The sequence below is a fragment of the Gobio gobio genome (assembly GCF_949357685.1).
Source record: "Gobio gobio genome assembly, chromosome: 3".
NCBI lineage: Eukaryota > Metazoa > Chordata > Actinopteri > Cypriniformes > Gobionidae > Gobio > Gobio gobio.
In genome coordinates, this window is record NC_137099.1 from 66,491,696 (window position 1) to 66,635,874 (window position 144,179).

General features: G+C 37.7%; 4 protein-coding genes across 5 annotated transcripts; all 4 read left to right on the forward strand.

Moving 5' to 3' along the window:
* Positions 1-23,820: 23,820 nt before the first annotated feature.
* LOC307123535 (polymeric immunoglobulin receptor-like) lies at positions 23,821-32,332 on the forward strand. The gene is made up of 11 exons (XM_079812086.1): positions 23,821-24,030; positions 24,129-24,443; positions 25,203-25,550; positions 25,650-25,955; positions 26,963-27,277; positions 27,357-27,659; positions 27,733-28,038; positions 29,680-29,709; positions 29,814-29,909; positions 30,171-30,220; positions 31,702-32,332. Exons 1-11 carry the CDS (start codon positions 23,979-23,981, stop codon positions 31,909-31,911), a joined length of 2,331 nt encoding a protein of 776 aa, XP_079668212.1. The 5' UTR covers positions 23,821-23,978; the 3' UTR covers positions 31,912-32,332.
* Positions 32,333-42,803: 10,471 nt separating this feature from the next.
* On the forward strand, positions 42,804-46,112 carry LOC307124247 (polymeric immunoglobulin receptor-like; the record flags this gene model as incomplete). Its single annotated transcript, XM_079813293.1, has 4 exons — positions 42,804-42,937; positions 43,036-43,350; positions 44,763-45,002; positions 46,108-46,112. The coding sequence occupies exons 1-4, from the start codon at positions 42,886-42,888 to the stop codon at positions 46,110-46,112; spliced, it is 612 nt and encodes a 203-aa protein (XP_079669419.1). The 5' UTR covers positions 42,804-42,885.
* A 1,439-nt stretch (positions 46,113-47,551) lies between these two features.
* LOC307123542 (polymeric immunoglobulin receptor-like) lies at positions 47,552-77,281 on the forward strand. Of its 2 annotated transcripts, XM_079812101.1 has the most exons (12): positions 47,552-47,675; positions 47,776-48,081; positions 48,166-48,480; positions 48,569-48,862; positions 48,936-49,241; positions 52,294-52,347; positions 52,536-52,589; positions 52,798-52,851; positions 71,081-71,134; positions 71,239-71,334; positions 75,083-75,132; positions 75,221-77,281. In XM_079812101.1, exons 1-12 carry the CDS (start codon positions 47,588-47,590, stop codon positions 75,449-75,451), a joined length of 1,902 nt encoding a protein of 633 aa, XP_079668227.1. In that variant the 5' UTR covers positions 47,552-47,587; the 3' UTR covers positions 75,452-77,281. The 2 variants fall into 2 exon arrangements, with proteins under 2 accessions (XP_079668227.1, XP_079668228.1); XM_079812102.1 differs by lacking the exons at positions 71,081-71,134; positions 71,239-71,334; positions 75,083-75,132; positions 75,221-77,281 and adding an exon at positions 64,953-65,252.
* Positions 77,282-80,884: 3,603 nt separating this feature from the next.
* Positions 80,885-86,735, forward strand: LOC307123546 (GTPase IMAP family member 9). Its single transcript, XM_079812106.1, has 2 exons — positions 80,885-80,989; positions 85,496-86,735. The coding sequence occupies exons 1-2, from the start codon at positions 80,971-80,973 to the stop codon at positions 86,194-86,196; spliced, it is 720 nt and encodes a 239-aa protein (XP_079668232.1). The 5' UTR covers positions 80,885-80,970; the 3' UTR covers positions 86,197-86,735.
* The last annotated feature ends 57,444 nt before the right edge of the window (positions 86,736-144,179 follow it).

Consider the following 144,179-nt stretch of genomic DNA (forward strand, 5'->3'; position numbering starts at 1 on the left):
ATACAGTGAATAAATATACAGATGGCTATTACTATAAACAGAATTTACAGGTGAATATGTACTAGAATATAATATACAGATGGCTATTACTATAAACAGAATTTACAGGTGAATATGTACTATGAATATAATATACAGATGGCTATTACTATAAACAGAATTTACAGGTGACTATGTACTATGAGTAAATATACAGACGGTTATTACTTGAACAGAATTTTACAGTTAGAGGTATACAATAATATGTTAGGCTAATATGAGGAATATAGCAGTGGATTAAGTTAGTACAATAAATTATGGACAGAAGCTATCCGAAAGAAAGTGTAAAAGTGCAGTGGAAAGTGGTTGCATATTCCAGTTAGAAGTACGGTGCAAAATGCAAATGTAAACATTGTTACTGTAAATACAGTCGGCAGTGCAGATGAGCATAATCCAGTTACGGTATGGTGGTGCAGAATGCATAAGTAAACAGTTGTTACTGTAATAAACAGTCGGTAGTGCAAATAACAAAGTGAAGGCAGATGTGAGGTAGGAGAGTTCGCAGTTTATGAGGGAAGTGGATCAACGGGGGTTTGAGTTCAGTAAAGAGACAGCTCTGGGGAAAAAACTGTTCTTTAGTCTGCTGGTCCTGGTCCGGTGGATCCTGAAACGCCTGCCGGAGGGCAGGAGAGAAAACAGTCTGTGGGCTGGGTGAGAGGAGTCCTTGAGGATGCCGCGAGCTCGATGCAGGCAGCGTTTCCTCTGGATGTGCTCGATGGCAGGCAGTGGAGTCCCTGTGATGCGCTGGGCAGTTTTCACCACCCGCTGCAGTGCCTTGCGCTCCGCAACAGAGCAGCTCCCATACCACACTGCCACACAGTTGGTCAGGATGCTTTCTATTGCGCAGCGGTAGAAGTTCACCAGGATAGCCGAGGAGAGCTGATTCTTCCTCAGTGTCCTCAGGAAGAAGAGGCGCTGGTGAGCCTTCTTGACCAGGCTGGAGGTGTTGGTCGTCCACGACATGTCCGCCGAGATGTGGGTCCCCAGGAACTTGAAACTGGAGACACGTTCAACAGCCATTCCATTGATGTGGATGGTGTCGTGTGTGCCTCTTGACTCCTTCCTGAAGTCCACGATGAGCTCCTTCGTTTTGGTGGTGTTGAGGAGCAGGTTATTATCAGCGCAAACAATTAAGTTCTCTTTTGCACTTGAACGAACAATAACACACCGAATTATGCCAAAATGCCCTTTTTTCCCTCAAGTATTCTCATCAGAGCAGTCAGTCTTAAACGGGTTAAATAACGTCTTAAATGAGCTTAAAAGAGTTGTAGAGAAAATGAGATGCACGTGACAGTGCATCAGATCTGCATTGTGTTCAGATCTTAAAGAAACAGCAGCCACTTAATGTTAATCAAAGAACAATGATAACGGGGAAAAGTCTAGCTTTAATAAGGTTACTATTTAATAAGTTATTCTATATTGAATGTATTATTTTTGCAGTGCAGACAGTTTGATAACTTCAATTTTAACCAACTATTCAATTTCTGTATAATTCCTATCTTAGACTGGGAGGAAGGCCACATGTAAATTTCACAATTATTATAATGGGTTTATGTGAAGATTGTTTGAGATTGCACCTGGAATTGTGACATTATACTGTAATGTTGAATGCCTATCATTAATGTTAAAAAAATAAAAGACATAGCAGTTTTAGTATCAGTGATAATGGCTTTTCCAGTCTGCAGGAGCAGAGAGCAGTGCAGGGACATAGACTGAGAGCTTCTGTGCCGAACACAGGGACAGCAAGAATACTACTTTTAGGGAGATAAAGGTCCAGTTCCACTGCCAGGACTAGGCCTTTGTTAAATTAGGATATTTAAATAACTTGTATAAAATATCTTAGAAAAAAACATTTGCACTGGCATATTTTAAGATGCTCTTTCAAACAGGGGGAGAGCCAAGCACTGTCTGCTGCAGTGAAAACACTGGCTAGGCATAAATAGCTCTTACACTTCAAAACTACTGAACTATCCCTTTAATATGAACGAATATAACATTGAATTTAGTACACTCTAAAAAGAGATGTGTTAAAAAACAACACACTGAGTGTGTTGATGGTATTTTGACACATGTTGTGTAGATATAACACACAATGTGTGTTAAATGTTACTCTGGATGAACAGCAGTGGGTGTTTTGGCAGCCAATCACATCATGCCTCTTTTTCAATGTATTTTTCAATGTCTTTTTCAAATGTTTTCTCCGCTTTTCACTTGTTATCACTGACCAGACTGACTTTATTTCTGTCAGACAGAAGCTCTTATTGAGATGAACAGGATTTGTGTTGATGATTCAGTGAATGTTTCATCTGAAGTCTCCAGAATCGTGATTAGTGGCTCCTTTATTTGAGCTCTTGACCCTTGACTCTTTCACATCAGTTTTTCTCTGTTTGCTGTGACTGTGTGTTTATTATGCACACTTGAAGCAGCAGAAATAACCAAGAGAAAACTATGATCAGAAGATAATGTTATCATCGCATACATTTGCTGAGCTCAGGCAAGTGTTTGATATCTGACACTTTACTGTAAAAAGTATTTTGCGCTGTTAATAATTATTTGTATAATATTGTTGTCATTATCTGCACATTTGTTTTTAGATACACTGTGCACATAGGATGTTCTAGTCTATGGTGTCACTCAGGCACACACACATATCAAGAATCAGCTCATGAATCTCAATAATGGTGACAAAGCAAAAGCTTCATCCCGCAATGCATTCTGGGAGTCACCATAGTACAAAACTCATCCATGACTCCCAGCATGCACTGCAGGATAAAGCGTTTGTTACCATTGTTGCGATTCATGATCTGATTCTTGATGTGTGTGTTTGACGAGTATCTGCTGCAGCTCTAAACTTTCTGAAAACATTGAATTTGTATTTTTTTAAGAATTCATTCTGCACTGCTGGACATCATGGACTAACTTCACTAAACTTGTATAGCTAACAGCACATAAATAAAGTAAATGTATTCCATCCATTTAATCATAAACTGGATCAGATCTTGAGATTATGACTTGATCAAGAAACTTCTGATCGTGTTTTCTTTCATGCCATAACAAACATATTTGATTAAAAGGCAGTTACAGCAGAAAGAGGAGAATTAAAAGACAAGTAAAGGGTCAAGAGCTCAAATAAAGGAGCCACTGATCACGATTCTGGTGACTTCAGATGAAACATTCAATGAACATCAACATCTAAACCTCTGTTTATCTCAATAAGAGCTGGTGTGTGTAGATTCATGATGTCTAAAACATCCAGGTAATACAATAAACAGTCAAACACTCTTTATTAAACGTCAATGGACTAAACACAAGTTAACAATACGTGTCAGTGTTCATCCAAACACGAAGTAACATGTAACACACATCTGACACACATTGTGTAACTATAACACATTATTGTGTAAAAGGTTTCAACACACTTCTGTGTAAGAGGAATAACACATTAGTTGAGTTACAGGTAACACAGAGATGTGTTAAAGAAAACGACACAGGTTGTGTGTTAAATTTTACGCAACATGTGTTGTCCCTGAGCACACACACTACATGTGTTAACATCTACACAACATGTGTTGTCCCTGAGCACACACACTACATGTGTTAAAATCTACACAACATGTGTTAAAATCTACACAACATGTGTTGTCCCTGAGCAAACACACTACATGTGTTAAAATCTACACAACATGTGTTGTCCCTGAGCACACACACTACATGTGTTAAAATCTACACAACATGTGTTGTCCCTGAGCACACACACTACATGTGTTAAAATCTACACAACATGAGTCAATTTTTAACACATCTGGTTGTGTTGTTCTCAACACATCATGTTATAAAGCACCGACACACACCATCATTGTGCATTGTATGCAGTGTTTATGTTCTCAAACAAACAGGCCTGAGTAAATAAAAGTTATTTAAATAGAATGTTTTATCAGTTGCTACATTTTAATTTAATTCAAAGCGCAAACTCTATCAACTGTTATCTCTTCATGATCTTTTCTCAAAAGCGGCATCGATGTGGTGTTGAAGTGTGAATAATTGAGTTTATAGAGTCATAGAGTTTGAAACATTGTACTTTGTGTGCACATGCGTTCTGTACTCGACTCTTGATTAAATGCTTAATAATTTAGTTTCACTTTATTTTTAAAATTACATCTGAGTATGTGATTACCTGACACAATTAGTGTGTTAAAATGACTTACACATTTATCGTGTTAAATTTGACACAACATGTGTTGTCCCTGAGCACACTCACTACATGTGTTAAAACTAACACAACATGTGTCATTTTTAACACATCTCTTTTTAGAGTGTATAGACATGTTAATATATCCATTATTTTTCATAGTCATATTCTTATCTTAATGTTCAGTGAGCAAGAATTGTGCATTATGAAATGTAAAAGACAAAATGTGACGTGTAGAAAACCTTTTTATCTATGAATGTAAATATTTTAAATTCAGAATGTTTAATGAACATGACATGGATTTGTGGCAACACGGAAGCGAACCCTGGAACCACCAGAAATCCCAGCAAAGCAAGTAAAAATAAGTGATGCAATTGCACTGGGTGCAAACAAACGTGTTTCACAAGCAAAGGTTGACAATCTAATGATCAACTTCATTTGTGAGGGTCTTCATCCATTTTCTTTGGTTGAACAACCTGCATTTAAAGAACTTTTACTTGCACTGAATCCTCAGTGCAAGGTAATATCCAGACCCACTCTCCGGACCAGAATTGATGAAGCTGCCACTCAGTTAAAGAAGAACTTGTTGTCACACCTCAGTAAAGTAAGCTATGTTTCCACCACTACTGATTGCTGGACTGCGCACCAGCAAAGTTTCATAGGGGTGACAGCTCATTGGATAGATGAGGAAACATTAGAGAGGAGATCTTCCGCACTTGCTTGCCAGAGATTAAAAGGGTCACAAACCTTTGATGTCCTGGCAGGCACTCTTGATGACATTCATTTTCAGTATAGAATAAGGGGGAAAGTGGTACGAACCACAACAGACAGCGGCTCAAACTTCATAAAGGCATTCAGTGTTTTTGGTGAGAAAAGCCAAACTGAGGAAGCAGAGTCCGAATCAGATCAAGACTCTTCTGAAGAGCCCAAAGCTGATTACCTGGACGCATTCGGCGTCTTGGAACAAGACAGTGGTCTTGAGTACCAGCTTCCTCCACATCAAAGGTGTGCATGCCACCTGTTAAATTTAGTCGCCACAACAGATGCTGCCTTGGCAGAAAAGAACAATGAGCCTTACAAACGGCTATCACGAGCAGCCTTTGGGAAATGCCAAGCAATGTGGAACAAGACAGGTCGGTCATACATGGCAGCAGAAATTGTTGAAGATCAATGCAAGCTCCAGCTCATCCGGCCAAATCAGACTAGGTGGAACTCTACATACATGGCTGTGGAGAGAATCATAAGGATCATACAAGAGAAAGGCCAAGACGCTATCAGAAATGTCTGTGTAGAATTCAAAGTGAAAATGTGAGGTTTTTTATATATACATACATATACTCTACTCTGTAGAGTGGGACCATATGTGCTCTGAGCAGTGTTAATTTAACACTGGGGATTTTACTGTGTATTAACTTTGAAAACCAACTGCTACTCAAACTTAACAAAAAGTTCTTAGAGTAAGGATGGACACACAAATAAACTGTAAAGACTTAGAGAAGGGCAGGGCAATAAAAAAAAAAGGTACAATGTTTTTAGATTGATGTCTTGTTATCCAACAGGTCTGTTATCTGACAATGGCACAGTTTTGTCTTTAAATACTTGAAGGTCCCTGACCCAATTTAGATTTAAAGTTTTGTAGTCTGTCGTCTGTTTAAGAAAAGGATGCTCTATTGAATCCACAGCTCATGCCATAATAAATGGTTGTAGTATTGTTTAAAATGTTTTATGGGATGATCTGCACTAAAATCACTCATATCTCCCTAAATAATTTAAATTATCTTTTAATAGTATTATTTTTGTTATTGCACTTTAATTTGTAAAGGTGTTCAATTAAATGAACAACTAGTTTTAGATGTATATTCCCTTGTCTTTTTTGAACTACACTAGAATCCCCCACCCCACCCGTTAAAAAAAGTAACTCTGTAACTTTTACTCTGAGTAAATTTTTAATGAGCTACTTTTTACTTTTACTTGAGTAGATTTTTAGACTGGTAACTCTACTTGTACACTCACAGAAATATTTCACCCAAAATTTAAGATTTATGTAATTTTATTAAATGACAAATTCCCATTTATATTTTTTTCATAATTTTAACACAAATCTACCAAATAAACTTTACACAATTTATTTTCATTAGGATAATAAAACCTATTTATTTAAAATACAAAAAGTTTATTGTATAAATTGCATAATAATTAAGAGAACTAAATCAGGATAATTAAAAAAGTTAAATAACATTTATTTGAATCATGTTAAATGTATATTCATGGCAGAGTTAGTTTTTATGCATTTACATCTATTTGATTTTATTTAAAAACTCATATTTTTAAAATCTATACATTAAAAGTAAATAAACTCTAAAAGATTTAATCAATTTTACAATTTATTTAATGCAATTAGTTAATAAATACTAACATTGTTTGAATAATAAGAGTTATAAAACAAACAAGATTCTGTTATTTAAAGTTTATGTGATTGGTTTTCATCAAAGTTATGAAAAAAATCCATTTGGGAAACAGGAAACGACGTCACTTTCGCTGGACACAAGCCCTCGAGATATTGTGGGAATCCGTCACACACATCCCACTGAGCAAAGGCGTACGTTGAAAAGACGTCCACTGAGGAGCCAGAATGAAAGTTTTTATGACGTCTGTTTTTGACGTGTTCTGCACGTCCGATATAGACGCTCATGGAACCTCAAGGTTAAAAACTAGTTCAAATTATGGACATATTTTCCATTTGTAATTGCAAAGCAACTCACAGACAGTGTGTGTTTGTCCAGAAATCATGAAAATAAAAGAAACTTAGCTCAAACCTTTAGACACTTTAGACAACTTAGCATCTTTAATTCACACATCTTTGGATCGTGAGAGAATCGTGGGATTCAATCCAGGATCTTCTTGCTGTGAGGAGACAGTGTTTCCCACTGAGACACTGGTGCTGCCCTTAATCACAGACATAAGACACACTTTGACTATTTCTGTCAGACGTCTACAGAAGCTCTTACTGAGAATTAACAGAGCTTTAGATGTTGATGTTTATGGTTAATTTGAAGTAACCATTGTGGTGGGAAGCGTTTGCTTTAGTTGGGCTCTTGGTCCCTGTACTTGTTTTAGCTTTTCTTTGGCTGCTGTAACTGTGTGTGTGAAACACAATAGTTATGGCTGAGAAAGCAAAGATAAAGTGACTTCAGGTGTTGTCAGCTCCTTGTTGATGACTAAATCATCAGAAGTCTAGAATCTGATGTTGTGCTTTTGAGTTTTATGTTCTTGTTTGGCAAATAATAATTTGTTTATATAATATAACCTTGTGAATCTGCTGTATTGACACCAATAGCAATAAACAAATCACTCATATTGAAAGATGATAAAACAGCAGGTGCACATTGTTTTGAGAAAATATTTCTCATAGTCACACACAGACATCAAGATTTTGCATATGATTCACAACAACGGTGACAATCAAGCATGAGTTTTGAGTTTTGTACTTTGAAGCTACCCATCATGCATTGCAGCATGAAGTTTTTTTTTATGATTGTCACCGTTGTTGTGAATCATATGCAAAATCTTGATGTCTGTGTGTGACTATGAGAAATATTTTCTCAAAACAATGTGCACATTTTGTTTTATCATCTTTCAGGATAAGTGATTATTTTATTGCTATTAGTCCCGAAACAGTGGATTCACAAGGTTATAGTATATAAACAAATGATTTGCCAAACAAGAACATAAAACTCGAAAGCACAACATCAGATTCTAGACTTCTGATGATTTAGTCATCAACAAGGAGCTGACAACACCTGAAGTCACTTTATCTTTGCTTTCTCAGCCGTAACTATTGTGTTTCACACACACAGTTACAGCAGCCAAAGAAAAGCTCACACACATACAGGGACCAAGAGCCCAACTACAGCAAACGCTTCCCACCACAATGGTGACTTCAAATGAAACATAAACATCAACATCTAAAGCTCTGTTAATTCTCAGTAAGAGCTTCTGTAGACGTCTGACAGAAATAGTCAAAGTGTGTCTTATGTCTGTGATTAAGGGCAGCACCAGTGTCTCAGTGAGAAACACTGTCTCCTCACAGCAAGAAGATCCTGGATTGAATCCCACGATTCTCTCACGATCCAAAGATGTGTGAATTACAGATGCTAAGTTGTCTAAAGTGTCTAAAGGTTTGAGCTAAGTTTCTTTTATTTTCATGATTTCTGGACAAACACACACTGTCTGTGAGTTGCTTTGCAATTACAAATGGAAAATATGTCCACAATTTGAACTAGTTTTTAACCATGAGGTTCCATGAACGTCTATATCGGACGTGCAGAACACGTCAAAAACAGACGTCATAAAAACTTTCATTCTGGCTCCTCAGTGGACGTCTTTTCAACGTACGCCTTTGCTCAGTGGGATGTGTGTGACGGATTCCCACAATATCTCGAGGGCTTGTGTCCAGCGAAAGTGACGTCGTTTCCTGTTTCCCAAATGGATTTTTTTTCATAACTTTGATGAAAACCAATCACATAAACTTTAAATAACAGAATCTTGTTTGTTTTATAACTCTTATTATTCAAACAATGTTAGTATTTATTAACTAATTGCATTAAATAAATTGTAAAATTGATTAAATCTTTTAGAGTTTATTTACTTTTAATGTATAGATTTTAAAAATATGAGTTTTTAAATAAAATCAAATAGATGTAAATGCATAAAAACTAACTCTGCCATGAATATACATTTAACATGATTCAAATAAATGTTATTTAACTTTTTTAATTATCCTGATTTAGTTCTCTTAATTATTATGCAATTTATACAATAAACTTTATGTATTTTAAATAAATAGGTTTTATCATCCTAATGAAAATAAATTGTGTAAAGTTTATTTGGTAGATTTGTGTTAAAATTATGAAAAAAATATAAATGGGAATTTGTCATTTAATAAAATTACATAAATCTTAAATTTTGGGTGAAATATTTCTGTGAGTGCATGTCATTGTTTTGAGGAATTCATGTCACTTGATTTAAAAGAATTGCTTGCCTATACACAAATTATAGTGCAATACAGTTAACCTAGAAAATCAAGAACACAGTTTTTGTCAGCATTAGTGTGGTTGAGTTGGTTCTTTGTATTTTCTGTTCCTGTTGTCTGCTATTAATGCGTTCTCTCCTGCTCATTGTTCAGTCTGTGTATCTATAGCCCTCAGGTTGAGCATCTGTTCTTTATGTTGCTATATTTTTTTTCTCATCACTCCTTCCTGAAGTTTAAACCCCACACAAGCTTTCAAAGCCTGGCTCTTTTCACAACCTAAGCTAAGTTTGATTTAGCTGATTTGTCAGTGAACATGTTTCTGAGCTATTAATAATTCTGTCTTTGCTTTATCTTTATAAGTCTGATAGTGACAGTGTAATGTGAGGCGACGACCTGCTTTCAGATAAAGGAATTACTAAAATACCATCTGGAAATCACACAGGTCAGAGAACAAAACAGCAACACGCCACTAAAATACTCACATGAGGAAGATTAAAAATTAATCACTAGAGCTATATATCATAGAGTTATGATACAGTTATTGTTCTTGGCAGTCACAGTTACAGAAAATACTGCTTAAAATCATGCTAAGGACAGATTGTATATGACAGAAACAATGACAAACAATGAAGCAGTAATTCAATCATTCTCAGTTTACATCTGAGCCGCAGTTGGAGCATAGACTCTCTGTATTAATAACTTACATGTTTTAGTTTAACTTATTTGAGAAATATAAGCCAGTCAGGGTTTGCCCCTATTCTTCTGTAGTTCTGTGCTGTTGATTTATAACTTTAATCATTGAGTGTCAATTTAAAGTGAGAAAACTATAGGAAAGTTTTTTAAACATATACAAATGCAGAAGTTACCTATACAATGTTGCACTTTGCTTCCTTTAAGTTGTATAAGTAAACAGTTTAGTACAGTCTGTACAAGACATGGGTTCTTTTGGCCATGAATAATAGAAAAACATTGTTTTTGTATGTGGTAATATAAGGGAATCCAGTGAAGCAGGATAAATGAGTATTGTTTGTTTGTACAAACTGTTGAATTGATTATTGACGGCCTATAAAATGAAGTGAAATTACCTGTTGTAATGAGCGCTGAATTACAGCAGAGGGCAGCACAACATCATTATACTGTTCCATCCATATAAATATATATACTCAGATCAGGCATAACATTAACATTAACTTCTTAATATCGTGTTGGTCCCCCTTTTGCTGCCAAAACGAGTTGGGTATAAACGGAGGTGGGAGCAAAGGATTCACAAACAGAAACAGTTTTAATTGCTTTCTGATTGCGGGAATGAAGGATAGTATTGATATATGTCTGCATTTCTTTTTCAAGAACCAAAAACAAAGGTTGGGTTTTATTGTACTTACATTTATGTATATGGAATTTAGCAAAAATTAAATTTAAATGTATAATATAGTATTCTTTCCTTTTACTTGAGGGGATATTATATATTATATATATATATATCATCCAGGTGGATGCTGCACATTGGTGGTGGTTGAGGAGATTCCCCCCTTCTATGTAAAAGCGCTTTGAGTGAGTGCCTAGAAAAGCGCTATATAAATGTAATTAACTACTATATTATTAAAACCCTGCCATACTCATTCACTGCGGCACTCGGCATCAATGACGCTTGTGAAATCCCTCCTACTCGCGGCATAAGCTCGATTGGATTGAGATCTGGGGAATTTGGAGGCCAAGTCAACGCCTCAAACTCGTTGTTGTGCTTCTCAAAGCATTCCTGAAGCATTTGTGCTTTGTGGCGGCGCATTATCTGCTGAAAGAGCCACAGCCACCAGGGAATACCGTTTCCATGAAAGGCTGGACATGGTCTCAACAATGCTTAGGTAGGTGGGACGGGTCAAAGTAACATCCACATGATGGAGGACCCAAGGTTTCCCAGCAGAACATTGCCCAAAGCATCACTGCCTCCGCCGCCACGCCTTCTTCCCATAGTGTACCTGGTGCCATGTGTTCCCCAGGTAAGCCACGCGCACACATCCATCTATCCATCCACGTGATGTACTCAGTGACATCATCCCCACCCCTCTGGTCTTTCTTCAATGGAGGTAAAAAACATCTTCAGCAAGTTCACTAAGTATCTACGCTTATATTTCCTAATTTCCATCATATTGTTTGTAGTTGGATGTTGTCAAGCTTAGCATGTCCACTCCTTCATCGTAAAATATTAATTCTAGGGCTGTCAAAAGATTAATCGTGATTAATCGCATCCAAAATAAAAGTTTGTTTTTACATAATATATGTGTGTGTACTCTATATGTGTGTTAATTATTATTTATATATAAATACACACACAAGCATGTATATATTTAAGAAAAAAATATTATTTTTATAAATAAAACATTTATATTTATATATATTATAGATTATATAAATGTATATACACAGCAAAATCCCCAGTGTTAAATTAACACTCCTCAGTGTACATATGTGTCCACACTACAGGGTGTTAAAAGTAACACTTAAGAAGTGTTAAAGTTAATGAGATAATTAAGTGATTAATTAAGTTATGATTGACCATTAGTGATGAGAAACACAAGAACTACAACTGACTTCAGCCACAGCTTTAGATGAAATCAACTGAAGATAAAAGAAGACATTAAATCTCTGAAGATCTCAGCAGAGGAGGATTAAACAACTCCACAAACAGCATTACCAGCTTCACACATTACTAACCAGACTGACTTTATTTCTGTCAGACGACTACAGAAGCGAGAATTACTTTTTTGTTGATTTTGTGTTGAAACTTTTGTAATGTCACCATCATGGTGATCAGTGTTTTCTTTAGTTGGGCAGTTTGATGACTTTTTAATGTTAGTGTTTTTCTGGCTGCTGTAACTGAGTTTTTCTATGGCAAGAAAGCACAATCAGATACTATCGGCTGCTCGGTGATAAGAATATGATCATTGTATATTGATTATAATCACTGATCTTATGGCCGAGTCTGAGCAATATACTATTAACTTGGTTATTACTGTGATTCCAGGAAAGATCCAGATTGGTTTTAAACAGTAAAGCTGAATAGGTTTTAAAGCAGACTGAACACTAATCACTTCTAACTCCTGCGAGATTAACTCACACACAGACATCAAGAATCTGCCTATGAATCTCAACAATGGTGACATGCTTCATGCCACAATGCATTCTGGGAGCCATGGATGAGTTTTGCATGATGCACCCAGAATGCATTGCGGCATGAAGCATGTCACCATTGTTGAGATTCATAGGCTGATTCTTGATGTCTGTGTGTGAGTTCATCTCGCAGGAGTCAGAAGTGCTTATTGTGTGATGTGTTATTAAACCGGAAAAGAAGACTGCACACATACTAAACGTTGAACATTTTATTTGATAAAAACACTGCTGGATCTTCTACTGTAGAGTTACAATGCTACTATAATCAATGACTCTCAGGAGATCAGCAAATAAAGCCACCATATGATGATAACAACTGCATCACCAACAACAAGCCAACATCATCTGTCATCAACTTGTCATCATCAATTTTCTCTAGCTGTTTTCACTGTAACAAACAGCTACAGCAGGCAGAGAGAAAAAATGCAGACAAGTCAAGGGTCAAGAGCCCAACTAAAGCAACACTAATCACCATAATGGTGGCGTCAAACAAAACTATTATTTTCAATAAATCATCAACATCTAAACCTCCATAAGAGCTTCTGTAGACGTCTGACAGAAATAAAGTCAGTCTGGTTAGTAATGTGTGAAGCTGGTAATGCTGTTTGTGGAGTTGTTTAATCCTCCTCTGCTGAGATCTTCAGAGATTTAATGTCTTCTTTTATCTTCAGTTGATTTCATCTAAAGCTGTGGCTGTAGTTGTAGTTCTTGTGTTTCTCATCACTAATGGTCAATCATAACTTAATTAATCACTTAATTATCTCATTAACTTTAACACTTCTTAAGTGTTACTTTTAACACCCTGTAGTGTGGACACATATGCACACTGAGTAGTGTTAATTTAACACTGGGGATTTTGCTGTGTACAGTATATACATGCAAATATTTCTTAAATATATACATGAATGTGTGTGTATTTATATATAAATAATAATTAACAGAGTACACACACATATATTATGTAAACACAAACTTATATTTTGGATGTGATTAATTGCGATTAATCTTTTGACAGCCCTAATTAATTCATATAAAAACTTTTCAAAAATTCAAAATATATATTTTAAACAGAACACAGTCAGCATCAACAATAACCAAAATATAGCAAAAAATGTTCATGGTCCACCCTGTCACCAAGCCTTCCATGACAGAGAGGACATGTGCGTAGTTTTTGCCACATTCTGATCGTGTTTTCACTAGGGCTGTCGATTTAACACGTATGGAAAAAAACACATTGAAATGATTAATGCATTCAACGCACCCCTGGCCCAGTCCTGTACACCATCTGTGTTACTAGCCTGACGTTGTCATACTCAATTCTAGTCAGAATATGAGTCTGGTCCTGCTCTGTTGGGCTGTGATTATGGGGCGTGTTTCCACCGAATCAGGAAAGACCTCAATTGGATAGACCTACAACCAATCAGAGCAACGGAGCGACGCATAACGTTAGTTGTCAAATGTCAACAGAACTCAACTGCACTGTGTTGCCAAGTCCGCGGGTTGAAGCGACCCCAAATATGTTATATATATACCCAGGAATGTGAATCTTAGCAGGCAAACCTTCCAAAATAACACATATTCTACCCCCCCAAACGCTTTTTTTCCGGAGAACCCCCCCGAGAAGCTATTGAGCTAGTTTTGAGTAGCGATTGGGTGGGTTTTGTTGTAAAAACTTGGCAACCCTGTCTGCACGCACACTGGAATAAGTAACGTTAGAAGAAAAAGACGAATGTAAACGATCTTTGCCGGTGTTGTAAAAAAAGAATTTAAGGATACACAGAGTATTTACCAACACGATCATCACTTCTGAGAGAAATAGTAAAGGTGAACGCATATACGAACAAGTTCTCCGTTTAGGACATTCAACCCAAGCGCTCTTTGGTGACGTGGATGATTACGTTACTGTTTATCATCTGTCCATCATCGTCTAAAGCCCGCCCTGACAATTTGATTGGTCCGAACAGTTTCTTTTCAGGCATAATTACTCCTCTACGGATCAAGTCCAGACCGAACTGCCCGAGCTCAAATGTTGTGGGCTAAGTTCGTCTGGCATCCAGGCTAAAACATTACAATATGTTTCTTGCTGTTCTTGTTGTTTCTCTGATGTTCCCGTTCTCTTCACCCATTAAAGCCTTTGTCCACCTGTCATCTTCATCTTTTATGAAAATAAGCAGTTTGCAAACCCTTTTGTGTAATTTCTTTAGAAATAAATGAGGCCAGTTAGTATTGTTTGAAAAAATATTTGTTTTTAGATGTTACTATCACATATCTTATAGGGAAACAAATAAGTTGCTGTAATTTCATTATTATCAAAAGACTTTTCCCATGAACTGAAATGCGTTGTTGAGAAAGGGACCAAATAACTTTCTGAAAATCTACATTTTATAATCACTATATGCAATGAAAATTTATTTACGCTATACTTTCTATTTGTCCATGGCAGGTTGGACATATTTTGTGGTTTGCTCGTATATTGTCTGCTTGCAGTTAATTTATAAAAAGTGCTGGAGCTTGTGTAGCCAAGTCAACAGGGGGCGCTGCTGTGCCTATTTGTAGAAGGGACGCTTGGCCTTTAAATACAGCACTTCCTTTGAAGGCTTGTAGTGCCTGAATTGTTTGGAGTGCAGGTGGTTGTTGGTCCCTTGAAGAACAAGTTGTGGTTGGTCTCTTTTAATGAAAGTTATGACTTTGAGTAGATTTTTAGTGCTTGTTTATGATGTTTGCCATGTTGATGTGATGCTAACTTTGAAGCAAACAGCACAGGATAATTCCAGCTGTAATTTAATTTTTGTCTCACCCAGTTGATTTTTAGATGTGTGCTGTAAATATCCTTGTGCTGAATAACGATTGTAGTTTACGATTGTATTAAAATCGAATGAAATGATTAGCAGCAAACCTTGTGTATGTACCAAGACAAATGATTCTCTTTTTTAGAGAAGTGTACTTTAAACTCCCTCACATGTTTGAGTCGGATGAGCAGTGGATACTGAAAACAGCGTTTCAGACGCCTGTGGCACACAACAAAGGTATTCCTTTCATGTAATGCTGGGATAGCTGGGACATTTCAGCATGTGTTTCTTGTATTGCAATGTATATGGATGAGGGTTTCTATTTTAAATTGTTATATGATTTGATGTTAGTAGTTTGTGTATTCTCTGTGTTATTTGTTTAGGGAAAACTATCCGTTTTTTTATGAATGATTTTGTTTCATGGGTTGACTTATTGTGTATTTTTGGTTTATTTATTGTCTTTTCTTTTCTAGAGTTCTGTCCTGTGCGGTTGATCACTGTTTTCCCTACGTTTTTTAATATTTTAAGGTAACATATCACCTGTTTAGTTTTGTATTTTCTTTGTATTGTTTGGTGGGCCCAGTATTAGTCTATTGTGGTTTTTTTTTACCTGGTTTATTTTGTGTTTTTGCAGCTAGGCCATTTTAGCTTGGAGTAACTAAGAGAGGAGATACTCACTTCCACCTAGACAAGTGTGGTGTGGAAATGGTGTGTGGTTGAGTTTGTGTATTAGTGTGGTGTATAGGAAATTGTATTTCCTTTTGAGGTTGATAATTTATTTAGTTTAAGTGGGTGTTTCTTTTGAAGTGTTATGTCACACACTCAAGTTACTGCTACCGTGTAACATCTAGGCCAGCTTTTGAGTGAAACAAAATGAGACCAGAATTCATGTATTTAAATAAGATGTTATGTTTATAGTAATTCAGTATATTCATTGAATCGAATAGCCGTGCAGGGAAACTTTTAAGTGATCCGGGATCTCCTACCCAAATAAAATCGGAGTGGCGTAGTCAAGAGCAGTTTAAAACAAATAAACATTACTTAGACCCATTACACTTGACCAATATGCATTTCTAACATCCCTAATCCAACAAATATGAAGTTAAATTAGAAAAATCTCACCTTTTTATTTTGGAAATTGTGAAGACTTAAAGGTACATTATGGTGATATTGACAGATCTACGTATACACATCTATGATTATATTGCTGCGTTCCAGATGAGGCTGGGTGTGGGAAAAGCCCAAATGAAATGTCTCACTTCAGACCTGGGTGAGTTCACAGGACACGTCCACACGTTGACCACATGATGTCGCCATGACTCAACGAGAGCATATCGTGTATTTATGTACATTATGGCAAAAATAAAACAACATAATCACTTTGAAAACAGTGACAAAAATCAAAAACGAAGCTATTATTACATAAACTTAATGTCTAATGTTAAAAGGGTCATATAATGCCATTTTTGTTCAAGTTAATATTATTATTTGGTGTCTAAATGAAAAGTTTGTGATAAACTTTAATTAAAAATTCTCATTAGTATTGTAAGAAAACACTCATTTTACCTGGCCAAAAAGAGCTCTGTTTTCAGCAAGTCATATCAGTGCATGTGACTTTAAATGATAATGAGCTTTGCTCACCCCGCCCCTCTGCTCTGTAGGGTTCGAAACCACACACGTGGAGTGTTGCCTTGACAACAGTTGAGGGTATATTTTGGAGAAAGAATGACAGCAGGAGTCTCTGAGGACACATCTGAGCAACATTATCAATTTGAACCGGAGTCGGACCTGGAACAAGATGACGGCCCTAACAAAGTTTCGACAATTAAGGCTTGAACAGGACGTTTCTGAATGGTTGGTTAACGTAATGTCACTTTGATCTATCTTTGTACTGGCAGAGTAGCGTAGTGAGATACGAATGCTATGTGTTTACTGATGTATACGTTAGTTCATTGTTAACACGTTAACTTTATCACCAGCGTACACAGTTTGTAATAACACAATAACCATAACGCGTTGTTCATTATAAATGTGGGATTATGAATTATATTGAGAACGCCATACATAGAAAGCATGCCCTAATGTAACTTACCCTGTAAACTTTAGCCGCATTCATCATGAAGCGTGCAAGCGATTTGCAAAGATTAATATAAAGGTTAATAAAATGTTACACTCACTTCTTCTGGAGGTGCAGCAGGAACATGAATAGTTGGTAGCGATCCTTTTTTCAGGAGCAGCTTCTTAGCAAAATCTGCTTTATACTGACCCTGGTTTATAAAGCCGTCTGCTGAGAAATGATTCGCAAACATGAAAGCATTGACGTTGATCGGGGGGAATATTCCCTTCGAAAACTAAACTCAGCCACTGCGTCTTCAGCGGTTCGGATTTAGGAACATCAAAATGACTGCTGTGTTCGTTATAACACCCAACAACACAACACCACAATCGCTTGGACGCCTTTCTGCTCCAGCGTATCAACAATGGCGGACTGATGACAGCTCGCTCAGGGCGGGTCTGGGTTGAAACGCTGCTGTCAATTAACAATTGTGGGAGGGGCGACAGACAATTATGGAGACAGATTAGTCTCATGAATAATTCACGCAAAAAACAAGACGCACACATGTGTAGCCAATTTCAAAAGCATAAAACCAAATTCACGTGCGCAAATTAAAATTACACATTCATAAAATACATTTCACAAATGCAAAACACAATTCGTAGATTTACAACTGTGCACAAAAACTTCTGAATGTTTAAAATGTACACGTTCATCCTGTAATGTGAATGTGCAAATCGTCATTCACGTGTGAATTGCTTTGGATTTGTGTGTGTGTTTTTGAGACTTTCCTGGCAGCACTCTCCTCCCACTCGGATCAGTCGAACGCTTTAGCCAATCAGATTTAAGCTTATCAATCGGCCAATCATTATTGCGTGGGGGCGGGCCCACCTGCTGTTACGTCATTAGCTTTCGACCACAAGCAGAGGTAGGCTATGTGCAGTGTGATCGGTTCATTTCTGTGTTTACTGAAACGAAGAAATTACAGATCAGTTGAAGTGATAGTTTATTAAATATTAACAGATGTAAGCAACTGCTGTGGTAATCAGATGTCCCATATGAAGAGGAAAATGATGCTTGTTGTGTTGGATTTTAGCTGCAGGTACAGAGACGGACATCTCTCTCAGTTACAATCACATAAATGAGTGCAAAACAATCATCTGAGTGGCCAATCCCACTTAGCACTAACCTCATCGAGATTTATTTTTATGAGCACTCATTGTTTAGTGATAGATATTATGCCATTTGTGCAACAGTATACAGTGTTAAAGTATTATTGTTCCCCTGTATTTTCAGTTTCTTTATTCTCTTTTATACTTTGTATTAATGTCTTAATCTATTCAATACACATGCTATTTCATGTTCTGAGCTGTATTGTGATCTCAAGGTTTTTAATGTCACAGGAAAATGTTGTGAAGCATAAATTTTACTTTGCCTGGCAAAAAAAAGCAGTTTTTATGCTGATCAGACAAAGATCAAAGATGCAATTAACATCATGCAACTAAGATTACTCAGTAAACTATATTCAGTTATTTTACCATCACTTCATCTCCTGCTTCCTGCTCTTCATCTGCCTGTACCTATTATACTACGTGCTGCTGACTGTTTTAAATATCAAACCAAAATCTGTTATCTGTTCTGACAGCGAGAGGTCTAGATTAAACACATTTCATTTGTTAACGTTTCACCTGTATTGCACTTAAATGTATCATTTTATCATATCAATATTTATTTACTTATCAATCTACTATATATATATATATATATATATATATATATATATATGTGGCATGACACGGAGGACTGGTGGAATAAATGATGAAGCGACTACGCCACTCTGGCTTTGCCAGAGATAAGGACTTGCCCTTGGGCAACACAGGTTCGTGTGCAAGAAATGGGCAGACGTGGGTAAAAATTATGAACATTTTATTAAAGATAAAATATCTAAAGCAACAATAGAAAATAAATGAATAAACTCAATAGAATGTAATATGGGTGACCTGCATTCTCAGACACCTCTATAGGATTAAGTACAGGAGCCCAGGCGCAACAGGCGGGGAGTAAGGGCACTAATAGGCCTCCACAGCACAGCACAATTTAGTAACACCTGTGTGGAAACACTCTCACTCACACACCACTACACACAGCACAGCACTTGTGAAGCAACACCACCACCAAAATCCGCCACCTTCGACACCCAGCTCCATTAAGTGCACAGGTGAACCAGACAGCTGCGGGCTCGTTCTATCAATCCGCGTCAAATATGTGCACAGGGGGGGACCAGGAACCGCTGATACGCAGCAACGCAATCGTAGGCATGCATCCGTGAGCTCACTTCATGGTAATACAGCACACAACGGGAGACAAGTCTGTAGCGTCAGGAAACCTCATGGATTGAACTGCACAAGGAACCACATCAACCAAGTGCCAGCCGCAAGGTTTGTCCCAAGCTACAGCTCTAAACAAGGATAATACTAATATGAAACCGCACACTACCAACAGTTAGCCAACATCACCAAACATACCTGACCGGCGACTAGAAATGACGCAGAGCAAGGGGGCGTGACTCGTGACGCCATACAACTTGACGGCCAAATTTATACCTGTCCACTGCACAGTGACAGGACAATCAATGAGCGGAATAATTATATGCAGCTGGAAAGGAGGTGATTCCTAGACCTGCCACATATATATATATATATATATATATATCTGTAATACATGTTGTCCTTCTTCATACTTTTTATTCATACTTGATATTGTAAGTTCATAATTTAGTCACCCTCAAGTTGTTCCAAACCTGTATGAATTTCTTTGTTCTGCTGTACAAAAAGGAGGATATTTGGAAGAATGTTTGAAACAAAGCAGATATAGCAACCATTGATAGGATTGATAGAAGTTTTGGGTGAATTTGTTGGGTTTAATCATGGCCAAGTCATTTCATATTGGTTTTATTCCCAAAGGATTCAGAAACTTTCAAATTAATAAAACATATACATCAACTGTAGCAAATATCTTTGAATCTTTTAATTCTGAGTTGCAAGAACGTTTAATAATGCATAGCAGGTCTTTATTCCTTGAGTGTGTACATTAATACAGTAACAATGCATGACTTTAAACCTCTTGTTGAAACAACAGTCAAAATGGATGGCTTGCAACATGAGTGTTTTGAAAGAATTACAGTAGGAATGGTAAGGTCAAGGTACTGGTTGTCTCTGCAACTTCATACATCATCTGTCTTGTAAATCTGAAACAATAAAACTGTATACATGCAGCTTAAAACAAAGCATAGATGAAACGTACATGGTCTCCAATGTATGCACTTCATTCCATAAATGATCATCATCAGTTGAATGTGTGGTGGACATGACATTCAGGTACAAACACACTGCTGTGACTGCTCTTTCCTAATTAAATAATAGAACAAGACCAAGTGAAAAATATCCAAAAACGATATACTTTTCGTAATAGTCTATTTATTTACACCATCTCTCATCATTCAAACCATTGTTATGCTTTCTATAGAGTCAATCCTAGCATTGTATGGTATGCATATGAATAATTCTTTATGAAGTAAACATAAGAATCCATCAATAGGCTACATAAATGTTTATTTTCACACAGCAGTTAATAAACTATCACTTCAACTGATCTGTAACTTCTTCGTTTCAGTAAACACAGAAATGAACCGATCACACTGCACATAGCCTACCTCTGCTTGTGGTCGAAAGCTAATGACGTAACAGCAGGTGGCCCCGCCCCCACGCGATAATGATTGGCCGATTGATAAGCTTAAATCTGATTGGCTAAAGCGTTCGACTGATCCGGGTGGGAGGAGAGTGCTGCCAGGAAAGTCTCAAAAACACACACGCACAAATCCAAAGCAATTCACACGTGAATGACGATTTGCACATTCACATTACAGGATGAACGTGTACATTTTAAACATTCAGAAGTTTTTGTGCACAGTTGTAAATCTACGAATTGTGTTTTGCATTTGTGAAATGTATTTTATGAATGTATAATTTTAATTTGCGCACGTGAATTTGGTTTTATGCATGTGAAATTGGCTACACATGTGTGCGTCTCGTTTTTTGCGTGAATTATTAATGAGACTAATCTGTCTCCATATCAAACGTTCAGACGGCTCGATTTGAGACAGGGGAAAAAGTATAAGATAAAAAAATTAAATAAAAAAAACCACTGGTTGGATTTTTATCATTATAGTATGGTTGTGTACAGGCACTGCCAACACACATTTCCGTACAATCAACATGTAAAAGTGCATGTACCATTATATGACCCCTTTAAAGCTTGTTTTTACATACATGTTCGACTGGACCGTGTCAACTAGACTCTCCATCATGACATCCAGTGACACTGATCCTCAACAAACCCGTCTCTGGCGTGATGACTCGGGTCTTCAACAGGATGGAACTGGACAAATATTCCAATCTAATATGACTTCTGACTTGTAATGTCTGTTGTAGTGCCTGAACCAATCACACTGAGCGACTGAGCCTGGTTTCTCCCAAGGTTTATTTCTCCATTCTGTCACTGGAGTTTGGGTTCCTTGTCCACCTCTGCTGCCTTTGGTTTTGGCTTGCTCAGTTGGGGACACTAAGGCCCAATCCCAATTCTATTTTATACCCCTTCGCGTTCCCCTTGCCCCTTGAAACAGAGTGCCAAGGCGTAGGGGTAAAAATATTCCCCTAAGAAATGGGACACCACTACTATACCATTACACGTCATCATACCCCGTTTCTTGTATTAGTGTCCTGTGACATTTAACCAGTATGAACAGCAATGAAGTGCGTAGGCTATATCTAACAGAAATCAGGCGCGAGCACGTTTAACAAATTACTCACACCCAACAGAGTTTTGCGCTGTATTTGGACTTAATAAAATGGAGATCGTTTTCAGTTAAAAAATGTATGAGCCAGAGTTTCCTAAGATGATACATAATGATACAGCTTTTCCATCGGGCCAAAATGTTCTCTTTGTTTATTAACCAGTCCATTCCGTGCTGATCCGAGCCGGCCGGTACAGATATGGTTTCGTTTTCTACTGTGGTGCTGCGATAATGTTCATACATTATTATATGTCAAGTCAGTCGTTGCCTTTTGTAACGCAAGAGTTTACAGGCGATATTTATTGTAAATATTGACTGCGTTATGAAGAATGACCAGATATATATTTACTAACTATTAATAACTATTATTAATATGTGTTCAATCACCCAAATAGTGTGTTCAGCAAGCTACGGAGAAACATCCAGGGGTAGGGGAAAGAGATGGGCTAAGGGGTAGAAATGGGATTGGGCCTAAATATTCAACTACATTACTGATCCGCCCGCATTGACACTATATGAGAACTGAAATGAGCTGATATCATCACCGTTTTCTCCAGAGCGGCTGTACAGCCGAATCAGAATCTGTTGCGTTATTTTCCTGTTTAACACTGTGAAGCTGCTTTGAAACAATGAGCGCTATGTAAATAAAGTTGACTTGACTTGAAAGCAGGACTTGCCAACATCTTGGAAGTGACGTCAAATGACGCGTCTGTCTGAGGTCGGGGTTGATCGATGTTCACAGGTCGAATGTCCGACTTTGAGTGGCGTTCTAGACGTTATTTCCTAGAAAGAGATGAGGGGGAAAAAATCTGAGTTGTCAGGAATGTAGCATTGCAATTTAATTTTTAAGAGCAGCGTGGCCATTTCTAACTTCTCATTCGCTTCCAGTTATTTTAGCTCTACAAAGATATCATGGCATAATCATAAACACATTGGTGTGTAACGCAAATAGCCGCACTTTGTTATTCTTCTAGCTATTTACCAATAGTGGCTAATGTGAATCAAATGTCTCGCACATTGAAAGAAAATGGTGTATCCCGTTGGAAAATAACTTGTTTTATGTTGACCAAACAACTCAGATTCTCAGAAAGAAACAGGAGAGATCCGTTTATCTATCTTTTTTAATAGATATGGATACATGAGAACACCAAATCAGAAATCCTTCTTAAATGGTTGCGAGATTGTGGACAATTTGATTTCCTCTGAAAGCAGAAGTGAAATGATGTGTGATCCACAAATGGGTCTTAAATTACGTGCAAATGACAAACACCAAGAGCCTTATTCTCTTAGATCACAGGGTGCATCTCAATCCATGTCTAGGTCTTTTTAGGTAATTAATCCTCCTCTGCTGAGATCTTCAGAGATTTAATGTATCTTATCTTCAGTTGATTTCATCTAAGGCTGTGGCTGAAGTCTTTCTTCTATCTTTGGGTGATGGTGGTGATGAAGAAAAATGTCACGTCCCATAGAATATAGAATATTTTACCAAAAAGGTGAGCCATTGGATATGTAATTTGCAAACTTTGCACAAGAGAAACGCCGGTGAAGGAGTCTCAAATTACTGTCAAAGTGAAAGCAAAATATTTTGTCATCAGATGCAGCATTAATCCTTGTATGTGGTGATGTTGTAATTTCTGTATCGCAACACTTACCGCCCTGTTGCAGATGGGTGGAACCGTTATAGAGAATAAGGAAGAGAGACGTGAGAAAGTCTGACAGAGGATGTGTGCACTTCTAATGATAGTGACTTACATCGCATTCAAGGAACACATTTGATCAGTTCTTGCTTTCACTGGATTGAGATCGGATCTGGTTTTTTCTCTGGATGTCTGTGAGACTGAAGTCAATCAGGAATGAGGGCTGCCATCATCATCTTCATCTTCATCACTCTCTGCCTGATCTCAGGTCAGTTCTGTGCTGGTCAGGCTGGGTCAAATAATATATGACATGATCTAGATTGATAATATATAATAACCCAGAGCAAATGAACTTGTGTTTGGCAGGTCAGGTGCTTTGTTTCAGTGTGTTTGGATGCACTGGAGGGAGTTTAATGTTCAAGTGCATGTACAAGAACCAGAGCGAGACTGATAAACAGCATAAAGGGAAGTATTTCTGCAGAGATGAGAGCTGTAAGACAGGCATCAGTACTGAGACTCAGAACCGCTGGGTTCATAACGGGAGATTGGCTCTGTATGATGATGAAAACAGCAGATTCTTCACAGTGTTTATCAGGAACCTCAGCAGAGAGGATGATGGGAAATATAAATGTGGAAACAGTCAGAAATGGAGTCATGATGTTGAGCTAGTGGTGAACAACGGTACGTGTGAGACTTTATAACTCACTGCAGTAATTATTTATTACAGTGCTATTAAAAGAGCACTACGGAAGATTTTGAGTAAAAATCTACAAACATGAATTACTGAGCACATAAATCAACATTCAAAACAGTTTCCATGCCTCACACTTATTCACAGCGGTCAGCATTTTCAGGAGATATTTCTAGTACAATGTACATTTTTCTGTCAGTATGTTTTGATGTTGATGACACATCTGCTCTGATCACAGGCAATTATAAATATACCTAAAAACAACCAGAGCACACCTAAAATAATAAATGCAAGGAACAATATATTTTATTTCAAACAGAGATACCAAAGTTCATTACTTTAATAATAGTAATATTTATTTTAAAGCTGCAGTCTGTTATTTTTGCCTCTTGGTCGCCATCTCTGTTTGAAACATGCAACTGCAGTTACTTGCCAAATAAGCACACAAAACTTAAAAAAAAAACATCAGATGCTCACTTTCCAAAAGTTTAGTCATCAACAAGGAGCTGACAACACCTAATGTCGCTTTGTCTTTGGTTTCTCAGCCACAACTACTGTGTTTCTCACACACACAGTTACAGCAGTCAAAGAAAAGCTAGCACAAATACAGGGACCAAGAGCCCAACTAAAGCAAACGCTTCCCACCACAATGGTGACATATTTGTGTGACTTTGGATCTTTTTTTTTTTAAGTTATGGACCGCAGCTTTAAGATTTCATGTGACAAGGTTTTGTTGAAATCATTTTCAGAGCCTCATTGTGGGACATCTGTTATCCAGGACGAGTATGTTGGACAAACAATCACTGTCCGCTGTGAATATGATCATAAGTTTAAAACACACACCAAAGTCTTCTACAGAATGAACGGAGATCCTGTCCATGTGATGAACAGCTCAAGATCATCAGGATCATCAGAGGAGAAGTTCATTCTGTCTGACAGTGATAAAGATGATTTTACTGTGACCATTAGAGACATTTCTGCAGCGGACGATGGAGTTTATTTATGTGGAGTGGAGAGAGACAGATCAGATGATCGACCTTCAGAAACATCAATTACTCACATGACCTTCTTTAAAGAAATTCATCTGAATTTTTATAGTGAGTTCAGTTTCTTTTTAATTCAAGAATCCTTACAGATCTAAATAAGAAATGTAAATCCTCCTGAGTTTTAATAATGTAATGAATGTTGTTTTGCAGGTCAAATGACTTCTGTCCAGGTTCAGGCCTACTCCAGTAAATCAGTCTTCATCACCTGTACATTTCCACAAGAATTCAAAGGAAACAAGAAATTCATCCAGAAAGATTCTCAACAGAAGATCCTGGTTAATAGACAGAATCAATGGGAGGATCGTGATAATCTGCACATGTTTGATGATTCCAGTGAAGGACTTTTGAAGGTTTTCCTCAGTGATTTAACTGCGAATGATGAAGGGACGTACAGGTGTGGAGTGAATATCAATGACGATGATCTGTTCACTGAGGTCAAACTGACAGTAAATCCAGGTAAAGTGAGGAGCGAAGAGCCTCCTGGACACTTAAAATAATGTATGTATGTACTGAACAAAATTATAAATGCAACACTTTTGTTTTTGCCCCCATTTATCATGAGCTGTGTACACAAAAGGCCAAATATTGTTCATAAATCTGACTAAATCTGTGTCAGTGAGCACTTCTCCTTAAAATAATCCTGTATTGGAGGGGGACCCGGGGGTCAAAAAAAAAAAAAAAAAAAATATCTGGTGTGACCACCAGATGCAGCACACATGCAGTTGCCTCATGCAGTGCAGCACATCTCCTTCACATAGTGTGGATCAGGTTGTTGATTGTGGCCTGTGTAACGTTGGTCCACTCCTCTTCAATGGCTGTGGGAGCAGGAACTGGAACATGCTGTCATATACGCCGATCCAGAGCATCCCAAACATGCTCAATAGGCGGCATGTCTGTTGAGTATGCTGGCCATGCAGGAACTGAGATGTTTTCAGCTTTGACCTTGAGTTTGGGAAGCTCTGGATCGACGTATATGACGGCATGTTCCAGTTCCTGCCAATATCCAGCAATTCCGCACAGCGAAAAACTGCACATTAACCCCCCCCCCCCCCCCCCCTTTTTTATTGTGGCTATTGTAGTTTATTGTTTTATTGTTGCACACCTGTGCAATAATCACACTGTCTAATCAGCATCTTGACATGCCACCCCTGTGAGGTGGATGGATTATCTCGGCAAAGGAGAAGTGCTCACTAACAAAGATTTAGACAGATTTGTGAACAATGTTTGAGAGAAATGGGCCTTTTGTGTACATAGAAAAAGACTTAGATCTTCAGCTCATGATAAATGGGGGCAAAAACAAAAGTGTTGCGTTTATAATTTTGTTTAGTGTGTGTGTGTATATATATATATATATATATATATATATATATATATATATATATATATATATATATATATATATATATATATATATATATATATATATATATATAATTACATGTTTTTCATTGTTTCGTGAATAGATGATCATTTTCGAGCATTAAGCAACACATCTGCTATTATTGGTGAAAGTGTGAAACTCACCTGCGATTTCCCTGAGAAACACAACGAGACCTTCAAACACTTCTGCAAAGAGAACAAGAAGAAGATGTGTGAAGGCATCAGTTCATCAGAGGAAAAGCGCTTTGAGTTTTCTGTCAGTTCAGCAGGAGTTTTTACAGTGAACATCAGAGACGTGAGCCTGAGAGATGCTGGAGTTTACTGGTGTGGAGCAGAAACCAGACACACACATCTGACTTCTGTCTCTCTCACCAATCGACACAAACTCACACCAACTAGTACGTACAGTCACCATACATCTAATAACAGACGCATAGATTACAGCATATAAACACTTTCCCTTTCTTTGACTGTTAGTGCCTCCAGTGGTGGGACGTGAAGGAGGTTCGTCCGAGATCAGATGCCCTTATGATGAGAAATATTCAACAGAAGTAAAGCATCTTTGCAAAGGAAAGTGTTTCACTACAGATGCCCAAAAAATAATCCAATCAGATGAAGCCCACGTTAATAAAACTAGGATTTCAGTAAAGAAGGAGACTGAGCTCAATGTCTTCACTGTGACCTTGAGTGACCTGAGAGCAGAGGATGCTGGGATATACTGGTGTGCAGTGAAAGATGCGTTTAACCTTCCCACTGAGCTCATGATCGTCATGAAAGATGGTGAGGGTGTTTTCTGGGATCATCTCAGTGTTTCTGATCATTCTGTTATCATATTTAATGTTCTTCTCTCCAGTGATCACTCGTGAAGCGTCTGTCAGAGGATCGGCGTCCATCAGCTGTAAGTCCGTCAGGAATCTCTCGAGTCTCCAGAGGTCGTTCTGTAGAGGAGATCAGCCGAATATCTGTGTCCGAGACGGAGTTCGTGTTTCATCGAGTATGAGAACAAATGGCCGATTCTCTCTGACTGACCAAACCTCAGCTGGAGTTTTCACTGTGAACATCAACAATCTGACAGAAGAGGATTCTGGGAAATACTGGTGCGCAGAGGAGAGTTCTGGGTCACTCATATTTACTGAAGTTCATCTGAATGTGACTGAAGGTAACAAACACAGTTACAGCAGCCAGAGAAAAACGAATGTTAAGGTCAAGTCAAACTGATAAACTAAATCAAACACTGATTACCAAAACATTTTCAACAAAACATCAACATCTAAACCACAGTTAATTCTCAATAAGAACTTCTTTAACCCTCTGAACCCTGAGCTGTTTACTGGGCCCTGAATGCACTTTAAGAAAAGTCTGTAAAAATACTGTAGGAATTTTAGGTTTAAATGAAATGTCTGTAAACTTAATGGATAGTGTTCTGGCAGAAAATGACAGCCCCTTTTCAGTTTCCTACAGCTTTTTTTATTACAGTGTGATCAGTTTTGTATGTACTGTCTCTTTAAAGCAAAGCTGTGGTAAAGTCTGATGAACAGAGTCATTTTCACACCAGCTGAACCACAGACAGCAGGAAGCAACAAAAACCCTTGTGTTTAACTAAAGCTATCTGCTGCTTTTGTGTTTTAGTTTAGTACGGTGCAGAAAAGGTTTCTATTTACTTTTTACTGAGGACATGCTGTTGAACATTCATCAGACATCCCACCCTGGATCAACTCATTTCCGGGAGAGTGATTGGCTCTTAGAAGAAGGCAGGACTTCAAAATGCGCGCTTTGACAATTGTAATACATTCGCTGAAGTGTCTCGTCCGCCCGCCGAGCTGATTTTCACAACTGTAATGAATATGAACGTAACTTTTTAATCAGCTGGGGAAATTCCTGACTATAAACAGGACGTTTGTGCTGTAATCATGTACAGGGAGACCTTAAGATATAAAAACGGTGTTTCCTTAGGCAATGTTTTCTCAGTAATATCATATAATGTCCTATTCATTCAATAGAACGTGTGAGCTGACTAGGGAATACCAACATGGCGGCGCGGCGGCTTCACTTTTAATTTCGTCATGAGCAATCCAGTCATTTATATAGATCAGTGGTAATGACTCATATCTGACACAGGAAGTGGAGAGAGAGAGAGAGAGAGCTGTGAACACTCAGCTCTTCAGATCAGATAATTCAGTGGGAAATGAATAGAAATGCTATTATTACAGATGGATTATTTTGCACTACTCACATAAATTAATAAATGAATATCACTGAAATCCAGTTTTATCATAAACAGTGGTCAAATATCAAAGCTGAAGTCTTAAATCCATTTAATGATACACAGTTTGTCCAGATCAAGGAAGAGTGAGATGTTTTAATGTGAGGTGAATGTTTAACAATAGTAATCTGGAAATGGGTTAAATGTGTTGATTAATCCCTCTGTGTGAAGCATGATCAATTGCAAGATATTGTCACAAATACACACACTTCAACATTCAGCAAAGCACAACAATGGTAGCTATAGTAAGTCTAGAGTAAATCTAAAGTAAATGATCAAGAACTCTCTACAGTTGTTTTTCAGTCACTAGAACTCTTGTGGAAGTGAACTATACGAACTAAACATTTGTTAGCACAACATACTATTCCTATTTCACTTTACTTGTCTTTAAGGCAATCTATTTGCATGTAATAAATGTAAATGTAACTAATTAGATTTTACAGTGTTTCTCTGTGACAATCCCTTTGTGTGATTTCTTGACAGGATTTGTTGCTCTATTTGATTTAACCAATACACTCTATGATTGTGCATTTTCAGAAACAATGTCACCTGACACTGAAAAGTCCGGTAAGATCCGTTTCTCATTTTGAACACAAAGTGATCTTCTGAAATAAAGTGTTTGATGTACAGAATGTGTGTGAATGCTTGTAGATCTCTTTGTGTGATTTCAGGCTTTCCTGTGATAGTTGCTGTTTCTGTGGGTTTGATCCTGCTGGCTGTGTGTTTAGTGCTCGTGTTGTTCAAAATAAAATATAACCGCAAACAAGGTGACACACACACACACACACACACACACACACACACAAACACACACACACACACACACACACACACACACACACACACACACACACACACACACACACACACACACACACACACACACACACACACACACATACACACACACACACACTACTGCACGTTTATTAAATCTGAGTTGGTCGCCCTCTGCTGTTCAGAAATACACATACAGTTAAAATCATCCCTCATTTTCTCAGTCTGAGATGTTGCTCTTGTTCACACAGGCATCATTTCATCATCAGACAGAAGAAGAGAGGCAGGAGATCATGAAGTGGTGAGTTTCAGAACTGATCTGTTCTTCATATTGGAGAATTTAGTGTGCTCTACATTCCAACAGCGGCTTTTGCAAATCAGAGCCCCTGTCCCCTTAAAAAAGACAAGACAAATATTAAAATAAGGAATACAAACGTTTGTTTTTTCCTTAAAGACTTAAGATTCCAGCATCGATATCTGAACAATATTTTACAATAAAAAAAGTGACAGTAATCAGATCACACACCTATTCGGTTGCACCTGCTTCCATTTATTTATGACAGGATCAAAACAACTGCAATAAAGCTTTTGAGTCCAAAGGCGTACACATTTAGAACAATATTGATGAAACATCATGTTTCCATCATACTTCTTTAGAAAGAGTGAGTATTTCTGTTAATTGTCCATGAAGTGATGCGACCTGTGGAGATTTGAGCGATCTCTACTGTCTCTCTATACTGTTATCCCTTCAGCCAGAGCAACAGAGGGAGCTCACGAGCAGAAAACAGGAGTTATGAGTTACACCAGTTAAGCGGAGGGGATGCATTAGTGCAGGGGTCTCCACACTGATTAGCTGGTTCAGGTGTGTTTATTTGAAGTTGGAGCTAAACTCTGCAGGACAGCGGCCCTCCAGGACCGAGTGTGGAGATCCCTGCATTAGTGAATGCATTAGTCCGGTCTCAACAAAGGCACAGGGAAGACCAATGATGGACATGAAACCAAATAAATACTCGATTATGAGCATATATGAAGTTCTTTAAGCAGTATTTTTCATAAACATATGTGTATTTATTATCACAGCGGTTAGCATTTGTAGCCTTTAGCATCACATATCAATATATTTCTGCCTCATACGGTGATCAGAATACCCATCGGATTACAAGGAGGTTATTTCAAACACTCGCTGGTGTCTGAAAGTGAGTTTTGGGCTGAAAATTGTTCAAATGTCTTAAATGTTGAGCTGGTAGCCTGATCTAATATGATGGGAAAGAGCAGCGGTGTTGACCATCTCCTGACTCTGTTCATCACCGCTCCTCAAGCCCCAGTTGGCCCGCTTTGGTCATAACTCAACAAATATTTAATTGCTATAATTAACTATAAATATACTATAAACTATAAACTATAAATAACATCAAAAGTGGAAGAGTTTGGTCAAAAATGTACATTTACACTCAACATATATGTATATATACTTAGCTCTGCACAGTGTGTGAAATCAATAGGCGTCACATTTGTAATAGAGCTGATGTTCGCAAAAACAGCACTCTATATCCTTAGTTATCGGCTGTTTTAAATATTAATAACAAATCTTGAATTTTGGGAGCATTTTATTAATTTCATTGGTATTCTGCTCCAAGTTAATTTCCGGCCCTGGTGTGTGTGTGGTGTGATGGCGGGGGCCGGGGCTCTTCGAGCACAAGTGGAGACCCCGACTGTTGGGAAACAGCAAAGGCCGCTACTGTCTCAGAACTAACACTTCATGGGAGATTTTGCTTCTTACAGGCTCAAGGAGAGATTCAAGACTCAGATCCTGCATCAACTCCTCTCGATTCGACAGTCCATTTACCCACAAACCCCTCTGACGGGCTCCTGTACGCGTCTGTCAGTTTCCAGAAGCATGAAGAGTCTCTCAGCGACGCTACAGCCGCCTTCAGTAAAGACGAGATTCACTCTGATTACGCATCTGTCAAACACAGCAGCACGCCAAACTAATATTACCATTGGGATTGTTGTTTATTCACAGCTAGAATCGTGTCAGTCTCTGAGAATAATGACAGAGCCACCATCATTGAGTTTCACTGAACAGGTTATTGAGCAGTCGGCGACACCTACAGGTCACTAATGGGAAAGAAGCTGAAATGTGTCTATCAATGACTGAAGGAAATAGTCTTCTATTGACAAATTTTCACATGACCCGTTTTAAAATGCTAAACTGAAATGTGAACTGAAGAAAAAACTTTATTCTTTACAAAAACAAATCTATAGTCTTTAATTTTTGTAAGCATCAGTTCAAGAAAATATTCATAATTGCAGAGAGTTTATCATTATAAATGTACTTGTTATACATGTCAGTGTGTTTATTGGGATGTGAAATCTATCATGCAGAGCAAAATAAACCTCATGTGCAAGCCTCATTCACCATGTTTTAAATGTGAAACTCAAGTGAAGTGCCTGAAAGGCAGTAATAGACATTTAATTTAAAGTAATCCGACATTTAAAGTAATCCGACTTTTTAACAAAAATAATTAACTAATTTCATTATAAATTGGCAATACTGAGCAGCAGAACACACTTTAATCTACAAAAGAACAAGTGAAAACACTGTGCTACAGTTTCTGATGTTTAAGATAGTGTTTGTGTTCTGCTTTGAATGAATAATATATGTGTGTATGTAATGGACAGCTGGTGTTGACAGAGAATGCTCATTTTTAATGGAGGACGAAACCTGCAAAAACAAATAAATACGCAAATAAATAAATAAACCCACACAATTCTACATAAATAAATATATAAATACTTAAATAATTAATAAAATAAAATAAAATAAAAAATAAAATAAAAAAGTCAAAGGAAATGCTAAACTGAAAGTCTTTTTCTTTTAACTGTTTATTCTTTTTTTTTTTGCTAATGCTAATGAGGTGTCAATCAAACATCAGCCAATGGTGGCAAACAGACCGCCTTCTGATGTTTGATTTACACCTCCTCATTAGCATGTTAAGGGGACAAGGGGATATAAACACAGATTATTTCCTCGCACATTTAATTATTTATTTATATATGTATTTATGCAGTGGTATAGTAATATGTGGTGCAGTAATATGTGGATTATGCATTTATTTGCACATTTATTTGTTTATCTATTTATTTATCTTTAGTTTTGTGGGTTTATTTCTATATTTGTTTATTACTGTGCATATTTTTTTATTATTGTTTTTGCAGGGTTCCGTCCAAACATTGTAACCAATTTAGGAAATATCAAGTGTGCAAATGACCATATTTACAGAATATTGATTGTTTTTTAAAGGGGGTGGGGGAAATGCTTTCATGCATAGCAAGATTTTTACGCTGTTAAAGACTTGGATTCCCATGCTAAACAAGTAAAAAAAAACTTTGCATGGACAAAGTAAAAAAAAAAAATTGCGCGTTTGATGGAGTATTTCTGTGCCAAAAATACTCCTTCCGGTTTGTCATAAGTTTCGGAAAGTTTTTTTTTGAGTATGGTCCAAAGAGACGTCAACAAGGGTGGAATGTCCTTGTACGGGCCGTACGGGCTCTTCTGAAATTAAAATATTCATAGGTGAATAAAATAAAACAAAAAAATATATATAGTATAACCCGTATCTGGAGTGGAAGAAAATGGAGAGTCAAATTTACGTTAAAAATATTTGCCAGGTAACTGTGCATTTAAACATTACCCTTACAGAGAAATCTTCCTGGACTGAAGCACCAGGGCTATCTCAGATCTATCCGTCAGAGCAGATCTAAACGGATCGTCCTCACGCTGGAGGGATTTCGATTTATCAACCTCTTCCACCTAGACAGCCTTAACAAATAATAAAAAAATAAAAATGAAAAGTATAATTAAAAATAAAAACAGGGTTAAATTGAAAATTAAACTGCAAGCAGTTCGGACGAAGCACAGTGCTCATTCAGTAAATGCACAGCTAAATGCACAGATGTGTTTTGAGTCTGGATTTGAAAGTGGCTACTGTTGGAGCACATCTGATCTGTTCAGGAAGCTGGTTCCAGCTACGGCTGGCATAATAGCTAAAAGCAGACTCTCCTTGCTTTGAGTGAACCCTTGGTATTTTTAACTGACTTGATCCTGATGATCTGAGTGATCTGTTGGGTTTGTATTTAATCAGCATATCTGCAATGTATTGAGGTCCTAGGCCATTGAGTGATTTATATACAAGTAATAGTACTTTAAAATCTATTCTAAATGTAACTGGAAGCCAGTGTAAAGACCTGAGGACTGGTGTGATATGGTCATATGTTTTGGTTCTGCTGGTTCTGTATGAGCTGCAGCTGTCTAATGGTCTTTTTGGGAAGGTGAGGAGACCATTACAATAGTCCACCCTGCTGGTGATAAAAGCATGAACGAGTTTCTCTAAAGTTTGTCTGGAAACAAAGCATCTAATTCTTGATATATTTTTGAGATGATAGTAAGATATATTTTTCAGATGATAGTAAGCTGATTTAGTTATTGCCTTGACATGACTACTGAAACTCAGGTCTGACTCCAGAATCACACCCAGATTCCTGACTTGATATTTAGTTGTTTTACCCTTAGCTTCAAGATATGAGTTCACCTTGAGAATTTCATATTTGTTTCCAAATGCAATAAGTTCGGTTTTGTCTTTGTTTAACTGAAGAAAGTTTTGGCACATCCAGTTGTTAACTTCATCAAAGCATTTGCACAGGGAGTCAATGGGGCTGTAGTCATTAGGTGATAGGGCTGAAGTAGATCTGGGTGTCGTCAGCATAGCTGTGGGAAGCAATTTGGTTCTCTCTCATTATTTAGCTCAGTGGGAGCATGTACATGTTGAATAGGAGTGGTGCAAGAATTGACCCTTGTGGGACTCCGCATGTCATGGATGTCCACTCAGACTTATGGTCACCTATACTCACATAATAACCTCTCCCTTCTAAGTATGACCTGAACCATTTAAGGACCATCCCAGAAAGCCGATCCAGTTTTCCAGCCTGTCAAGAAGTGTGTTGTGGTCAACAGTGTCGAATTCAGCACTGAGGTCAAGTAGTACCAGCACTGATAATTTACCTGTATCAGTATTTAAAGCTACATTATGTAATTTTTCTGTCCACTAGAGGTCGCCTGTTCAAAACAAAGGCGTAGTTTGATGACGCCATGTTTGAGCGCAGAATCTTGGGACATGTGGTCTTCACCTCACAGCCGGTGGAAAGAGTCAGGATAGGACTCGGGCAGAAATCATGTTCATTGATGTGATTATTAACATTACTGTAGTGAAGCAGAGCAGCACCGAGTGTTGTGGAGCTGAGCAAGGCCGCTGGAGCGATTGAAGAGCTTTTATTATGGCATAGTCGCCGGCGGGACTTTTATTATGACACGGTCGTCAGCGCCACTTCCTCTTTTCCAGTCATGAGTATGAGGTAACGCAACTCTGTTTATCGTTTAAGATATATCTGAGTGTGTTGATGATGTTATGACGTTACTCTGCCGTTCTCTCGGCAGCTGCTATGACACTTGTTCACACTGCAGTGAGAGTACAGCGTTTCTGCTAAATAAAACTGGTAACCGAGGGTGACGCAGATATGACGCAATCGACAGGCGACTCCCTCACACGCATAGCTCACACGTCCCGGTTCCTTGGTTAAAACAGCAATTTCTCACGATTTACAAATAGTTGGAAACATTTGGGATATTCAAAGTATTCAACTGAACAAAATATATAACACTGGCCTAGTGGTTTTTGGATATTTTACTGCAAAAAATCTTACATAGTTCATCTTTAAGTGAATATAATTTATAATCTTTATGAGCGCTGTCTCTGTGCTGTGATGTGGTCGGAAACCAGATTGAAAATTTTCAAAGTATCCGTTTGAGCTTAAGAATTTGTTCAGCTGATTGAAAATAACTTGTTCAATGATCTTGCCTATGAAGGGGAGATTTGAGATTGATCTGTAGTTGCTCAGTATGGAGTTATCCAGATTTCTCTTTTTCAGGAGAGGCTTTACTACTGCGGTTTTAAGGGAGTTTGGAAAAGTCCCAGAAAGAAGTGAGGCGTTTACCACTTCCAGGAGATCTGCTTCTAAACAGTTAAACACACTTTTGAAAAAAGAAGTGGGGAGTGTGTCAAGGGCGCAGGTTGATGTTTTAAGGTGCTGTACCGTATCTTATAAAATTTTACAGTTGATTTCTTCAAAATAAAACATAATGACTAATTTCTGAAATTGTGACGAGTCTGTCTGACCTCAGCATAGCATGAAGATATACTGATTGCCTTTCTGATATTATTGATCTTCTCAGAAAAAAAGGAGGCAAACTCATTGCATTTGCTGTCTGAGAGCAATTCACTGGGGATGTGACTCGGGGGGTTTGTTAGTCTCTCGACAGTAGCAAAAAGAGTGCGTGTGTTGTTTATGTTTCTGTTTATAATATTTGAGAAGAAGGTCTGTCTAGCTTTGCCTAGTTCCACATTGAAATCATCAAGGCTGTCTTTATAGATGTTACAATGGACTACAAGTTTTGTCTTTCGCCACATGCGTTCAGATTTTCTGCATTGTCTTTTCATTAATTGCACTGCCGTTGTGTTTCTCCAAGGTGCTTTAGGTTAACCATTCTTTTTCCTGACTTTCTCAGGAGCAATCTCATCAATTACATGTTTTACTTTTGAGTTAAAGGAGTCAAGGAGAAAATCAACAGAGTCTGCAGATATGCTTGGTGTTAGAGATATAGCCTTCATAAACAGCACACTAGTGTTCTCATTTAAGCATCTCTTTTTGACAGAGACAGATCTAGTTTCAATGGCAGGAGAGATTGATATATCAAAGAAAATACAGAAATGATCAGTGCTACATCCTTAATAACTATTGATGAAATATTTAGACCCTTACTGATAAGTAAATCTAGAGTGTGTCCACGATCATGTGTGATCAAAAGTGTTAAGAACAGTCATGAGATCTTTTGTTGTACATGATTCAGCATTGTAAAATCTTAAAATCCCTAGCAATAGCAAAGCAGTCAACCTCAGAGGAGATTGTTGATAACAGCTCTGTAAAGTCATCAATAAAGGCTGGAGAGTATTTTGGAGGCCTGTAAATAATGATAAGCAGGATGTGTGGAGCACCTTTTAACACAATACCCAGATATTCGAAAGACGGATAATCACAAATGACACTTGCTTACACTGATAGACATCTTTAAATAGAACAGCTACACCTCCTTTAGGGAGGCTTTAGGGAAGCCGGCTGCGCTGCAGTCACAGGACTTCACGAAATCAACAATGTCACCAAAGAAGTGTGTTTTTGGTTGTCAGGGCAAGACAACCCTGTACAGCTTTCCAAAGAACCCAGCATTAATGGGACATTGGATGGAGTTTGTTTTTCCGGAGCAGCAACGGAGTTGTGCAAGTGTTTTTGTTTGTTCCCTGAATTTCGGCGACGATGGTTTATGAACAAGCCCCGGTTCAACTCCGGATTTGTAGCTTGTCTAATGCTGAAAGATGGAGCAGTCCCAGCGATTAAGGTTCACGGTCATATTTTGGAAGCAGGCGGTGAGTAAAACTGCTTCAAATGTCTTTGTGTTGTTGGCTATCGACTCGTTCATTCAAATGCGCACTAGTATGACGTGCAAAACTGTTCCGCTTGCTACTGCTAACATTAAATCGCATACAATAGTCCATAAACCAAATCATGTCCTCATAAACCACGAGTAAACACACACAAATGTTGTAAAACTCGCGCATGACAAGCTGTTAAGCAAGTATATAAGTTACAGTTACAGTACACACCATAGAGACGTCCTGCAGTAGTCGTCGTTGCTGCTTCTCCTGTTCAATTTCAGCCTCTAGATCTGATTCTGGATCATATATGTATGGCTAAATCTGATTGATCTCCATGGTTTATTTGGGATAAAGTTTTTTTTTCCACATTTAAGGATGTCACAGCTTTCAGATGCTCTCAACGCAATAGCTGCACGCGCTCGTGAGTCTTTAGCTCCGCCCACACAATACGCCTCCAGCCGCTCTGTTTTTTTTTTCGGAAAAACTCGGTACAGCCTATCTTTCTTTTATAAATATAATAAAACTAAAGACTTTTCAGAGATATGAAGGATGCAATACTACTCTATAAGTACTCAAGATTGACATGAGATTGACAATCAGTTTCAGTCAATCTCATTGATGATGAACACCTGATGCTAATGAGCAGAATCACTGAAGGAAAGAGAAACACAAGAACTACAACTGATTTCAGCCATAGCTTTAGATGAAATCAACTGAAGATAAAAGAAGACATTAAATCTCTGAAGATCTCAGCAGAGGAGGATTCAACAACTCCACAAACGGCATTACCAGCTGACACATTACTAACCAGACTGACTTTATTTCTGTCATGATTTATTGAAAATGTTTAATTTGGTGATCCATTATGGTGATCAGTGTTTGCTTTATTTGGGCTCTTGACTTTTGTAAAAAAAAAAAAAAAACATTCAGCAATTTCAAGTGTTTTCACTCAGACCATCATGTCTGCTTTAAAGCTACACTGTGTAACTTTTTTAGTTTATTCTTAGCAAAAAACACATAGTTCATTAAAAAATATATGTGCTCATTAATATATATTTACTTCTTTCAAGTAATAAAGTATTCTCGTAAGTTTATAATATGCCATTGAAAACACATACAGGTGAGGGGTTCGAATGCGGGTCGCCATGTTGCCCCTCCATCTTGAAAGTACATTAGCCAAAGAGGGACATACCCGTAAATTCAAGCTTCGCCTTTCGCGTTTTAACACTCAATGGCACCGTGTCGAATGTGGACGAGGTCGAACTGGAAGCCATGTTCATCTTGGACTAAATCGGCCACGGTAGGAATCAGTATTGAGAGGAACAGAAACTAATATTCACTGGATGGTCATATAACTTTTCACCGCTAGATGGGGGAAAATATCACACAGTGTAGCTTTAATGATCAAATGGCTGTGTTAAAGTGGTTTAAACAATTGCTTTTTCTGTAACTGGACTTTTTTTACGTTCCCTGAACCAACACGAAATTGTCCAAAATGTCTTGGTGAAGCATTAAGAATTCCTCTCACTGGAACTAAGGGGCCAAGCCCAACCCCTAAAAAACACCACATAATCCCCCCTTCACCAAACTTTACACTTGGCACAATGCAGTCAGGCAAGTCCTGTTCTCCTGGCACCGCCAAACCCAGACTCGTCCATGGGATTGTAAGACAGAGAAGCGTGATTGGTCACTCCAGAGAACACTGGTCTCCACTGCTCTAGAGTCCAGTGGCGGCACGCTTTACCCCACTGCATCCCACGCTTTGCATTGCACTTGGTGATGTAAGGCTTGGATGAGCTGCTCGGCCATGGAAACCCATTCCATGAAGCTCTCTATGCACTGTGGCCATGACGTGATTGAACACCTGAATTCAATGATTTGGAGGGGTGTCCCATGCATACACTGATCAGGCATAAAATTATGACCACTGACAGGTGAATAACACTGATTATCTCTTCATCACAGCAACTGTTAGTGGGTGGGATATATAAGGCAGCAAGTGAACATTTTGTCCTTGTTGATGTGTGGACTCCAAGGAAGGAACAGTGGAGAACCGGCCAAAGGGTCATGGGCGGCCAAGGCTCATTGATGCATGTGGGGAGCGAAGGCTGGCCTCTGTGGTCCGATCAAACAGACGAGCTACTGGAGCTCAAACTGCAAAGTTAATGCTGATTCTGATAGAAAGGTGTCAGAATGCAATGGCCTTAAACCCTCAATGTGTGTCGAGAAAATGGTTGATTTTGATTTCCTCTGAAAGCAGAAGTGAAGTAATGTGGGGTCCACAGAGAGATTGTAGTAAATTAGATGCAAATGACAAACACTACGCCTGGTTTCACAGACAAGGCCTCAGACTGAAAGCAACTAGCTCTGATATATCTTCAAATATGTCAGCGACATTGTTTTGTCACAAGGCACACCAGTAATTTCTAAGGCATGTTTATAAAAGCTACACTCTAAAAAGAGATGTGTTAAAAAACAACACACTGAGTGTGTTGATGGTATTTTGACACATGTTGTGTAGATATAACACACAATGTGTGTTAAATGTTACTCTGGATAGAACGTCAGTGGGTGTTTTGGCAGCCAATCACATCATGCCTCTTTTTCAATGTCTTTTTCAAATGCTTTCACCGCTTTTCACTTGTTATCACTGACCAGACTGACTTTATTTCTGTCAGACAGAAGCTCTTATTGAGATGAACAGGATTTGTGTTGATGATTCATTTAATGTTTCATCTGAAGTCACCAGAATCGTGATTAGTGGCTCCTTTATTTGAGCTCTTGACCCTTGACTCTTTCACATCAGTTTTACTCTGTTTGCTGTGACTGTGTGTTTATTATGCACACTTGAAGCAGCAGAAATTACCATGAGAAAACTATGATCAGATGATGATGTTATCATCACATACATTTGCTGAGCTCAGCAAGTGTTTGATATCTAAAACTTTACTGTAAATGATATTTTCAGTTATTAATAATTTTCTTTATGTTATTGTCATAATCTGCACATTTGATTTTAGATACACAGAGCACATAGGATGTTCTAGTCTATGGTGTCACACAGGCACACACACATATCAAGAATCAGCTCATGAATCTCAATAATGGTAACAAACCAAAAGCTTCATCCCGCAATGCATTCTGGGAGTCACCATAGTACAAAACTCATCCATGACTCCCAGCATGCACTGCAGGATGAAGCGTTTGTCACCATTGTTGCGATTCATGAGCTGATTCTTGATATTTGTGTTTGACGAGTGTCTGCTGCAGCTCTAAACTTTCTGAAAACATTGAATTTGTATTTTTTTAAGAATTCATTCTGCACTGCTGGACATCATGGACTAACTTCACAAAACTTTTATAGCTAACAGCACATAAATAAAGTAAATGTATACCATCCATTTAATCATAAACTGGATCAGATCTTGAGATTATGACTTGATCAAGAAACTTCTGATCGTTTTTTCTTTCATGCCATAACAAACATATTTGATTAAAATGCAGTTACAGCAGAAAGAGGAGAATTAAAAGACAAGTAAAGGGTCAAGAGGTCAAATAAAGGAGCCACTGATCACGATTCTGGTGACTTCAGATGAAACATTCAATGAACCATCAACATCTAAACCTCTGTTCATCTCAATAAGAGCTGGTGTGTGTAGATTCATGATGTCTAAAACATCCAGGTAATACAATAAACAGTCAAACACTCTTTATGAAACGTCAATGGACTAAACACAAGTTAACAATACGTGTCAGTGTTCATCCAAACACGAAGTAACATGTAACACACATCTGACACACGTTGTGTAACTATAACACATTATTGTGTAAAAGGTTTCAACACACTTCTGTGTAAGAGGAATAACACATTAGTTGAGTTACAGGTAACACGGAGATGTGTTAAAGAAAACGACACAGGTTGTGTGTTAAATTTTACGCAACATGTGTTGTCCCTGAGCACACACACTACATGTGTTAACATCTACACAACATGTGTTGTCCCTGAGCACACACACTACATGTGTTAACATCTACACAACATGTGTTGTCCCTGAGCACACACACTACATGTGTTAAAATCTACACAACATGTGTTAAAATCTACACAACATGTGTTGTCCCTGAGCACACACACTACATGTGTTAAAATCTACACAACATGTGTTGTCCCTGAGAACACACACACACAATATGTGTTAAAATCTACACAACTTGTGTTGTCCTTGAGCATACACACTACATGTGTTAAAATCTACACGAAATGTGTTGTCCCTGAGCACACACACTACATGTGTTAAAACTGACACAACATGTGTCAATTTTTAACACATCTGGTTGTGTTGTTCTCAACACATCATATTATAAAGCGCGACACACACCATCATTGTGCATTGTATGCAGTGTTTATGTTCTCAAACAAACAGGCCTGAGTAAATAAAAGTTATTTATACAGAATGTTTTATCAGTTGCTACATTTTAATTTAATTCAAAGCGCAAACTCTGTCAACTGTTATCTCTTCATGATCTTTTCTCAAAAGCGGCATCGATGTGGTGTTGAAGTGTGAATAATTGAGTTTATAGAGTCATAGAGTTTGAAACATTGTACTTTGTGTGCACATGCGTTCTGTACTCGACTATTGATTAAATGCTTAATAATTTAGTTTCACTTTATTTTTAAAATTACATCTGAGTATGTGATTACCTGACACAATTAGTGTGTTAAAATGACTTACACATTTATCGTGTTAAATTTGACACAACATGTGTTGTCCCTGAGCACACTCACTACATGTGTTAAAACTAACACAACATGTGTCATTTTTAACACATCTCTTTTTAGAGTGTACTTAAACGTCCTAATTTAACCAAGGCCTAATCGTGGCGTAATCTAAGCCCTGTCAGTAAAACCAGGCCTATAAGTGCCTGGTAATCTCTTAGATCAGAGATTGCGTCTCAATCCATTTTTAGCTCTTTCAGAACAACCAATGCACACAAGATTCTCACAGTGCGACGATGTGCTCTCTTACCAGAAATGTTGGCATTTTTTAAGATGATTGACCTCTAATAAAACAGTTTTTCTTGATGAATGCAGGAAGTCTTTACACCCTTCAGTCACTCTTTCTGCATGTGTTTATATTAATATACTGATGTGTCATCTGGCTTCTGTGTATACAGTTTGTTTCTCTGCATGTCTTTCACACATTCTGCATCTCAACACTTACCGCCCTGTTGCAGATGGGTGGAACCGTTATAGAGAATAAGGAAGAGAGAAGTGAGAAAGTCTGACAGACGATGTGTGCACTTCTAATGATAGTGACTTACATTGCATTCAAGGAACACATTTGATCAGTTCTTGCTTTCACTGGATTGAGATCGGATCTGGTTTTTCTCTGGATGTCTGTGAGACTGAAGTCAATCAGGAATGAGGGCTGCCATCATCATCTTCATCTTCATCACTCTCTGCCTGATCTCAGGTCAGTTCTGTGCTGGTCAGTCTGGGTCAAATAATATATGACATGATCTAGATTGATAATATATAATAACCCAGAGCAAATGAACTTGTGTTTGGCAGGTCAGGTGCTTTGTTTCAGTGTGTTTGGATGCACTGGAGGGAGTTTAATGTTCAAGTGCATGTACAAGAACCAGAGCGAGACTGATAAACAGCATAAAGGGAAGTATTTCTGCAGAGATGAGAGCTGTAAGACAGGCATCAGTACTGAGACTCAGAACTCCTGGGTTTATAACGGGAGATTGGCTCTGTATGATGATGAAAACAGCAGATTCTTCACAGTGTTTATCAGCTACCTCAGCAGAGAGGATGATGGGAAATATACATGTGGAAACAGTCAGATATGGAGTCATGATGTTGAGCTAGTGGTGAACAACGGTACGTGTGAGACTTTATAACTCACTGCAGTAATTATTTATTATAGTGCTATTAAAGGAGCACTCCGGAAGATTTTGAGTAAAAATTTACAAAAATTAACTTCTGAACAAGTATATAAAGCAATGTTTAAAACAGTTCCCAATGCCTTGCACTGATCCACAACGGTCAGCTTATAATACTAATAATTCATAATTTGAGCTGTCAGGTTGGACAATGCAGGGGAAATGTCAGTTTTATGTGTTTATGTCATTCATCTTTGCATGTACATGTCAGATCTATAAAAAAGAACAAAATAAATGTAACACTTGTTCAGATGACTCCTTCAGATGTAAATTTTTATGTCAGTATTTTTAGACATAGGATTTCACATATATACCTAAAAACAACCACATAAAAAACTGCAAAGAACATGACATAATATGTTTCAAACAGAGATGGCGACAGAGAGACCAAAGTTCATTACTAGGATTAGTTCACTTCAAAATTAAACTTTCCTGATAATTCTCTCACCCTCATCTCATGTTCATGTCTTTCTTTCTTCAGTGGAAAAGAAATGAAGTTTTTTGAGGAAAACATTCCAGGATTTTTCTGCACATAATGGACTTTAATGGGAACCAACGGTTGAAGGTCTAAATCAATGCAGTTTCAGAGGAAGGGCTTCAGAGACTCTGACCGATCCCAGATGAGGAATAGGGTCTGATCTAGACAAACCATCAGCCACATTTTCAAGAATTTTTTTTTTTACCTAAATTGCTCATCTTGCTCTGCGACGGCCATGTATTACGCAATCATGTGGGAAAAGTCACGCTAGACATAGGTGTAAGTGCGACTGAATGTGAATGTGCGAGGACTAATACAAACGCCCTTTAATAAAAAAGGTTAAACAACGATGTCAGACAATTTTGAAGTTGGAGATATTTTTGGTAAAGGGCGTTTGTATCAGTCTTCACACGTTCTCTTGGGGCGGTACAACCGCCTACGTCTAGCGTGAGCTTTCTGACATGATTACGCAATCCATGGATGTGTCGCAGAGCAGCGCAAGATGGGCAATTTAGGTTAAAAATATATAAATGTTTATTTTTTGTTGAAAATATGGCCGATGGTTTGTCTAGATCAGACCCTATTCCTCGTCTGGGATCAGAGTCTCTGAAGCCCTTCCTCTGAAACTGCATTGATTTGGACCTTCAACCATTGGTTCCCATTGAAATCCATTATGTGCAGAAAAATCCTGAATGTTTTCCTCAATAACTTAATTTCTATTCCACTGAAGAAAGAAACACATGAACATCTTGGATAAGATGGGGGTGAGGAAAATATTAGGACATTTTCATTTTGAAGTGAACCAATCCTTTATTAATACAAATAATATTTTAAGATTTCATGTCACAAGATTTTGTTGAAATCATTTTCAGAGCCTCATTGTGGGACGTCTGTTATCCAGGACGAGTATATTGGACAAACGACCACTGTCCACTGTGAATATGATCATAAGTTTAAAACACACACCAAAGTCTTCTACAGAATGAACGGAGATCCTGTCCATGTGATGATCAGCTCAAGATCATCAAGATCATCTGAGGAGAAGTTCATTCTGTCTGACAGTGATAAAGATGATTTTACTGTGACCATTAGAGACATTTCTGCAGCGGACGGTGGAGTTTATTTATGTGGAGTGGAGAGAGACAGGTTAGACCCAGCCAGCACAGTCATGTGGGGCCCATATGGGCGTCACCTGGGCTGTCTAACTGGGGCCCAGCCAGTTTTGTCCTCAGTTTCCATGTAGGCCCCACATGGGCTAGCCCAGATGAACTGAACACTGCTCAGTGTGCACACTACAGGCTGTTAAATGTAACTGAATCAGTGTTGGAGTTAATGAGATAATTAAGTCATTAATAGAGTAATGACTGAATATTACTGAAGACTCCTGATGATAACAAGCAGAATCACTGAAGGACAGAGAAACACAACAGACTTCAGACACAACTTCACAAACAGCATTATCAGCTTCCCTTTTTACCTATTAGATTGACTTTCTGTTATCTTAGTTTTTATTGATAATTCCCACTGAGCAAAGGCGTACGTTGAAAAGACGTCCACTTAGGAGCCAGAATGAAAGTTTTTATGACGTCTGTTTTTGACGTGTTCTGCACGTCCGATATAGACGTTCATGGAATCTCAGGGTAAAAACTAGTTCAAATTGTGGACATATTTTCCATTTGTAATTGCAAAGCAACTCACAGAGAGTGTGTGTTTGTCCAGAAATCATGAAAATAAAAGAAACGTAGCTCACACCTTTAGACACTTTAGAAAACGTATCATCTGTAATTCACACATCTTTGGATTGTGAGAGAATCGTGGGATTCAATCCAGGATCTTCTTGCTGTGAGGAGACAGTGTTTCCCACTGAGACACTGGTGCTGCCCTTAATCACAGACATAAGACACACTGACTATTTCTGTCAGACGTCTACTGAAGCTCTTACTGAGAATTAACAGAGCTTTAGATGTTGATGTTTATGTTTCATTTGAAGTCACCATTGTGGTGGGAAGCGTTTGCTTTAGTTGGGCTCTTGGTCCTTGTACTTGTGTTAGCTTTTCTTTGGCTGCTGTAACTGTGAATGAGAAACACAATAGTTATGGCCGAGAAAGCAAAGATAAAGCGAATTCAGGTGTTGTCAGCTCCTTGTGGATGACTAAATCATCAGAAGTCTAGAATCTGATTTTCTGCTTTTGAGTTTTGTGTTCTTGTTTGGCAAAGAATAATTAGTTTATATACTATAACCTTGTGAATCCATTGTATCGGGACTAATAGCAATAAAATAATCACTTATCCTGAAAGATGATAAAACAGCATGTGCACATTGTTTTGAGAAAATATTTCACATAGTCACACGCAGACATCAAGATTTTGCATATGATTCACAACAACGGTGACAATCATAACAAAAAAACTTCATGCTGCAATGCATGATGGGTAGCTTCAAAGTACAAAACTCATGCTTGATTGTCACCGTTGTTGTGAATCATATGCAAAATCTTGATGTCTGTGTGTGACTATGAGAAATATTTTCTCTAAACAATGTGCACCTGCTTTTTTATCATCTTTCAGGATGAGTGATTTGTTTATTGCTATTGGTGTCAATACAGCAGATTCACAAGGTTATAGTATATAAACAAATTATTATTTGCCGAACAAGAACATAAAACTCAAAAGCACAACATCAGATTCTAGACTTCTGATGATTTAGTCATCAACAAGGCGCTGACAACACCTGAAGTCACTTTATCTTTGCTTTCTCAGCCATAAGTATTGTGTTTCACACACAGTTATAACATCCAAAAAAAAGCTTACATAAATACGGGGACCAAGAGCCCAACTAAAGCAAACGCTTCCCACCACAATGGTGACTTCAAATTCACCATAAATATCAACATCTAAACCTTTGTTAATTCTCAGTAAGAGCTTCTGTAGACGTCTGACAGAAATAGTCAAAGTGTGTCTTATGTCTGTGATTAAGGGCAGCACCAGTGTCTCAGTGGGAAACACTGTCTCCTCACAGCAAGAAGATCCTGGATTGAATCCCACGATTCTCTCACGATCCAAAGATGTGTGAATTACAGATGCTACATTGTCTAAAGTGTCCAAAGGTGTGAGCTAAGTTTCTTTTATTTTCATGATTTCTGGACAAACACACACTGTCTGTGAGTTGCTTTGCAATTACAAATGGGAAATATGTCCACAATGAGCACATTCGAACTAGTTTTTAACCTTGAGGTTCCATGAACGTCTATATCGGACGTGCAGAACACGTCAAAAACAGACGTCATAAAAACTTTCATTCTGGCTCCTCAGTGGACGTCTTTTCAACGTACACATTTGCTCAGTGGGAATTATCAATAAAAACTAAGATAACAGAAAGTCAATCTAATAGGTAAAAAGGGAAGCTGATAATGCTTTTGTGAAGTTGTGTCTGAAGTCTGTTGTGTTTCTCTGTCCTTCAGTGATTCTGCTTGTTATCATCAGGAGTCTTCAGTAATATTCAGGCTTTACTCTATTAATCACTTAATTATCTCATTAACTCCAACACTGATTCAGTTACATTTAACAGCCTGTAGTGTGCACACTGAGCAGTGTTCAGTTCATCTGGGCTAGCCCATGTGGGGCCTCCATGGAAACTGAGGACAAAACCGGCTGGGCCCCAGTTAGACAGCCCAGGTGACGCCCATATGGGCCCCACATGACTGTGCTGGCTGGGGATGATCGACCTTCAGAAACATCAATTACTCACATGACCTTCTTTAAAGAGATTCAACTGAATGTTTATAGTGAGTTTAGTTTCTTTTTAATTCAAGAATCCTTACAGATCTAAATAAGAAATGTAAATCCCTCCTGAGTTTTAATAATGTAATGAATGTTGTTTTGCAGGTCAAATGACTTCTGTCCAGGTTCAGGCCTACTCCAGTAAATCAGTCTTCATCACCTGTACATTTCCACAAGAATTCAAAGGAAACAAGAAATTCATCCAGAAAGATTCTCAACAGAAGATCCTGGTTAATAGACAGAATCAATGGGATGATCGTGATAATCTGCACATGTTTGATGATTCCAGTGAAGGACTTTTGAAGGTTTTCCTCAGTGATTTAACTGCGGCTGATGAAGGGACGTACAGGTGTGGAGTGAATATCAATGACGATGATCTGTTCACTGAGGTCAAACTGACAGTAAATCCAGGTAAAGTGAGGAGCGAAGAGCCTCCTGGACACTTAACATATGTATATATTTGATATTACATGTTTTTCATTGTTTTGTGAATAGATGATCATTTTCGAGCATTAAGCTACACATCTGCTATTATTGGTGAAAGTGTGAAACTCACCTGTGATTTCCCTGAGAAACACAACGAGACCTTCAAACACTTCTGCAAAGAGAACAAGAAGAAGATGTGTGAAGGCATCAGTTCATCAGAGAAGAAGCGCTTTGAGTTTTCTGTCAGTTCAGCAGGAGTTTTTACAGTGAACATCAGAGACGTGAGCCTGAGAGATGCTGGAGATTACTGGTGTGGAGCAGAAACCAGACACACACATCTGACTTCTGTCTCTCTCACCAATCAACACAAACTCACACCAACTAGTACGTACAGTCACCATACATCTAATAACAGACGCATATATTACAGCATATAAACACTTTCCCTTTCTTTGACTGTTATTGCCTCCAGTGGTGGGACGTGAAGGAGGTTCGTCTGAGATCAGATGCCCTTATGATGAGAAATATTCAACAGAAGTAAAGCATCTTTGCAAAGGAAAGTGTTTCACTCCAGATGCAAAAACAATAATCCAATCAGATGAAGCCCACGTTAAAAAAACTAGGATTTCAGTAAAGAATGAGACTGAACTCAATGTCTTCACTGTGACCTTGAGTGACCTGAGAGCAGAGGATGCTGGGATATACTGGTGTGCAGTGAAAGATGCGTTTAACCTTCCCACTGAGCTCATGATCGTCATGGAAGATGGTGAGGGTGTTTTCTGGGATCATCTCAGTGTTTCTGATCATTCTGTTATCATATTTAATGTTCTTCTCTCCAGTGATCACTCGTGAAGTGTCTGTCGGAGGATCGGCGTCCATCAGCTGTAAGTCCGTCAGGAATCTCTCGAGTCTCCAGAGGTCGTTCTGTAGAGGAGATCAGCCGAATATCTGTGTCCGAGACGGAGTTCGTGTTTCATCGAGTATGAGAACAAATGGCCGATTCTCTCTGACTGACCAAACCTCAGCTGGAGTTTTCACTGTGAACATCATCAATCTGACAGAAGAGGATTCTGGGAAATACTGGTGCGCAGAGGAGAGTTCTGGGTCGTTTGTATTCACTGAAGTTCATCTACATGTGATCGGAGGTAAAAGACTCTTTCATTAACACAAAAGTTTCATTCATGCAATGAAAGCAATCGGGGTCCAATGCTGTTCAGTGACCAATGTTCATCGAAAATAAAAATTGTGCAGAAAAAATAAAGTCATACAGATTTGAACAACATGAGGGCGAGTAAATGATGACAGAATGCACTTTAAGAAAAGTCTGTAAAAATACTTTTAATATGAAGGAATTTTCCATATGAATGTTTTAGGGTTAAAGGAAATGCCTGTAAACTTAACAGAATTCTGGCAGAAAATTACAGCACCTTTTTCAGTTTTCTACAGCTTTTTTCCTACAGTGTGATATTTTTGTATGTACAGTCTCTTTAAAGCAAAGCTGTGGTAAAGTCTGATGAACAGAGTCATTTTCAAACCAGCTGAACCACAGACAGCAGGAAGCAACAAAAACCCTTGTGTTTAACTAAAACTATCTGCTGCTTTTGTGTTTTAGTTCAGTATGGTGCAAAAAGAAAGTGTTCACACATTTCCATTCCATACAAAGAACATACAAATTGGATCTAAACTTACTTTTTTTGCTGGCACATATTCAAACTTGGCACACTTGAATATCATTTAACTTGAATATCTTTAACTTCTTAAATGATATATTTGTCTGTTGGTTTCTCAGTATCATAAAGCTTCAATCTTTTAGAAATTACATAACTAATGAACTTGCAACATTATTATTATTTTACACAATTATGTCACAGTCGAGCCCTGAATACAACGGAGCAGCAAACAGCAGCAACAGAAGGCCACAGACACACGCTTCGGCCTAAAATGCTCAGATCGCGAAATCACATCTCAGTTACCAACACACTAGTCTAATGATGAATCAGCTATGTTCCTATTGTTGGAGCATCATATATGTAACTATGAAGAGCCAAGATTTGTGCTTCAACCACCAAATGAATTTCATTTTTTTAACAGCCAACAGAGGGGGAAATCAAGCACTTAACCATAGATGTCTTCACAACAAAATAATACGTGTCTCAAAAAACTCTGCTGCAGCGCTGACATTATGTACACAGTCCACTAACACTAAATTCAGCCTGTGTGCATGCATGGCAATGTATATAGATGGCTTGCGGCACCTCCTTTCTGAATTTTTCCTGCACACCATTATTACATCCTGACATCACAGATGCTCCGTCGTAGCATTGACAAACACAGCGATGTATATCAATATTACACTGACTGAGTGTGTGTTTGATGCTGACTAGCAGAGAGTCTGCATCCAATCCATCTACGGCAGTGAAATGCAAAAACTCCTCATGCACTTCCCCTGACTCTGGCTGCAAATACCGCACGATAACAGAAATCTGCTCCTTTTTACTCATATCTTTTACTCTCATCCACCAAAACAGCAAAGCACTCGGCATCTCTTACCTCATCACTTATCTTCTTTCTTATCATTTCTGCCATTACAGCAAATATCTCATTTTGAATATCATGGTGAGTGTATTTGGCGTTTGATGGGTTGGTAGCTGACTTCTTGTCCACTGTTGGATCAAACTTAGCAATAACATGCAGCAGCTCACGAAAGTTTCCCAAGTTGTGTGACGACTCACCCTCTCTGTGACCTCTCTGTGCGATCCCCTGGCAGGCTGTGACGCGCAGGCTCTCCACCACAGCTTTCATGTATTTTCTGTTCTCCATAACTAACGAAGAATGTCCCTTATCAAGCAGCTATTTTAGATCCGCTTGTCTCTTTTTGTTTGAACTCATTCCATCCTTCCATTGCAAATTTGTGCCCCATACTTTCATGATGGCTCTTCAGAGATGCTGATGCTTTCCGCCAGTTGTTAAATCTGTTGCTGCTGCTGGTAAATGTTGGCTCTTCATGAAATCCGTGCCCTCGTTTCAGAAAATGCCTACACGCAAAACAAAATGCTGCATCTTTGACCACACTGTATTCCAGCCATGAATACTAATCCATCCAACTTTTGTTAAAACTTTTCTGCTGATTCACAAATTGCTGTGTGGGGTATTTTTGAAGGGCTGGCCTTCTTGGGCCCTCTTGAGGATGGTTGCTAATGTCACCTGCGGCACAAACCGTAACGTTAGCATCCTCAATGGAAACCGCCGCCGCCGATTCTCCGTCTTCAAGTTCATACCCAGGATTTTCTTGTTCCTGAGGCTCTGTGATGACAAGTGTTGTGTCTGCACCTTCACAGTCTCCTTTCTCATTTCAGGATGTGACTCAGAACGTGGACGTTTAGGGAGCAAAAAACGATCCATTTTGGTGTAACGTTATTTTACTTTGCTAAAATTCGCTATCAAAAACAAGCTGAAATGAGTTAAGGTCAGAGGTTTGCGGGCGCCGAGGCCATTGGCCAAAGAAGATCACCTATTCGGGCCTCATGTTATTTTAGACTAAAATATATATAATTTAAAATTATTATTTAATTCCTATTTTAAAAACATGAAAAAGAATATTCAAACATGACATTAAAATATAAATATAAAAAATTACAGACATTTCTTGGGGGTGCTGGGCAGGTGCTATGGCTATTATAGGGGGAGCTGCAGCACAACCCCCCCCCCCCCCCCCCCCCATCCCCCTGGCACCGCCACTGTTTAATCTTGTGTCATAAAAGCATTTTATGGTGCAAGTACTGTACACTCTCAGACTCAGCCGAACGCACGAGCGCTCTTCTTCATGAGCATTTGAGCATGCAGTTAAAATCTAGCCTAGAGCGCCATCTGTTGTAAAAAAAAAAGCTTAGAATCGATCCGAGAGAAAATCGCACGGTAAATCGCAGAATCAATCCACGAATCACGATCCATTGGTTTATTGTCCCAGCCCTAGTAATCATTCCCTCTGTAAATAATAAAATAAGTTGTTCTTCTGTTCTTCTAGATTAACCATCGGCGCTCTATGATTTTGTATTTTCAGAAACAATGTCACCTGACACTGAAAGAGAAACTCATTAAGATGAGCGTCAGATGTACAGCATGTGTATGAACTGTGATTTCTTGACAGGATTTGTTTCTCTAATTGGTTTAACCAATACAACGATTTTGTATTTTCAGAAACGACGTCACCTGACACTGAAAGAGAAACAACCCATGATAAAGAAACGTCTGGTAAGATCCGTTGCTCTTGAAAGAGATATGACATTAAGACGAGTGTCAGATGTACAGCAGTGTATCGATGCTGGTATAAGTCTTAGTCTCAACTTGTTTCTCTGTGACATTCCCTTTGTGTGATTTCTTGACAGAATTTGTTTCTCTATTTGGTTTAACCAATACACTCTATGATTGTGTATTTTCAGAAATGATGTCACCCAACACTGAAACAGAAATATCCCAGGATAAAGAAAAGTCTGGTAAGATCCAACAGATCTGTTGCTCAGTTTGAGTTGAGAGAGATCTTATGACATTAAGATGTGCATCAGATGAACAGCATGTGTATGAGAGCTTGTACATGATGTCTTAGCCTCACCTCTTTCTCTGTGACAATCCTTTTGTGTGATTTCTTGACAGAATTTGTTTCTCTAATTGGTGTAACCAATACAAACGATTTTGTATTTTCAGAAACGACATCACCTGACACTGAAGAGGAAACATCCCAGGATAAAGAAAAGTCTGGTAAGATCAGTTGCTCAGTTTGTGTTGAGAGAGATCTTATGACATTAAGAGGAGTGTCAGATGTACAGCATGTGTACCCACTAAGCCAAGTTATGTCCAAAAGACGTCTTTTCAACGTCTTTGCCCCTAGAGGCGTACGTTGAAAAGACGTCCACTGAGGAGCCAGAATGAAAGTTTTTATGACGTCTGTTTTTGACGTGTTCTGCACGCCCGATATAGACGTTCATGGAACCTCAAGGTTAAAAACTAGTAATGTGCTCATTGTGGACATATTTCCCATTTGTAATTGCAAAGCAACTCACAGACAGTGTGTGTTTGTCCAGAAATCATGAAAATAAAAGAAACTTCGCTCACACCTTTAGACACTTTAGACAACTTAGCATCTTTAATTCACACATCTTTGGATGGTGAGAGAATCGTGGGATTCAATCCAGGATCTTCTTGCTGTGAGGAGACAGTGTTTCCCACTGAGACACTGGTGCTGCCCTTAATCACAGACATAAGACACACTTTGACTATTTCTGTCAGACGTCTACAGAAGCTCTTACTGAGAATTAACAGAGCTTTACATGTTGATGTTTATGTTTCATTTGAAGTCACCATTGTGGTGGGAAGCGTTTGCTTTAGTTGGGCTCTTGGTCCCTGTACTTGAGTTAGCTTTTTTTTGTCTGCTGTAACTGTGTGTGTGAAACACAATAGTTGAGGCTGAGAAAGCAAAGATAAAGTGACATCAGATGTTGTCAGCTTGTTGTTGATGACTAAATCATCAGAGAGGAAGCATCTGATTTTTTGCTTTTGAGTTTTGTGTTCTTTTTTGGCAAGTAATCATTGATTATATCCACTATAAGCTTGTGAATACTGTATTGGCACCAATAGCATTAAAATGATCACTTTTCCTGAAGGATGATAAAACAGTATGTGCACACAATGTTTTGAGCAAACATTTCATATAGTCACACACAGACATCAAGATTTTGCCTATGCTTCACAACAACGGTGACAATCAAAACAAAAAAGCTTCATGCTGCAATGCATGATGGGTAGCTTCATAGTACAAAACTCATGCTTGCCCTTGTGAAAAAAAAGTGCACTTTAGTGTAGTTTTTTAAAGTGTACTTATTGCACAAATAATATACTTTAAAGGTATACACTTAAGTGTGAATTAAATGCAATGTTTTCGGCGCACTGAATGCACATTAAGTGTAATTGATTTCAAATGTATCACATATTAAGTTGAAATAAAATGTAATAAGTTGCCATTAAGAGTGATTTTGTGGCACAACTTAAGTGGGACTTTAATACAACTTTATATGTACTTTCATAATTGCTTCTAATGTCTTCAAAATATAGTTAAAGTGCACTGCTCAATCTATTGAAAGCAATTAATGTGAACTAAAATATACTTTAATGTCAGCTAAATATACACTTAAGTGTGAATTAAATGTAATTTTTCACCGCTTAAGTGCATTTGATTTGTAATTAATTTCAAATTTATCACAGCTTAAGTTCATGTTAAAATGCAATTAGTTGAGACTTTAGTATATTTTTATATGTACTTTAAAATATGGTAAAAGTGTACTTCTGAATGTACTGACAAGTAATTAATGTGAACTAAAAATATATTTTAATGTCAGCTAAAAATACACTTAAGTGTGAATTAAATGCAATGTTTTCGGCGCACTTAATGCACATTAAGTGTAATTGATTTCAAATGTATCACATATTAAGGTGAAATAAAATGTAATAAGTTGCCATTAAGAGTGATTTTTTGGCACAACTTAAGTGGGACTTTAATACAACTTTATATGTACTTTCATAATTGCTTCTAATGTCTTCAAAATATAGTTAAAGTGCACTGCTCAATATATTGAAAGCAATTAATGTGAACTAAAATATACTTTAATGTCAGCTAAATATACACTTAAGTGTGAATTAAATGTAATATTTTCGCCGCTTAAGTGCATTTGATTTGTAATTAATTTCAAATGTATCACAGCTTAAGTTCATGTTAAAATGCAATTAGTTGAGACTTTAGTATATTTTTATATGTACTTTAAAATATGGTAAAAGTGTACTTCTGAATGTACTGACAAGCAATTAATGTGAACTAAAATATATTTTAATGTCAGCTAAAAAATACACTTAAGTGTGAATTAAATGCATTGTTTTTGGCGCACTGAATGCACATTAAGTGTAATTGATTTCAAATGTATCACATATTAAGGTGAAATAAAATGTAATAAGTTGCCATTAAGAGTGATTTTTTGGAACAACTTAAGTGGGACTTTAATACAACTTTATATGTACTTTCATAATTGCTTCTAATATCTTCAAACTATAGTTAAAGTGCACTGCTCAATCTATTGAAAGCAATTAATGTGAACTAAAGTAAACTTTAACGTAATTTACATATACACTATTATATAATTAAATAAATTTGTAATTACATTTTTCTAATAATACAGCTGCAATTTATTATAATAAACAAATCCAAATTGAAACCCTCTACATTTATTGACAAAACAATCTGTAAAACAAATACACAAACCTTTTTGTTGATGCACAAGAAAATCCCAAGAAACAATTCACAAAAACACAAATTCATTTAGAAAGCGTCTGGAGGACAATGAGGATTATATGCACAATCTTCCTCATACAATGGTACTTAAATCTGCCCATCACAGAAAACATTCTGCCTTTTTACATTTTCAGAAAACATTATTCTGTATGATTTATAAGATTGTTTCCTCATGGGGACCTAAAAAAATGTCCCCACAAGGTCAAAATTTACTGGTTTTACTATACTTTTGGGGTCAATTGGTCCCAATAACATAGGGATTACCAGTACACACACAGAAGCAAACACACAGTACCTCACACACACACAACACATGAATTAATACAAACAAAATGTAAAGAAAAGTATCATTCCATGTACAACACTAAGATTCAAAACTTTGGGTAACGCTTTACAATAACGTTTAATTAGTTAACTACTTCATTTAACATAAACTTAGAATGACTAATACTTTAAACAATTATTAATCTTAGTTAATGTTTATTTCAACATTTACTAAATAGGGGTGTAACGGCAAACGTATTCGTAATTTCGTACCGAACCGTTTCGGTACAGGACTTCTGGTGTGGTGCACGTGTGTACCGAACAGTATGATGGCAATCTTTAACAGTCGGCTTGTTTTACGCACAGAACACACTTCAATCCAAATTCCTACACAAACATATTAAGTATTCAGTCCATTTTATCATGAAATTCGAGTGATAAATGCCATTTTGATGCTCTTTAATGTGACGTGACAGATCACTGTAAAGGCACGTCAGTTCAAGCGGCAGCGCAGAGCGAGTGAATGCAATCATCTCATTATAGTCAAAGAATAAACATGAATTAACATCAGAAGGTGTGTTGAGGATACATTACAACTTACTGAAAGATATCACATGTTGTGTAATCGCTCAATCAGTGTTTCAACGGCGGAAAGACGTCAGTAAAACAGCTTGTAAACAATGTCACGCAGCATCGTATTTACTAGAAGTCATTCAGTGTCCACAGCTGTTAGTTCACTAGAAAAATCTACTTTTTCACTAAATATATGACCTATATTAGCCTTTATATTCATTATAGTCTACTGAACCTGTTAGTGATGTCTTGATTATTTAATGTATTGGAGTAATGTACGTAATGTTTAAATAAATCTGTCACGAAAATGACAGCCACGGTGTATAAATGATTATGTTTGCGTACTGTGCAAGTGCAAGTAAGGGCTTCCTATATAGTCTTGCAGAGATAATTTGTATGTCTTTAAGAAACTTTTAGATATAATTGAATTAATTTAAGGACAATGACAATTTGTTCAGTAAACCACTTTTTAATTGAAAAAAAAAAGCAATTTTATATTTAGTTTTCTCTCCCTGCTGTACCGAACCGTCAGTTTTGTGTACCGTTACACCCCTATTACTAATGCAATCTTAAAATCAAAAGCTGTATAAGTTAATTAGTTAATGCACTGTTAACGTACATGAACAATGGCTATAAATGTAATTAACTAGCTTTGAACTATATTTGATTAACTAAGGTCAACAAATATTAATAAACACTGTAAAAAAATATTGCTCATCACTGTTAGATCATGTTGGCTAATACATTAAATAATGTTAACAAATGAGATCTTATTCTAAAGTGTTACCAAACTTTTAAGCTCTTAAACCTTGACTAGCACCAAAGTTAGGACCAAAAGGTTTATTCTAAAATCTTATTCCAGTATTACGGTGAATGAAAGTAAAAAATAAAAATAAATAAATAACCTGAAGAACTCCAAAGGCACAATTATTTTTTTTTTTAATTGTTCATCACCAACTATTTTGAAGTTGTTGTAAAGTGCTGTTTATGTCAATGTTCCAGAAGCTCTCCATCGGCAGAAAACTTGCGCACCATCTCTCCACAGTAGATGAGAATGGACATGTTCCAAAGCAGGAAAGCAAAAAATATATACCTTGAGAAAAGAAAAAGAAAACAGAAAGAAAACAATTGTTTATAAAAACAGATCTATCGATTATTATAATTGGCTCAATTAAATGAAAGCGATAGATGTACAGTTCCGCTCCAAAGTTTATATTCACACTGCTGTATCTGTTAAAAAAAAAATATTTTAGCAATAAGAGGGATCATAAAAATTAGCATGTTGTCTTTTTATTTAGGACTGCCCTGATGAAGCAGTTTATTCTGCAAGGTGTGTGTAAACTTTTGACCGCAACTGCATCACCTATGTGATGAATTACCTCAGTCATCAGGGCAACATCCCAGTAGAAGCTGGGAGAGGTTCCTTCATGTTTCCCACAAACACCAGATCCCACGGACCACATCATCTTCACGGACACTGGGCCTTAAAAATAGAGGACATTTTAATAATTGTTTTTATTCCCACTTTACAGGGAATTAAACATAACTTAAATATATATAAATAACCCAAGAACCATGCAAATTGAGAAAGCTACACTGCAAAATCCCCAGTGTTAAATTAACAGTACTCAGTGTACATATGTGTCCACACTACAGGGTGTTAAAAGTAACACTTAAGAAGTGTTAAAGTTAATGAGATAATTATGTGATTAATTAAGTTATGATTGACCATTAGTGATGAGAAACACAAGAACTACAACTGACTTCAGCCACAGCTTTAGATGAAATCAACTGAAGATAAAAGAAGACATTAAATCTCTGAAGATCTCAGCAGAGGAGGATTAAACAACTCCACAAACAGCATTACCAGCTTCACACATTACTAACCAGACTGACTTTATTTCTGTCAGGCGTCTACAGAAGCTCTCATTGAGGTTTAGATGTTGATGATTTATTGAAAATAAGAGTTTTGTTTGACGCCACCATTATGGTGATCAGTGTTGCTTTAGTTGGGGTCTTCACCCTTGACTTGTCAGCATTTTTTCTCTTTGGTTGCTGTAACTGTTTGTTACAGTGAAAACAGCAAGAGAAAATTGATGATGACAAGTTGGTGACAGATGATGTTGTCTTGTTGTTGGTGATACAGTTGTTATCATCATATAGTGCCTTATTTGCTGATCTCCTGAGAGTCATTGATTATAGTAGCATTGTGATTCTACAGCAGGAGATCCAGCAGAGTTTTCATCAGATAAACTGATCAATGTTTAAAACATGTACATAAGTCTTGTTTTCCGGTTTAATAACACATCACACAATAAGCACTTCTAACTCCTGCGAGATTATCTCACACACAGACATCAAGAATCAGCCAATGAATCGCAACAATGGTGACATGCTTCATGCCGCAATGCATTCTGGGTGCATCATGCAAAACTCATCCATGGCTCCCAGAATGCATTGCGGCATAAAGCATGTCACCATTGTTGAGATTCATAGGCTGATTCTTTATGTCTGTGTGTGAGTTACTCTCGCAGGAGTTAGAAGTGAATAGCGTACAATTTGCTTTTAAACCTATTCAGGTTTATTGATTAAAACCGATCTGGATCTTTCCTGGAATCACAGTAAAAACAAAGTTAATCAGTGATTTAAATCACTATATAATGATCATATTCTTATCACTGAGCAGTCAACAGCATCTGATTGTGTTTACTCTTGCTTTTCTTGCCATTGCAAACTCAGTTACAGCAGTCAGAGAAACACTAACATTAAAATGTCATCAAACTGCCCAACTAAAGAAAACACTGATCACCATGATGGTGACATTAAACAAGTTTCAACACAAAATAAACAAAAAAGTAATTCTCAATAAGGGCTTCTGTAGTCGTCTGACAGAAATAAAGTCAGACTGGTTAGTAATGTGTGAAGCTGGTAATGCTGTTTGTGGAGTTGTTTAATCCTCTGCTGAGATCTTCAGAGATTTAATGTCTTCTTTTATCTTCAGTTGATTTCATCTAAAACTGTGGCTGTAGTCAATTGTAGTTCTTGTGTTTCTCATCACTAATGGTCAATCATGACTTAATTAATCACTTAATTATCTCATTAACTTTAACACTTCTTAAGTGTTACTTTTAACACCCTGTAGTGTGGACACATATGTACACTGAGTAGTGTTAATTTAACACTGGGGATTTTGCTGTGTATTCTTCCATTTGTCCTCATCTTGCCTTGCAAGTTTCATCTCCATGAAGGATGCTCCTGTATTTGCCACGGCTGGCACAGCAATGCTGAGGCCCCATTCCTTTGGGTTGTTACCTGTAAAATATATAATGATTCGGGGTGTAAATGCACAGGTGGGAATTTATTACTTACAAATGGACAAGATGCAAAGCATTTAAAAGCTAAAGCTTAAAAGACTTGATAGCAGTGTTTTAGCTTGTAGTGTGTGATCAGTGTCATGGCTGGGAATAAATTCATAATTAACAATAACTTCACCTCATCAATACGGCTCTGTGATTCCACACAGCTTGCACTGGATCTCCAATAACACATCTACACAGCAAAATCCCCAGTGTTAAATTAACACTACTTAGTGTACATATGTGTCCACACTACAGGGTGTTAAAAGTAACACTTAAGAAGTGTTAAAGTTAATGAGATAATTAAGTGATTAATTAAGTCATGATTGACCATTAGTGATGAGAAACACAAGAACTACAATTGAGCAGCCACAGTTTTAGATGAAATCCACTGAAGATAAAAGAAGACATTAAATCTCTGAAGATCTCAGCAGAGGATTAAACAACTCCACAAACAGCATTACCAGCTTCACACATTACTAACCAGACTGACTTTATTTCTGTCAGACGTCTACAGAAGCTCTTATTGAGAATTACTTTTTTGTTTATTTTGTGTTGAAACTTGTTTAATGTCACCATCATGGTGATCAGTGTTTTCTTTAGTTGGGCAGTTTGATGACATTTTAATGTTAGTGTTTCTCTGGCTGCTGTAACTGAGTTTGCAATGGAAAGAAAAGCTGGAGTAAACACAATCAGATGCTATTGACTGCTCAGTGATAAGAATATGATCATTATATAGTGATTTAAATCAATGATTAAATTTGTTTTTACTGTGATTCCAGGAAAGATCCAGATCGGCTTTAATCAATAAACCTGAATAGGTTTAAAAGCAAATTGTACACTAATCACTTCTAACTCCTGCGAGAATAACTCACACACAGACATAAAGAATCAGCCTATGAATCTCAACAATGGTGACATGCTTTATGCCGCAATGCATTCTGGGAGCCATGGATGAGTTTTGCATGATGCACCCAGAATGCATTGCGGCATGAAGCATGTCACCATTGTTGAGATTCATAGGCTGATTCTTGATGTCTGTGTGTGAGATAAACTCGCAGGAGTCAGAAGTGCTTATTGTGTGATGTGTTATTAAACCGGAAAACAAGACTTATGTACATATTTTAAACATTAATCAGTTTATCTGATGAAAACGCTGCTGGATCTCCTGCTGTAGAGTCACTAGGCTACTATAATCAATGACTCTCAGGAGATCAGCAAATAAGGCACTATATGATGATAACAACTGTATCACCAACAACAAGACAACATCATCTGTCACCAACTTGTCATCATCAATTTTCTCTTGCTGTTTTCACTGTAACAAACAGTTACAGCAGACAGAAAGAAAAAATGCTGATAAGTCAAGGGTCAAGAGCCCAACTAAAGCAACACTATTCACCATAATGGTGGCGTCAAACAAAACTCTTATTTTCAATAAATCATCAACATCTAAACCTCAGTAAGAGCTTCTGTAGACGTCTGACAGAAATAAAGTCAGTCTGGTTAGTAATGTGTGAAGCTGGTAATGCTGTTTGTGGAGTTGTTTAATCCTCCTCTGCTGAGATCTTCAGAGATTTAATGTCTTCTTTTATCTTCAGTGGATTGCATCTAAAGTTGTGGCTGAAGTCAGTTGTAGTTCTTGTGTTTCTCATCACTAATGGTCAATCATAACTTAATTAATCACTTAATTATCTCATTAACTTTAACACTTCTTAAGTGTTACTTTTAACACCCTGTAGTGTGGACACATATGTACACTGAGGAGTGTTAATTTAACACTGGGGATTTTGCTGTGTATACTGATCCTACAAAATAAAAAAATAACTCCAGATAAGCACAAAATATTACAAAAACACAAATAGTAACTTAACATCGTACTCTCCAAATGCAAAAAAATAATAATAAATAAATAAATAAATAAATACATTACAAGCATTATTTCTAGAGGTGGGTGATATATTGAATATTACTGGTCGTTATAATATGGATTAATTGTATATAAATGTCTAATGTTACTATAACTTTAAGTCATTTAGTTCATTTAAAAATTCTGAGTTCGATTAAAATATTGTATTTTCAGCAGCCAAATTCCTCGAACACGCCCACACACACGATCACATTCCGAAATAATAAATTATGATAATGCAATCATAGATACATGATGATAGGAAACATGATTCATTCACCTCCCGAGTCCATATTGCGTCTATCTGCGATTAAACTAAATACACTCTTGACCGCAATAAGAACTGCCATGTTATGGTGAAAATTAAAAATCAAGAAAGCTTAAATCAAGATTATACTTACTTGACACGTTTGCAGCACATAACGTCTCATCTGTAATCATCCAATGATCCAAAAGGTTCACTCCGTTGTTCTCGTTGTTTGATCAGCTTCAGTTTCCTCACGCATCGCGATCATAGAAACATGGCGGACAGCGCATTTTTCAAAATAATGACGTAGTATTTTTGGCGCATGCGCATTAAAATATTAAATAGAAATATTTTGTGCATGGTTAAATGTTGATTATAAATGTTTTCCATTTCTGTTCAAGTTGAAGATGTTCTAACTCACTGTGTAGTTGGACTGTAAGTTAAAATAACTTGACTCAATGACCTAACTAAAAGGCAATTATGTTTACAGTGTAGTGTAGTCTGATTAAAATTAAATGTTTTTTTTAACTGAATTTGAATGCAGATTAATTTTGTTTAGATTTGTTCAACTTTTGCTTGCAATTAAATGTGTGTTTAATCGGCGTAGAACAACATAATGATATTGAAATTAATCTGTACACACAGTACTACATTGCTATTACATTAAGCACAAATAGCTAAGCTACTCCTCTCATAAATTACACTTTATGTCAAATATTATGTAAAAAACTGACACTTGTAGTTGAGTTCATAGAGCAGGAGCTAGTGATACAAATTTTAAAAAGTGTATTGAAGCTAGAAGAAATACATTAATACACGCAGTATACATTATAGACTAAACACATTTAGAATACATTAACAAATGTAATTTTGGACATTTTTTTCCATGTGCTTTAGTATATCAATATAAAAATAAGTGTACTTTATAAAAAATAAATAACAATAATTATTTTAAATATGTTTAAGTAAAATATAGGTAGACATTATTACAAGGTGCATTTAAAAAAAAGTGCACTTAAGTGTGCTTATAAATATTGTCATGAAAGTGTACTTTTTAAAGTAAAAATTAATGACATATTATTACAAAGTGCACTTATTAAAAGTGCACTTAAGTGTGTTTATAAATATTGCCATGAAAGTGTACTTTCCTTAAGTAAAAATTAATTAGATATTATTACAAAGTGCACTTATAAAAAGTGCACTTAAGTGTGTTTATAAATATTGCCATGAAAGTATACTTTCCTTAAGTAAAAATTAATTAGATATTATTACAAAGTGCACTTATTAAAAGTGCACTTAAGTGTGTTTATAAATATTGTCATGAAAGTATACTTTCCTTAAGTAAAAATGAATTCGATATTATTACAAAGTGCACTTATTAAAAGTGCACTTAAGTGTGTTTATAAATATTGCCATGAAAGTATACTTTCTTTAAGTAAAAATTTATTAGATATTATTACAAAGTGCACTTATAAAAAGTGCACTTAAATGTGTTTATAAATATTGTCATGAAAGTATACTTTCCTTAAGTAAAAATTAATTAGATATTATTACAAAGTGCACTTATTAAAAGTGCACTTAAGTGTGTTTATAAATATTGTCATGAAAGTATACTTTCCTTAAGTAAAAATTAATTAGATATTATTACAAAGTGCACTTATAAAAAGTGCACTTAAGTGTGTTTATAAATATTGCCATGAAAGTATACTTTCCTTAAGTAAAAATTAATTAGATATTATTACAAAATGCACTTATAAAAAGTGCACTTAAGTGTGTTTATAAATATTGCCATGAAAGTGTACTTTATTTAAGTAAAAATTAATTAGATATTATTACAAAGTGCATTTTAAAAAAGTGCACTTAAGTGTGCTTATAAATATTGTCATTAAAGTGTATTCTCTTTAAGTATACTTAAGTGGCCTTTAATTTTAATTATATCATATGATCTGCAAGTGCACTTTTTAAAAAGTATACTTTTAAGATTTTAAGTACACAAAAAGTACACTTTCAATACAATTAAGCACACTACTTTTTCACAAGGGTGATTGTCACCGTTGTTGTGAATCATATGCAAAATATTGATGTCTGTGTGTGACCATATGAAATATTTGCTCAAAACTTTGTGTGCACATACTGTTTTATCATCCTTCAGGACAAGAGATCATTTTGATGCTATTGGTGCCAATACAGTAGATTCACAAGGGTATAGTTACTGTTTGCCAAACAAGAACACAAAACTTGTAAAAAACATCAAATGATCACTTTCCAAAAGTTTGGTCATCAACAAGGAGCTGACAACACCTGATGTCACTTTGTCTTTGCTTTCTCAGCCACAACTATTGTGTTTCACACACAGTTACAGCAGACAAAGAAAAGCTAATTCAAGTACAGAGACCAACTAAAGCAAACGCTTCCCACCACAATGGTGACTTCAAATGAAACAAATATCAACATCTAAAGCTCTGTTAATTCTCAGTAAGAGCTTCTGTAGACGTCTGACAGAAATAGTCAAAGTGTGTCTTATGTCTGTGATTAAGGGCAGCACCAGTGTCTCAGTGGGAAACACCGTCTCCTCACAGCAAGAAGATCCTGGATTGAATCCCACGATTCTCTCACGATCCAAAGATGTGTGAATTACAGATGCTAAGTTGTCTAAAGTGTCTAAAGGTGTGAGCGAAGTCTCTTTTATTTTCATGATTTCTGGACAAACACACACTGTCTGTGAGTTGCTTTGCAATTACAAATGGAAAATATGTCCACAATGAGCACATTACTAGTTTTTAACCTTGAGGTTCCATGAACGTCTATATCAGACGTGCTGAACACGTCAAAAACAGACGTCATAAAAACTTTCATTCTGGCTCCTCAGTGGACGTCTTTTCAACGTACGCCTCTAGTGGCAAAGACGTTGAAAAGACGTCTTTTGGACATAACTTTGCTTAGTGGGTATGAGCTCTTGTACATGATGTCTTAGGGCTGCTTTCACACCTTGTTTGGTCCGGATTTTTGGACTTTTCAGTTTGGTCCGAGTCAAAATTACAGGTGTGAAACCTCCCCCGTACCACGGTCCTGATTGATGACAGGTGCGGGTGATCAGAACTCTGGTGATTGTGATCACTGTGTGGTGGAAGAGAGAGGGCCTGGCTGATCTGTGATATAACCCCGCCTCTCCAGTGTCCGCTCTAGCAGACCATGGACCCCGATATTACGGTGGCCGGCCACGAGGTTGAGGAGCAGGCAGATGAGGATGACGCTGATGGAATTCCGTAAGGAGAGTAGGATCGAGGATGTCATCTTTAGGTACCCACAACCTCTCTTCGGGACCATACCCTTCCCAGTCCACCAGATATTTCAAGCGGCCACCTTGACGTCGGGAGTCCAGGATTTCTCGGATGGTGTAGATGGGATCAGCTTCTATTTGAGGTGTGGGGAGCATGTCATCAGGGCCAGACTCTGTGGAGGGAGCACAAAGAGGTGGGTAGTGAGGTTTCAACAAGGACACATGGGACACGTGGTGAATTCTGTAGTGAGAAGGTAGCAGGAGTTTATAGGTGACTGGAATGATTTGTCTTTTGACCTGGAACGGACTGATGTATCGTGGCCTCAACTTCCGATAGGTCAGGCACAGACAGATGTCTGGAGCCAGACGAGTGGTCGTGGATGGTAAGTAGGCATCTCTCCACATCGTACATCTGCGAACTGCCTCGTCCTGGATGGTAAGTAGGCGTCTCTCCTCGTCATACATCTGCAAAGTGCCTTATCCCATACCCTCTCGCTCTCCTGGGACCAGTGGTTGATGGTAGGCATCTCAGATGGTTCGCCTGACCAGGGAAACAGAGGGGGTTGGAAACCTACACAGCAAAATCCTCAGTGTTAAATTAACACGGCTGGTGTTTATATGAGTCCACTATGAGGCCACACTCAGAGTGTTAAAAGTGTAGAACTTTCCAGCAGGTGTAACTATTGTTTATGTATATGTATGTGTATGTATGTATATATATATATATATATATATATATATATATATATATATATATATATATATATATATATATATATATATATATATATATATATATATATATATATATATATATATATATATATATATATATATATATATATATATATATATGTGTGTATATATATGTATATGTAGTGTATGTGTATATATTTGAAACGATGGGTGTTTATTATGTTCTGGGTTATTTGGGAAAATAAGTGTGTACAATTACCACCTTATTCCAAATGCAGGCACATTTATGTTATATTTCACATATGTTACAATCTTACTAGGTTACAGGTTTGTTTTATTATCGTTCCGAAATCATTTTGTGTCTGTATATGCCTAATTAGTCATAGTACACTAACGTCGCCTTTAAGTTTCATTTTTCATTCTATTGATGGTCGGGACTGGTACGCCTTGCCGGTGAGTGACTGTAAACTGGCATTGCTAGTAAATTCAGATCAAAATTTAATATCACATGAATGTGTAAGTTCATTAGTTAATTCTGGTGTTTTGTGGTTGTGTTTTCATTGCAGGTTTACAACCTAACTAGCTAAAACGAGCTAATGTCACTAATATCCAGCTGATAGGCTAATGTAGTGGGAAAATTCAGGCTAACGTTACCTATTTTGTGGATGATTATTGTGTATACATGCGCAATAAAAGCTCATAAAGTGACTCGAGTTGTAGCCGCCGTGCTTGTCCTGAAACCCTTCCAGTGGGGAGTTTATTGAGCTATAGCAGGTAAATTAGTAGAGAACTGGACAAAAAGGTAACACTGAATCAGTGTTGAAGTTAATGAGATAATTAAGTGATGATTGAGCATTCGTGATGAACACCTGATGATAATAGAAACAACTCCACAAACAGCATTACCAGCTTCACACATTACTAACCAGATTGACTTTATTTCTGTAAGATGTCTACAGAAGCTCTTATTGAGAATCAACAGAGGTTTAGATGTTGATGTTTTATTGAAAATAATTTATTTGTTTGAAGTCACCATTATGGTGATTAGTGTTTGATTTAGTTGGGCTCTTGACTTTTCAAAGTTAGACTTTCTCTGGCTGCTGTAATTATTTGTTATGTTGAGAACAGGAAGAGAAAGTTGATGATGTTGAATTGATGATACAGTTGTTATATAGTATCATATAGTGGCCTTATTTGCTGATCTCCAGAGACTCGTTGATTCTTAACCAGAGGAGATCCAACAGTGTTTTCATCAGATAAACTGAATGGTTTTTAAAACATGTACTTAAGTTTTGTCCTCCGGTTTAATAACACAACACACAATAAGCACTTCTGACACCTTCGAGCTTTACTCACACACAGACATCAAGAATAAGTCTATGAATCTCAACAATGGTGACAAGCTTCATGCCGCAATGAATTCTGGGTGCATTATGCAAAACTCATCCATGGCTCCCAGAATGCCTTGCGGCATGAACTATGTCACCACTGTTGAGATTCATAATCTGATTCTTTATGTCTGTGTGTGAGTAAAGCTTGCAGGAGGTCAAAGTGCTTAGTAAACAATCCTTTTTCAAACTTATTCAGCTTTTTTGATTAAAGCTGTGCTGGATTTCTTCTAGAATCTTTGTTTGCCCATTTGCTTGGGAATGGTAGCCAGATGTCAAACTGACGGTCACACCTAGGAGTGAAAAGAAAGCCTTCTGAACACATGAGATAATTTGGGGTCGCAAAGTTGACATGCCCGGACGAATCGCTTGATGTCTTTTGCCATGCCAGGCCACCAGTACCACTGTTGTAGGAGCGAGAGGGTTTGAGTGGTCTCCAGGTGGCCAGTACCCACAGATGAATGAGCTGACTCAATGAGAGGGATGCAATGATTCCATGGGACAAAAAGATGGTCAGTGGGACACCGCGCCGGAGCAGGTTCTTAACGAGATTCTTTGAGTAGCTGGCTGTCCAAATCCCAATGAATGGGACTGACAAAGAGAATGGAGGGCAGCACTGGCTCAGGAGCTTCATTGGAGTCTGAGGGAGCAGGAAGTCTTGATAGGGCATCAGCACACACATTCTTGGAACCAGGACGATAGGAGATACTGAAATGGAAACGAGTGAAGAATAATGCCCGCCTGGCTTGTCGAGGATTCAATCTATTTGCTTCTTTGAGATATTGCAAGTTCTTATCATCGGTAAGGACCACAAAAGGTTGACGAGCTCCCTTTAGCCAGTGCCTCCATTCCTCGAGAGCAAGTTTGATGGCGAGTAACTCTATTCCCGATGTTGTAGTTTTGCTCCGCCGGGGACAATTTCTTGGAAAAGAAGGCACATGGAAGAGGTTTGACTTTTCCTGCTGCTGAGATAATACTGTCACTACTCCTGTCATGGACACATCAACTTCCACCAGGAAGGCCTTGTCAGGATCAGGGTGGCACAGGAGTGGAGCAGTAGTGATGGCATCTTTCAGGGCTTGCATTGCTTTGTCGGTCTCGAGGTCAGCCTCCTCTATGTACTCTTCCATGTCCTTCCCCACTGAGCAAAGGCGTACGTTGAAAAGACGTCCACTAAGGAGCCATAATGAACGTTTTTATGACGTCTGTTTTTGACGTGTTCTGCACGTCCGATATAGACGTTCATGGAACCTCAAGGTTAAAAACTAGTTCAAATGTGGTCATTGTGGACATATTTCCCATTTGTAATTGCAAAGCAACTCACAGACAGTGTGTGTTTGTCCAGAAATCATGAAAATAAAAGAAACTTAGCTCACACCTTTAGATACTTTAGACAACTTAGCATCTGTAATTCACACATCTTTGGATCGTGAGAGAATCGTGGGATTCAATCCAGGATCTTCTTGCTGTGAGGAGACAGTGTTTCCCACTGAGACACTGGTGCTGCCCTTAATCACAGAAATAAGACACATTGTTTCATTTGAAGTCACCATTGTGGTGGGAAGCGTTTGCTTTAGTTGGGCTCTTGGTCCCCATATTTGTTTTAGTTTTTCTTTGACTGCTGTAACTGTATGTGAGAAACACAATAGTTATGGTTGAGAAAGCAAAGATAAAGTGACTTCAGGTGTTGTCAGCTCCTTGTTGATGACTAAATCATCCGAAGTCTAGAATCTGATGTTGTGCGTTTGAGTTTTATGTTCTTGTTTGGCAAATAATCATTTGTTTATATATTATAAACTTGTGAATCCACTGTATCGGGACTAATAGCAATAAAATAATCACTTATCCTGAAAGATGAAAAAAGTTTTGAGAACAGTTTGTTTTTCGAGGTCAGCCTCCTCTATGTACTCTTCCATGTCCTTCTGTCAGGCTTGTTTTGGGCAGAAGATGTCGAAGTAGGACTCATAACAGGCGGAAATCTTGATAGACTGCTTTTCTAGAGGGCTTTCAATAGAAGTGGTATTTACTGGATTTGTCACAGATTGTGGACGTGCAGGTCGAAGAAGTCGAGGAAAACGAGAATGGAAGCTGTTGGGACCCCCTTTTAAGACGTATCCATTGTGCCACAAAAATTCATGGTGAAGTTGAATAAGCCATGGAAGCCCTAGGATGATTGCCGCAGAGGATCCCTCCAGAACCAGAGGAGCAAACATTTTCTCATTAAGGAGGGCCAACTCGCAGGGTTACAGCCTTTACTTGACGTTTCACATACCCTCGATTCAAATTCCTTCCAGATTTAACCTTGTACGGAGTCGTAGAGCGGGTCGTCTGGAGTTGGAGTTGCCTGCAGAGGTCGCAGGAAATGAAATTGCCGGCTGACCCAGAGTTGATGAGGGCAGTGACTTTAACGTAAAGTTCAGCAGCAATCACTGTTACAGTTGTGGACAGAGGAGATGATGTAACTGCTTTATTCATTACTGAACTCACCAAGAGACAAGGAGGACGAATGGAACAAGCGCCAATATAATGGCCACTTGCCCCACAATATAAACAGGTTGTGGGTCAGCCGGCATGTTCTTTCTGCAGGAGACAGGTGGGTGTTATCCACTTGCATGGCTTCTGGTTCTGGAGGCGGCAATCTCTCTGGCTGGAGGGGATGGTTGGAGGACTGCAACATAGGATATTCTTCATAACAGCTTTGAGCTCTTCGTGCCACATGGATAGACTGTTGGATGAATTTCTCTAAACCAATAACATCATCATAAATTTCCAGTTGAAGATGAAGCGCTGGATTTAAACATTGGCCATAGGTGGTAATTAACGCTCTCTCATTCCATCCACTCGCAGCAGCAAGAGTTCTAAACTTTAGCGCATAATCTGTAATCGAGCTCATACCTTGTCGGAGATGATACAGCTGTTCGCTGACTGAAGAATCTCCTGCGGTTCAGCCAAACGCCTACTTAATGTGTGCAACGAAACTTTTAAGAGACATGGTGGCCGGACCAGCTTGAAACCAGATCGTTTCAGACCATTGAAGGGCTTGACCATATAGATGAGAAATTATAAAGGATATCTTTGATCCTTTGGTGGTAAATAGCTGAGGCTGCGCTTCCAGTGCGAGGGAAAATTGTTAGAGGAATCCGTTGCAGTCCTCCTCCAGACCAGAGAAGGGTGCAGGCTTGACTATGGGACTGGCAACACAGACACGTGAAGTAGTGACTGTTGTGGAAGTGATGGTAGTGCCCGGTGCTGTCCTGGGCTCTGTTAACTCTCTCCAGAGAGTTTTAGCAGGTTTCTGAATCTGATCGCGGTGATCTGGGTCCATATACGGTTTAGGTCTGGCCTTCTGTCAGGATATACACACTGGACAAGGTTAGTGAAGATCCAAACACACTGATATGTGACAATTGTCTTCTGTAGCTGCTTGACAGCAGAAATTATTACTGTGAGCTGCTATTTATTTTGATGGTCCATTTAACACATACGGTTGACTATAAGTAACGTTGCAGCTACATGTAACTCTCATTAGAGTGTTAGTAGACTGCTAGGGTTAGGGTTAGAATAAGTTGACATGTATTTGCAAAGTTACTTATAGTCAACAAAATGCCTAAAGGGACCATGAAAATAAAGTGTAACTCATAACATTTGTGTTCCAAAGAGTAAATAATGACGAATCTGTTCCTCTAATAATTTTGACCATCGGCACTCTATGATTGTGTATTTTCAGAAACAACGTCACACGACACTAGAACAGAAACAACCCAGGATAAACAGACCAGTTGCTCAGTTTGAGTTGAGAGAGATCTTATGACATTAAGACGACTGCAGCATGTGTATGAGCGCTTGTACATGATGTCTTAGTCTCACCTCTTTCTCTGTGACAAAATTTGTTTCTCTAATTGGTTTAATCAATACACTCAATGATTGTGTATTTTCAGAAACAACGTCACCTGACACTGCAAGAGAAACAACCCAGGATAAAGAAAAGTCTGGTAAGATCCGTTTCTCATTTTGAACACAAAGTGATCTTCTGAAATAAAGTGTTTGATGTACAGAATGTGTGTGAATGCTTGTAGATCTCTTTGTGTGATTTCAGGCTTTCCTGTGATAGTTGCTGTTTCTGTGGGTTTGATCCTGCTGGCTGTGTGTTTAGTGCTCGTGTTGCTCAAAATAAAATATAACCGCAAACAAGGTGAGACACACACACACACACACACACACACACACACACACACACACACACACACACACACACACACACACACACACACACACACACACACACACACACACACACACACACACACACACACACACACACACACACACACACACACACACACACACACACACACACACACACACATCTGAGTTGGTCGCCCTCTGCTGTTCAGAAATACACATACCCACTGAGCAAAGTTATGTCCAAAAGACGTCTTTTCAATGTCTTTGCCCCTAGAGGCGTACGTTGAAAAGACGTCCACTGAGGAGCCAGAATGAAAGTTTTTATGACGTCTGTTTTTGACGTGTTCTGCACGTCCGATATAGACGTTCATGGAACCTCAAGGTTAAAAACTAGTAATGTGCTCATTGTGGACATATTTTCCATTTGTAATTGCAAAGCAACTCACAGACAGTGTGTGTTTGTCCAGAAATCATGAAAATAAAAGAAACTTAGCTCACACCTTTAGACACTTTAGACAACTTAGCATCTGTAATTCACACATCTTTGGATCGTGAGAGAATCGTGGGATTCAATCCAGGATCTTCTTGCTGTGAGGAGACAGTGTTTCCCACTGAGACACTGGTGCTGCCCTTAATCACAGACATAAGACACACTTTGACTATTTCTGTCAGACGTCTACAGAAGCTCTTACTGAGAATTAACAGAGCTTTACATGTTGATGTTTATGGTTAATTTGAAGTCACCATTGTGGTGGGAAGCGTTTGCTTTAGTTGGACTCTTGGTCCCCGTATTTGTACTAGCTTTTCTTTGGATGTTATAACTGTGTGTGTGAAACACAATAGTTGTGGCTAATAAAGATGGCACAATAAAGTGACTTCAGGTGTTGTCAACTCCTTGTTGATGACTAAATCATCAGAAGTCTAGAATCTGATATGCTTTTGAGTTTTTTGATCTTGTTTGGGAAATAATTATTTGTTTACAGCCTCAATAACCTTGTGAATCCACTGTATTGGGACCAGTAGCAATAAAATAATCACTTATCCTGAAAGATGATAAAACAGAAGGTGCACATTGTTTTAAGAAAATATTTCACATAGTCACACGCAGACATCAAGATTTTGCATATGATTCACAACAACGGTGACAATCAAAACAAAAAAGCTTCATGCTGCAATGCATGATGGGTAGCTTCATAGTACAAAACTCATGCTTGATTGTCACCATTGTTGTGAATCATATGCAAAATCTTGATGTCTGTGTGTGACTATGTGAAATATTTTCTCAAAACAATGTGCATATTCTGTTTTTTCTTTCAGGATAAGTGGTTATTTTATTGCCATTGGTGCCAATACAGTGGATTCACAAGGTTATTGTGTTTCCTCACACACAGTTGAAGCACCCAAAAAAATACTAACTCACCTTCGGGAACCAAGAGCCCAACTAAAGCAAACGCTTCCCACCACAATGGTGACTTCAAATTAACCATAAACATGTCTGTTAATTTTATTTTCATGATTTCTGGACAAACACACACTGTCTATGAGTTGCTTTGCAATTACAAATGGAAAATGTGTCCACAATGAGCACATTTGAACTAGTTTTTAACCTTGAGAGTCCAAGAACGTCTATATCGGACGTGCAGAACACGTCAAAAACAGACGTCATAAAAACTTTCATTCTGGCTCCTCAGTGGACGTCTTTTCAACGCACGCCTCTAGGGGCAAAGACATTGAAAAGACGTCTTTTGGACATAGCTTTGCTCAGTGGGTACAGTTAAAATCATGGTAACACTTTATTTTGATGGTCCCTTTTGAACAATATGTTGACTATAAGTAAATTTGCAACTACATGTCAACTAACTCTCATTAGATTATCAGTAGACTGTCTGCTTAATGTCTGCTAACTCTTTATTGTGATGGTCCTCCAACAGACATTCTACACAGCAAAATCCCCAGTGTTAAATTAACACTACTCAGTGTACATATGTGTCCACACTACAGGGTGTTAAAAGTAACACTTAAGAAGTGTTAAAGTTAATGAGATAATTAAGTGATTAATTAAGTAATGATTGACCATTAGTGATGAGAAACACAAGAACTACAACTTCTCGCCACAGCTTTAGATGAAATCAACTGAAGATAAAAGAAGGCATTAAATCTCTGAAGATCTCAGCAGAGGAGGATTAAACAACTCCACAAACAGCATTACCAGCTTCACACATTACTAACCAGACTGACTTTATTTCTGTCAGACGTCTACAGAAGCTCTTATTGAGAATTACATTTTTGTTTATTTTGTGTTGAAACTTTTTTGTGTTGAAACCATCATGGTGATCAGTGTTTTCTTTAGTTGGGCAGTTTGATGACATTTTAATGTTAGTGTTTCTCTGGTTGCTGTAACTGAGTTTGCAATGGCAAGAAAAGCAAGAGTAAACACAATCAGATGCTGTTGGCTGCTCAGTGATAAGAATATGATCATTGTATAGTGATTTAAATCACTGATTAACTTTGTTTTTACTGTGATTCCAGGAAAGATCCAGATCGGTTTTATTCAATAAAGCTGAATATGTTTTAAAGCAGATTGTACACTAATCACTTCTAACTCCTGCGAGACTAACTCACACACAGACATAAAGAATCAGCCTATGAATCTCAACAATGGTGACATGCTTCATGCCGCAATGCATTCTGGGAGCCATGGATGAGTTTTGCATGATGCACCCAGAATGCATTGCAGCATGAAGCATGTCACCATTGTTGAGATTCATAGGCTGATTCTTGATGTCTATGTGTGAGTAAACCTCGCAGGAGTTAGAAGTGCTTATTGTGTGATGTGTTATTAAACCGGAAAACAAGATTTATGTACGTTTTAAACATTGATCAGTTTATCTGTTAAAATGCTGCTGGATCTCCTGCTGTAGAGTCACAATGCTACTATAATCAATGACTCTCAGGACAACAGCAAATAAGGCACTATATGATGATAACAATTGTATCACCAACAACAAGCCAACATCATCTGTCATCAACTTGTCATCATCAATTTTCTCTTGCTGTTCTCACTGTAACAAACAGTTACAGCAGACAGAAAGAAAAAATGCTGATAAGTCAAGGGTCAATTGCCCAACTAAAGCAACACTGATCACCATAATGGTGGCGTCAAACAAAACTATTATTTTCAATAAATCATCAACATCTAAACCTCAGTAAGAGCTTCTGTAGACATCTGACAGAAATAAAGTCAGTCTGGTTAGTAATGTGTGAAGCTGGTAATGCTGTTTGTGGAGTTGTTTAATCCTCCTCTGCTGAGATCTTCAGAGATTTAATGTCTTATTTTATCTTCAGTGGATTGCATCTAAAGCTGAAGTCAGTTGAAGTTCTTGTGTTTCTCATCACTAATGGTCAATCATAACTTAATTAATCACTTAATTATCTCATTAACTTTAACACTTCTTAAGTGTTACTTTTAACACCCTGTAGTGTGGACACATATGCACACTGAGGAGTGTAAATTTAACACTGGGGATTTTGCTGTGTACTGACAATAAGTAACTTTGCAAGTACATGTCAACTTATTCTAACCCTAACCCTACCAGTCTACTAATACTCTACTAACACTCTACTGAGAATTAGTAGACATGTATGTGCAATGTTATTTATAGTCAACAGAATGTGTTAAAGGGACCATCAAAATAAAGTGAAACCAAAATCGTCTCTCATTTTCTCAGTCTCAGATGTTGCTCTTGTTCACACAGGCATCATTTCATCATCAGACAGCAGAAGAGAGGCAGGAGATCATGACATGGTGAGTTTCAGGACTGATCTGTGCTTCATATGGGAGATAAAGTGGTCATGTGTGCTGTACGTTTGAACGGAGACTTTGCTTCTTACAGGCTCAAGAAGAGATTCAAAACTCAGATCCTGCATCAATTCCTCTCTATTCAACAGTACAGTTACCCACAACCCCCTCTGATTCACAGAATCCTCTCTACTCGACAGTACAGTTACCCACAACCCCCTCTGATTCACAGAATCCACTCTACACGACAGTACAGTTACCCACAACCCCCTCTGATTCACAGAATCCACTCTACTCGATAGTAGTTACCCACAACCCCCTCTGATTCACAGAATCCCCTCTACTCGACAGTACAATTACCCACAACCCCCTCTGATTCACAGAATCCACTCTACTCGATAGTAGTTACCCACAACCCCCTCTGATTCACAGAATCCACTCTACACGACAGTACAGTTACCCACAACCCCCTCTGATTCACAGAATCCACTCTACTCGATAGTAGTTACCCACAACCCCCTCTGATTCACAGAATCCCCTCTACTCGACAGTACAATTACCCACAACCCCCTCTGATTCACAGAATCCCCTCTACTCGACAGTACAGTTACCCACAAACCCCTCTGATTCACAGAATCCCCTCTACTCGACAGTACAGTTACCCACAACCCCCTCTGATTCACAGAATCCACTCTACTCGACAGCACAGTTACCCACAACCCCCTCTGATTCACAGAATCCACTCTACTCGACAGCACAGTTACCCACAACCCCCTCTGATTCACAGAATCCACTCTACTCGACAGCACAGTTACCCACAACCCCGTCTGATTCACAGAATACACTCTACTCGACAGTACAGTTACCCACAACCCCCTCTGATTCACAGAATCCTCTCTACTCGACAGTACAGTTACCCACAACCCCGTCTGATTCACAGAATACACTCGACTCGACAGTGCAGTTACCCACAACCCCCTCTGATTCACAGAATCCTCTCTACTCGACAGTACAGTTACCCACAACCCCCTCTGATTCACAGAATCCACTCTACTCGACAGTAGTTACCCACAACCCCCTCTGATTCACAGAATCCCCTCTACTCGACAGTACAGTTACCCACAACCCCCTCTGATTCACAGAATCCACTCTACTCGACAGTAGTTACCCACAACCCCGTCTGATTCACAGAATACACTCTACTCGACAGTACAATTACCCACAACCCCCTCTGATTCACAGAATCCACTCTACTCGACAGTACAGTTACCCACAACCCCCTCTGATTCACAGAATCCACTCTACTCGACAGTAGTTACCCACAACCCCCTCTGATTCACAGAATCCCCTCTACTCGACAGTAGTTACCCACAACCCCCTCTGATTCACAGAATCCTCTCTACTCGACAGTACAATTACCCACAACCCCCTCTGATTCACAGAATCCACTCTACTCGACAGTACAGTTACCCACAACCCCCTCTGATTCACAGAATCCACTCTACTCGACAGTACAGTTACCCACAAACCCCTCTGATTCACAGAATCCTCTCTACTCGACAGTACAGTTACCCACAACCCCCTCTGATTCACAGAATCCACTCTACTCGATAGTAGTTACCCACAACCCCCTCTGATTCACAGAATCCACTCTACTCGACAGTACAGTTACCCACAACCCCCTCTGATTCACAGAATCCACTCTACTCGACAGTACAGTTACCCACAACCCCCTCTGATTCACAGAATCCACTCTACTCGACAGTACCCACTGAGCAAAGGCGTACGTTGAAAAGACGTCCACTGAGGAGCCAGAATGAAAGTTTTTATGACGTCTGTTTTTGACGTGTTCTGCACGTCCGATATAGACGTTCATGGAACCTCAAGGTTAAAAACTAGTTCAAATGTGCTCATTGTGGACATATTTCCCATTTGTAATTGCAAAGCAACTCACAGACCGTGTGTGTTTGACAGGAGGTCCCGCGGCACGGAAGGCGCGTTTCGCGCGGCGTGAAGGACGCGAATCCGCCTCATTCGCGCGTCCACTCTACTTTATAGGGCTTGTGTTCTGCTTTGAATTAATAATATATGTTTGCATTATTCCCAATACTCTCAATAAAAGTATCTGCTGAATAAATTTATATTTATGCAATCCTGCAGCTGTTTTCTTCTATCATTCTGGAATCCAGATTTAAAGGTGCATTGGTGTGACTTTTCTCTGTGTTGGTTTGCTGATTACCTGTTTTAAATTCTGCTGCACTTAAAGATTGGAACCAACTGTAGACAATTCAACACTCAGAAAATAAAGTACATAATTGTACATTTTTGTACCTCTAAGTCAGGGGTAGGCAAGTTCGGTCCTAGAGAGCTGATATCCTGCAGAGTTTAGGTCCAACCCTACTAAGCCACCACAGTATAAACTCATGACTCCCAGCATGCATTGCAGCATTAAGTATGTCACCATGTCTTTGTTTGATTTGAACAGATTATGTGTTTTGTTAACACTGTAACAAAAAATACAAACTAAAGTCAAACTGCCCAACTAATGGAAACATTAATCACCATGATGGTGACAAATATTTTAAATAAAACCAACATCTAAACCTCTGTTAATTCTCAATAAGAGCTTCTATAGATGTCTTTCAGGGTTGGAGTCAAACTCTGCAGGACAGCGACTCACTAGGACTAAACTTGCCTGCCAATTGTGAATAGGGGTAGGGGTAATTGTACCCTAAGGACCAATTGTGTACCTTTTTTTTCTGAGAGTGAACAGTGCATTGGTTTAAGGCAGGCATGGGCAACTACAGTCCTCGAGGGCCACTGTCCTGCAGAGTTTAGTTCCAACCCTAATCAAACACACCTGAACCAGCTAATCAGTGTCTCCTGGATTACTACACAATAAAATCCCCAGTGTTAAATTAACACTGCTCAGAGCACATATGGTCCCACTCTACAGAGTGTTAAAGTAACACTGAATCAGTGTTAAAGTTAATGAGATAATTAAGAGATTAATTAAGTGATGATTGACCATTAGTGGTGAACACCTGATGATAATGAGCAGAATCACTGAAGAAAAAAGAAAAACACAAAAACTACGACTGACTATAAAAAAAGACATTAAATCTCTGAGGATCTCAGCAGAGGAGAATTAAACAACAGCATTACCAGCTTCACACATTACAAACCAGACTGACTTTATTTCTGTCAGACGTCTACAGAAGCTCTTATTGAGAATTAACAGATTTTTTGTTTGATTTTGTTTAGAAAATTGTTAGTTCTTAATGTGACCATCATGGTGAATAGTGTTTTCTTTAGTTGGGCAGTTTGGTGACTTTTTAATATTCGTGTTACTCTGGCTGCTGTAACTGAGTTTGTTATGGCAAGAAAAGCAAGAGTAGCCGGTTAATTGATTAGTAGTAAATTGTCTTCTCCTGCTTTCAGATGGAGCGGCATTTACTACAAAGCTAAAACTCCAGAGTTAAATTAAGAAAGAAGTTAGAGAAGTTAATGAGATAATTAAGTGATTAATTTAGCGATGATTGAGCATTATATTTATAATTTATAATATAACCAACAGATCACTTTTTATCTTTGTTCTTCTGGTAGTTATAACTCAGATACAGCAGCCAGACAAAATCTAAAGTGAATAACATAAGGGTCAAGAGCCCAACTAAAGCAAACACCCATCCCCATAACGGTGGCTTACAATTTGAGATTTTCTCCTTCAGAGATTCTGCTTGTTATCATCAGGTGTCTTCAATAAGGATCAATCATCACTAAATTAATCACTTAATTATCTCATTACCTTCAACACTCTTGAGTGGACTCATATACACTCCCAGGAGTGTTAATTTAACACTGGAGTTTTTGCTGTGTACAAAGAGCCGTAGTTAACTGACAAGCTGAGCCATATCGCAATAATTATCGCTGGCGATACGTCCGCGATATTAATGCGATATGGCTCAGCTTGTCAGTTAACTGCGGCTCTTTGTAGTAAATGCCGCTCCATCTGAAAGCAGGTGAAGCCGATTTACTACTAATCAATTAACCGGCTTTACTGATGAGATGCGCATAACAATCTCACGATATATATCGCCCAGCCCTAGTTTTGCGTGACGTACCCAGAATTAATTGCGGCATGAAGCATGTCACCATTGTTGAGATTCAAAGGCTGATTCTTGATGTCTATGTGTGAGTATAACTCGCAGGAGTTAGAAGTGCTTATTATGTGATGTGTTATTAAACTGGAGTACAAAACTTATGTACACATTTTTTGATAACCATTTAGTTTATGTGAAGTAAACACTGCTGGATCTTCTGCTGTAGAGTCACTAGGCTACTATAATCAATGACTCTCAGGAGAACAGCAAATAAGGCACTATATGATGATAACAACTGCATCATCAACAACAAGCCAACATCATCTGTCATCAAGTTGTCATCATGAATTTTCTCTTGCTGTTCTCACCGTAATTAACAGTTACAGCAGCCAGAGAAAAAAAATGCTGACAAGTCAAGGGTCAACAGGCCAACTAAAGCAACACTAATCACCATAATGGTAACTTCAAACAACTTTTATTTTCAATAAAACATCAACATCTAAACCTCAATAAGAGCTTCTGTAGACATCTGACAGAAATAAAGTCAGTCTGGTTTGTAATGTGTGAAGCTGGTAATGCTGATTGTGGAGTTGTTTAATCCTCCTCTGCTGAGATCTTCAGAGATTTAATGTCTTTTTTATAGTCAGTCGTAGTTCTTGTGTTTTTCTTTTTTTCTCTTTTCTTCAGTGATTTTGCTCATTATCATCAGGTGTTCATCACTAATAGCCAATCATCACTTAATTAATCTCTCAATTATCTCATTAACTTTAACACTGATTCAGTGTTACTTTAACAGTCTGTGGAGTGGGACCATATGTGCTCTGAGCAGTGTTAATTTAACACTGGGGATTTTACTGTGTAGAAGGCTACAGGCAGGTGAGTTTTATCAGGGTTGGAGCTAAACTCTGCAGGACAGTGGCCCTCGAGGACTGGAGTTGCCCACCCCTGCTCTAGGGGCAAAGACATTGAAAAGACGTCTTTTGGACATAACTTTGCTCAGTGGGATCACACACAGTGTGAATGAAAATTACACTTAACAACAACATACTATATATCCGAACCATTTTACATGGTTAAATATGGTAAACAATATCTTAATGCTTATATTTACCACTTTATTACATGGAAAACACTACACACTGGCGTCCAGATATAAAAGTGCATTGGCGTGTCAGACTTTTCTCTGTCCTGGTTTGCTAATTACCTGTTTTCAAATCTGCTGTCCTGTCAAACTCATCATTTATACCCCATAATGCTGCTTAAAATAAAAATGAAAATATTGTCTTGTAATCGGGTAAAATAAGTGTGTAGGTAGAGATAATTCAAGTGAACACTAGGTGGGGATATTTGACAGCATTTAGGTTGCAATATAATTGCACTATGGAGGCCAAGCATCACAGCAAATACACAAATATAACAAATACGTAAATATATTCTGGAAATAGGATCCACACACACACAGCATCTAAAAAGTAAAATGTTAATTGTCATTAGAGTGACAGATTTTTTTTTAATATAATTTTTTAGAACATGATATTAATAATGACTATATCTCCGAAAAGTTAAATCAAAACAGATTTGCAGCTGTAGTCATGTGATCATATATTCAAATAAGGGGAGTAAACCTGAGCGCTCTCAGTCTTTTGTTATTCATCCAGATCAGGAAAGAGAAAGAGAGCAGAGAGAAGTGCAAGTGTAGGTGATTGGTGAGCATCTGAATCAGAAAAAGAGGATTTCTAGAGAAATGGCACCACCAATTACAGGTCAGTAAATCACCTAATTAATCAAAAAGAACATTAATCTCATTCTGGACATTCTAACAACATTTCATTATCTAACAACAAAATTAAACTATTGACTGTATTTGACAAAAAGGAAATAAAACATGATTGGAAAATTATGCTTTTCTAGAAACTGAGGAATGAGTTGAGAAAGCGAAGACATTTTAAAACAACAAGTTGAGCAAATTTAAAACAACTGAGAATATGAAAAATGTAACCAATAAATCATAAAAAATAAATACAATAAAAAGAAACAGAGTTAGAAAAAGACACTGACCTTAATTTGTCCAACTGAGAAAACCGGATCACCTTCAGAGGTGAAATGTAAGAGAGGCAAGAAAGCAGTTGATTACACAACCTGGGGACTGATTAAGGAATATTTAAATGATTATTCAATTATGTTGAGTGAGCGTGTGGACAATAGATAAAAGAAAGAAATCATGAAATCAATGAAAATAGTACTATATATATATAATTATTATAATTTTTTTTCATTGGTACTTGTTTAAACTGCTTGGCACTACTTGAAACTTGCGTCATAAAACAAGGTTTGATCTAAGCGGTTGATTACTAGTATGATTAACCAACTGAAATTTAAATGGTAATTTCACAGTAAAATCCCGGTGTTGAATTAACACCGCTCACTGTTCATATGGGAACCACCCGCAGGTGTTAAAGTAACACTGAAGCAGTGTTAGAGTTAATAAGATACTTAAGTGATTAATTGAGTGATGATTGTTTGATTATTGAATACACCTGATGATAATGAGTAGAATCACTGAAGGAAAGAGAAACACAAGAACTACAACTGACTTCAGCCACAGCCTTAGATGAAATCAACTGAAAAGACAGTATTTCTCTTTATTTCTGTCATTCGTCTACAGCTCTTATTGAGAGTTAGCAGAGGTTTAGAGGTTGATGATTTATAAAAAATATGTGGTCATCATTATGGTGATCCGTGTTTACTTTAGTTGGGCAGTTTGACTCTGGGCTTCTGATGTTAGTTTGCGGTTTTGTTGCAGTGATTTCTTACGAAGGAATCCATACACAAAAATAATCAGGTGATATAGTTATCTTAACTTGTAATTATACATAAAATTTTTTTTTATGTACACAAACATCAATAATCAGCATGTGAGTCTCAACAATGGTGAAATGCTTAATGCAGCAATGTCAGGAGCGTTATACTATGGTGGCTCCCAGCATGAATTGCACCATGAAGCATGTCCCCGTTATTGAGATTAATATGCTGATCCTTGATGTTTCTGTGGGTGTGTCTGAAGCTTTTTTCCATTTCTCAATGTATTTGAAAGTCAAAATTCATAATATTTTATCTCTGGCATTATTGGTGGCAATCTATTGACAAAAAATAACTAACTTTATTTTAATTTTTTTTTCAAATACTTGATTCTGTAATGTTGAAAGATATATCACCTGACCATCCTTGTTAATGGCTTCTTTTGCAACAACCAGCTCTTTTGTGACCAAACATTTTCTATAAAACATCACCCTCTAAATCTCTGTTAATTCTCAATAAGAGCTTCTGTATATGTCAGAAATAAAGTCAGGTTTGTGATAAGAGAGATTTAATGTCTTTTCAGTTGATTTCATCTAAAGCTGTAGCTGAAGTCAGTTGTAGTTCTTGTGTTTCTCTGTCCTTCAGTGATTCTGCTCATTATCATCAGGTGTTCATCAATAATCAAACAATCATCACTCAGTTAATCACTTAAGTATCTTATTAACTCCAACACTGATTCAGTGTTACTTTAACACCCTGCTGGTGGTTCCCATATGAACACAGAGCGGTGTTAATTCAACACCGGAGAATTTACTCACTCATACACTCTAAAAAGAGATGTGTTAAAAATGACACATGTTGTGTTAGTTTTAACACATGTAGTGAGTGTGCTCAGGGACAACACATTTTGTGTCAAATTTAACACAATAAATGTGTAAGTCATTTTAACACACTAATTGTGTCAGGTAATCACATACTCAGATGTAATTTTAAAAATAAAGTGAAACTAAATTATTAAGCATTTAATCAATAGTCGAGTACAGAACGCATGTGCACACAAAGTACAATGTTTCAAACTCTATGACTCTATAAACTCAATTTTTCACACTTCAACACCACATCGATGCTGCTTTTGAGAAAAGATCATGAAGAGATAACAGTTAATAGAGTTTGCGCTTTGAATTAAATTAAAATGTAGCAACTGATAAAACATTCTATATAAATAACTTTTATTTACTCAGGCCTGTTTGTTTGAGAACATAAACACTGCATACAATGCACAATGATGGTGTGTGTCGCGCTTTATAACATGATGTGTTGAGAACAACACAACCAGATGTGTTAAAAATCTACACATGTTGTGTCAGTTTTAACACATGTAGTGTGTGTGTGCTCAGGGACAACACATGTTGTGTAGATTTTAACACATGTAGTGTGTGTTCTCAGGGACAACACATGTTGTGTAGATTTTAACACATGTAGTGTGTGTGCTCAGGGACAACACATGTTGTGTAGATTTTAACACATGTAGTGTGTGTGCTCAGGGACAACACATGTTGTGTAGATTTTAACACATGTAGTGTGTGTGCTCAGGGACAACACATGTTGCGTAAAATTTAACACAAAACCTGTGTCGTTTTCTTTAACACATCTCCGTGTTACCTGTAACTCAACTAATGTGTTATTCCTCTAACACAGAAGTGTGTTGAAACCTTTTACACAATAATGTGTTATAGTTACACAACGTGTGTCAGATGTGTGTTACATGTTACTTCGTGTTTGGATGAACACTGACACGTATTGTTAACTTGTGTTTAGTCCATTGACGTTTAATAAAGTGTGTTTGACTGTTTATTGTATTACCTGGATGTTTTAGACATCATGAATCTACACACACCAGCTCTTATTGAGATGAACAGAGGTTTAGATGTTGATGGTTCATTGAATGTTTCATCTGAAGTCACCAGAATCGTGATCAGTGGCTCCTTTATTTGAGCTCTTGACCCTTTACTTGTCTTTTAATTCTTCTCTTTCTGCTGTAACTGCCTTTTAATCAAATATGTTTGTTATGGCATGAAAACACAATCAGAAGTTTCTTGATCACGTCATAATGTCAAGATCTGATCCAGTTTATGTGTAAATGGATGGTGTACATTTACTTTATTTGTGTGCTATTAGCTGTTAAAGTTTTGTGAAATTACTCCATGATGTCCAGTAGTGCAGAATGAGTTCTTAAAAAATAAAAAATTCAATGTTTTCAGAAAGTTTAGAGCTGCAGCAGATACTCGTCAAACACACACATCAAGAATCAGATCATGAATCGCAACAATGGTGACAAACGCTTCATCCTGCAGTGCATGCTGGGAGTCATGGATGAGTTTTGTACTATGGTGGCTCCCAGAATGCATTGCGGGATGAAGCTTTTGGTTTTTCACCATTATTGAGATTCATGAGCTGATTCTTGATATGTGTGTGTGCCTGTGTGACACCATAGACTAGAACAGGGGTGTCCAAACTCGGTCCTGGAGGGCCACTGTCCTGCAGGGTTTAGCTCCAGCTTGCCTCAACACACCTGTCTGGAAGTTTCTAGTATGCCTAATAAGACCTTGATTAGCTGGTTCAGGTGTGTTTAATTGGGGTTAGAGCTAAACTCTGCAGGCCAGTGGCCCTCCAGGAGCAGGAATGGACACCCCTGGACTAGAACATCCTATGCGCACTGTGTATCTAAACCAAATGTGCAGATAATGACAAAAATATTATTAACATAATTATTAACAGCGCAAAATATTATTTTCAGTAAAGTTTCAGATATCAAACACTTGTCTGAGCTCAGCAATCGTATGCGATGATAACATTATCATCTGATCATAGTTTTCTCATGGTAATTTTTGCTGCTTCAAATGTGTTTAATAAACACACAGTCACAGCAAACAGAGAAAAACTGATGTGAAAGAGTCAAGGGTCAAGAGCTCAAATAAAGGAGCCACTAATCACGATTCTGGTGACTTCAGATGAAACATTCACTGAATCATCAACACAAATCCTGTTCATCTCAATAAGAGCTTCTGTCTGACAGAAATAAAGTCAGTCTGGTCAGTGATAACAAGTGAAAAGCGGAGAAAGCATTTGAAAAAGACATTGAAAAAGACCTTGAAAAAGAGGCATGATGTGATTGGCTGCCAAAACACCCACTGCTGTTCATCCAGAGTAACATTTAACACACATTGTGTGTTATATCTACACAACATGTGTCAAAATACCATCAACACACTCAGTGTGTTGTTTTTTTTAACACATCGCTTTTTAGGGTGTAGGTCTGTTCTTCAATTTAAGTCTTTCAGACTTTTCACCAGTTTTATAATCAAACAACTGATCACTCAAATGTTGTGTGATTAACTGACTAAAAACTTAAGATATAATATATAATAAGATATCGTGTGTGTGAAAACAATTTGTCCCTCTGACTTCAGGAAATCTGAGGATTGTTATGTTGGGAGTGACTGGAGCTGGAAAGAGTGCAACAGCAAACACCATCCTGGGCAGAGATGTGTTTGAAGTGGATTTTAATCCAGAGTCAGTTACTCAAAGAACGGAGAAAAAAATTACAAGAAAAGGTAACAGGAGCATCTCAATAATCGACACTCCAGGTCTCCAGGATACATCACCAGCAAAACAAAACAAAGTGAGAGCTGAAATAAAGAAGTGCATGAGAATGTCTGCTCCTGGTCCTCATGTGTTCCTGCTGGTCATCAGAGTGGACGAGAGATTCACAGATGAAAAGAAGAACGCAGTGAAGTGGATTCAGGAGAACTTTGGAGAAGAAGCTGCACGATACACCATCATTGTGTTCACATACGCTGATCAGCTAAGGGGTGAAACACTGCAGCGTCGTATAGAACAGAATCAAGATCTACGTCAGTTTGTTATGAGCTGTGGTGGCAGATATCATGCATTCAACAATGAAGACAGAGAGAATCAGGATCAAGTGAATGAGCTGCTGGATGAGATGGATGACATGGTGCTGAGAAATGGAGGGAAGTACTACACTAATGCAATGTTTAATGAGGTCCAGAGAAGGCTTATATCGTGGAAAACTGCTGGAATTACTATAGTAGTTGTCTGTGGGGTAGCAGTAGTAGTAGCAGTAGCAGTGAAGAAAAGCAAAAAGTAAAGTGCAAATATTAGCAGAATAGTCTTGACATTGACTGAAAATCTGTTACAGGTTTTGAGTTTATTTCACTGTCATAGTCATTTTGGAACTTTGGTTATTAAAGCCTTTTTATCAAAGTGTTTAACAGTAATCACAACAGCATTACACCAATGCATATTTTAAAACGTCGATTTGATGCTACAAAATAATGTTTTCATTTTATAGAACTGATTCAAATGTTAATATGTTCTGCATAAATAACATGGGGAGGGGGGTGCTAAACAAATCTGAGTACAAGTATGTAGGGTTACAGGACAAAACACTGATGATTACGTCAGCTCAAGATTGGATCCAGCCTCTTATGAAGACTTCAGATTCCCCAACACCTGTGAAGAGACGACTACTCTGAATCAACATGCACCACTGACAAATTTTCTATAGTATGTTGTGCTGATAAATGCTTAGTTAGTATAGTTCACTTACACAAGAGTTCTAGTAACTAAAAAACAATTGTAGAGTACTTGATAATTTACTTTAAATAAACTTTAATTGTTACCATTGTTGTGTTTTGATGCTGAATGGAAGTGTGTGTGACTCAAGCAAGATCAATTGCAAGATATTGTTACAAATATAGAGGAATTATATTAATACAATTATGTGTTTCACAAGGGTTTTGTGACATAAAATTTTTAAATATCATTATTTGACATGATTATTAGTTATATATACATACAGTATTGTAGGCTTTGAGCCAACAACACTAAACCTTTTCACAATATTCAAATTTTCTGATGCAGATCACTCTACATTGTAATGTAGAAATCTGCATTTTCTGTTAAGCTGTTAGAAACTACATGTTTTTGAAAGTGCTATACAAATAAATGTGTAGTTAATTGAATAGATGAGATGAAAAAAAATCCCTTTAGAGTAATAATTGATTTGCAATCAGGTTAATAGATGTTTAATGACTGCACTGGATCATCTTAAGATATAATTATTTTGTAACATATATTTTACATTCATTTTACAAAACACCTAAATGTAAAACCAAACCTAGAAGTACACATTCACCTAGAGAGCTGATGTCCTGCAGAGTTTAGCTCCAACCCTACTAAGCCACCACAGTATAAAACTCATGGCTCCCAGCATGCATTGCAGCATAATGTATGTCACCATTGTTGAGGTTCATACGCTCACTCTTGATATCTGTGTGCGTATAAACTTTTTCCCTCTGGAAAGTAATTAAAAATCAAAATTCTGAATGTCTGATCTGTGGCAAGAAAGTATTGTTGGTTGATATTATTTATTCGTATTTGTAATCAGTGATGAGTTTAGTCAAGAACTTTCCTTCATGATACTTTTTGGTTATGGTTTCTTTTGAGTTAAACAGATTATGTGTTTTGACCCGACTGGATCCGATCGTCACATATTCCATAATAAACTGATATTAACAAGTCAATAAACAAGTTACGAAAAATATTACTTTTGTCTTACCTATAACGTAAGGTTAGCCGTCGTCTCCCTTCCTTGTAACGTTACTTGACTTGATGCATTACATCCTTGCCAAAAAGTTAAATCCATGTTATTCCTCTCTTGTTATTCCAAGCATGCTTAATTCACTCATCATTTCAGCTTCAAAAGTCCACTTCATGTCACGGTGACGAATGACGAATGCGTCTTTGCAGATTTGCATTTCACCAAGTTAACTTGCATAATAACTTTGACTGTTTACCTTTTTTAACTATAATAACGATTGCTCGCTCGGTGGCCGCTGACGTCAGCATTATTTATTTGCTATCATCTCTGTGAGCCGAGTCTGACCACCAAAACTTTAAGATTAAACAAGACGGTTCATTCATATGATTATTAAAGTCAATCACAGCGGAAGTTCGGGTTGCCATAGAAACATGACAAGCGCTTGAGACTGCACATGCGCGGTGGCTGGAGCAACCTGAACTATGAACTTTTTTACGCAATTTGAGCATCATAGAAAACATTTCTGACAGTTCACCTGAGATTTTGTTGCTGATTTGAAATATACACAGCAAAATCCCCAGTGTTAAATTAACACTCCTCAGTGTACATATGTGTCCACACTACAGGGTGTTGAAAGTAACACTTAAGAAGTGTTAAAGTTAATGAGATAATTAAGTGATTAATTAAGTTATGATTTACCATTAGTGATGAGAAACACAAGAACTACAATTGACTTCAGCCACAGTTTTAGATGAAATCAACTGAAGATAAAAGAAGAAAATAAATCTCTGAAGATCTCAGCAGAGGAGGATTAAACAACTCCACAAACAGCATTACCAGCTTCACACATTACTAACCAGACTGACTTTATTTCTGTCAGACGACTACAGAAACTCTTACTGAGGTTTAGATGTTGATGATTTATTGAAAATAATAGTTTTGTTTGACGCCACCATTATGGTGATCAGTGATGATGACAAGTTGATGACAGATGATGTTGGCTTGTTGTTGGTGATACAGTTGATATCATCATATAGTGCCTTATTTGCTGATCTCCTGAGAGTCATTGATTATAGTAGCCTTGTGATTCTACAGCAGGAGATCCAGCAGCGTTTTCATCAGATAAACTGATCAATGTTTAAAACATGTACATAAGTCTTGTTTTCTGGTTTAATAACACATCACACAATAAGCACTTCTAACTCCTGCGAGATGAACTCACACACAGACATCAAGAATCAGTCTATGAATCTCAACAATGGTGACATGCTTCATGCCGCAATGCATTCTGGGTGCATCATGCAAAACTCATCTATGGCTCCCAGAATGCATTGCGGCATAAAGCATGTCACCATTGTTGAGATTCATAGGCTGATTGTTGATGTCTGTGTGTGAGTTAGTCTCACTGGAGTCTGAAGTGATTTGTGTAGAATCTGCTTTAAAACCTATTTAGCTTTACTGATTTAAACCAATCTGAATCTTTCCTGGAATCACAGTAAAAACAAAGTTAATAGTATATTGCTCAGACTCAGCCATAAGATCAGTGATTTAAATCACTATAAAATGATCATATTCTTATCACTGAACAGCCGACAGCATCTGATTGTGTTTTCTCTTGCTTTTCTTGCCATTGCAAACTCAGTTACAGCAGCCAGAGAAACACTAACATTAAAATGTCATCAAACTGCCCAACTAAAGAAAACACTGATCACCATTGATGGTGACATTAAAAAAAGTTTCAACACAAAATAAACAAAATAGTAATTCTCAATAAGAGCTTCTGTAGACGTCTGACAGAAATAAAGTCAGTGTGGTTAGTAATGTGTGAAGCTGGTAATGCTGTTTGTGGAGTTGTTTAATCCTCCTCTGCTGAGATCTTCAGAGATTTAATGTCTTCTTTTATCTTCAGTTGATTTCATCTAAAGCTGTGGCTGAAGTTGTAGTTCTTGTGTTTCTCATCACTAATGGTCAATCATCACTTAATTAATCACTTAATTATCTCATTAACTTTAACACTTCTTAAGTGTTACTTTTAACACCCTGTAGTGTGGACACATATGTACACTGAGGAGTGTTAATTTAACACTGGGGATTTTGCTGTGTATTATTTAAATATAAGTTCAAATCAAACTTCAACAGTGCGTCACACGTAGGCTGTTTGTCCACAATAGCCAATGCATGAAGGATGCCCACACCCCAGCCAGCACAGTCATGTGGGGCCCATATGGGCGTCACCTGGGCTGTCTAACTGGGGCCCAGCCAGTTTTGTCCTCAGTTTCCATGGAGGCCCCACATGGGCTAGCCCAGATGAACTGAACACTGCTCAGTGTGCACACTACAGGCTGTTAAATGTAACTGAATCAGTGTTGGAGTTAATGAGATAATTAAGTGATTAATAGAGTAAAGACTGAATATTACTGAAGACTCCTGATGATATCAAGCAGAATCACTGAAGGACAGAGAAACACAAAAGACTTCAGACACAACTTCACAAAAGCATTATCAGCTTCCCTTTTTACCTATTAGATTGACTTTCTGTCATCTTAGTTTTTAATAATGATAATTATGATAGTTGATAATTCCCACTGAGCAAAGGTGTACGTTGAAAAGACGTCCACTGAGGAGCCAGAATGAAAGTTTTTATGACGTCTGTTTTTGACGTGTTCTGCACGCCCGATATAGACGTTCATGGAACCTCAAGGTTAGAAACTAGTTCAAATTGTGGACATATTTTCCATTTGTAATTGCAAAGCAACTCACAGACAGTGTGTGTTTGTCCAGAAATCATGAAAATAAAAGAAGCTTAGCTCACACCTTTAGACACTTTAGACAACTTAGCATCTGTAATTCACACATCTTTGGATCGTGAGAGAATCGTGGGATTCAATCCAGGATCTTCTTGCTGTGAGGAGACAGTGTTTCCCACTGAGACACTGGTGCTGCCCTTAATCACAGACATAAGACACACTTTGACTATTTCTGTCAGACGTCTACAGAAGCTCTTACTGAGAATTAACAGAGCTTTAGATGTTGATGTTTATGTTTCATTTGAAGTCACCATTGTGGTGGGAAGCGTTTGCTTTAGTTGGGCTCTTGGTTCCCGTATTTGTGTTAGCTTTTCTTTGGATGCTGTAACTGTGTGTGTGAAACACAATAGTTGTGGCTGAGAAAGCAAAAATAAAGTGACTTCAGGTGTTGTCAGCTCCTTGTTGATGACTAAATCATCAGAAGTCTAGAATCTGATGTTGTGCTTTTGAGTTTTATGTTCTTGTTTGGGAAAAAATATTTTGTTTATATACTATAACCTTGTGAATTCACTGTTTCGGGACTAATAGCAATAAAATAATCACTTATCCTGAAAGATGATAAAACAGCATGTGTACATTGTTTTGAGAAAATATTTCACATAGTCACACGCAGACATCAAGATTTTGCATATGATTCACAACAACGGTGACAATCAAAACAAAAAAAACTTCATGCTGCAATGCATGATGGGTAGCTTCATAGTACAAAACTCATGCTTGATTGTCACCGTTGTTGTGAATCATATGCAAAATCTTGATGTCTGCGTGTGACTATGAGAAATATTTTCTCAAAACAATGTGCACATGCTGTTTTATCATCTTTCAGGATGAGTGATTTGTATATTGCTATTGGTGTAAATACAGCAGATTCAAGGTAATAGTATATAAATAAATTATTATTTGCCGAACAAGAACCAAAAACTCAAAAATACAACATCAGATTCCAGACTTCTGATGATTTTATGTGACAACACCTGAAGTCACTTTATCTTTGCTTTTTCAGCCATAACTATTGTGTTTCACACACACAGTTTTAACATCCAAAGATAAGCTAACTCAAGTACAGGGACCAAGAGCCCAACTAAAGAAAACGCTTCCCACCACAATGGTGACTTCAAATTCACCATAAATATCAACATGTAAAGCTCTGTTAATTCTCATTAAGAGCTTCTGTAGACGTCTGACAGAAATAGTCAAAGTGTGTCTTATGTCTGTGATTAAGGGCAGCACCAGTGTCTCAGTGGGAAACACTGTCTCCTCACAGCAAGAAGATCCTGGATTGAATCCCACGATTCTCTCACGATCCAAAGATGTGTGAATTACAGATGCTAAGTTGTCTAAAGTGTCTAAAGGTGTGAGCTAAGTTTCTTTTATTTTCATGATTTCTGGACAAACACACACTGTCTGTGAGTTTGTGAAGTTGTGTCTGAAGTCTTTTGTGTTTCTCTGTCCTTCAGTGATTCTGCTTGTTATCATCAGGAGTCTTCAGTAATATTCAGTCATTTCTCTATTAATCACTTAATTATCTCATTAACTCCAACACTGATTCAGTTACATTTAACAGCCTGTAGTGTGCACACTGAGCAGTGTTCAGTTCATCTGGGCTAGCCCATGTGGGGCCTACATGGAAACTGAGGACAAAACTGGCTGGGCCCCAGTTAGACAGCCCAGGTGACGCCCATATGGGCCCCACATGACTGTGCTGGCTGGGACAGAAGAGGTGCCCGTGGGTTTAAGTTCTTTATATTAGTTTTTTAGCTTTTTTCGCACATCACTCATGAAGGTATACACAGTAAAATCCCCAGTGTTAAATTAACACTGCTCAGAGCACATATGGTCCCACTCTACAGAGTGTTAAAGTAACACTGAATCAGTGTTAAAGTTAATGAGGTAATTAAGAGATTAATTAAGTGATGATTTACCATTAGGGATGAACACCTGATGATAATGAGCAGAATCACTGAAGAAAAGAGAAAAAAAGAAAAACACAAGAACTACGACTGACTATAAAAATGACATTAAATCTCTGAAGATCTCAGCAGAGGAGGATTAAACAACTCCACAAACAGCATTACCAGCTTCACACATTACTAACCAGACTGCCTTTATTTCTGTCAGACGTCTACAGAAGCTCTTATTGAGGTTTAGATGGTGATGTTTTATTGAAAATAAAAGTAGTTTGAAGTCACCATTATGGTGATTAGTGTTGCTTTAGTTGGGCTCTTGACCCTTGACTTGTCAGCATTTACTTTTGTTTCTGGCTGCTGTAACTGTTTATTACGGTGAGAACAGCAAGAGAATATTGATGATGACAAGTGATGTTGTCTTGTTGTTGATGATACAGTTGATATCATCATATAGTGCCTTATTTGCTGATCTCCTGAGAGTCATTGATTATAATAGCCTTGTGACTCTACAGCAGGAGATCCAGCAGTGTTTTCTTCACATAAACTAAATGGTTATCAAAAAATGTGTACATAAGTTTTGTACTCCAGTTTAATAACACATCACATAATAAGCACTTCTAACTCCTGCGAGATTAACTCACACATAGAAATCAAGAATCAGCCTATGAATCTCAACAATGGTTACATGCTTCATGCCGCAATTAATTCTGGGTACGTCACGCAAAACTCATCTTTGGCTCCCAGAATGCATTGTGGCATTGAAGCATGTCACCATTGTTGAGATTCATAGGCTTATTCTTGATGTCTGTGTGTGAGTTAAAATTGTAGGAGTTAGAAGTGCTAAGTGTACAATCTATTTCAAAACGAATTCAGCTCTTCTGATTAAGACACTGCTGGATCTTTTCTAGAATCACAATAAAAAAAAAGTTAATAGTATATAGCTCATACTCAGTCATAAAATCGATTAAGTTAATTACTACACAATGATCATATTTTCATCTTCGAGCAGCCGACAGCATCTGCTGGTGTTTACTCATGCTTTTCTCGTCATAGCAAACTCAGTTACAGCAGCCAGAGAAACACTAATGTTAAAAAGTCATCAAACTGCCCAACTAAAGAAAACACTGATCACCATGATGGTCACATTAAGAACTAACAATTTTCTAAACAAAATCAAACAAAAAATCTGTTAATTCTCAATAAGAGCTTCTGTAGACGTCTGACAGAAATAAAGTAAATCTGGTTAGTAATGTGTGAAGCTGGTAATGCTGTTTGTGGAGTTGTTTAATTCTCCTCTGCTGAGATCTTCAGAGATTTAATGTCTTTTTTATTGTCAGTCGTAGTTCTTGTGTTTTTCTTTTTTCTCTTTTCTTCAGTGATTCTGCTCATTATCATCAGGTGTTCATCACTAATGGCCAATCATCACTTAATTAATCTCTTAATTATCTCATTAACTTTAACACTGATTCAGTGTTACTTTAACACTCTGTAGAGTGGGACCATATGTGCTCTGAGCAGTGTTAATTTAACACTGGGGATTTTACTCTGTATCTAGGGCTGGGCGATATATATCGTGAGATTGTTATGCGCATCTCATCAGTAAAGCCGGTTAATTGATTAGTAGTAAATCGCCTTCACCTGCTTTCAGATGGCGCGGCATTTACTACAAAGAGCCGTAGTTAACTGACAAGCTGAGCCATATCGCATTAATATCGCGGACGTATCGCCAGCGATAATTAATGCGATATGGCTCAGCTTGTCAGTTAACTACGGCTCTTTGTACACAGCAAAAACTCCAGTGTTAAATTAACACTCCTGGGAGTGTATATGAGTCCACTCAAGAGTGTTGAAGGTAATGAGATAATTAAGTGATTAATTTAGTGATGATTGATCATTATTGAAGACACCTGATGATAACAAGCAGAATCTCTGAAGGAGAAAATCTCAAATTGTAAGCCACCGTTATGGGGATGGGTGTTTGCTTTAGTTGGGCTCTTGACCCTTATGTTATTCACTTTAGATTTTGTCTGGCTGCTGTATCTGAGTTGTAACTGCCAGAAGAACAAAGATAAAAAGTGAACTGTTGGTTATATTATGACAAACATCATTTGAACTATGTTTTTGATTTATGTTGCTGTTTACAGCATAACTGTGATTCTGCATTAATAAACAAAGTTTTAGATATAATATAAAGGATTTCTTAAAAGTTGTTTTTTAAAAAAAAAAAAGAGTGTTTCTTTTAGGCACACACAGACATTAAGATTCAGTCTATGCATCTCAACAATGGTGACGAGCAGAATATTCAATTAGGAAAATAAAATTACATAGACAATTCAGATCATAATTTATTCATACCGCAATGCATGATGGGAGCCATTAATGAGTTGTGATTGGTGGTAGCCACTGCAACATGCTTTATTATTGTCACCATTGTTGAAACTCACAGGCTGATTATTGATATCTGTGTTTCTAAATCAATTAATTTGAAAGTCTTTAGATCAGAACAATGTTTATTAAATATTTTGGCTTATAAGAAAAAATGTTAATTACATGCTGTAAAATCACAAAGATCCTGCTAACAAGTTAAACCAAATTATCTCAAAAAGTGTCATTTTTCTGATCATAGCATGATTATGTTAAATCAAAGCCAACACTATCAGATCACACATTTCGTTGTTAATTTGAATGTTGTAAATCAATAACAGCAGACAAACAAAATCTGAAGATAATAATATAAGGGTCAAGAGCCCAACTAATGCACACACCCATCCCCATAACGGTGGCTTACAATTTATGATTTTCTCCTTCAGAGATTCTGCTTGTTAACATCAGGTGTCTTCAATAATGCTCAATCATCACTAAATTAATCACTTAATTATCTCATTAACTTCTCTAACTTCTTTCTTAATTTAACACTGCAGTTTTAGCTTTGTAGTAAATGCCGGGCCATCTGAAAGCAGGTGAAGGCGATTTACTACTAATCAATTAACCGGCTTTACTGATGAGATGCGCATAACAATCTCACGATATATATCGCCCAGCCCTATCTGTATCCATTATTATTACTGTGCGCTTGCACTGAGAGAGAGAGAGAGAGAGAGAGAGAGAGAGAGAGAGAGAGAGAGAGAGAGAGAGAGAGAGAGAGAGAGAGAGAGAGAGAGAGAGAGAGAGAGAGAGAGAGAGCGAGCAAGAGAGAGAGAGATCACTCGTGTTTTTCTTCTTTCTTTTTTTAAACCTTATTTCCCGGCTCACACTTTTCTTATCCAAATTTAACAAGTTGCAAGTTACAAAAAACACACAAGCAGTGCTGACTGACTCTGATCACAGGCAGGTGTTCGCTGAGTCCGGATCGACTCCGGTATTAGACACACATGTTAATCAGACCCGGGACTCGTAGTAATAGATTGGGACCCGACCCGGACCCGGCTGATCATTTTAAAACATAGACCCGAACCCATACGGGTCCCGGGTCCACGGGTCTCGGGGGCTCCGTGAAGACCTCTACCCTAAGAACCAATTGTGTACCTTTAAAGGTACAGTTATACGTTTTGTTCCCCCAGGAACAAAATTTTACCTCCACTGTACCTTTCTTTTTCTGACAGTGCATTCAGACAGGGAATCCCCGAATGTAGTGATTCAGGTTAAATACAATTGTTATTTTTATTTTGTATGCATTATATTTTTTATTTCTTATGCACATGATTGTTATGATTATTTTAATTCCTTTTCAATGTAAAGCACTTTTACCATTTCACATTGTGCATGAAATGTGCTATATAAATAAACTTGACTTGCCTTCATTTTTTTTCCACTTGCTTTCTGTTTTGAATAAAAGGGGTGTTGGTAGAAAGTCATTTTAAAGAAGTTCATTTGATTAACAGAATAAATGCATGCAAATTTTAAACTGACGTCCAAGTTTGAATTTGCAACCCAAGATTTGCAACCCAGATTATTGGGTTTCAACCCATTCTCTAAATGCATCACCAAGTTAAAAAGCAAATGATATTTAAAAAATGCACTTATATAACAAACAAAGGTAAACACACAATGTTGCTGATCTTGCTTATTCTGAATAAATGTCTGGATGAATGGAAAATTCTGACACAGGGCTCAGGTTAACTCCCCTTGTTTGAACAGGTAAAGCATGTTTATTTGTAAAGTAGCCTATATTTCATAGACAATGTAAATTAAAGGTGCTTTACTTTAAAAGAAGATTTCATAAAAATAGTCATAAAATAACTAAAGAAATAACAATAAAAAGTAAGAAATAAAAAAATATATATATAAATTAATTCAAATGAAATGTATACATTAAAAGTAAAATAAATATGATCACTTATATGGACAGTATATATACTTTTTATTTACTGATTCTAATTTTTCATCCATTATCATCTGGGGAATGTACAGTCAAATACCCAATGACCAGATATGATAAATGAAGACTTGGAGTTAGAGTTAAAAAAATAAAAAATAATTCAACAACAAGCTAACATCATCTGTCATCATCTTGTCGTCATCATTTTCTTTTGCTGTTCTCACCGTAATAATAATAATAATAATAATAATAATAATAATAATAATAATAATAATAATAATATTAATAATAGACTTTATTTTATATACACAGTAAATTCCCCGGTGTTGAATTAACACCACTCAGTGTTCATATGGGAACCACCAGCAGGGTGTTAAAGTAACACTGAAGCAGTGTTAGAGTTAATAAGATACTTAAGTGATTAATTGAGTGATGATTGTTTGATTATTGAAGACACCTGATGATAATGAGCAGAATCACTGAAACACAGAAACACAACTACTGCCACAGCTTAAGATGACATCAACTCAAAATACATTAAATCTCTCTTATTATAAAACAGACTGACTTTATTTCTGTCATTTGTCTACAGTTCTTTTTGAGAATGACCAGAGGTTTAGAGGTTGATGTTTTATGGGAAATGTCTGGTCACCGTTATGTATATCAGTGTATATTTTAGTTGGGCAGTTTGACTTGGCATTTTATGTCAGTTTGTGGTCTTAGTAACAGAGTTTACTGGAACATATACTTTGATGCAAATTAATCCATAAACATAAATTATCAGGTGAAATAGTCATCATCATAAAGATTTTTTTTTTTTGGACCAAACAAATTTTTGAGAAAAGTGGATAATAGAAATGTTAATAAAAGTTGTTTTAATAGATTTTCACCATAAATGCTTTACTGCCATAGATCAGTCATCTTAAATTTAAATTTTCAGATACATTTAGCGGGGAAAAATTGTTTGTGCACACAGACATAAAGAATCATCATATGAAACTCAACAATGGTGACATGCTGCAATGCATGCTGGGAGTCATGCGTGTTATACTATGATGATTATATATCCCAGCATGAAGCATGTCACCGTCATTGAGATTAATATGCGGATTATTGATGTTTGTGTGGGTGTGCCGAAAGTATTTTTCTTCACAATGTACTTAAATAATAAAAATCAGAATATTTGATTTCTGACAAGAAATGATTACTGGTGAAAATTTACTAATGACAATTTGATAACTTTTTTTTTTAATGTGTCAATTATCCTTCTCGTCTATGATGTTGAAAGATATATCATATGACCATCTTTGTTTACGGCTTCTTTCACAACAAATTATATGTTTGTGTTTGAGCAAACACTGTTACAAAGACCACAGACTGACATTAAAAGCCAAGAGTCAAACTGCCCAACTAACGGAAACACTGACCACCATAATGGTGACCACATATTTTCAATACAACATCAACCTCTAAACCTCTGTTAATTCTCAATAAGAACTTCTGTAGATGTCAGAAATAAAGTCAATCTGGTTTGTAATAAGAGAGATTTAATGTCTTCAGTTGATTTCATCTAAGGCTTGTGGCTGAAGTCAGTTGTAGTTCTTGTGTTTCTCTTTCCTTCAGTGATTCTGCTCATTATCATCAGGTGTCTTCAATAATCAAACAATCATCACTCAATTAATCACTTAAGTATCTTATTAACTCTAACACTGCTTCAGTGTTACTTTAACACCCTGCTGGTGGTTCCCATATGAACACCGAGCGGTGTTAATTCAACACCGGGATTTTACTGTGTGCCTTTAAAATGCATCTCAAAGCGGTTCACAAAACATAAACATGCAAAAAATATAATAAAATACAAACATTATGAAATGTAGGATTAAATAACAATAATACGGCAATTATAAACAATTTATATAAAAGCTACCCGAAACAAATAAGTTTTCAGGGAAGATTTAAAAACACTAAGTGATTCCGCTTGCCTAATCCCCACAGGTAGGGAGTTCCAGAGTTTTGGAACATTTGATGAAAAGGCCCTATCACCATTGGATTTAAGTTTAGTTTTGGGAACAATTAAAAGGCCAGCTTCAGAGGAGCGAAGTTCACGTAGTGGTTTGTATGGGGTTAAAAGCTCAGTGATATAAAGAGGAGTAAGTCCATGCAAAGCCTTGTAGGTAAGCATTAGAATTTTAAAATCAACATGGAATCTAACAGGGAGCCAGTGTAAGGATTCAAGTACAGGGGAAACGTGATTCCCTGTCCGGTTTCCAGACAGAATTCGAGCGGCTGCATTCTGTACCAACTGTAGTTTGTTAAGGGTAGCTTTTGGGACCCTGGCCAGCAAAGCATTACAGTAATCAATTCGTGAAAATACAAAGATTTGAATTAGCTTTTCAGCCACAGGTAGTAACAGCATGGGACGCATTTTGGCAATATTTCTCAGATGAAAAAAAGATGTCTTGACAGTGCTCTGAACATGAGGATCAAATGTTAGGGTACTATCAAATATTACTCCCAAATTTTTTAATTTTGTTTGAAACTGAAGTGTAGAACCCTCTATGCTTAAAGCTGGAGACCCAGCCTTACATAGCTGGTGGGCCCAACCAACGAGCATTACTTCCGTCTTGTCACTATTCAGAGATAGAAAATTACTAGACATCGTTTTTTTTACCTCAGAGATACATGTAGAAAGATAGGACACAGCCACATTAACATCAGGTTTTAATATATGCATATAAACCTGAGTGAGACCGAGTGATCTTAAAAGTTTACCCAGAGGATAAAGGTACATGTCAAAAAGTATAGGGCCCAGGATAGAACCTTAAGGAACACCAGATTGTACTACACCAATAGCAGATCTACAACCACCCATAGCGACAAACTGCTTTCTATCAGAAAAATTGGACTTAAACCAGCTTAGTGCAGTATCAGAGACACCAAAAACAGATCCTAACCGAACAAGTAAAACATTATGATCAACAGTGTCAAAAGCGGCACTAAGAACAAGCAGAGTTAAAATAGAGACAGCCAGAATCAGAAGCCAGTAACAGATCATTAGTGACCTTAAAATGTCCAAAATCCCGATTGAAGGGGCTCAAAAAGATTATTTGCGACTAGATGGGCGTGTAATTGAGTAGCAAAAATCCGCTCTAAAATTTTGGCGAGAAAGGGGAGATTGGAAATGGGACAAAATTTATTTAAATTGTCAAGGTTTGTGTCCTTTTTTTTTGGTACAGGAGTCAGAGCAGCAGTTTTAAATGTTGCCGGCACCACACCAGTGCACTGAGAATCGTTTATAATATTCAGTACAACAGGACATAAGGTACACTCTAAAAAGAGATGTGTTAAAAAGGACACATGTTGTGTTAGTTTTAACACATGTAGTGAGTGTGCTCAGGGACAACACATGTTGTGTCAAATTTAACACAATAAATGTGTAAGTCATTTTAACACACTAATTGTGTCAGGTAATCACATACTCAGATGTAAATTTAAAAATAAAGTGAAACTAAATTATTAAGCATTTAATCAATAGTCGAGTACAGAACGCATGTGCACACAAAGTACAATGTTTCAAACTCTATGACTCTATAAACTCAATTATTCACACTTCAACACCACATCGATGCCGCTTTTGAGGAAAGATCATGAAGAGATAACAGTTGATAGAGTTTGCGCTTTGAATTAAATTAAAATGTAGCAACTGATAAAACATTCTATATAAATAACTTTTAATTTACTCAGGCCTGTTTGTTTGAGAACATAAACACTGCATACAATGCACAATGATGGTGTGTGTCGCGCTTTATAACAGGATGTGTTGAGAACAACACAACCAGATGTGTTAAAAATTGACTCATGTTGTGTCAGTTTTAACACGTGTAGTGTGTGTGCTCAGGGACAACACATGTTGCGTAAAATTTAACACATCTCCGTGTTACCTGTAACTCAACTAATGTGTTATTCCTCTTACACAGAAGTGTGTTGAAACCTTTTACACAATAATGTGTTATAGTTACACAACGTGTGTCAGATGTGTGTTACATGTTACTTCGTGTTTGGATGAACACTGACACGTATTGTTAACTTGTGTTTAGTCCGTTGACGTTTAATAAAGAGTGTTTGACTGTTTATTGTATTACCTGGATGTTTTAGACATCATGAATCTACACACACCAGCTCTTATTGAGATGAACAGAGGTTTAGATGTTGATGGTTCATTGAATGTTTCGTCTGAAGTCACCAGAATCGTGATCAGTGGCTCCTTTATTTGAGCTCTTGACCCTTTACTTGTCTTTTAATTCTCCTCTTTCTGCTGTAACTGCATTTTAATCAAATATGTTTGTTATGGCATGAAAGAAATCACGATCAGAAGTTTCTTGATAAAGTTATAATCTCAAGATCTGATCCAGGTTAAGTGTAAATGGATGGTACACGTTTACTTTATTTGTGTGCTGTCAGCTGTTTTGTGAAATTAGTCCATGATGTCCAGCAGTGCAGAATGAAATCTTAAAAAATAAAAAATTCAATGTTTTCAGAAAGTTTAGAGCTGCAGGAGAGACTCGTCAAGCACACATATCAAGAATCAGATCATGAATCTCAACAATGGTAACAAACGCTTCATCCTGCAGTGCATGCTGGGAGTCATGGATGAGTTTTGTACTATGGTGACTCCCAGAATGCATTGCGGGATGAAGCTTTTGGTTTGTCACCATTATTGAGATTCATGAGCTGATTCTTGATATGTGTGTGTGCCTGTGTGACACCATAGACTAGAACATCCTATGTGCACTGTATTTCTAAAAACAAATGTGCAGATAATGACAACAATATTATAAAATAATTATTAACAGCACAAAATATTTTATTCAGTAAAGTTTCAGATATCAAACACTTGCCTGAGCTCAGCAAATGTATGTGATGATAACATTATCATCTGATCATCGTTTTCTCATGGTAACTTCTGCTGCTTCAAATGTGCATAATAAACACACAGTCACAGCAAACAGAGAAAAACTGATGTGAAAGAGTCAAGGGTCAAGAGGTCAAATAAAGGAGCCACTAATCACGATTCTGGAGACTTCAGATGAAACATTCACTGAATCATCAACACAAATCCTGTTCATCTCAATAAGAGCTTCTGTCTGACAGAAATAAAGTCAGTCTGGTCAGTGATAACAAGTGAAAAGCGGAGAAAGCATTTGAAAAAGACATTGAAAAAGAGGCATGATGTGATTGGCTGCCAAAACACCCACTGCTGTTCATCCAGAGTAACATTTAACACACATTGTGTGTTATATCTACACAACATGTGTCAAAATACCATCAACACACTCAGTGTGTTGTTTTTTTTAACACATCTCTTTTTAGAATGTAGCAAAACATGATTGGAATTGGCAAGTTGATACATGATCAACTATGGAAGTGGCAGCTTTCATTTTAGAAACATTGTTACACAATGAAGGTAAGTCCAATGATGAAAAATGTGAAAAATGTGCTTTAATTTATCATCCTTCAGGACAAAGGATCATTTTATTGCTATCAGTGCCAATACAGAAGATTCACAAGCTTATAGTGTATATAATAAATGACTATTTGCCAAAAAAGAACACAAAACTTAAAATACAAGATCAGATGCTCGCTTTCTGATGATTTAGTCATCAACAAGGAGTTGACAACACCTACCCACTGAGCAACCCAGCCAGCACCGTCATGTGGGGCCCATACACTGCATGAAAAGTGGGATTTTCGACCCCATAAACGCCTGTATACTCCCGGAAATCTCCCTAATTTTCTGCAGTTTTCGACAATTTAGAGGCAGCAAACGTCGCGTTCGTCTGTGCCACAAATTGTCGTAAACGAACCATGACGTAGGTGGAGAGCCCCCGCTGAGAGAGCCCGCGGAGGTGCGACGCCTCTAATTAGCATATGAATAGCAGCGAAACCAGAGAGTCAACGGCCAGACTTGAATTTACTCACTCACTATTGGCTGAAGCCACTACTTTTAAACAAGAAAAATCCCTCGTGATTGGTTGGCAGATCACTGCAAACCAATCATTATTGGTCCCCCTGGCTCATTATAAATGTAAACCCCAATAATAATAATTATATAATTTATGTTGTAATAATTTGTTTCATATTAATGTTATTGTGCTATGAAGTATTCATACCATCAAGGAATATATGGGAAAATTATACGGACCGTGCCGTTTATTCAAAGAAAGAGCTTCATTTATAAAACACAGCTGTTCATTCAAAGAAAGGGCTTCATTTATAAAACACAGCGGTTTACTCAAAGAAAGAGCTTTATTGTTAAACACACAACTATGTACAGTGCAGCAGTAATGTCTCGTAATGTAATGTAAAGTTCGTCGAGCTCCAGGCTGCGAGAGCGCGGTGGCCGCACAATCCATCCAGACAACCCGTCAACAATGCCGTCTTCCTCGTCAGACATGAGTTCAATGGTCACGGACTTCCAAATGTCCACCTCATCCAGCACACTCTCGCTTCCAGCAACTGTAATACAATCCATAAAGACAATAAGCAGCCTGAAAAATACTCACATTGACATAAAACGGATCTAATATAATAAATCTTACCCTTTTTCTTCTTGGTCGACTCCGAGCTAAACTTCGCAGTTTCCGCCTGCGATGTAAGTTCAGGTTGTTTGTATCTGAAGCTGCGGCGTGTCGATTCATAATACGTCTTACAGGCAGCTGGAAAACAATTACATGAGACTGGTATTAATAAAAACAGTCACGGTAAAATTAAACAAGGAATGAGAAAAACAGAAGTTATACTTAAGTTACACACAATGTCGTTTTGATCAGCGGTTAAATCTGGACTCGCGGAAATCGCTCCAAGCAGATAAGAGCTCACGGCTTCGTTATGAGGCGAGGATAGTCTGTGTAAACAAAATGTGCAGTTTTAAGCTCGGATCTATTAATGCATCCATTTCCTTATACAGCTGAATAAAAGCATATTCTTTAAATCGTAACGTTACATTACCCATGCTCTGGTTCATAGCGCCTGCAGTTTGCCTCAGAGTTGTGAAGACGAAGACAGCCTCCTGAAAATTAGTCCAAAAAGTTTGTTGCGTCCATGCAGAGATTGAGTTGAAGACGGCGTCCTGTCATAGTTGATCACGAAAAAGGAAAGCAGCAAAAAACATAGGAAATGTAAAAAAACTAAAAAGTTTAAAGCTCGTCTTCTACGCGTCATGGCCATGACCTCGCACGTCATTGGACTAGGGCTCTACTATGGAACGCGCCCGGGGCCAAATCTCTTTATACGAAACGCGTGACTTATGACTGTTTTTTACGGTCTATGGTTTCAACACGCACTGTTTGTCCGCGTCAACGCAGCAATTTTTTACGTGTTTCTTTTGTATGTGTAGACACGCACATTCTGGTCGTGTAACAGGCATACACACACAGTCGACGCACAGTTTTAACATGTTAAGAAGACACATTTGAACGTGTTTCTTAACGCGCACATTCTGTACATGTCGAAGTGTAATATTTTTTTTTTAAAGCAGACTTACCTTTAGATGTAGCCTAGGCTACGTATATTAATATAAGATATTAATTAATTGCTTAACTGACTACTGCGCTAGAGTAAAGTAGCCTAATGTTACAATGTATATTAAGTAAATGCTTAATATTATACAATTATTATAATTTATCTATATGGGTTATTGTTTGTTTTTTAAAGCTACACTGTGTGATATTTTCCCCCATCTAGTGGTGAAAAGGTATATGACCATCCAGTGAATTTTAGTTTCTGTTCCTCTCAATTCCGATTTCGTTTCAACTCCTACGGTGGCCGATTTAGTCCAAGATTAACATGGCTTCCAGTTCGACCTCGTCCACATTCGACACGGTGCCTGTGGGATATTCTGTGCACAGTGGGATGGTTGGAACTCAACTGGCCTAATTATTCGGCTAGAAAGAACTGCAGCTAATCCAGAGTGAACTTTGATGATAGTAATGTTTATTCAGTCATCCAATTGCAAGGCATAAACAGGTTTACGTGGATATGTACATAAATGTGGTTTCTGTGAGAGAACAAATAAGGATGGTAAATATACATACACAGTTAAGAACTGTATAACTATACTTATAAGTTACATTTGTATAATGTAACCGTAAACCAGAGCTTATTGTACCATATATAGGCGCTAAATGCAGCTGCATTAAAAGGAGCGGAGCTGCTGCGGCTGCTGCTAACAAGCGGTGTCGGATTACAAAAGTGTGTGCGCCGCTTTAACGTTAGCACTGCAGTGCGCTCTGTATAACAATTGTTAATATGCCGATCAGACCTGATACATATTTCCATCAACATACATTACAAGCAAATATTTTCTATAAACGAATAAACATTGTTGATAACAAAATAACTGAATGATTATTCAAATAGGTGAGCATTACGCTATTGTATGTTGACACAAAAATACTTCTGAGGTGACATCAACTGAATTACGCGATGACACACTCTGAAACACATCTACACTCTAAAAAGAGATGTGTTAAAAAACAACACACTGAGTGTGTTGATGGTATTTTGACACATGTTGTGTAGATATAACACACAATGTGTGTTAAATGTTACTCTGGATGAACAGCAGTGGATGTTTTGGCAGCCAATCACATCATGCCTCTTTTTCAATGTCTTTTTCAATGTCTTTTTCAAATGCTTTCTCCGCTTTTCACTTGTTATCACTGACCAGGGCTGCGTTTCCCAAAAGCATCTTAAGCCTAAGTTGATCGTAAAAATGATCGTACGAGTGATCTTAATATTACGGTCTGTTTCCCAAAAGCATCGTAACTTAAGTAGCACTTGAAAATGATCGTAGATCTACGAGTGCTCTGGAGTAATCGTAAAGCTCTAAGTGTATCGTAAGAAGACAGAGTTATGAGGTCACCTACAGGACAACCGGCAGATTACACCTTTAACTTTATTCAAGTGCATTGTGATAATACTATAAGGTTTTGATTGTACTTTATTGTACACTTTTTTTATTATTTTTATTTTATTTTAATATTCTCATTATTATCAATGTTGATAAAAAAAAATAACAGTTCTGCTGCTTAATATTTTTGTGGAAACTGACTTTATGATTTTTTTTTTTTATGAGGGCAGGTAACAAACAAAATAAATTATAAATACACATCTGAATTAAATTAGGATATTTATTTTGTCTTTTTGAAAGGTATCTTTTCCAGCCTTTTGTCAGTGCCTCAGCCTGTAGGTGCTTTATATAGACGTGTTTTGATTGCTAATCCACATCAGATAACAATTATTTGGTGAAATGTTCAGAGGAAACGATTCCATATAAGGTTATATTTCAGAACTTCGCAAATGGACAGCGACTCTTAAGTAGCACTTAGAGCGCGTTGTCGCGCGTTCATGTTAAGTACATTTTTGGGAAACGCACGTGGAATTGCTGCGAGTGTTCGTAACTTCGCTCGTAGAACATGCTCTTTAGAGCTAAGATACATCGTTATTGGGAAACCCGGCCCAGACTGACTTTATTTCTGTCAGACAGAAGCTCTTATTGAGATGAACAGGATTTGTGTTGATGATTCAGTGAATGTTTCATCTGAAGTCTCCAGAATCGTGATTAGTGGCTCCTTTATTTGAGCTCTTGACCCTTGACTCTTTCACATCAGTTTTTCTCTGTTTGCTGTGACTGTGTGATTCTTAAACACATTTGAAGCAGCAGAAATAACCATGATACATTTAAAGACATTCACGGCCTATCATCTGCGCGTTGAACTGCAATTATCAGAGGCAGCTGAAGGAACGAAATAGTGTATATATACAGTAGTCAGGTGTGTTGCCATTCGGGAAGCGAACGGCTTTTGAAGCAGGTCGGCGGAGCGCGCATGTAAGTTTTGAACATATTCTTTAGTCCTGTTGCACGACTCTAGTAGCTTGATTGTCCTACTAATATTTTATTTGGTTGTGTGTGATTTTTAGCCTTGTATTACTGCCATAGCCAATTGCAAAATTGCATTTGAATAAGATAATCTGACGTTGTTATTACCGAGACAGCTTTGCACTTAAGTTGCCTAGATCCAGGCATAAATTGGTTTTGATTTAAAGACATTCACGGCCTATCATCTGCGCGTTGAACTGCAATTATCAGAGGCAGCTGATCTCACTCAGCAACGAATAGGTTCTATTTAACGAGCGTTCCATAGCTGGCGCGGAAGCGTCAGCGGAAGCGTTCAGCGCGCGTTTCAGCCTCCGCGTGTGAAGACCGACGTGGGTAAAGACATCTGTATTCGACTCTTCCTCTGCGCGACTCCTCCGAGGCAGGGACTCCGATAAGGCACAGAGTTATCTCCTTCTTCTCCCTTCATCTTTCTTTCCTTCCTCTCTCTAACCATGTGCGTCCACTCCATCCCCGTTATCTCGCAACCACGCCCCACTATTACACGTAGATGTAGACGGCACCGTAACACTGCTAATCTACTTCCTGTTCCCTCCTCCTCTAATGCCCCTCCGTCTCTTTCTTTCTCTGTGGGGCTATGGAATTGTCAGTCAGCTGTCAATAAAGCTGACTTCATTCCAGCCTTTGCCACTCAATCCGCTCTCAAAATCCTGGCCTTGACTGAGACCTGGATCCGTCCAGAAGACTCAGCAACACCTGCTGCTCTCTCTAATAACTTCTCTTTCTCCCACACCCCTCGCAAGACTGGGAGGGGTGGGGGCACGGGTCTTCTCATTTCTAACAATTGGAAATACTCATCTCACACAGCTCTTTGCAAAAACAACACATTTGAATATCATGCTATAACGCTTACAACTCCCACTAAAATACATATTGTAGTAATTTACCGCCCCCCAGGTCCACTGACCACCTTTGTTGATGAGCTAGATGTTTTGCTGTCCTCATTTCCAGAGGATGGCTGCCCACTCATAGTACTCGGCGACTTCAACATTCACCTGGACAAGTCTTATGCTTCAGATTTCCACTCCCTCCTAGCTTCATTCGATCTCAAACGCCTCATCACGTCACATACCCACAAATCTGGTAACCACCTGGACCTCATTTACACACACAACTGCTCTACAGACAATATCTTGGTCAAACCTCTACACATCTCAGATCACTTTTTCATCACATTTAATCTTCAACTTACTACTCACACACCACCAGTTCCTCCACCAGTTACTTTCAGACGAAACCTGCGCTCACTCTCTCCTTCTCATCTTTCCTCTGCTGTCTCTTCCTCCCTTCCCTCATCCACACAATTCTCTTCTATGGATGTTAACACTGCAACTGACACTCTATGCTCCACCTTAACTTCATGTCTAGACAATATCTGCCCTCTTTCTTTTAGGCCAGCACGAGCTACTCCCTCTAACCCTTGGTTATCTGATGTTATTCGTGAACATCGGACAACACTCAGGGCAGCAGAGAGAAAATGGCATAAATCAAATCACCCATCTGATCTAGCTAAGTATCAGTCTTTGCTCTCATCCTTCTCGAATGAAGTACACACAGCTAAATATTCTTATTTCCAAAACAAAATCAGCAGCACCTCAAACTCACGCACACTATTCAGAACATTCAACTCTCTGCTCTGTCCTCCTCCTCCACCCCCCACCACCTCCCTATCTCCAGACGACTTTGCACAATTCTTCACAAACAAAACAACAACTATTAGCAATCAGTTCTCACCCCCACACACTGGATTTTAGATCAGCCACTTCCACGACCGAACATACTCTCTCCTCATTTTCCACACTCACTGAGGCCGAAGTATCTAAACTTCTCCTCTCCAGCCATCCTACCACCTGTCCTCTCGATCCCATTCCCTCACACCTCCTTCAAGCCATCTCTCCTACTCTCCTTCCTGCACTCACACACATCATCAACACATCGCTCTGCACTGGCCTTTTCCCTACCACTTTCAAGCAGGCTCGGGTAACTCCACTGCTTAAGAAACCCACTTTAAACGCATCACTCATAGACAACTACAGACCTGTCTCTCTCCTGCCATTCACAGCAAAAACTCTTGAACGAGTTGTTTTCAACCAGGTTTCATCCTTCCTCTCACAGATTAACCAGCTGGACTCTACACTCTAAAAAGAGATGTGTTAAAAATGACACATTTTGTGTTAGTTTTAACACATGTAGTGAGTGTGCTCAGGGACAACACATGTTGTGTCAAATTTAACACGATAAATGTGTAAGTCACACTAATTGTGTCAGGTAATCACATACTCAGATGTAATTTTAAAAATAAAGTGAAACTAAATTATTAAGCATTTAATCAATAGTCGAGTACAGAACGCATGTGCACACAAAGTACAATGTTTCAAACTCTATGACTCTATAAACTCAATTATTCACACTTCAACACCACATCGATGCCGCTTTTGAGAAAAGATCATGAAGAGATAACAGTTGACAGAGTTTGCGCTTTGAATTAAATTAAAATGTAGCAACTGATAAAACATTCTATATAAATAACTTTTATTTACTCAGGCCTTTTTGTTTGAGAACATAAACACTGCATACAATGCACAATGATGGTGTGTGTCGCGCTTTATAACATGATGTGTTGAGAACAACACAACCAGATGTGTTAAAAATTGACTCATGTTGTGTCAGTTTTAACACATGTAGTGTGTGTGTGCTCAGGGACAACACATGTTGTGTAGATTTTAACACATGTAGTGTGTGTGCTCAGGGACAACACATGTTGTGTAGATGTTAACACATGTAGTGTGTGTGCTCAGAGACAACACATGTTGTGTAGATTTTAACACATGTAGTGTGTGTGTGCTCAGGGACAACACATGTTGTGTAGATTTTAACACATGTAGTGTGTGTGCTCAGGGACAACACATGTTGTGTAGATTTTAACACATGTAGTGTGTGTGCTCAGGGACAACACATGTTGTGTAGATTTTAACACATGTAGTGTGTGTGCTCAGGGACAACACATGTTGTGTAGATTTTAACACATGTAGTGTGTGTGCTCAGGGACAACACATGTTGCGTAAAATTTAACACACAACCTGTGTCGTTTTCTTTAGCACATCTCTGTGTTACCTGTAACTCAACTAATGTGTTATTCCTCTTACACAGAAGTGTGTTGAAACCTTTTACACAATAATGTGTTATAGTTACACAACGTGTGTCAGATGTGTGTTACATGTTACTTCGTGTTTGGATGAACACTGACACGTATTGTTAACTTGTGTTTAGTCCATTGACGTTTAATAAAGAGTGTTTGACTGTTTATTGTATTACCTGGATGTTTTAGACATCATGAATCTACACACACCAGCTCTTATTGAGATGAACAGAGCTTTAGATGTTGATGGTTCATTGAATGTTTAATCTGAAGTCTCCAGAATCGTGATCAGTGGCTCCTTTATTTGAGCTCTTGACCCTTTACTTGTCTTTTAATTCTCCTCTTTCTGCTGTAACTGCTTTTTAAGCAATTATGTTTGTTATGGCATGACAGAAATCACGATCAGAAGTTTCTTGATCACGTCATAATGTCAAGATCTGATCCAGTTTATGTGTAAATGGATGGTGTACATTTACTTTATTTGTGTGCTATTAGCTGTTAAAGTTTTGTGAAATTACTCCATGATGTCCAGTAGTGCAGAATGAGTTCTTGAAAAATAAAAAATTCAATGTTTTCAGAAAGTTTAGAGCTGCAGCAGATACTCGTCAAACACACACATCAAGAATCAGATCATGAATCACAACAATGGTGACAAACGCTTCATTCTGCAGTGCATGCTGGGAGTCATGGATGAGTTTTGTACTATGGTGACTCCCAGAATGCATTGCGGGATGAAGCTTTTGGTTTGTTACCATTATTGAGATTCATGAGCTGATTCTTGATATGTGTGTGTGCCTGTGTGACACCATAGACTAGAACATCCTATGTGCACTGTTTATCTAAAATCAAATGTGCAGATAATGACAACAATATTATAAAATAACTATTAACAGCGCAAAATATTTTTTACAGCAAAGTTTCAGATATCAAACACTTGATTGAGCTCAGCAAATGTATGTGATGATAACATTATCTTCTGATCATCATTTTCTCATGGTTATTTCTGCTGCTTCAAGTGTGCATAATAAACACAGTCACAGCAAACAGAGAAAAACTGATGTGAAAGAGTCAAGGGTCAAGAGCTCAAATAAAGGAGCCACTGATCACGTCTCTGGAGACTTCAGATGAAACATTCACTGAATCATCAACACAAATCCTGTTCATCTCAATAAGAGCTTCTGTCTGACAGAAATAAAGTCAGTCTGGTCAGTGATAACAAGTGAAAAGCGGAGAAAGCATTTGAAAAAGACATTGAAAAAGACATTGAAAAAGAGGCATGATGTGATTGGCTGCCAAAACACCCACTGCTGTTCATCCAGAGTAACATTTAACACACATTGTGTGTTATATCTACACAACATGTGTCAAAATACCATAAACACACTCAGTGTGTTGTTTTTTAACACATCTCTTTTTAGAGTGCATGCACCAGACAAGTCTGAACAAGTTGACGCACACATGCGCGAGGCAGGGAATTCTGTACAGTGCCATCCAGTGTTAAAACCGGTTAAAACGCGAAAGGCGAAGCTTGAATTTACGGGTATGTCCCTCTTTGGCTAATGTACTTTCAAGATGGAGGGGCAACATGGCGACCACCGTTAGATCCCATTACCTTATGTATTTTCAATGGCATATTATAAACTTACGAGAATACTTTATTACTTGAAAGAAGTAAATATACATTAATGAGCACATATATTTTTGAAAGAACTAAGTGTTTTTAGCTAAGAATAGACTAAAAAAGTTACACAGTGTAGCTTTAAGGGCAGCACCAGTGTCTCAGTGGGAAACACTGTCTCTTCACAGCAAGAAGATCCTGGATTGAATCCCACGATTCTCTCACGATCCAAAGATGTGTGAATTACAGATGCTAAGTTGTCTAAAGTGTCTAAAGGTGTGAGCGAAGTTTCTTTTATTTTCATGATTTCTGGACGTCTTTTCAACGTACGCCTCTAGGGGCAAAGACATTGAAAAGACGTCTTTTGGACATAACTTTGCTCAGTGGGTACCTGATGTTAACAAGCAGAATCACCAATTGAGAAAAATAAAAAATATTTTTTTTTCATTGTGGTGATCAGTGTTTGTTTTACTTTGGTGGGCTTTTATGACGGATATTTTGCGACGGAGCTACTTACCAAACATTCAAAACAATGCTGTGTGCTTAAACGCCATTATTTGAGCTCGTTGCTCCACGTTTGCCCTCTACTCATTTTGGATACACCGATCATTCCGCATCGTCAAATCAGCTGACTTGTAGCGTCGCATCTTGTGACTGCACGTCCTGTTTTTGATTCGTTTACATGTCTTTGGTCTGTGTTGCATTCATATATCAATCGCACCAGAGTTCGTTTGGAAGCGGACCGAGACCCATCTTTTTAGCGGCCTCGGTCCGCTTGTTTGGTGCACACCAGGGTTCTTATGGCAGCGTTCACATATGTTCAAATGAACCGGACTAACCAAGCAATAGCACCAAGGTTCTTTTTAATCAAACCAAACATGACAAGTGTGAACGCACCCTTAATAGACCTTAGAGCCTAGTCTCTGAGTTGGGTTTATCTTGTTGATTATAACATAAGATGCAGCATTTTCAATATAATTCTAAGGGTTTCTTAAAAGTTGTTCTGTGCATCACAGCTCCATGGACCAGCACTAGTAGAATAGCTAGCCTTCAGTTGAAGCTGCCATTTTCCATTGGATCATAACTTTGACTGACGTGGGTCATCAGCCAATCAAATTTTGATGTGTAGTGATGGAACGCCCCAAAGGCCCAGCGATGTGTTGGTGCGCTACCCCCCACTGATGTCATCAGCTGTTTGAACTTTTCGCGGGTTGTGAGCGATCTATGTGAAATAAGCTATGGCCGATGTGGATGACTTGCTGCGCGAGCTTCGTGTTGAAGGGTCAAGGGTCAAGCCAAACATCACTTGTCTCTTCATCAGACACATATCCTTCAAGAATGATTTTATGTTCAATATTAAAATAAGAATTAATAATAATCAATTTATAACCATTTCCTACATTTACTAAATCAATTCACATATAACCTCTTTATATTTAATCCTCTCTGTATTCAATGAGTGATTTTGATGATGGAGGTGTTTTTGCTGTGTGCTTTTGAATTCCTATTATTGAGGTGCTGCTCTGATGTCTGTATCAAGACGTGCTGGCAGGCAGATGCCCTTGGTGTAGTAATAACACTCCAGGGAGTCAAACGAGATCAGCATGTGTTAACTATACACAGCAAAATCCCCAGTGTTAATTTAACACTGGGGATTTTGCTGTGTATGTCTTCCTGAGGTGACCCCCGGGGGTCATCCCTGTAACATCTATGCACAGCAAAATCCCCAGTGTTAAATTAACACTCCTCAGTGTACATATGTGTCCACACTACAGGGTGTTAAAAGTAACACTTAAGAAGTGTTAAAGTTAATGAGATAATTAAGTGATTAATTAAGTTATGATTGACCATTAGTGATGAGAAACACAAGAACTACAACTGACTTCAGCCACAGCTTTAGATGAAATCAACTGAAGATAAAAGAAGACATTAAATCTCTGAAGATCTCAGCAAAGGAGGATTAAACAACTCCACAAACAGCATTACCAGCTTCACACATTACTAACCAGACTGACTTTATTTCTGTCAGATGTCTACAGAAGCTCTTACTGAGGTTTAGATGTTGATGTTTTATTGAAAATAATTGTTTCGTTTGACGCCACCATTATGGTGATCAGTGTTGCTTTAGTTGGGCTCTTGACCCTTGACTTGTCAGCATTTTCTCTCTGGCTGCTGTAGCTGTTTGTTACAGTGAGAACAGCAAGAGAAAATTGATCATGACAAGTTGATGACAGATGATGTTGGCTTGTTGTTGGTGATACAGTTGTTATCATCATATGGTGCCTTATTTGCTGATCTCCTGAGAGTCATTGATTATAGTAGCATTGTGACTCTACAGCAGGAGATCCTGCAGCATTTTCATCAGATAAACTGATCAATGTTTAAAAAATGTACTTAAGTCTTGTTTTCTGGTTTAATAACACATCACACAATAAGCACTTCTAACTCCTGCAAGATTTACTCACACACAAACATCAAGAATCAGCCTATGAATCTCAACAATGGTGACATGCTTAATGCCGCAATGCATTCTGGGTGCATCATGCAAAACTCATCCATGGCTCCCAGAATGCATTGCGGCATGAAGCATGTCACCATTGTTGAGATTCATAGGCTGATTCTTTATGTCTGTGTGTGAGTTACTTGCGCAGGAGTTAGAAGTGATTTGTGTACAATCTGCTTTAAAACAAATTCAGCTTTATTGATTAAAACCGATCAGAATCTTTCCTGGAATCACAGTAAAAACAAAGTTATCCGTGATTTAAATCACTATACAATGATCATATGCTTATGACTGAGCAGCCAACACCATCTGATTTTGTTTACTCTTGCTTTTCTTGCCATTGTAAACTCAGTTACAGCAGCCAGAGAACCACTAACATTAAAATGTCATCAAACTGCCCAACTAAAGAAAACACTGATCACCATGATGGTGACATTAAAAAAGTTTCAACACAAAATAAACAAAAAAGTAATTCTCAATAAGAGCTTCTGTAGTCGTCTGACAGAAATAAAGTCAGTCTGGTTAGTAATGTGTGAAGCTGGTAATGCTGTTTGTGGAGTTGTTTAATCCTCCTCTGCTGAGATCTTCAGAGATTTAATGTCTTCTTTTATCTTCAGTTGATTTCATCTAAAACTGTGGCTGAAGTCAATTGTAGTTCTTGTGTTTCTCATCACTAATGGTCAATCATAACTTAATTAATCACTTAATTATCTCATTAACTTTAACACTTCTTAAGTGTTACTTTTAACACTCTGTAGTGTGGACACATATGCACACTGAGTAGTGTTAATTTAACACTGGGGATTTTGCTGTGTGGGATTCTTTGGGGACTCAGGGAAAAATGTACCTCTTTGATATATCTTCTTTCTTTATAGAATAGAATAAAGTCACTTCTGAATTAGAGTTAGTATCAGCATGTTTTGGAGAAGTGCTTTGTTGATAGTTAAGATGTCCCGACCTTGATGGAAACTGGTATTCTCTGGAGTATTGTGTGTGTGCGTTGTATGATTTGTGCAGATTCAGTATTGGATATGGGCCTTCCTGCAGGCGATGCCAGACCTTTAGACGCTTTTCTGTGACCTCCGAGATCATTGAGGATTAATCTGGGCCTGGGCGACACAGAGTCTATGCATTTTGAGAGATATATGTCCCTATCTGTCTACGTGTGGAAAGTTGCTTACGTTGCATGTTGTTAGAACCAATCAGAATCATTCCACATGGCAGTAATGACGTGTCTAGACCTTGAAAACAGTATAACTGTTCAGAAAATTGTATGTACGTGAGACGGAGGCGGGGAGACTGTTGGAGGGAGTGCGGCCTACAAACTCCTCTTGAAGCTGGCTTCTGCTGATGAAACTGCAAACTATTCTTCAGTAAAATTTTTCTTTAATTAATCTGACTCCTGACTCCTGGTCTTCATTTTTCACTACTGGTCCTGGGTCCTAAGCTGTTACCCCAACAGTTTATGGTGCACAGTAAAATCCCCAGAGTTAAATTAACACTGCTCAGAGAACATTTGGTCCCACTCTACAGAGTGTTAAAGTAACACTGAATCAGTGTTAAAGTTAATGAGATAATTGAGAGATTAATTAAGTGATGATTGGCCATTAGTGATGAAAACCTGATGATAATGAGTAGAATCACTGAAGGAAAGAGAAAAAGAAAAACACAAGAACTACGACTGACTATAAAAAAGACATTAAATCTCTGAAGATCTCAGCAGAGGAGGATTAAACAACTCCACAAACAGCATTACCAGCTTCACACATTACTAACCAGACTGACTTTATTTCTGTCAGACGTCTCTTATTGAGAATTAACAAATGTTTTGTTTGATTTTGTTGTGAAAATTGTTAGTTTTTATGTGACCATCATGGTGATCAGTGTTTTCTTTAGTTGGGCAGTTTGATGACTTTTTAACATTAGTGTTTCTCTGGCTGCTGTAACTGAGTTTGCTATAGCAAGAAAAGCAAGAGTAAACACAATCAGATGCTGTCGGCTGCTCGATGATGAGAATATGATCATTGTATAATGATTTAATTCATTGATTTTATGACTGAGTATAAGCAATATACTATTCACTTTTTTTATTGTGATTTTAGAAAAGATCCAACACTGTTTTAATCAGAAAAGCTGAATAAGTTTTGCAACCGATTGTACACTAATCGTTTCTAACTCCTGCGAGATGAACTCACACACAGACATCAAGAATCTGCCTATGAATCTCAACAATGGTGACATGCTTCATGCCACAATGCATTCTGGGAGCCATAGATGAGTTTTGCGTGATGCACCCAGAATGCATTGTGGCATGAAGCATGTCACCATTGTTGAGATTCATAGGCAGATTCTTGATCTCTGTGTGTGAGTAAAACTCGCAGAAGTTAGAAGTGCTTATTGTGTGATGTGTTATTAAACCGCAGTACAAATCTTACGTAAATTTTTTTTGATAATTGTTTAGTTTCTCTGATGATAACATTGCTGGATCTTCTGCCCTAGAATCACAATGCTCCTATAATCACAATGCTCCTATAATCAATGACTTTCAGGGGATCAGCAAATAAGGCACTATATGATGATAACAACTGTATCATAAACAACATGCGTCAAGATTTTCTTGCCATTTTCACCGTAACGAACAGTTACAGCAGCCAGAGAAAAACTTATGTTAGCAAGTCAAGGGTCAAGAGCCCAATTAAAGCAAACACTAATCACAATGATGGTAACTTCAAACAACTTTAATTTTCAATAAAACATCAACATCTAAACCTCAATAAGAGCTTCTGTAGTCATCTGATAGAAATAAAGTCTGTCTGGTTAGTAATGTGTGAAGCTGGTAATGCTGTTTGTGGAGTTGTTTAATCCTCCTCTGCTGAGATCTTCAGAGATTGAATGTCTTCTTTTATCTTCAGTCGTAGTTCTTGTGTTTTTCTTTTTCTCTTTCCTTCAGTGATTCTACTCATTATCATCAGGTGTTCACCACTAATGGTCAATTATCACTTAATTAATCTCTTAATTATCTCATTAACTTTAACACTGATTCAGTGTTACTTTAACACTCTGTAGAGTGGGACCAAATGTTCTCTGAGCAGTGTTAATTTAACTCTGGGGATTTTACTGTGTGGAGGATGCGGCGAGCAATCATTCCTTGGTACACCTCTGGCAAACAAGTAGATAAGGTAGTATATTTTTTATTATTAGACTTGTCTGACTGGAAGAGACTGGGTTGGGGGTACGGGAGAGCCTTTAATTTCGAGAGGGAATAAGGATTACTTATACTACGGGTTGTGTTCAGCTATCTCGAGTGAGTCAAGAAGCTTTATTAAGAAACACAAAAGGGTATAAGCGGGCGCTCTGGGTTGCCAGTAGAACTGGTACCAGAGTGAAATAGTGGCATGCCGGAAGGAGAGCTGATTGTTGAAGTTAAGGTGAGGTCACCACTCCTCAGGGGCATGCGGCACTGGACAAAGGGGGCCAGTGCACACCGCAAACCTTCTCCGTCTCTTCCAACTCAGATAGGGGATCCCCGAATTTAGGACAATAGACAGTTAGGGATTAAGTTATTAGTTAAACAAAATAAAATAGATTCAGGGTGTTTGCCAGGGATGCATCAGGAACGATCCCGAGTAAAATGTAAGGTATGACCCAAATTGGAATGGACCAGTAAGTGACTTTTTCGTATAAGTGTACTTTGCAGTTTCATCACGCAGAAGCCACAGCTGTGTTGGTTAAAGATCGCCGCCTCCATCTCTGCTGGTATAATTTCAGGTGAGTATGAACTTTGACTAAAATAATGGCTAAAAATTTGAGTGACATAATCAGTCCAGATAAAGATTTTGAGACGAAAGACAGCAAACGCTGTAAGCAGCGCTGCACTGAAGCCCTGACGTCAAAGAAATTTGAAAGAATTATTAAGTAAATGGGCAGCAAAAGTTTTAATTCTAATTGGAAAAGTTTATCAGAAACTTGACTGGCTAAAAGCTAAAAGACTGGAAAAATTTTAATTCCTAACTGTTTATGAGATAAATTGGCAGAAATCACTGAAAATTATGTAGGATTTGTTCTGTGTAGTCTGAGTAAAAGGACTTGAAGTTGTTTTTGAAAAGAAAAAGGGAAAAGCAGATATAGTCACGGAGGGATTTTAAACAGAGGTACACAGATTGAAAATAAGGAAATAAGTAATAAGTTCATATATTGACGTCTTAAGGCATTCCTTTTAAAGGAAAGATCCATGATCATTTTAAAATAAATTATGAGGTTAAAAATTAATGGCAGTAACTATATAATTAGAGACATAGAGGGTTTAAATGATAAAAATGTTAAAATGATTCGTGAAAAATTCTGATAAAGTTTATTTGACTGGATGTTGGTAAAAACACCGTAGGAGAATTGGTGTTAATAGCTAAAAAAAAAAAAAAAAAAAAACCCTAGAAGCTGATGTTTTGGTTTCAAGAGATAAGCTCATGCTGAGCTGTAATGAAACAATTCGCTTATCTGAATCTGCCCCACCATGTCATTTCTGGTGCTGGGGCTAAAACTGGAAGAGTAACTCAGACTCAATTTAGATGTTTGAAGTTTCAATTTATTGTTTGGGCAAAAGACAAAAATAAAATGATGGTGTAATGGCAAAAATTAATTCATCGACATCACTAATAAGAGACAAACCATAGTCCAATTGTCTTTATAAAGATTTATTTTCCTTGCAAGGAAGAGCCACGGTCAAACGCAGCCGCTCGAGGCTACCTTGAGTGTGAACTGGAGACACAAAGAAGCCACAAGCTTCTTATACCCCCAATGTCTAAATAACCCCCTCAGTAATTTCCCATACATCTGGCGAAACCCACTGAAGGTTTCGCCTTGAGCAATTAAAAGCAAGAAACACAATGGTCCTTCATCTGTAACAACAGACAGAGTATCACCTACTCTTAATCAGCATATCTATTCAAACGCATAGATGCTAGTCAGGAATTCCAATTCCAGGAGCCATGAAAGATAAAAGGGACAATGTATGGCTTCCACAGGTGAGGCCTCTTTGATCTGACTCATTTAAAACACAATAGAGAAAACAGGTGTGGAAGATTAAATCTTCTGTGATTAAATTTTTCCCCAACAATTTCCCCCTTTTATCATTCTTTGATAACTTTCAAAAAAGAAAAATTTTAAATGTGTATATAATAAAAATAGAAGTAGTAATAATAGTCACTCATCACATTCATTAAAGCTGGGTAACAGCAACCTGTCGAGTCTTTCTGTGGCATGAAATGGTTTCTGTCACCACAAACCCAAATTACAGCATGCGAAGTGTCACTTGGTTTGCTAAACGTACAGGTAAAAACCTGTTGTGATACTGCCTATCACCGCTGTGCAGTTCCCTGTGGTCGAATTCTTGATGTCAATTCTGACTCTGCAGTCAGAACACCCTGCTTTCACGTTCAGCTTCAGTCTCGTGAGCACACGAACACATCTCCTTGAACATGCATCACTCTCAATTTTGTAATCAACATGTCTGTGTGGTTGTACCGCTGCGTTCTCTTTCGAGCAGACGTTGGATGTTTTGTTGGAATCTTCCCTTGCTCGATGTCCGCTGCAGCTCTAAGCACCACCTACTGGATTCTGTAGGCTTGAAATAGGGTTTAACTTGAAAACTGGTTGGCTCAGCACCACGTTGTGCCAGTGTCTCTGCTCCTGAGATGATAACGGCAAATGATGTTTATATATCTGCCCGCACAGACGTTTTCCTCCTGCTTCTCTCTCCTCTTGGCTCCTCCTCCCCGATCACTGTTGGGACCTTTCTGCAATGGCTCGCATGCACCCACGCCGATCTCTCTCCGCTACTTTGACGGCAGTGTCGTCAGAAGCCTGACAAAAGGCCCTAGCCACCTTTCCGCCTTCCAGCTCTTCGTACTCAGGTCCTGTTTTACCACGTGATCTCCTGGCTTGATGTTGTGCAAGGGAGTCTCAGCCGGTTTCCCCTGTAGCAGTTTTCGCCTGCACACAGATATCAGACAACAGAGAAGACATTTCTTTGCAATAATTCACAATTCTATTGATGCAAGCTATTGTTTACCCCCTTCCATTCCCATGAATGGTGGTCTTCCAAAAAATGTCTCAAACGGGCTCAGATTTACTAAAGGCCTTTTCTCGTTTTCATGTATTTCAATATGCATCAAAATGCGAAATTTTCAGCAAATATTGTAACCCCCTTATAAACTTCATTCATTTGAGTACCATTACCATTACCATTCCCCCTTTGGCTGCAGGCTCGCCCATGCAGCCATTTATCATAATCATTGAAAATATTGTTGAGGTAAACAAGGCTTGCCATCACTTCTTGTCTAGACGCCATTTTGCACATTCACACATCATTCATAAGTTTCCAGCCACGTCTCCACAGGTGCTTCTCCGCTGCTGTGGCAAATGCCTGCATACTCTGTAAGGAAATCAAAGCATTTGTGTTAGTTTCAGATAATAAAATGCATTCTGGTTCCTTTGACTGCTGTGCTGCCGCGGCCTTCACAGCCGCATCTGCTCTCACGGTTTCCTGTTGAAATAAACACTTTGTTGTTAGTTACGCTGCGCATTTAAGTCTTAACTTGAAAGTTTCCCATAAACATACTGAAAATATCCAATAAAATGGAAGACAAATCCGTATTTCATCTCTGTAAGCCGGGCTAAGTCAGTAATCACTGTCACTGCTCTCCCATCATGTTAGGGGTGTGTGATACCTCCAAAATTCAAACATGCCAACTTTCTGCTATCAACCGTTTGACGACACACACATCCCTAGGTCAGACCCACAGTCACTCCTCAGAGACTAAACACTTTAGAAAACATATATGAAAACAAACAATCAGTGGTTCTTTTGATTAATCAAAATCATAACAGACCTTTTTGGCATTCACTCAAACTCAAACTAAACAATACAAATAAGTAAGATAGATAATAATCCATCTTAGCGCCTTAAATCTCTACATAAAACATCCTTCAGTTTACATTTTGTGCTTTGCCCACAGTTTCTCACTGTGCATCACATTCTTATCAACCTTCCTTCAGTCAGTCATTTCAACACAATTCTTCACAAACTTCCCTACTTACTATTTCCAACAGAACCATTTTCACTCATCATAGCCCACCTCTTATTTAACCATTAACAAATATAAATCTAAATTTGTTCATGTTAAATATACTTCATCAAAATGACAAAATTATCAATTCGTATTACGTTCAATCAGCTCGTTCACTCATCTTTATCTCGTGACATCATACTTAATCATACTCAATACCCAATTCTTTATCAAAATCTTTTCAGCTCCTGTTATCAATAAACAAAATTAATTAATTAATCAATTAGGATTTCTTTTAAAGTACCCTTTTCTCCATGCCCTGTCCATTAAAACTCCTCTTATATCATGTAATTTGGCAGTGATTCTTATCATCAAACTTGCCACATCAATTTCTTTAACGCTGGTTAAAACCAGTCTCTATTTTAAAAAGCATTCATATTTCAATGTCTATTTTAGCCTAATTTGACTTTGATTGTTCACAATCCCTGTCAGAAATCCTAATTTTTTATTTTTATTTTCTATTTATTTTTTTTATTTTTTTGTTTCCTGTATGAATCAAAATAAGTCTAGAAGTTATCTAGATATTCTTTTAGAAGTTATTTTTTTGGTTCGCCCTCCGGCCTTTCATAAATATGAGGGAGTCTCTAGATCATTTGGATAGTGACTTCGGTTAAATTGTCACTTTGTCTCTTAATTAATCCAAAGATAAATTAAAATAGTCTTCATCCATGACAAATTTGGTCATAATTACTAGTGACAGACAGAGCTGGATGTCCAATCCACTTAAAGCTCGTCCCATGTTCTGATCATCTTTTCATCAGTTTCACTCAGAATAATCAACTTCCTCTAAAGTTTTTTTTGTTTTGTTTAACTTAACTCATCTGTAATGATAAAGACACTAATTCCAGAGGTTACTGACACACTACACTCAATCATGACACATAAATATGAACTGCTCATTCTCAAAATGTGCTTTTACATGGTCTCTTAACCAGTTTCAAATATGTTCGTTCATTAGTTGTTTATTTTTAGAAAAGTCAGCTGGGTTGTTTTGTTCTGATATCATTGTTTTTTGTGTAGTCTCAGCTTTAACTGAGCAATAACAGATAGAGTACAATCCCTGTTTCCAGCCTCTCTCTCTCTCTCTCACCCAGATAATCTTTTCAACAGTCTTCTAAGACTTTAACTATAATGTTAAATTCATTAACCCTTAAATCATTAATCCTTCACAAAGTTTAGAAATTTCATAGTGTAACTTATTGTTTCAAGTTATCTTTAGTTTAGATTTCTTTGTTATTCAGACCTTCTCTTTAAACTTCAAAAGCCATCCTCATCTTAAAGCCATCACCATGTCTCCAAATTATCCTCTGCCATCCTAATGACCTGCAGGATTAAGACTATGATAGAGACATATTAGTTCAATATCATACAGTTTTACTAATCCAAATAAATTTTGTTCTGCTCCACAAAGTTATCAATCACAATCACAGCATGGTCTCAGCTGGCTCTTGAATGCCGATCTCATTCATAGCTCTTTTCCTTCAGGGTGTTTCCTGGCTCTCAATTTATGCGGTATTTGGTGAGCGGTATAGAGGGGCCAATATTAGGGCAGGGGCTGCTGTGTCCAGTCTTGACCTTGGCCCTTACGAAACACAGCTTCCCCCCCCAACAGAGATGCTGCTGGCCTCACAGACATCTGCCTCACCTCTCATACACACCTCACATAAAACCCCCTCCTCCTTTTTGTTTTTTTTGTTTTTTTTGGTAGGGGGTCCAAGGCGACTTATCGTGATTCCCCTGGCTTGGGTTGCCCCCCGTCAGGCCGTAGGAAGTCTTACCCGTCATCGGGAACAACCACATCGTGCTCAACCTCGTCATCGCTTTGAGATCTTTGACCCTAAACAGGATCCGATATTTTCTGGAGCCTTTTGGAAAGTGCATTCAAGAGTCATCAGAGCCATCTGGTCTGCTTTCAAATTAGCAAAAACATGGAGACAGGTTAATCATAACAGAACTTAACCACTAAAATCTATCATACTTCTTCAAAGCTGCCCCATAGCAGTGCTTAGATTATTTTCAGTGAATTTAGCCAAAACACCTGTCCATTCATTTTAATGTTCTGCTACATCTGTGACCAAGGCCATCAGTTCTGTACATGGTGAAGGCTAAAAGCAGACAGAAGTTACTGGTCATATCATACATTAGTCAAACATTTCAGTTCATTAAAAGTCTGTATTTTTAAAACATGTCTTATTGCCCTCTTGATGGCACCATTTTCTATCTTAACAAATAACTGTCTATTATGTTCACATGATACCCTGTGCCTTTACTCATCAATATCTTCTATCATCTGTGGCACAGGCTCATATATCAGCTTTGAGCTGGTCTGGGATCAGAGAGAGACTTTGAGGCCTTCTGGGCTGGTACACTGCATTTTCATAAACTTCTCACTCTTCACACTAGCTCAGCCTAAGATCTGGCTTTGTTTTCAAATAAATGAGACATTTTCCTTTTAACTCTATCCTTAGACAGAAATCACATTTTCAAATGATCATAACTTTATATTTGTCTCTTGCCCCCAAAATTAATTCAGAAACTTTAATTTCCACTCAGATTGAGTCTCTGTTACTCAAATTAGGCCACGTGGTGGCCGGATTGAGATTACAAATGGTTTATTTCAGATCAGCACAATCTTATCTTTTGAAACCAAAACATCAATTTCTAGGGTTTTCAACATTTTAACACCTATAGTTATTTCAACAACCCAATATTCAGTCAAATCATCATTATCAGAGTTTTGCAAAGGTGAGAAGAGCAAGAACATATTTATTATATCTTTTTCATTTAACTCGGTTAATCAGGATTTATATATTTTATATATATCTTTTACAACATGTTTTATCATCTTTAACTTTAATTTTAACCTCATATTAAAATTATCTCAAATCCTTCCTTCAAAAATAATCACTAAAGAATTTATCAAGCTTATTATTGTCTCATTTTCTTAGTGTAAATCTCTGTTTTATTCTTTTTTTTTTTTTTTTTTTTTACTGATTTCATTTACAGAATTTAGTCTGGTGGCCTGATTTGCCACACTTTTTACACCTTATGGGTGTTCAGACACAGTTATGTGCAAAATCAATGGCCCAGCTGACCACAATTAAAACACTCTCATCTTTAGCTTATGGAGCAACGTTCAGCAACCTGTGTGCTCCAAAAGTGGCAGTCTGTCTGAGAACAGAGCTCTCTCGAGGTCCAATAAAACAGACAATGGCTTGCAATTTATGGTGCTTTATCAAAGTTTATCTGCTTTTTTTACCAACATTATTTTTAGTTACTCAAATTGTATATCTCCCTTCGGGTATGGCACCTCCCCCATTTTATAAATTAATGAATACGCACAAACATCTACAAATTTGAATTCTCTTGTTCTCTGTTTGTAGCTAGTTAACTTCCAATTACAATAAAAACATTTCTGCCCATTATCTTCATCAGTCCAGCAAATTTCTTTGAAGTCAGGGTTTCAGAGCGGAGCTGCTTACAGCATTTGCTCTTGTTCATCTTACAATCTTTATACCGACTAATCAAATTACTGATCATATCACTCAAATTGTTAGCTAAAATTTAGTCAAAGTTCATACTCACCAGCGATCTTTAAACAGCTGTGGCATTTTAATTTCTCCGTTTCATTTCTCCACAGTCAATGCCTCTCACACCCAGCATTTCGGTGTCTTCTCACAGTTCTCACACGCGTTCTCACAACAGCCCATCGATTTATCCTTTTCCTTCAACTGACTCTTTCACAGTCCCAGTCCGGTCACTCAGCGGTGACACTCAAATCATGACATTTAATGAACTTCGTATACGTTGCATGCATTTCTGGCCATATAATTTTCTCATTTGATAAAATACCGGTGTCTCATATTCAGCTAGCTTTCTTTTGGATTTCCCCATATTGGCAGTCTGATTCTGTGGCTTTTTCGCGCGCGCGCTATTAATCTGTTGGACGTCTCCGTACAGATCTGATCTCTTCACCCAAGATCAGCCGGGCGGACACTCGCAATAGTGCCCTTTTCGGGACTGCACACAACTCAGTCCCCGGACCGCACACAACTCAGTCCCCGGACCGCACACAACTCAGTCCCCGGACCGCACACAACTCAGTCCCCGGACCGCACACAACTCAGTCCTCCAATTCGCCCACGTGATTTCAGTTTCTATCCCATAAACATATCAACCACGTTGCATTCGTCACAGAGTCAGACTCCCCCTATGGTTTATCCCTATCAATTCAATTTTCAATTAAACCAAATTCTAAAAAATAAAATAAAAATTCCCCCTGAATTTTTTCAAGAGTTTGTCTCTTACCAGAAGCGCCCCGTTGCCATCGGATTCGTTTTCTCTGATTCCAGTGTCTGGACCCTCCGGACACCCCCAGAGCAGTCAGCCCTTCTCCCTCAATTCTTCGGGGTAAGGCTGTGACTCTAAGTCCAGGATGATCGGGTCACTGTCTGCTCTCGGGGTCCAGAAGGCACATCCAAGGAATCCCACTTCTGACACCAACTGTAATGGCAAAAATTAATTCATCGACATCACTAATAAGAGACAAACCATAGTCCAATTGTCTTTATAAAGATTTATTTTCCTTGCAAGGAAGAGCCACGGTCAAACGCAGCCGCTCGAGGCTACCTTGAGTGTGAACTGGAGACACAAAGAAGCCACAAGCTTCTTATACCCCCAATGTCTAAATAACCCCCTCAGTAATTTCCCATACATCTGGCGAAACCCACTGAAGGTTTCGCCTTGAGCAATTAAAAGCAAGAAACACAATGGTCCTTCATCTGTAACAACAGACAGAGTATCACCTACTCTTAATCAGCATATCTATTCAAACGCATAGATGCTAGTCAGGAATTCCAATTCCAGGAGCCATGAAAGATAAAAGGGACAATGTATGGCTTCCACAGGTGAGGCCTCTTTGATCTGACTCATTTAAAACACAATAGAGAAAACAGGTGTGGAAGATTAAATCTTCTGTGATTAAATTTTTCCCCAACAATGGTTATTTGGAACCGTCAATTCTGGCAAAAGATAGAGTTAAAAGGAAAATGTCTGTCACTTATTTGAAAACAATTTTAATTTCTAGCCAGGTCTTACGCTGAGATAGTGTGAAGTCTGATGTTAATTGGAAGATAAATGTGATCTCTAGCCAAGTCTTATGCTGTGCTAGATTGACAAGTTAAAAGTTTATGAAAATGCAGTACCAGTACTGAATGCATAGAAGTCTCTCTCTTTCGAAACCAGCTCAAGGCGGATATCTGAGCCTGTGCCACAGATGATAGAAGATATTGATGAGTAAAAGCACCCCAGCCAGCACAGTCATGTGGGGCCCATATGGGCGTCACCTGGGCTGTCTAACTGGGGCCCAGCCAGTTTTGTCCTCAGTTTCCATGTAGGCCCCACATGGGCTAGCCCAGATGAACTGAACACTGCTCAGTGTGCACACTACAGGCTGTTAAATGTAACTGAATCAGTGTTGGAGTTAATGAGATAATTAAGTGATTAATAGAGTAAAGACTGAATATTACTGAAGACTCCTGATGATAACAAGCAGAATCACTGAAGGACAGAGAAACACAACAGACTTCAGACAAAACTTCACAAACTCACAGACAGTGTGTGTTTGTCCAGAAATCATGAAAATAAGAGAAACTTGGCTCACACCTTTAGACACTTTAGACAACTTAGCATCTGTAATTCACACATCTTTGGATCGTGAGAGAATCGTGGGATTCAATCCAGGATCTTCTTGCTGTGAGGAGACAGTGTTTCCCACTGAGACACTGGTGCTGCCCTTAATCACAGACATAAGACACACTTTGACTATTTCTGTCAGACGTCTACAGAAGCTCTTACTGAGAATTAACAGAGCTTTAGATGTTGATGTTTATGGTGAATTTGAAGTCACCATTGTGGTGGGAAGCGTTTGCTTTATTTGGGCTCTTGGTCCCTATACTCAAGTTAGCTTTTCTTCGGATGTTAAAACTGTGTGTGTGAAACACAATAGTTATGGCTGAAAATGCAAAGATAAAGTGACTTCAGGTGTTGTCAGTGCCTTGTTGATTATTAAATCATCAGAAGCCTGGAATCTGATGTTGTGCTTTTGAGTTTTAGCTTCTTGTTCGGCAAATAATAATTTGTTTATAGTCACTATAACCTTGTGAATCTGCTGTATTGACACAAATAGCAATAAACAAATCACTCATCCTGAAAGATGAAAAAACAGCATGTGCACATTGTTTTGAGAAAATATTTCACATAGTCACACGCAGATATCAAGATTTTGCATATGATTCACAACAACGGTGACAATCAAGCATGAGTTTTGTACTTTGAAGCTACCCATCATGCATTGCAGCATGAAGTTTTTTTTGTTATGATTGTCACCGTTGTTGTGAATCATATGCAAAATCTTGATATCTGCGTGTGACTATGTGAAATATTTTCTCAAAACAATGTGCACATGCTGTTTTATCATCTTTCAGGATGTGATTATTTTATTGCTATTAGTCTCGATACAGTGGTTATAGTGGTTATTCACAAGGTTATAGTATATAAACAAATTATTTTTTGCCAAACAAGAACATAAAACTCAAAAGCACAACATCAGATTCTAGACTTCTGATGATTTAGTCATCAACAAGGAGCTGACAACACCTGAAGTCACTTTATTTTTGCTTTCTCAGCCATAACTATTCAGTTTCACACACACAGTTACAGCAGCCAAAGAAAAGCTAACACAAGTACAGGGACCAAGAGCCCAACTAAAGCAAACGCTTCCCACCACAATGGTGACTTCAAATGAAACATAAACATCAACATCTAAAGCTCTGTTAATTCTCAGTAAGAGCTTCTGTAGACGTCTGACAGAAATAGTCAAAGTGTGTCTTATGTCTGTGATTAAGGGCAGCACCAGTGTCTCAGTGGGAAACACTGTCTCCTCACAGCAAGAAGATCCTGGATTGAATCCCACGATTCTCTCACGATCCAAAGATGTGTGAATTACAGATGATAAGTTGTCTAAAGTGTCTAAAGGTGTGAGCTAAGTTTCTTTTATTTTCATGATTTCTGGACAAACACACACTGTCTGTGAGTTGCTTTGCAATTACAAATGGAAAATATGTCCACAATTTGAACTAGTTTTTAACCTTGAGGTTCCATGAACGTCTATATCGGACGTGCAGAACACGTCAAAAACAGACGTCATAAAAACTTTCATTCTGGCTCCTCAGTGGACGTCTTTTCAACGTACACCTTTGCTCAGTGTGAATTATCAATGAAAACTAAGATAACAGAAAGTCAATCTAATAGGTAAAAAGGGAAGCTGATAATGCTTTTGTGAAGTTGTGTCTGAAGTCTGTTGTGTTTCTCTGTCCTTCAGTGATTCTGCTTGTTATCATCAGGAGTCTTCAGTAATATTCAGTCATTACTCTATTAATCACTTCATTATCTCATTAACTCCAACACTGATTCAGTTACATTTAACAGCCTGTAGTGTGCACACTGAGCAGTGTTCAGTTCATCTGGGCTAGCCCATGTGGGGCCTCCATGGAAACTGAGGACAAAACTAGCTGGGCCCCAGTTAGACAGCCCAGGTGACGCCCATATGGGCCCCACATGACTGTGCTGGCTGGGACATGGCATCACTTGAAAATAATAAGACAATGTTTCACATTGAAGTTAAAGTCTTAGAAGAGAGAGAGAGAGAGAGAGAGAGAGAGAGAGACTGCTTGTGGAAGCAGGGATGGTGAAATTTGTTATCACCCTGCTAAAGCTGAAACAAAACAAAGAAAATGATATCCGAACCAAAACAATCCAGCTGACTTTTGTAGAGACAAATTAATAATGAGCAGATGCAAAAACTGAGTTTAAATAATAATTTGAGTAAACACTAAAAGTAAAATTTGCGAATGAGCAATTACCGTAAATCCTCTAATATTGGCCTGTATTCCATTAGCGGCCGGGTCTCCAACATTGGCCGGTCTCGCTGTCACCGAAGGTAAATAAAGGCCGGTCTCTAATAGCGGCCGGGGCTATTATTAGAACCAACGTTTTTCTGGGCAGGCCTCAACATTATGCTTGCTTGTGATAGTAACATGCAAGTACCACAGGGTACTGGTCATGTCAATCACCCAGACATCCCAAGTCTCCCGCATATTTATAGCGGCTCCCTGATGCCCGCAAATTAGTAAAATTCTCCCGCAATCTAGAGCGAGCGAGCAAGAGCGCGCATGCGAGACACAAACTGTGCACGCGCGCACGGCAGAGAGGGAGAGAGCGAGAAACCTTACGTGTATGTGCTAGTGTCCACCTAATGAAGCGCATGTAAGACGGAGAGCGTCCTGATTGGCTTGTTTCGGTAAGTCAACCAATCAATTGTCAGTGTGGGCGGGCTTTTATCTCTTCGGGCTTTTATCTCTCGCCCCAAAAAACGAAAGTATAAAGTATAAATATAATGACAATCTTGCACGCTCTACAGTTTGTAACTAACATGTTATGGTTGAGTTAAACAAGTTTCATTTCATGTGCATATTTTTCAGGTCGGCTAGTTGCCAAGGCTACATGAAAACAACAAACTCCTTAGACCTGTTTAAAGTTGCAATGAAATATAAATAAAAGCAGTTTACATAAATAGTATAAGCAGCTTATGTAAATAGTAAAAGTGATCTACATAATTTTAGGAGAGATACCTCCCTGAAATGACTTTTTTCAGGTTGGGATGTCTGATCACCTCTCTTGACTCGCACGTGAGACTTCAGTCACCGGGTCCGGTAGGCTAACGTTTACGGCGCGAGGATGAGAACAGACGCGCAGCGGAACATGAGGAGGACGAAGAGGATCTGTACAATAATTAACTTGTTGTAGAGGCTGGCGCGAGTGATGAGGAGTTTACAGGGAGAGATGAAAAGGAGGAGGAAACTGAGGAGGACGAGGATTAAACAGAATTGGAGGATTTTTTTTTTTATAACTTCAAACCAAACGAGACAGGAATGGTTAAACTTTGGAGCGGTAAGGTGTCTGTTGCCTTTTGTTATGAATCAATAACCTAATTATCACCGTGTATGGTTAAGTGTTTACAATGCACTACCGGTAGCCTATGTTTGCTACGTTTTTGTTACCATATTTCTACACTGGAATTTAGCCTGAATTACCGGTATTTGTTGTTAATGTTCTGTATGCATACCATAATATTATGGTAACTGTACGTTTTCAATAAATGAACCTAGTATTTTATAGGTTGAAATAGACGCAAAATCTCATTTTTAGTCATTCTACTGGTGGTTTGATTTGCTCAAATAGAAATTGAGGCCTGCCTCTAATTCTGGCCTCCTTCCAATAAAGGCCTGGACCGCGATGCGCTTGAGTAAAATAAAGGCCCGGGCCTATATTAGAGGATTTACGGTAATGTTTAATGTGTGTGTGGGTGTGACTGCACTTTATGTTGTATGTGTTCCTAGAACTGTTCTGTCCTAATTGGGTGTCATTAACCTCTGGAATGAGTATTTGACCATTACAGATGGGTTAAGGTAAACGACAACCTTTAGAGAAACTGATAATTTTGAAGGAATCTGGTGAAAAGATGATCCAGAACACGGGACGAGCTTTAAATGGATTGTTATCCAGCTCTGTCTGTTATGACAACTTTTGTAATTTATGATGTTGATTTGAATTACTCTCTGGATTAGTTCAAGTGGAATTGTAAAGTTAGATTGCCGTCCATCATGGGTTAAAACCATTGTCTAAATTCAACTGAGGGCTTAAATTTAATAATGTCAATTGATTAAAAATGGTAGGCGTAAATGTTATAGACTTGACGGCAGAGACAAAGTGACAAATTGGCTGAAGTCACTATCTAAATTATCCAGAGACCCCCTCAAAATTCTGAAAGGCCGGAGGGCGACCAAAGAGATAACTTCTAAAAATGAAAAGTTTTATTTTTACTTTATTTTTATTTTTTTATAATATTTTGATTTATATAGAGAACCACAATTAATGTTAAAGAAGCAAGTGACTTTAAGTCTCTCTGTGTGACTGGGATTGAGATAAGAGGAATATAATATTTTGGTTTCTGCAGAGCAGTATAAACAATAATGATCATATTGTGTGGCATCTGCAGATTGATAGAGGAATAATGAGAAATAGCCCAAAGATTAATGTTGTGAAATAGAATTTAGGAACACCCGTAAAGAGTTAATATAGAGATAAATGAGTGATATGGATGAACAAATCACTCTAAAACAGTTTTAAGAAAATTGATGATGACTTATAGTCCAAATTTAAAGTAATATGGGAGATTATGAAATCTGTAAGTTCTTTGTAAAGTTATGACACGTTTGGGTGTAAGTGGCAAGATAAGGCTAGTGAGGATTTGATGAAGTATCACTGCCAAGTGACATGAATTAAGAGGTTTAAGATTTTGGTCATTTGGAGCTTACACCTGAAGAGTTTTAATGGACAAGACATTGAGAATAAAAGAAAATTAAAAAAGGGGTACACAGCAAAATCCCCAGTGTTAAATTAACACTCCTCAGTGTACATATGTGTCCACACTACAGGGTGTTAAAAGTAACACTTAAGAAGTGTTAAAGTTAATGAGATAATTAAGTGATTAATTAAGTAATGATTGACCATTAGTGATGAGAAACACAAGAACTACAACTTCAGCCACAGCTTTAGATGAAATCAACTGAAGATAAAAGAATACATTAAATCTCTGAAGATCTCAGCAGAGGAGGATTAAACAACTCCACAAACAGCATTACCAGCTTCACACATTACTAACCACACTGACTTTATTTCTGTCAGACGTCTACAGAAGCTCTTACTGAGAATTACTTTTTTGTTTATTTTGTGTTGAAACTTTTTTGTGTTGAAACCATCATGGTGATTAGTGTTTTCTTTAGTTGGGCAGTTTGATGACATTTTAATGTTAGTGTTTCTCTGGCTGCTGTAAATGAGTTTGCAATGGCAAGAAAAGCAAGAGTAAACACAATCAGATGCTGTTGACTGCTCAGTGATAAGAATATGATCATTATATAGTGATTTAAATCACTGATTAACTTTGTTTTTACTGTGATTCCAGGAAAGATCCAGATCGGTTTTATTCAATAAAGCTGAATATGTTTTAAAGCAGATTGTACACTAATCACTTCTATCTCCTGCGAGAGTAACTCATACACAGACATCAAGAATCAGCCTATGAATCTCAACAATGGTGACATGCTTCATGCCGCAATGCATTCTGGGAGCCATGGATGAGTTTTGCATGATGCACCCAGAATGCATTGCAGCATGAAGCATGTCACCATTTTTGAGATTCATAGGCTGATTCTTGATGTCTATGTGTGAGTTAATCTCGCAGGAGTTAGAAGTGCTTATTGTGTAATGTATTATTAAACCGGAAAACAAGATTTATGTACGTTTTAAACATTGATCAGTTTATCTGATGAAAACGCTGCTGGATCTCCTGCTGTAGAGTCACTAGGCTACTATAATCAATGACTCTCAGGAGATCAGCAAATAAGGCACCATATGATGATAACAACTGTATCACCAACAACAAGCCAACATCATCTGTCATCAACTTGTCATCATCAATTTTCTCTTGCTGTTCTCACTGTATCAAACAGTTACAGCAGACAGAAAGAAAAAATGCTGATAAGTCAAGGGTCAATTGCCCAACTAAAGCAACACTGATCACCATAATGGTGGCGTCAAACAAAACTATTATTTTCAATAAATCATCAACATCTAAACCTCAGTAAGAGCTTCTGTAGACATCTGACAGAAATAAAGTCAGTCTGGTTAGTAATGTGTGAAGCTGGTAATGCTGTTTGTGGAGTTGTTTAATCCTCCTCTGCTGAGATCTTCAGAGATTTAATGTCTTCTTTTATCTTCAGTGGATTTCATCTAAAACTGTGGCTGAAGTCAGTTGTAGTTCTTGTGTTTCTCATCACTAATGGTCAATCATAACTTAATTAATCACTTAATTATCTCATTAACTTTAACACTTCTTAAGTGTTACTTTTAACACCCTGTAGTGTGGACACATATGCACACTGAGGAGTGTTAATTTAACACTGGGGATTTTGCTGTGTACTCTAAAGAAAACCCTGATGAATGATTTTGAATGTTGTACTAATAACATGGTGATTAATAATTTGGTATTTGGTATGATAAAGATGAGTGAACAAACTTATTGAATGGAATACGAATTGATAATTAAGTCATTTTAATGAAAAGGTTTTAACATTAACTATTTTCTTTTTATGGATAAGTTCATCAACAGTTATGTGGGCTATGAGGGGAGAAAAATGAGTCTGTTGGAAAAAGTAAATTTAGCAAAAGGGGTCTTGAGTAAAAATTAGGAACAAGTTTATGTTTTAAGTGGAAATAATGAGATGGATGATATGAATGTTTTATTTTATTTTCTATTCTTTTGATGTGGCGCATGCTATATAAGACTGAATGCAATTGGATGGACTATTCTGTTGTTTATTTTTATTTATTTACTTTTTATTTTTTATTTCAGGCCACTATTGAGTTTTATACCTGAAAAGGTCTGTTTTGAAATTACACAGCAAAATCCCCAGTGTTAAATTAACACTCCTCAGTGTACATATGTGTCCACACTACAGGGTGTTAAAAGTAACACTTAAGAAGTGTTAAAGTTAATGAGATAATTAAGTGATTAATTAAGTCATGATTGACCATTAGTGATGAGAAACACAAGAACTACAACTGACTTCAGCCACAGTTTTAGATGAAATCAACTGAAGATAAAAGAAGACATTAAATCTCTGAAGATCTCAGCAGAGGAGGATTAAACAACTCCACGAACAGCATTACCAGCTTCACACATTACTAACCAGACTGACTTTATTTCTGTCAGACGTCTACAGAAGCTCTTACTGAGAATTACTTTCTTGTTTATTTTGTGTTGAAACTGTTTTAATGTCACCATCATGGTGATCAGTGTTTTCTTTAGCTGGGCAGTTTGATGACATTTTAATGTTAGTGTTTCTCTGGCTGCTGTAACTGAGTTTGCAATGGCAAGAAAAGCAAGAGTAAACACAATCAGATGCTGTTGACTGCTCAGTGATAAGAATATGATCATTGTATAGTGATTTAAATCACTGATTAACTTTGTTTTTACTGTGATTCCAGGAAAGATCCAGATCGGTTTTAATCAATAAAGCTGAATATGTTTTTAGGCAGATTGTACACAAATCACTTCTAACTTCTGCGAGATTAACTCGCACACAGACATAAAGAATCAGCCTATGAATCTCAACAATGGTGACATGCTTTATGCCGCAATGCATTCTGGGAGCCATGGATGAGTTTTGCATGATGCACCCAGAATGCATTGTGGCATGAAGCATGTCACCATTGTTGAGATTCATAGGCTGATTCTTGATGTCTGTGTGTGAGAAAACCTTACAGGAGTTAGAAGTGCTTATTGTGTGATGTGTTATTAAACCGGAAAACAAGACTTATGTACATGTTTTAAACATTGATCAGTTTATCTGATGAAAACACTGCTGGATCTCCTGCTGTAAAGTCACAATGCTACTATAATCAATGACTCTCAGGAGATCAGCAAATAAGGCACCATATGATGATAACAACTGTATCACCAACAACAAGCCAACATCATCTGTCATCAACTTGTCATCATCAATTTTCTCTTGCTGTTCTCACTGTAACAAACAGCTACAGCAGCCAGAGAGAAACTACTGACAAGTCAAGGGTCAAGAGCCCAACTAAAGCAACACTGATCGCCATAATGGTAGCGTCAAACAAAACTATTATTTTCAATAAATCATCAACATCTGAATCTCAGTAAGAGCTTCTGTAGACGTCTGACAGAAATAAAGTCAGTCTGGTTAGTAATGTGTGAAGCTGGTAATGCTGTTTGTGGAGTTGTTTAATCCTCCTCTGCTGAGATCTTCAGAGATTTAATGTCTTCTTTTATCTTCAGTGGATTGCATCTAAAGCTGTGGCTGAAGTCAGTTGTAGTTCTTGTGTTTCTCATCACTAATGGTCAATCATAACTTAATTAATCACTTAATTATCTCATTAACTTTAACACTTCTTAAGTGTTACTTTTAACACCCTGTAGTGTGGACACATATGTACACTGAGGAGTGTTAATTTAACACTGGGGATTTTGCTGTGTACCGTTTTATGTAACGATACTAAAGGATGAACTGATGAACTTTTGAATGCATAAAAGCATCTGCCAAGAACATAAATGTATTGTATTTAAGTATTTTAAAAATCCAGGCTTCAGTTGTTCATTTGGGGGGGAACTTGGCATTGAATATTTTCAATTTTAACGATGATACAGTTGATGCTCTTAAAATACAAAATGAAAAGGCAACTGGAATAAAGAACAAACTTTTATTCAGTTTACTTTATTCATTTTATTAATTAGAGGATAATTACATTAAGGATAATATAAAGAGAGTCCAAAAGGATAAATTGAAAATAAAATAAAATAAAAACAATATGAAAAATATTACCTACAGCTGAACATTTAGAGCTTTTACATCTGAAGTAAAAAAAAAAAAACAATCAAAAAAAGGTTCACACAAATTTGTCGAGTTGGCTTCTCATTCAATGTGACATTACAATAGTCAATGTGTTTTTGTTACACAGGTAGATCAAATGCAAAGTAAAATGTATACTGCGATAGATTGATGGTTTGCTAGTTTTTCTTTTCCATGATAGCATGTGAAATGTATTAGTTGTGATTATGATTCATTGAAATTCTCTGATTGGTTGGCAGGAAATAATTCAACTGTGATTTAATATCCCTTAAAATAGCCTATATGTCTGGAATAATTGACAACGGGCCGTTGCAATATTAGAAAAATAATGCAAACCCGAGGAGTATTTGCGGCCATGACGTGAAACGGAGTTACACCTCAGGTGTGCATTATTTTCTTAATAATTAAATTAAACAGATTTATTTATTCTGCTTAGACTATGGTTTCCAAACCTCAAAATATTGTTCAGATGATGTATTTCAAGACATTTGTCAGGTTTTTGTCCAAAAAACTCTTATGTGAGGGACTAATTTATTACGCATCTAAACCCAAGCCTCCATTGCTAATTCCAAAAAGTCATTTTAAAGCTGTAGCCTTGGCACAGTAAATTCCCCGGTGTTGAATTAACACCACTCCATGACCTAGTCCAGACGTACACGGGTATTTTTATAACCAGAGTTTTTCCTCCTCTATTTTAAAAAACAATCGCGTCCACACAAGCACGATTTAAAAAAAAATCTCTGTCCTCATGAAAACGCAAAACCGCGCTATGATTGGCTGCCTGATTTCCACATGGGTCCCATCCACGGCACTGATGCACTGAGGAATGCCATGGGCTCAGTGAAACCCTTATGCAAGTTTACTTTGGACTCAGTGACAGGTAACTGTATATATACACAGGGGCAGGGCCCAAGTGGACTGAAGCTTCACACACTTGCCTTACTATGTTGTATTATTGAATCATGGTGCCTCTGTACTGCAATACAATGAGATAACTGCGCATGTATCTGTATACATGTGATAAACGCTGTTAGCAGAGTTATTAAAAGCAACATCCGCCATTGCATAGACTCCACTCATGTAAACAAAAGTGATAACGGCACACAACCTGACGTCAAACAAAGGAGAGAACGGCACACACTTCGACTTCACAAGCCGAAATCTCCGGTTTCTATACAACAATGCTGTAACCGGAGTTTCTAAAACTCTTTACCCTGGCCGGAGTTTTCAAAAAAGTCCGGTTTCAGTAACCGGATACTGCGTTTGCGTGTGGACGAACAGCCAAACCGCGTAGAAAAAGCTGCGGTTTTGAAAATACCCATGTTTGTGTGGACAGGGCCTAAGTTCATATGGGAACCACCCGCAGGTGTTAAAGTAACACTGAAGCAGTGTTAGAGTTAATAAGATACTTAAGTGATTAATTGAGTGATGATTGTTTGATTAATGAAGACACCTGATGATAATGAGCAGAATCACTGAAGGAAAGAGAAACACAAGAACTACAACTGACTTCAGCCACAGCCTTAGATTAAATCAACTGAATAGACATTACATCTCTGTTATTACTAGCCACACTGACTTTATTTCTGTTATATGTCTACAGTTCTTATTGAGAATTAACAGAGGTTTAGATATTGATGTTTTATTTAAAATGTTTGGTCACCATTATGATGATTATATTACATTTAGTTGGGCAGTTTGACTTGGCTTTTTAAGTGAGTTTGTGATTTTTGTAATAATGTTTACAAAACACATGATTTATTACAAAGAAAGCCATGAACAAAGTTTCACAGGTTATATAGTTTACATCATCTTAAAGATAATTGATTGGTTGATTAACCTCATCTCTGACCAAGACTGGTTAAAAGTTACAATTTTGTACTTTTTGGTTAGAGAGAGTTTAATAACAGGGGTTTCAGCCACTGATAACAGATTAATGCAGTTATTAATGCAAATGTATAGAAAGAGAGATTAAGCATACATTAATTATCTGTTTGTTTCCCAACAGTGTTTGGCAGCAGCGTCTCTACTGTAAGTTTATCTGCTCCAAGAACAGTGCTGTTTTTTCCTCGCTAGTGAGAAATACCATGTAGCTTTTAAGTTTGTTAAAATGTTTCTGTGCAAGTTTGTATCCGTACTGCATTTGTGCGTTTGAGTGGGAGAAAGAGTGCATGTGCTTTCCGTACATAAAACATGATTTTGTGGCAAAAAATAATAATAATTTGTATTTTATCTTTTTTTACTTATGGTTTTAGGGGTGACCCCGAATAGACGAAGATTCGATGCTTCGATAGGTGGAGCCTGATTTGACTACCAATCTCACAGTCAAATCTTTGCAGAGGTGTTATGAAACTAGGATCATTAATGTTTTGTCTTTATGGGGCTGCTCAATGGCCCCTTTCACACATACAGTCTTTACTGGTAAATTACCGGTAACAGATCATGTGTGAACAGGACATTTTCAAAAACACAGCTAAATCAGTTCCGGTAATTTACCAGTAACTTACCGGTAATGTGCGCTGTGTGAATGAAGATTTTTCGGTGCATCGATGTTGCGCTGTACTTAGAGTTGCTTGCACAGGCAATTTAGCCGATTTAAAGATTAGGCTCTAAATGACATTAGTGATTCAGCTCATGATGATAGTGTCAAAATACAACCAGCAACACCTGATCACGTTTCTCTTTTCTAATGTTATAAAGCCAAGGGTCAAGAGCTCAACTAAAGCAAACACTGTTAAAATAGCGACTCTTTCCTTCAGTGATTCTGCTTGTTATCATCAGGTGTCTTCACTAATGTTCAATCATCACTTTATTAATCTCTTATTTATCTTATTAACTTAAACACTTCTTCAGAATTACTTTTAACACTCTTGAGTGTGGAGTCAAATAAACTCTGAGGAGTGTTAATTTAACACTGGGATTTTTGCTGTGTACAATTCATCGCAAAGAGCTAAAGAGTTAAACAATTTCCACTATTCTAGACTGCTGGATAGCACTGGAATTTTTCTAGTCCTCTAAATACATATTTGCTGTTTCTGCTGCTGCTTCTGCGGCTGCTTGCACTGCAGAAAAAGCAGCTGCGCCTCCTCTGGCCCCTGCAGCTACGACTCCTGCCGCTGCCTCTCCTGCTACTGCTAGCCCTCTCTTTCCAACTTCTGTTAGCATCTGCTCCTTCCTAATCTTCTCTTGAGCTGCTTTATACATGGCATTAGTGTAGGGCTTCATTCCATTAAAATTGACCATTTTTTCTATCATTTTCAGCAGCTCTGTCACCTGATCTCGATTATCTCTGTTCTCATTGTTGAATGCATGATATCTGCCACAGCATGTCTGAATTAGCTGCTGTAGATCTTTGCTTTTGCTGATATATTCCTCTACAGGTTTACCCTTCAGGACATCAGCGTGAGTGAACAGCACAATGGTATACTTTAGAGCATCTTCTCCAAAGTTCTTCTGAATCCATTTCACAGCATTTTTCTCCTCCTCTGTGAATTTCACACCCAGTCTCAAAACCAGCAGGAACGCATGAGGACCAGGAGCAGACAGCTGGATACACCCCTCTATTAAAATCTTAAAAGGTGTACATTTAATGGACGATGTCTCAAACAGGCCAGGACAGTCAGTCACTGATATGGTTTGTCCATTCACAGTTGCTTCTTGTTTCTCACATCTTATTGTAACTGACATCAGAGATTCTTTCTCTGTAAAGGCTTCTCTGCCCAGGATGGTGTTTCCTGCTGCGCTCTTTCCTGATCCAGTTTTACCCAGAAGAACAATCCTCAGATCTGTTACAATGTGAAAGTGTTTTTGTTGGATTAATATACTTTTTTTTTTTTATTGAGGATATTATACATGCATTTTGACATGTTCAAATAACTTGAGTTTTATTTGTATTTTTTTAAGGAAAATTTATGCTTTTGGATGTAAATACATGTTACATTAAATTTATATTTCATTATATATAATTGTAAATTAAATAATGTTCACCATAAAACATCAGATATGTTGTTAGCTGTCAATGATTATTATAAAACATGTTGTATGGCTTATTAGAAAAGCAAACATTCTCTAGCGTGATTATACTGTGTGTATATATTACTAATATATGTTAGATGTAGGGTTGAAACGATATACTGGTATGGAGGGCTACACTCTCAGAAAATAAAGTACGTAATTGTACCTTTAGGGCAGTGTTTCCTGGAGGCACACCAGCACTGCACATTTTGCATGTTTCCTTTATCTGCCACGCCCATTTCAGGTATTTCCACTAACAAGATGATCATTTGAATCAGGTGTGTTTGATTAGGGACACATGCAAAATGTGCAGTGTTGGTGTGCCTCCAAGATCGTGGTTGGGAAACACTGCCTTAAGGGTACATTGTTGTACCTCTAAGTCAGGGGTAGGCAAATTTGGTCCTAGAGAGCTGATGTCCTGCAGAGTTTAGCTCCAACCCTACTAAGCCATCACAATATAAAACTCATGAATTGCAACATTAAGTATGTCGCCATTGTTGAGATTCATATGCTGATTCTTGATATCTGTGTGCATCTAAACTTTTTCCCTCTAGAAAGTAATTAAAAATCAAAATTCAGAATGCCTGATTTGTGGCAAGAAAGTATTGCTGGTGAGTATTGTTTATTAATTGTATTAGTCAGTGATGAGTTCAGTCAAACATTTTTATGGATTTGAACAGATTATGTGTTTTGTTAACACTGTAACAAAAGACATAAATTCGCATAAGAAACTAAGAGTCAAACTGCCCAACTAAATGAAAAACTGATCACCATAATGGTGACCAAACATTTCCAATAAAACCAACATCTAAACCTCTGTTAATTCTCAATAAGAGCTTCTATAGATGTCTTTCAGGATTGGAGCCAAACTCTGCAGGACAGCGACTCACTAGGACCGAACTTGTAGGGGTAATTGTACCCTAAGGACCAAATGTGTACCTTTTAAAGGTACAGTTATACGTTTTGTTCCTGTACCTTTTTTTCTGAGAGTGTAATATCTATGGTTTGACCCATTTCAGTAGCGGCCAAAATCTGAATTTTAATGGACTGTGCATAAAGCTCTATAAGCCTGATGTGCGATGGCCGCTGACTGACATGCATGCGCATGAATCACTGTCACACACATAGTCTCACACAAAGAGAAATATTGTATGTTACTGCATAATACACTTATAACAAGCAGAATAATAAAGCATCACAATACACATTTTTAGCTATGTCTTTTAAATATTATAGTATTTTGAAGGACAAAAACATAAACTTTAACTATTGGCTTTAACATTAAATCAGCTGTCATTTAACTTTGCGCGAGGCCCTGTGTGGTAGCACACTTGGCACAGCCCTTGCGACGGTACTGGACCCTAATCCCATGATACTGCCTGAACAAAAGTGGTCTAACTGCACAGTGATGCCCTGAGGCAACAAACAAAAAAACACAGTTTTAGTATATAAATAAAAAACAAAATAAATCTTTAAACAATCAAACATATCCCACTGAGCAAAGCTATGTCCAAAAGACGTCTTTTCAATGTCTTTGCCCCTAGAGGCGTACGTTGAAAAGACGTCCACTGAGGAGCCAGAATGAAAGTTTTTATGACGTCTGTTTTTGACGTGTTCTGCACGTCCGATATAGACGTTCATGGAACCTCAAGCTCATTGTGGACATATTTCCCATTTGTAATTGCAAAGCAACTCACAGACAGTTTGTGTTTGTCCAGAAATCATGAAAATAAAAGAAACTTAGCTCACACCTTTAGACACTTTAGACAACTTAGCATCTGTAATTCACACATCTTTGGATCGTGAGAGAATCGTGGGATTCAATCCAGGATCTTCTTGCTGTGAGGAGACAGTGTTTCCCACTGAGACACTGGTGCTGCCCTTAATCACAGACATAAGACACACTTTGACTATTTCTGTCAGACGTCTACAGAAGCTCTTACTGAGAATTAACAGAGCTTTAGATGTTGATGTTTATGTTTCTTTTATGTCACCATTGTGGTGGGAAGCGTTTGCTTTAGTTGGGCTCTTGGTTCCCGTATTTGCGTTAGCTTTTCTTTGGCTACTGTAACTGTGTGTGTGAAACACAATAGTTATGGCTGAGAAAGCAAAGATAAAATGTCATCAAGTGTTGTCAGCTCCTTGTTGATGATTAAATCATCTGAATTCAAGAATATGATGTCGTGCTTTTGAATTTTGTGTTCTTGTTTGGCAAATAATCATTTGTTTATAGCCTCAAGAACTTTGTGATTCTACTGTATCGGGACCAGTAGCAATAAAATAATCACTTATCCTGAAAGATAAAAAAGAATATGCACATTGTTTTGAGAAAATATTTCTCATAGTCACACACAGACATCAAGATTATGCATATGCTTCACAACAACGGTGACAATCAAGTTTGAACTTATTACTATGAAGCTACCCATCATGCTTTGCAGCATGAAGCTTTTTTTGTTTTGATTGTCATCGTTGTTGTGAATCATATGCAAAATCTTGATTTCTGTTTGTGACTATGTGAAATATTTGCTCAAAACATTTTGTACACATGCTGTTTTATCATCTTTCAGGATAACAGATTATTTTGATGCCAATAGAGTGGGTTCACAAGCTGATAGTGGTTATAATAAATGACTATTTGGCATAAAAGCACACAAAACTTAAAAAAATACATCAGATGCTCACTTTCCAAAAGTTTAGTCATCAACAAGGAGCTGACAACAACTAATGTCACTTTATCTTTGCTTTCTCAGCCGTAACTATTGTGTTTCACACACACAGTTACAGCAGCAAAAGAAAACCTAACACAACTACGGAGACCAAGAGCCCAACTAAAGCAAACGCTTCCCACCACAATGGTGACTTCAAATGAAACATAAACATCAACATCTAAAGCTCTGTTAATTCTCAGTAAGAGCTTCTGTAGACGTCTGACAGAAATAGTCAAAGTGTGTCTTATGTCTGTGATTAAGGGCAGCACCAGTGTCTCAGTGGGAAACACTGTCTCCTCACAGCAAGAAGATCCTGGATTGAATCCCACGATTCTCTCACGATCCAAAGATGTGTGAATTACAGATGCTAAGTTGTCTAAAGTGTCTAAAGGTGTGAGCTAAGTTTATTTTATTTCCATGATTTCTGGACAAACACACACTGTCTGTGAGTTGCTTTGCAATTTCAAATGGAAAATATGTCCACAATGAGCACATTTGAACTAGTTTTTAACCTTGAGGTTCCATGAACGTCTATATCGGACGTGCAGAACACGTCAAAAACAGACGTCATAAAAACTTTCATTCTGGCTCCTCAGTGGACGTCTTTTCAACGTACGCCTCTAGTGGCAAAGACATTGAAAAGACGTCTTTTGGACATAACTTTGCTCAGTGGGATATCTTAACATACTGATGAACATGCATATATTTTTTTTTTTAATAAAAAGTTATTTCAATTTAAACATGTTAAAAAGTGATATTTATCAAACCAGTTGATGACACTGTGTCCCACAGCAAAAACTCCAGTGTTAAATGAACTCTCCTGGGAGTATATGTGAGACCACACTCAAGAGTGTTAAAGTGTTAAAATAAGAGTGTTAAAGTAACACTGAAGCAGTGTTAAAGTTCATGAGATAATTAAGTGATTGATTGAGTGATGATTGGCCATTATTGAAGATACCTGATGTTTACAAGCAGAATCACCACATGAGAAAAATCTAAAATTTCAGTCTTTGCTTTACTTTTGATTTTGACCATTGACGTTTTAATATTATATTTAGTTTGGTGCTGTAACTGAGTTGTAACAGCCAGACAAGCAATGACAAAAGCTGATTGCTTGGTGTTGGTTATGTAATGACATCGTCATTACTTGACCTGAATCACTAACCTCATTTAGAGCCCAGTCTCTTAGTTGGGTTTATCTTGTTGATCATAACGTAAGATCCAGCATTTTCAATATAATTCTAAGGATTTCTTAAAAGTTGTTCTGATAAAAAAATGTAAGCACACACAAATCAAGAATCAGTGCAGGAATCTCAACAATGGTGACAAACAGCTCGTAAAGCTCATAATTTATTCATGCAGCAATGAATGATGGGAGCCATGGAAGAATTTTGACTCCCAGAACGCACTGCAACTTTTTGATGATCACCACTGTTGAGATTCTCAGGCTGATTCTTAATTTCTGTGAAAATTGTTTTTTTGGAGGGTTGTTTTTTGATCAGAACAACTTTGAAGAAAGCCTTTGGATTAAGTTGAAAATGCTTGATTTTAACCCTTGGAATCACAACACTGGTATAAACGTAACTCAGATATAAGGATATAATCAATGATTCGGCTTAAATGATGACTATGTCAAAACATAACCAACACCACCTGTTCAACTTTTACTCTGTGCCTGTCTGGCTGTTAAAGCAATCAAAACAAAATCTAATGTGTTAAATGTCAAGGGTCAAGATCCAAACTAAATCAAACACTGATCACCATAATGGTGACTTAAGAATTGTGGCGTTCTCCTATGGCGAACTAGCCTGGATGCCAGCCGAACTTAGCCCCTCCCACAACATTTTTACTCGGGCAGTTCCGTCTGGACTTTC

Coding starts and splice junctions, on each gene's coding strand:
- LOC307123542 (XM_079812101.1), top strand. CDS start 47,588: ATGACTGTGCTGGCTGGGGATGATCGACCTTCAGAAACATCAATTACT. Junction 52,590..52,797: donor CCAGGATAAAGAAAAGTCTG/GTAAGATCCAAC, acceptor TTGTATTTTCAG/AAACGACATCACCTGACACT. Junction 71,335..75,082: donor AAAATATAACCGCAAACAAG/GTGAGACACACA, acceptor TTGTTCACACAG/GCATCATTTCATCATCAGAC.
- LOC307123535 (XM_079812086.1), top strand. CDS start 23,979: ATGAGGGCTGCCATCATCATCTTCATCTTCATCACTCTCTGCCTGATC. Junction 24,444..25,202: donor TGAGCTAGTGGTGAACAACG/GTACGTGTGAGA, acceptor AATCATTTTCAG/AGCCTCATTGTGGGACATCT. Junction 25,956..26,962: donor CAAACTGACAGTAAATCCAG/GTAAAGTGAGGA, acceptor TTTCGTGAATAG/ATGATCATTTTCGAGCATTA.